Here is a 144179-nt window from a genome sequence, read left to right on the forward strand (position 1 = left end):
GTGGGGAAATTTTAGCAGATGTATCATTTACCTCAGCTGGTAAAGTGCATGGAAACAATTTCTATGCCACTTGTTGAGCCTCAAACCTGCACCTTCCTATACACCCTCTCAACCTTCTTTTTCCACTTACTTCATCCATCAAGCTGTTAAATCATTGCATTATAGTCTAAAAAGAGCTTCTGACATGGTTTTCTAACTATGCTTATGACTGTTGTTTGGTTTAGATTTTTGTTCAGGCAGCTGTGGAAACTTGTCAGTTTCTGCAGCTAGCACAGGTTTCCGCAGCCAGCACAGGATTCCGCAGCCATTTTGTTAAAAGCTATGCTACAGGTGTCCTATGAAGAAACGAGCCACATGGGCAAGCTACAGGTGACGGGTACATGGAACGTGTCCCTTCAAATCAGCCAAATCATCCATAGAAGGTCATGGTCAACAAGGGTCAAAGGCAAAGCCAACCAAGGAATTTAGCGGTGACACGTCTCTATTTTGAGCACGTGAAAGTTTACGTGGCACAGTCCTCAGCCCATGGAGACATCGGCACACCTGGAGATCATCCCCGTAACCTGAATCCAACAGCTACCACTCCGAAGATTTAATAGACATGATGACCGTTACGCTAGATCTCGGCTGAGGAGATCTACGTGTCTCTGGCAACGCAGTTGACAGCATAGGATTTAGTTAGTTAGTTACAACACTTTTCCATTATAAATAACGCGTTGATAAACACTGTGTAGAAGCTTTTGGCGATGTAATTTTTGAACTGTTGCTATTATCATCCCACTGTACTCTGTTTTATATATTTTACTGCTGCTTTAATACATGAGAAGACTACTTTCCTGAGCTTGTTCTTGTGACTGTTCGTTGACTGGCTGAGGTGGCAGAGGGCCCCTGCGCACTAAAGCCCTGTATAGTTTTCATTTGATTTTATTATGTTTCTGTTTTCATAGTCATTAGCTTGTATATAACATGTTGTTTTGATGTTTTTAATTCACTGTTGTTTACATTTTCATTTATGTTTTCTTATAGCTGTTAGCTGATCAATGCTTTTCTACAGGTTTTCTTCGGCAGCCCGAGAAAATTTTCATCTTTTTGATAACTATTGACATATGAGATCATCTTGTCCTTCCTGCTAATTTTCATTTTCTGAAGTTTAATTCTAGCACTGTCCTTTTTCAAATTGTGTTTTGATTATTTATTTTCTGCTACTTAGACATCATACTACTCATTTGTTTATGGTTTCTTTCTATAGTCAAGTGACTCTATTAGTAAGGAATCAGAATATTACTTATTGTAGTGTGATTTAGTTATCATATTGCTTAAACTTATTCATGATTGCTTCCCATAAGGTAGATTGAGCTGAAGGGTAAAGGATCAGAAGAGTTGAAGTAGTGTGATTAGTTTCCTTTATGCAATTTAATTTCTTGCAAATTAGTTATCATATTGCTTAACTTATTCATGATTGCTTCCCATAAGGTAGATTGAGCTGAAGGGTAAAGGATCAGAAGAGTTGAAGTAGTGTGATTAGTTTCCTTTATGCAATTTAATTTCTTGCTATTTAGATATCATATTGCTTAACTTGTTCATGATTGCTTCCTGCAAGGTAGATTGAGCTGAAGGGTAAAGGATCAGAAGAGTTGAAGTAGTGTGAATTAGTTGCTTTGCTTTTAGTTTTTGAGTTGCTTTAAGTTTAGTTTTTACTTTCTTTTTCATACAGCAGCAAGGATACTGGGCCATTGTCATTAGTTCACTGTTTGATACATTTACTTCCTCTTAAAAATTGATTTCATTACAGTTGTTTTAAAGCTTTCTTTTTGAGCACTTTTAAGTTTGGAAAACCACTGTAGAAATCACCATCACCATCCATACTTAACTTTCATTTTCGACATCACACATTAGGGAAAGATAAATCCAAAAACAAACTAAAAAAACTCAAAAACGACAAAAGACTAAGGAAATGGTTATCTTGTACGTATAGTACACTTCACTTCGTCAATTTATGAATCCCGGATTGACATTTTAAATAGCAATTTAGAACACACTAAATTGACCAAACATTTTGGCGCCGTTGCCGGGGAAGTGAAATTAGGTAGCCAATTTCTTAAAAAAAAAAACAAGAAAATTTCAAGGAAGGAAAATTGATAACCTCTCAAAGTATGCTCTCCTCTTGCACTTAGTGTGATCTGGAGGATCAAAAAAGAGAAAGTTATTGGTTTAATAGTTTCTTGAGTATGCTCTCTTCTTGCACCTAGAGTGACCTGGAAGATCAGAAAGAGAATTATTAGCCCGACTTCAAGAAAAAGAAAAAATGACATGCATAGAGCAAGAGATTCTAGGGGAAGGTTTTTAGCTAGAGCCAAGAGTTTGATTTTTACAACTCCTTCTACATCAAGGAATAGACAAGAGACACCTCCATCATCTCCAACCTACACTCCTAGCCCTAGGATTCCTGGAATTCAAGAGACAGTAGTTGAGTTAGGAGACTCTTCCTCACCATCCATCGAATCTGAATTAGGAAAAGTTCCTTTCTTTTCTTCTACACGGAGACACATTGTAATTGAAGAAGTAGAATCATTTGAGGAAGAAGAGGGAGAAATTCCTCCTCGTTCGCCATTAGTAGAGGAACCAGAGGACTCTGAAATCTCTGAGAAAACTACCATGACAGAAGAGGGAGTTAACGGATTTGGTAGAGGTAGAGGTAGAGGAGGCGGAGGAGGAAATAATGGAGGAGGTAGAGGTAACAATGGGGGAAATAGGGATGGAGATAACTCATTTGGATTTCCTATAGTCGATGAGGATTCTCGAGCAACAATGAAAAATATTTCATCATCTGTCCTCCCAAACTTTCATGGGTTAAGAAATGAAGATCCTGAAACATTTGTATTTGAGTTTGAGGTCGTGTGTCGGACCTATGATTATCTGGAAGACTCTCAAAAACTCAAACTGTTTCCTTCAAGATTGAAAGGAGCTGCTTTGAAATGGTTCATGGGATTACTCATTCAATCCATTAGGACTTGGAATGATATGAAACAAAAACTTTTGGATAGGTACATGGATTATTGTATGCCTACCAACCACAAGGATGAAGTATTTAAAATGGTACAAAGAGAAGATGAAAACTTGGAGGATTTACTTGAAAGATTCCAATACAATCTGAAAAGAGCAAAAATGAGTAACTTAGATGAGGAGACCTTGAAAGCCCTTCTATTAAAATCCATTACAGATGAATGGATAGATATTTTGAACATGATGGGAAAAGGAGACATATCTCAACTTCCACTTCATGACATAGCAGAACTGTGTGTCCATCTCTCAAGAGGAAAATCTAAAATTGGAAAAGGGCCTAGAGATCCTTCTCTCATCAGAGCAAACAAATCTGCAACTGGATCAGTAAGTAGGGCTGAGATTGGCAATATGCTTGATGAATTCAAAACTGATATCTTAGGGAGTCTTAGTGAGCAACTAGACACTCTTAAGATCTACAATAAGCAGAAAGCAGAAGCTGAAGCTTTAGCCATCTTTTGCCCAAAATGTAGAAAAAAACACGCTCTCAGGGAATGTCCCTTGGATGCAAAAGTTGTAGAAACATGTGCGAGTTGTTCAGAGAATCATGAGACCAAGGATTGTCCTTCAATTCCTGGGCTCAAAGCTGTCTTTCAAGAAGATCCAAACACAATTGAGTCTCTCTGTTTTGTTGCAAGAAGACCTTGGCAGGGGCAACAAAATCAAGGGTTTAACAACTCTATGAACTTTCAACCCCCACCAAATTGGAATCCTTGGCAACAACCTTGGTCCCAACCTCAAAATCCTTTTCAATCATGGGGACAAGGTATGCAAAATCCTTATGGGAGATTTGCTCAATTTTATCAATATCCTCCATCTTTTCAAAACCAACAGGCTTCACAACTTCCAAATCAAAACCCACAACTATCATTGCCATTTCAACAACAACAACCCTCTCAACAAAACCCAAATTCTCAACTCTTGCTTCCATTCCAACAGAAGTCAAATCAACTTCCTTCTCAGCCATTGCCAAACCCCAATAATAAAAACCCTCAAAATGCTTACATGATAGAAGGTCAACAATTTCCTGCCTATATGATTGTTCCTCTCAATGATGTACAACTCAGATCTGGTAGAGTTCTAGATAAACCTTCTATAGATGCCCAAAATCAAAGCATTTCTGAGGAAGAATCTCTTGAAGCCAATAAGGGTTCTGAAGCATCTCTTCAAAACCCAAACACTCAGAAATAAAAAGAAAATCTAACCCCCACAACCCCTATAGTTGAGCAACTTACATCTTCATCCACACCTCATTGTCCTGAAAGATTACAAATTGAAAAAGGGGTGGAAAAACAAATCTTGTTGCCTGACTATGATTTTCTAGATGAATTGAAGAATGTCCGTATCAAGATTCCCTTGTTACAAGCCATTAAAGAGATTCCTATTCTAGCCAAAACCATAAAGGAGTTGAGTCTTAAAAGACCAGGAAGGAAACCTAGAGACACAAGAAGAATCCACCTGGTAGGGAAAATTGCAGACATCATGATGGAAAAAATTACTATGCAAAAGTATGTAGATCCCGGTAGTCCAATTGTCAAAACACATATCAATGGGGTTGAAATTCCAAATACTTTGATTGATTTAGGGGCTGTTATCAACATTATGAGTAGACAGACTATGGAACCGCTGAAACTTCCTAACCTTCTCTTTACACCTACTTTACTGCAACTTGCAGATCGATCAATTATTAAACCATATGGTGTATTAGAAGACATTTCAGTCTCCTTAGACTCCTGGGAATATCCAGTGGATTTCATGATTTTAACTCCCAAGAGTAATTTAGGAGGACATCCTCTCATCTTAGGAAGATCGTGGCTAGCCACAGCCGATGCTTTCATCAGTTGTAGGTCTGGGGATATGTATATTTCTGATGGTAATTTGACAAAGAAATTCAATCTGTATCCTCCAGCAAAAGCAATTACAGAAATAGGAGATAATGAATGGATTGATGGTGAAGATACTATACAACCTGTCTTTACCATTTCTGAAGTTAGTGAAGATAGTCAAATTCTGAACACATTAGAAAATTTTGAAACATCTTCAGAATAAGACCACACACAATTTCAGTTAGATTCTGACATTGAGTATCTATCATCTAGACAAATGTCTCTTTTCTCTATGGAAGAATTTGGTAGTTCCACCATTGAGATCTTTCCAGGAAAAACATCGAATATCAACAAAAATTTGGAAAGATCACAACAGGAAGAACTAACCAAAATCTTGTAAAAACATTCTACTGCATTTGCATGGGAGTATACCGATATGAAAGGTATTGACCCTAAGCCTTGCATTCATCACATCTACATTGAGGAAAACAGTAGACCAATCAGATAACCTCAGAGCAGGATGAATCCAAACCTTAGGGAGATAGTGAAAGAAGAGCTCCAAAAGTTACTTAATGTAAATTTCATTTATCCAATTTCAGATAGCCGATGGGTTTCTCCTTTGGTTATAGTACCTAAAAATAATGGTAAATGGAGGGTATGCATTGATTACAGAGAATTGAACAAAGCAACTTTGAAGGATCACTTTCCTTTACCCTTTATCGATCAGGTATTAGATACTTTAGCAGGAAAAAAGTATTTTTCATTTTTGGATGGTTTTAGTGGTTACAATCAGATTCAGGTAGCACCTGAAGATCAGGACAAGACCACATTTACCTGTCCATGGGGAACTTTTGCTTATCGAGTACTTCCTTTTGGATTGTGTAATGCACCCGCAACATTTCAAAGGGCAGTACTAGGAATCTTTTCCGATCTAATCCATGATTGTGTAGAGGTTTATATGGATGATTTTACAGTTTATGGTAATTCGTTTGAAGAGGAATTAGAGAATTTGGAAAAAGTCCTTATAAGATGTAAAGAAACAAACCTATCATTAAGTCATGAAAAATGCTTTATGATGTTTACTAAAGGGATTGTTTTAGGACATCATATTTCAGGAGATGGGATTAAAGTTGATAGATCAAAAGTTGAATTCATCTCCAAGTTGCCTATTCCAAATTGTCAAAAAGATGTTAGAAGTTTTCTTGGATTTACTGGATACTATAGAAGATTTATTGAAAACTTCACCAAAATAGCATCTTCACTCTTCAAATTACTTACAAAAGACTATGAAATCAAATGGGATCCTGATTGTCAATCTGCATTTGAAACTTTGAAAACAAGAATATCTGAAGCACCCATTTTGAGAGGTCCGAATTGGAAACTTCCTTTCCATATTTCCACAGATGCTTCAGATACAGCTCTAGGAGCTGTGTTGGGACAAAAGGATTTAGTTCCTTATGCCATTTACTACACCAGAAAAAATTTGACTCCCACTGAGTTGAACTATACTATGACTGAGAAAGATTTCTTAGCTGTTGTTCATGCAATCAATAAGTTTAGACACTATATAACTGGCTATGAAACTTTTGTCCATACTGATCATTCTGCAATTAGATATCTCATGAATAAACCTGTTACTAATGGCAGAGTTACAAGATGGCTCTTACTTTTACAAGAATTCAATATTACTGTGTTGGATAGACCAGGGAAACAAAATATAGTAGCTGATTTCTTGTCTAGAATCCAAAATACTAACGAAGATTCTCCTGTAGAGGATAAGTTTCCAGATGAATATTTGTTTGCAGTAACTACTAAGACTCCTTGGTATGCAGATATTGCTAACTATTTGGTTACAGGGAAGCTACCTCCATATCTATTTCCTGGTGAAAAAAGAAAAATTATTTAGGAGAGTTCAAGTTATTCATGGATTTCTAATGAATTGTTTAAAACAGGGCTAGATTGTGTGATCAGAAGATGTGTTCGAGAAGATGAAATGCCTGACATCCTCAAGGCATGTCATGATGAACCATGTGGTGGAAACTTTGCTGACAAAAGGACGGCCTATAAAATCCTTTCTTTAGGATATTATTATCCTTCCCTTTTCAAAGATGCAAAACAATATGTCAGAAGGTGTGACAGCTGCCAAAGAGTTGGGAGACCGACTCTTTCAAATGAAATGCCATTACAACCACAGGTACTCATCGAACCCTTTGAAAAATGGGCTTTAGATTTCATTGGACCCATTAATCCACCATCTAAATAAAAGAAGTATATATTGGTATGCACCGATTATGTCACTAAATGGGTAGAAGCCAAAGCATTGCCTTCTGCCACTGAAAATTCAGTTGTTCAATTTCTTTTTGAGGATATTTTTACTCGTTTTGGTGTCCCAAGAGAAATTGTGACAGATCAGGGAAGTCAATTTACATCTAACTTGATGGAGAAGCTGATGGAAGAATACAAAATCAAGCACAAAAAATCTACTCCTTTCCATCCGCAAGCAAATGGCCAAGTGGAATCTACAAACAAAGTTCTTGAAAGCATCATCACCAAAACTGTCCATCTACACAGAAAAGATTGGGCAGAAAGGCTTCCTGAAGCCTTATGGGCCTATAGAACTACATGGAGGAACACAACAGGACATTCTCCCTATGAACTTGTTTATGGGAAAGAGGTCCTGCTCCCCATTGAGTTTCAAGTCAAGACTTTCAAGATGGCAATCCAGTTGGGGATGAATCTATCAGAAGCCCAAAAGCACAGAATGGAGCAGCTGAATGAGCTAGATGAGATCAGACAAGATGCAAGTTTAAGGACTGATCTAGTTCAATATCAAAGAGCTAAGTGGCATGACAGATACATCAAAGAGAGAAAGTTTCAAGAGGGAGATTGGGCATTACTGTTTGATTCCAAGTTTAAAGACTTCAAAGGAAAATTTCAGACTCATTGGCTTGGGCCATATGAGATTGACAAAGTCTTTAACAATGGAGCGATAAGAATCAAGACCATTGATGAATTTCAAACTCTTCTCATTGTGAATGGCCACCGATTGAAAATTTATCATAAGCCACTCTCAAAAGAGAAATTTGTCAAAATGTTCCAAGAGAATTCTGTAATAAGGCTGGTGGAGAAGAATCCTTCTCCCCCATCAGCCTAGCCTTTGTTTCTTTCAGTGAAAAAAAAATAAAAAAAAATCGTATAAGCCTGAAAGCCAATCATAGATTGGCGGTCTTATACAGAAAATGTAGAGTGAAAATCAGGGACACCTGACACTCTATATTTTCCAAAAAAAAAAAAATCTCCTCTCCTTCTCTTTCCATCTTCACTCCATCTCATTTTCCATTTCACTTCACCTCCATCTCATTCTCATTTCCATTTCACTTCACTCCACTTCATTCCCATTTCATTCCACTCATTCCATTTCATTTCATCAATAAAAGTCCCTTTCAAGACTATTTTCATTCAGTTAGTTCTTCTCTAACTATCTTTGTTCAGTTAAGGGGGTGCCGTCTCAGTTTCCGCAGCTGGAAACCATTTCCGCAGCCAGAAGCAGTTTCCGCATCCAGAAACGATTTCCGCAGCCAGCATCACTCTGTTTTCAAATTTACAGTCAACTGTTAGTACAATAATCATGAAATGCAGGTGTAATTGAGCTAAAGACATGGGGCATCTACAAGACATCAAGGAGGAGCAATTGGTTAGAAGCCTTGAGTAAGAAATGACAAAGTTTCCAAAGGTATGATCAATTTTTTTTATCAAATAACAATTCAAGTCATAATTACACATAGTTATCTAACCATAACAAGTTCTACTATGTGCAATGATTTGATACGATAGCTCCATTACCACTCCTATTCCACGATATCACTCCACACACCTTGCATTCATTTCTCCAACGGTCTCATGATTATTCCGAGTTTAAACTCAAGACTGACTGCACTTCCATTTATTACCCGTACTCTTGAGATGTGACCTATTGTGTTACGGTTCTTCTTAGCCGTAATTTCCGCAGCCGTCTGTTGGGACGTGTAAAAATTTCATACACAGTCATCCGATTCAAAAGAATCCCGACGTTACTCCATTCGTTTACCACTCCACTAATACCATACTCCTCGCATGCATCCGCATTTTATTTTGAACTTGTTTACTGCTGCTCACCCTTTGTTCCTCTGGTAATTCAGGTACTTCCATTCCTTGTTCTCCATTTCTGACTGCAACCACTACAGTTTGTTCTCCATTTTCGACTGCAGCCACTACAGTTTGTTCTCCATTTTCGACTGCAGCCACTACAGTTTGTTCTCCATTTTCGACTGCAGCCACTACAGTTTGTTCTAAACCCCGACTATAGTCACTACAGTTATCCTAAACCCTGACTGCAGCCACTACAGTTTGTTCTAAACCCCGATTGTAGCCACTACAGTCTATCCTAAATCCTGTAACTGAGCCATTTTTTTATGAACCCTCACACACAGAAGAACTCTCAGTTGGAATTTAAAACAGAGGATGGGAAAATTACTGAGAGCAGAGCCGGAAGGACCGAAATACTTGGAAGGTTATCCTCAAACTAAGGAATTGCTGAAGAAAGTCAAATGGTTACAATTTATCCAAAAGTTTAAAGGCCATAACAAGGAGGTGACCAAAGCTTTTGCACCGTCTTTTGATGGACAAATAGTGGAGATTGGAGACTTGAAGTTCACAGTGACTGAGGCCACAGTAGCAGCTACCACAAGCCTACCTCAAGAAGGTGAAAGGTGGTTTAAAAATAGAAGTGTGGACGATCAGATATGGAGAATCATGCTACAAAACCAAGGTATGGATACCACCGTATTTACAAGAGGCATCCCTGTTCATGCACTAAAAGAGGAATGGTCTAGTCTACTGTTAGTTATCCAGAAATTTATCACGTGTGAAGGTTGTTTTGATTCTATGTATATGTATCATGCTAGACTGATGATGAATTTCCTAGAGGGTCACACTCTTAATTTTCCTCATTTTCTGCTATTGAGTCTGAAAAAGATGAGTGTTACAATTCAAAAACACATAGGCAACATTGAACCTCATCTCTACCATCATGGACTCATAAAAATTCTTATTGAGGACCAGTTGAAGAAAACTAAAGATACTTGGGAGCAATTCTTGACAAGAAACTACTTCCAAGAGCCATTTGAGGCCTCTAGAAGTAGTCCACCAAAGATTCCAAGGAAAAGTAGGAGGAAAGAAAAGAACATTACAGTCCAAGACTCCCCTACAATAGAAACTCAAGAAACTGTCCAAAAAGAAGAAGAAGATAGAGCTAAAAATAAGAAACAGAAGAAAGAAAAAGGCAAAAGAACCATTCAAGAAGTCTATCCATCCCCTGAGCAATCCATAGAGGAGGATTATCAACCACTGTCAGAAAGATTAGTACATCTTCAGGCTGCTGCTATAGCAAAGAAAAAGCAAAAAGGAAAACGGAGTGCACAAGAAAAGAGTACTAGTCCATACTTAAGGAGGAGCACTAGGCTAAAAGGGAAGGTGAATAAAACCCAAGAAAAACATGCTCACTTTATTGATTTAGGTGAAGAGACACTTGAGAAATCTCCAGCTCAACCAAGCATTGAACCAAGTCCTCCACATGATGAAAGCCCTTTTCGGCCGGAAAGAGAGAGCAGTCCTCCTCCTCCACCAGATTTTGAGCTTAGTCCGAGAAAGACACCTAAGGTAGATCCTAATCAGCAAGAGGTATATAACTACCTGGAATCCTTAGAACAATCAGCTGCAGGACCGAGTACCACTCTGCCACTAGATGCACAAGTTCAGTATTTGAAACAGGAGGTATTTGAATTAGAAGTCCTAAATAGGCATATCAAACAGGAAAATGAAGCACTCAAAGAGCGAAGCAAGGTAGATAAGATTGTCCATGATAACACTATGCTCCATTTAGGACTGTGGCAAAAGAAAAACAGGAAACTGAAGAAAAAGTGCAAAAAGTTAAGCAAAGCATTGATTAATCTCAAGTTCAAATGTCTAGTCAGGAAACCCAGGATGATGTTAGCATCAAAGAGGAAGAAAAGAGGGCTAGATGTCCTAGCAGAAGCCTCAGAACATATGGATTAGAGGGAAATAACTAAATTTTGGTTGCATGAGGACATGCAACACCTTCACAGTGGGGATATGTTGAGCCTCAAACCTGCACACCCTCTCAGCCTTCTTTTTCCACTTACTTCATCCATCAAGCTGTTAAATCATTGAATTATAGTCTAAAAAGAGCTTCTGACATGGTTTTCTAACTATGCTTATGACTATTTTTTGGTTTAGATTTTTGTTCAGGCAGCTACGGAAACTTGTCAGTTTCCACAGCCAGCACAGGTTTCCGCAGCCAGCACAGGATTCCGCAGCAATTTTGTTAAAAGCTATGCTACATGTGTCCTATGAAGAAACGAGCCACATGGGCAAGCTACAGGTGACGGGTACATGGAACATGTCCCTTCAAATCAGCCAAATCATCCATAGAAGGTCACGGTCAACAAGGGTCAAAGGCAAAGCCAACCAAGGAATTTAGCGGTGGCACGTCTCTGTTTTGAGCACGTGAAAGTTTACGTGGCACAGTCCTCAGCCCACGGAGACATCGACACACCTGGAGATCATCCCCGTAACCTGAACCCAACAGCTACCACTCTGAAGATTTAATAGACATGATGACTGTTACGCTAGATCTCGGCTGAGGAGATCTACGTGTCTCTGGCAACGCAGTTGACAGCATAGGATTTAGTTAGTTAGTTACAACACTTTTCCATTATAAATAACGCGTTAATAAATGCTGTGTCGAAGCTTTTGGCGATGTAATTTTTGAACTGTTGCTATTATCACCCCATTGTACTCTGTTTTATATATTTTGCTGCTGCTTTAATACATGAGAAGACTACTTTCCTGAGCTTGTTCTTGTGACTATTCATTGACTGGCTGAGGTGGCAGAGGGCCCCTGCGCACTAAAGCCCTGTATAGTTGTCATTTGATTTTATTATGTTTCTGTTTTCATAGTCATTAGCTTGTATATAACATGTTGTTTTGATGTTTTTAATTCACTGATGTTTACATTTTCATTTATGTTTTCTTATAGCTGTCAACTGATCAATGCTTTTCTACAGGTTTTCTTAGGCAGCCCGGGAAAATTTTCATCTTTTTGATAACTATTGACATATGAGATCATCTTGTCATTCCTACTAATTTTCATTTTCTGAAGTTTAATTCCAGCACTGTCCTTTTTCAAATTGTGTTTTGCTTATTTATTTTCTGCTACTTAGACATCATACTACTCATTTGTTTATGGTTTCTTTCTATAGTCAAGTGACTCTATTAGTAAGGAATCAAAATATTACTTATTGTAGTGTGATTTAGTTATCATATTGCTTAAACTTATTCATGATTGCTCCCCATAAGGTAGATTGAGCTGAAGGGTAAAGGATCAGAAGAGTTGAAGTAGTGTGATTAGTTTCCTTTATGCAATTTAATTTCTTGCGATTTAGTTATCATATTGCTTAACTTATTCATGATTGCTTCCCATAAGGTAGATTGAGCTGAAGGGTAAAGGATCAGAACAGTTGAAGTAGTGTGATTAGTTTCCTTTATGCAATTTAATTTCTTGCTATTTAGATATCATATTTCTTAACTTGTTCATGATTGCTTCCCACAAGGTAGATTGAGCTGAAGGGTAAAGGATCAAAAGAGTTGTAGTGTGAATTAGTTGCTTTGCTTTTAGTTTTTGAGTTGCTTTAAGTTTAGTTTTTACTTTCTTTTTCATACAGCAGCAAGGATACTGGGCCATTGTCATTAGTTCACTGTTTGATACATTTACTTCCTCTTAAAAATTGATTTCAATACAGTTGTTTTAAAGCTTTCTTTTTGAGCACTTTTAAGTTTGGAAAACCACTGTAGAAATCACCATCACCATCCATATTTAACTTTAATTTTCGACATCACACATTAGGGAAAGATAAATCCAAAAACAAAGTAAAAAAAACTCAAAAACGACAAAAGACTAAGGAAATGGTTATCTTGTACATATAGTACACTTCACTTCATCAGTTTACGAATCCCGGATTGACATTTTAAATAGCAATTTAGAACACACTAAATTGACCAAACACCACCCATACCTTTGTGAATACTAGAGATATCTTCAAGCACTGGGTGAAGGAGCCATTAAAGTTTAGACAAAAACCCAATCATGGTTACAAGGAAATGTCTCTTAGGAAGGCTTATCAGTTCTTAATCATCTTTGGATGCAGAATATATGGTCAAGAGAACACAAAAAACTTCCTTTAAGGTTGGGTAGTTGTACTGGACTAGTTGGTGAGTGATGGGAAGCCATTCAATTAGTCAGACTTGTTGTCTCATCAGTTGAAGATCCATGTGACTAATGCCAAAAATCCACCTAAGAACGAGCAAGCAAGATTCTACATGCCTGCATACTTACTTGATGCAATCTATGTCCAATAACAGTTTCCTGGCATGAGCTGGACATGGACACCTAAGGAGACTGTCATAAATTTTAATTGTAATTTTTTTTTACTGCAACTATCAAGGAGTGATGGCAAAGCTAACTGGCTATTTCATAATCTCGTTGTACAAGCAAATCTTTGAGCAATATCCAGCTTGCATGTCCCAAGAAACAATGGAGGCGATAGTGAACATCACAGATTGGTATGCCTCATTAGGTGGCACCTTCATCAAAGTGTATGGTGGAGAAAATCCTCCACATGTTATACCAAGGTATGCCACTCAAATTTTTTTCATGCAAGAGGTCTCATATCACCTCTCTACAGGGTTGTCAACAACACTACATAGGAAGAAGGAGGCACCATGTCCCACTCTTCCTTTGTGGATCAAATTGTATGGGATTAAGAGCTTGAAGGATGTTGATGTCGAAGCTAAGGAGATATTAGGATTTTAGTTTGGCACCAAAGATTCAATCCATATGATCCTCACGATATTTACAAGGAACACTAAGTGAGAGTGTATTTTCCATGGATCCACGAGACATTTCATTGGCATGAGGAGGACCCTTGGAGGTATTGCTACAATGCCTCCAGAATCCACGAGCTAGTTAGTATAGCAATAACTTGGAAAGATGCTCTACAGATAATACCAATACAGGAAGCAAAAACAAAAGCAACAATAAGAAGCAATCTAGTGCAATACAAGGGAAAGAGGAATATTTTCGAGAACCCAGAGGCAGAGCAAAGCTTAAACATGAGAGTCGATCCTATCACAGAGAAACCGGCTTTGGCAGCGGAGGCAAAGAGGGAGCAAGGGATAAAGAGAGCAGAGCGAAGGAAGAAAAATTAGGGGATTTTTGAGTTCTAAAATGGTCCCCCTAAGTAAATTATAAAATAATAGTGGAAATAATAAAATAATATTAGATTACATCATTAAATTTTAGAGGGAAAAAAAACTACATTTTCAACTCATATTTTCAACTTATCTCCTTATGGGTTTACTCAAATTTCGAGCGGGAACATTTTTCGGATGCAGAATTTGATTCCTCGTCCAAGGAGTACCCATGTTGCATACTTTCAATGGATTCTGCTACACAAAAAAAAGAGAAATACACAAAAACAGTGATTGCAATAACGTTTTTTCATGTAATTATCATTTTTCGTGTAGCAGGGTCCACCAAAAGTACGAAACATGGGTAATCCTTGGATGAGGAATTAAATTTTGCAACCAACGAGTACTCTCACTCGAAATTTGAGTAAAACCTTACAGAAATAAGTTTAAAATACAAGTTGAAAATGTAGTTTTATTATTTTATTATTTTTTAATCTTTTTACCCCAAAAATAATGAATCATCCCCCATGGTTGAGATCGTCATTTTGAATCTTATTGGTTCTTATAAAGTTTATTTTGGTTGTACATTTTTCTTAGGAGGCCCATTTTAGACCTCAAAAGTTCTCTAATGGAAAAGTAGAGGTTGTTGGAAGCAGAACTAGAGTTGTAGGAGACATAGAAGAAGTTGAAGGAAGAACAGGAGCTAAGGAGGAGAGAAAGAGAAGAGAAGAAAAAACAAGAGGAAGAAGAAAGGTAAGGAATGATGATAAAGAAAACAACGCCCATACAGTTTGAGGAATCATAACATTCAGAAGCAAAAGAAGAGGGTGACAGATGCGGGATTGGGAGCATGCTTAGAAAATTAAACAATTGATTGAAGTGACAGACATGGAGTTGGGGTAGTAGCCATAGAAAGAAGATACTGACCTTGTGCCATGAGAACCAGAGGTCACCTTTCATTCTTGACCGCCTCTAGTGTCAGAACTAGTCCCGAGTGAGAAAGGAGAGGTTGTTCTCCTTGATGATTATCTAGTCATGGATGTGTACACTCTATCATTTGATGAGTTGCAGAAGAAGATTGTACAAGCATGGAGGAATCACTTCCTCGATGATCATGCATCACTTATATTCATTAAGGAAAGCGTGATAATGCTAGACATTAGAAAGCATCCAACTACCCTTGCCAATGCTACCTTGGACTGTTGGCTTGAGGGGCCCTGACCCAGGTTCAACGTTAGTTAGCCAAACAAATCCCTACACTACTGGCCCTTTCAGCATTAGCCCGCAGAGAGCAGACTGAAGTCTCATTCGAAGCAGTATGGATGGATGTTGGAACCAAGTTTCCGCACCCTTGAGATGGTTGTGATGTTGTTTTATCTCTTCTATCCCTGCCTTTGTGCAGGTGATATCACTCAAGGGTTTGTAAGACAAACCCTCTGTTCCTGGTTTCAATACCTTTGCGGAAGTGCATGATCAACCTTCGCGCAGCTCTAACTTGTAGCTCAGGTACTTTCACACTGTTGTAGCAGTGTGCCGTGCAAATCCCTCAATTATCCTAAGTGATTTGCTTATCTTGTTAAATACTTGCGTTCACTTAACCAACGCATTTACATACATTCGCGCATTATATAAGAATTATAAGTGAAATTCATACCCAACATAACGAGATGCATAAACAGGAAATAAAGACACATAAATTGTAGAATACTTCTCTTTATTGATAATTCTGGATGATTACAGACTCGACTCGCCTTGCACACTCAGTTGCAGGAGTTCGCGCACTCAGCTGCGGAATTCTACCCTAGGCCTCTGCGTACTCATCTGCAGAGCCTCTACCTACGCTACGACCCAAACTTAGAATTCTACCTCAGAGCTATCTCTCATACATCATATCTTTGTGTGTCTATCTTCTATTCTTGCTCTCAAACTACTTAGAGCTTAGCTCTATATATATAATCGTATGGTCTGCGGACCACGGGTATATCTTTTACAACCGACATTACATTTCCAAAATAAGGGTGGACAACCCTATGATTATTTAACACCTATGCACTCCGTGACCACAAAATGCAATCTTTACACTTGGATTACAAAATTTGACCAAAATATGGGCTTTCAGCCCCAAAACTACCCTTTGGGGATCCCGCGCCCAATAGGCCCCCAACACAAACATCGTGACTCACCCTCGTGTCACTCTACAGGTGCGGAGATCTTAGCGCAAATACCTCCCATCTCCATTTGGATGACTGTAACCTCGGAAACGCACTGAGTGACCACCTGCTGGACTTCTTCCACTCTCTTCTCAGTGACTGCCGCTGAACTGCCACCCTGAATATTCTGTTGAGTTGCTTGTAGTGTCACGAGCTTTCCTTCAATGGAAGTTGTTATCGTATATGCCTCATTTATCCATGGATGTAGGCGTGCTTTTAGGACAGCTTCTTTGTGCAAAGAAACATCCACCTGTTCCTTAAGCACCTTTTCCTCTTGCATTCGTGTGAGCCTCTGTGTAAGGGCGACCATCTACGCAGTCCCTTTGACCTCATCATATCTTCGTTGTAGCTCACACACCTCTGTCACCAGGCACTTTACATTCAGGTCCTCCTGCAGGGTGGTCAGGACCTTGAATGATTGTTCAAAAAGTCACGTGCAGTCTGCTACTGCACTGTCGACCACCACTATTGTTGTTGTAACAACGGTGGCACGTTGTTCCCTGACTTCTGGCGGAGTTGAAGGCTGAGCCCTCAACTGCAATTCTATGATCTGCAAGTTCAACTCCAGCTAAATCCTGGCCAGCTCTGTCTGAGCATCGCGCAGCCATGTGGCCAACTTGCAGATGTGCACCTCAACTGGTTCTTCTGCATGAATGTCCAACTTCGAGACCATTCGGAAGATATCCTCCACTACCTGCATGATTTTTTTATTCTGTTCCACTACCTCGTTTTGCTATAGGACCAACTGCTCGATATTGATGCGCTTCTCGCTCATCACCTATAGAGCGCGACTCTCTCAGGCCCTAAGTTCTGCGATGACTCCTTCCTACAAGAGGTGGAGCGTCCCTCAAGGGAGCGCGGCCATATTCAATCCCACCCCTTTCAGGCTACTTACCGTGGGCCTGTCGGCTTCATTTTCTATAGTAAGTGCCCCATCTGGTAGCAGTATTGCGTTGGTCACCCTTGTGCGCAACATCTCCGCGCCAGCTAAAGTGATGATTGCGAGGCTAGTGGACATTGTGCCAACCTGTGGAGTGCTAGCCTGCAACTCCTGCAGCTCTATTCGAAGAGCCGCTAATACCAATTGCTGCTACTCTTTGAACTCTTGGAGGGAATATGTAGTGACATCCCTCACCATTTTTAAAAATATCGTGCAAATCCCCCTCAGTGACGGTGATTGGGTCCAAAGATCTCTTTGAAGCCTTGGTTTTCTTCCGTGACGTTGCCTTCTCTTGCAGTCTCTGATGCTTGAGTCGGGTGGACGTCGTTTGCAGGTCCACGCCATCTTGTTCTGTCGGCTCCTCCATTTGTACCTTAGCCACAGGCGAAGGTGACTTCTGTCCTTCGTGCTCTTCTCCTCTTGTCTCTTGTTTTTTTACCAATTTCACGGCGTCACATGCTGCCTGGGTCTTACCCTCCGCTTCCTCTTTTCTGCGCTTCTTAGCCAACTGCGCCATTTTGAGCTTTATTTCTTCCTTCTTACGCTGCGTGGTGGACTTGTTCGTTTCCACCACAGAGCCTGTTGCAGCGCACCACTCCGGCGGCTAAGACTCGAGAACTGCAAAAATAACATCATATGTTGCCAGATAAGGTAAGTTATTCCATGTCTTTGTGGGGTCCTTCCATGCCCTGATAAAGACATGGTGGAAATCCACTTTGAACTCTGCAAAGCTCTGCAAACTAACGTATATTGTGGGAGACAAAATCGTCTTGTGATTGATCCCCATTTGGATACTCATCTCCATCAAGATCCAAAAGATCTTGCTTTCGTTTACGTGTTGCGCATCCTTGGTCGCCCATAGAGAAGCATACTTCGCTGCCTCTGGAAGATCTGACACAATAGAAGGGAATTGGCTGTCTTTTGGTAGCTCCCATGCCATCAGTACAATCGACAACAAGAGCCATGCATAGTGGAATGCCTTTCCCTGCTCCTGTGCCTTGCGACAGTTCACAATGAACTCACCGCATAGATAATTCGCCGAGTTGAACTGGACTCCTTTAGCGCATTGGGCTACTAGTGCAATCACAGGCGTGCGCACCTCATCCATGCGGCACTTCCACATCACCTTCCCTATTAATATTTGTGTTGCTACCTTAATTGTAGGGTTGTTAATGTTGGAGATGGCATATCCCCACTTCTTCTTCTCCAACTTGAATTTCTTCTTCATAGCTTCCACGAGGACCAACTCACCACCTTTTCCTTCTGATATATTGGCTGGATCCTCCCCTGAGTAAGGCAGCTGTGTGATCCGATGGATCAAGTGGCATGTGATGGGAATGGGCTCCTCTAGCCACAAACACCCATCATGCACCAAGAATAGCAGCTGCCTGATGACAAAGACGGCCATTGGGGCGCGGTGGTAATGTGGTACCAGAGCAGGTTGAGTAGCTTGACTTTCTCTATGCCCTTGAGCCATGTCTGCAGCTCTAATTCAATCATTCCAGCAGTCATGTCAATCAATTGGTGCATTAGCTACAGTCGCTAAATGCGGGAATTTCTTGTGATCTGAGAGGTCCCAATCTTCTAACTTTAGTACAAGAACCCACCCTAAGCGTGGCTCCTCAAAAACAATGTCATTCAAGAGCAGTGGAGTTTGCAGGGTGCTCTTGCTCTTGAATATGTCCTTTGGCACCTTGGCTTTTCCCTTGCATGGAGGAACATATTCTGGTAACTCGGTAATAGGGTCTGCACCCTAGGTTTCAAATTCCATTTCCAAATCCTCCTCATTTGCCAGGGTTTCTTCAGATTCTTCCTTGTCTGCCTCTAGATTAATGGCCTTCCCCTTTTCCTGCAAAGTGATCTTGGTCCTCTGTGGGATTCTTGGTGAGATGCACACTAGTAGCATAGTCTGCTTATCCTTCTTTAGTCTTAGTGTCCTGGGTGATTTAGGGACTTCGATTACCACTTCAGCACTCTCTGGGGTAGCTTCTACTACCTCAATTTCCTGCACAGATTCCTTGGCTATCACCACTTCTGTGTCCATGGATTTCACGGGTGTCGACATCATTCTATTCAAGAGGTCCTGCGTCTCCTTCGGCAATTTCTCAAACGCTGAACTTGCTCTCAAAGCCTCAAAATTCGCACAGTCCATAGACACTTGATAGCGCGACAACTGAATTTTCAAAATGCCAAGTTTTTTTCGCTGGACAGCCACTTGTAATTTATAGGGCCTTCTGAATTCAAATCCGACTATTGCCCCCACATTCGGCCCATTAATGCTATATTAGCAGTAGATTTTCAAGAATCTAATCCATAAATTTCGCCTTAAGTGCCTACTGCCCACTCCATTTGGCCACAATCCGACCATCAAATCATAAACAGTGACTTTAACAGTCACTTTCCGGTGGACCTATGCACTATTTCCATGAGTATTGCACTTGCCTTCACGCTGTCGTAGACAATGTGACACTTCCCTGCTTCACGTAGTCCTGAAATCTCCTAGCTCCCCAAGCCAGGTAGTTCGTTTATAGTCCCACGCCTCCTTTTAGCTGCCTGGAGTGCTAAGACTAAGTGACTTTCATTTAGTCACATGGCTGGACCGTCAGTGTATGGCTTCAAGCTACTACCATTCACCCTTCTTGGGAAGGGTTCTTCATTTAACTTGACCAACTGTACAGTGCCTCCGTTAGTAATATTCTTAATAACATAAGGCCCTAACCAGTGCATCCTGAAATTTCCGGGGAATTTATCAAACTTACTATCATACAAAAAAACCAGATCGTTTACCTTAAATGTGTGCAACTTGATGTGTCGATCATGCCATGCCTTTTCACACTGCTTTTGGACCTGTTGGTGAAACCTAGCCAAAAATATTTCTTCTTCGAGCTAATCTAGTTGTGCGAGCCTCTCTTCTAGGGCTTCATGATTTGTCATACCTATGAGCATTGCTATGCGTAGACTAGGCATGATGTATTCCATATGCATCATGGCTTCCACACCATAAACAAGCCTAAAAGGGGTTTGTCCCGTCAGCATTTTGCAAGTTGTTCGATAATCCCACAATACTACAGGTATGTGTAGGTCCCAATCACTTCACTGAGCATTGCAAACCTTGGTCAGCGCATTTTCAAGAACTTTGTTAAACGCCTCCACTATCCCGTTAGCCTGTGGGTGATAAGGTGTGCTCTTCTGGTAATATACCTGAAATTCCTCCGTTAGTGCGTTGATAATCTCATTCAGGAAGTGTGTACCATGATCACTCATCAAGATCCTTGGACATCCAAATCGTGTCAATACATGCTCAAATATGAACTTCGCGGCCATCGCACCCGTGCAATCCTTCACCAGCTGTGCTTCTTCCCAACGAGTCAAATTCTTCATCGTCGTGATAATGTACCTCACCCCTGTCTTCCCTTGTGGCTGAATGGGTCCTACAAAATCTATTGCCCACTTCTCTAAATTTTGCAACGTCATTTGTGGATTCAAAGGAATTTCATCCCTCCGCAATGGCCTACCTGTTCTTTGACATACATCACATGCCTTGCAATATGCTTTTGAATCCCGATGAAGGGTTGGCCACCACAATCCTATGTGTAGAATCTTTTGTGTAGTTGCTCTCCCTACATAATGTCCTCCCGCAGTGCCTCCATGGGCGTCCATAAGGATTCTTCTTTGTTCAAACTTAGGTACATACCATCACAATATCTCATCAGTCCCCATCTTGTATAGATGCCCAACAATGACAGAGCAATCTACCGCGTGCACCACTAATTCCTTCTTTTGCTAGACAGAGTATCCTTTCGGTGTAGTTCTTGTTGTTAGGAAGTGTATTATATCCTCAAAATGACAATCCGTGACACATACTGCAAATATCTGTGTGTCAGGAAATCCTTCTTCCAAGTTAGTGGGTTCCTCCATATTTTGATGCGCGACAGATGATCTGGTCCCGCGTTCAATCGTCCAGGCTTCACAAAAAATTCAAAATCATACTCTTGGAACAATAAGAGCCATCTGCAGATTCCCCACCCCCCCCAAACACAGACTTATTGACCAGGTACTTCAGCGCGAAGTGATCTGTATACATCTTAAAATGGCCTCCTAGCAAGTAGTACCGATACTTTTGGAATGCATACACCATAGCTAGACCTTCGTGTTCAGTGGTAGAATAGTTCTTTGATTTGAATAATCTACAGCTTGCGAACACAATAGGATGGTCCAAGCCTTCGCCTCCATCTTGTCTTAGTACTTCCCCCAGTGCTATACATGACAAATCAACATGTACATGAAACTATTTCTTACAATCCAGGAATATTGGATATATTTCTTTCAATATATCCAATATTTTCTTATAGTCATAGTTCCAGCAGAACGTGACATCCTTCTTCAACAATTTTTCCATCGACATGGTGATCTAGGCATAGCTTTCAATAAACTTTCTGTAATATCCCGTATGTTCCAGAGTAGGGCGCATCTGTTTCACACTCCTCAGTGCTTCCAAGTTCAGTATCACCACGATCTTCGAGGGGTCTACCACCAGTCCTTGTCTGCAAACCACATGCCCTAATAGGTTCCCAAAAGGAATGCAAAATAGACACTGTTTGAGATTGAGCACAATCTGGTATCTTCGACAAGTATCCAACATTAGGCGCAAACTTTCTACGTGGCACTTAACCAACCCAAATACAGTCCAGCCATCAAAATATACCTCCAGGAACTTATGAATAAATTCCTTAAATGCTGCAACAACCATGCGTGAAAAGATTGCAGATGCATTCTTCAATCCAAACGACATTACTGTGTATTTAAAACAACCCCACTCAGTCGTGAAGGTTGTCTTGCTCCTATCCTTCAGCGTGATTTTGATTTGGTGGTACCCAGATAACCCATCAGTGAAGGAATATGCTTCCTAGCGACCTACATTGTCCAACACTTCATCTATGAACGGAGTCCGAAAAGGATGATGCACATAAGCGTCATTTATTTTTCTGAGATCCACGCATATCCTTATCTCATCCTTCTACTTTTTCTCTTGCACCACCATAGGGCTTACCTAATCAGATTCTTTCACAGGCTCAATGATGCCTGCCGCTAGCATCTTATCTAGCTCTGAGCAGACCTTCTCCTTGTATTTTGGATTGAGACGGTAAGGCCTCTGCTTAACTGGCTTCGCATCAGGTCTTAACATGATCTTCATCACTCCTAGGTCTCCGATTATTCCTTTTAGATCCGTAAACTTGGTAGGGAATAAGTCTTGGTATTCGCAAAGAAATTCAGCGACCTTATCCATCATCGTGTCATTCCAGTAGTCTCCAATATTCGTGAATTTGAGTTCTACCTCCATACTAATGTTCACTTGTTTTGTTTTCACTAGCGTGGTTATATCAGGGTTCTCAATCTGCAATCCTTGAACCTCGTGGTTTTAAAGAATGTTAATCTTTTGTGGATCCTCATCCTCATCTTCAGTAGTTACATTATAACATTCAAGCGTGTGACTCAGCTGAGTAGCCCATTCAGGCTTAATTAGGTCTAAAGGATCTTGCGGTATCCTAAAGATGGCTGCTTTCACCTCTTGTAGCACCTCATCAATACTGTCAAACCCATCCTCAAAACTGAATGTCATCATGAATCCTTCGCGTAGGATATCCTAGTCGCCTGTCCCATGGCGGAGCTCTATTTCTATATACGAATTCATTGGGATAACATCCAGGGTATGACAAAACAGGTGCACCCACTCAGGTTGGGGATTTTCTCCATAAGCCTGCGTCCATTTGGCCATATGCGCAAGTGGATCATTCTGCCCATCGTACTTGTCTATCAGTTGCATCTTAGGCTTCCAAAATCATGTTCTCATCATCCTCCTACATTCGCACCAATCACCAAAGCTTCCCTTGTGTGTACCCCACCATCTTGTAGGTGTAGCGTGCAGTGCCCAATCCAAGGCCTAGAAGCGCGGCTTTTTTGGTATCTCCCTTTCAAATGCATCCAAAAAGATATCTACCTCATTTAGATTGTTATAAATAGGCAGATTTCTTGCCTCTGACAACACACAGTGTAGTGACTGGGTCACCATGTTGCAATTCAGCGTAGTTACTTCGTGTAACCGATTCTGCCAGCATTCTATTTCTTCGTCGGAATCCAAAGTGTACGAACTCTCGTGTTCCCATGTAATCCTTCCATCTACGGTGGGATTCACCCAGTCTTGGTCTCGTGCTGTTATCTTATTGATGTAGTCCATATCATCATCACTCTCATAATCGTGGACTGGTTCTGTATAGCGTGATCCTTCAGCAGGATCTAGGGGTATTATTACGTGCAGTGATTTATTCTCAAAGATCATCTTTCACTTCTTTAGATTGATTACCCCGTTCATGTCAGTATCCCAGTTAATTCCCATGGGAGCAGGGTAGGGATTGCTATCATCCACTATCTCTATTACTTTAAATCCGCCAGCACGCTCGCTCCCTCAATGTCCACAGTCACCCTTTGCAGCCGCCCCATGGGGATGATTTTCTGTTGATTCGCCATCCTTAGCTGAATTGGAGACCATTGCAGCACAAGTCTCCCCATTCACTCCAAATTTTACTTTGGTAGGACATTCGCATCTAACCCTAGGTCCAAAATGACCTGATACATTTCATACTCTCCTATTTGTGGGGTTAGTCTCATCTCCTATCCCATCCTCATTTTATGCTTGCCAATTTTTCGTACTACGCACAGCTCACCTAGTGGGGTCCTAGCACATCTATTGATGAGTTCTTGTAACCCTTTCACAGCCTTACTCTCATGTAGTAACTTCATACAGGTTTCTAGGAAAGTTGTGAGCATAGAAGGGTCCATCTCTGGCTCAGGCTTATCCTTGCTTCCTGAGGTGGAGGCCTCAACGAAGCTCTTCTTAGCTTCCATGAAGGCTTCATGAGCACGCTCCAAGTCGAACTCAACCTCTTTTTCCGGGGCTTTGCAAACCCATGTACTGTCTTCTAGCTGTTTCCCCTTGTCATCCCCTCTCGTGATCCCACTCCTGAGAACTATGTTTACATTCGGATCCTCCTCGCACGGTTCAGACCTCATCATCTGCAAGTTCTAAGTCAGTGGAGGTCATGGTGCCCCTTTGTCTCGTATCCTAGCTATTAGTGTAGGATATTATTTTGTTTCATGATCAAATAGTGTGCAATACTTGCATGATAGACGTGTTGGATTAGTGAAATCGCGGGAATCGTGTCCTGGTCCTTTGCAATTGTAGCAAATCAACTGTCCTCGACCTCTACCAGGTCCTCCCCTTCCTCGGTCTCGTACTCACCCCTGAAATCTCATCCGCATCGTTCCTGCATTCTGGTCGAGGGGCAGCGTTTCAGTCTGAACCCTATAGGCGAGAGTTCTATCCATCATCAATTCATAGCTCCTGCAAGTACACTCATCATGTCCTACCAACCTACAAAAGTTGCAGAACAGCTGTTGTGGTGCTTGTACATACTTCTATAGCAAGTGACAGTTAAGGTCTTGCTTGAGCTTCTAGCCTTAAAGGCATCGGTCCTCCCCCTACAAGGTAGTTTGCAAAGACCGGGCAATGATCTTTGTCATAACCCTGACTCTTGCATTTCAAACACCATACTTCCTCGCATACCTCTAGTCGAACCCTCTTGTCCTGCTTGAGACCTTGCATCTCAAGGCACAGATTCTTCAGTTGCGCATGGATCTACTGAACTCCTAGATTAGGATCTTGCATTGGAGTCTCATGTAGTCTCATGGAAATCTCCAAGGCCTCTAGCTGAGTTTTTATCTTCTGCTGCGACAACGCACTCCTTACGTGTGGTAGTATCGAAGCCACAAACCACTCACGATGTTGTCCATCTATCAAATTTATGTTGGCTTCATGGATTGTACATTTCAACCTCTGATCTAGTTTTGAAGGCATCACATCTGGTCGCATTACAATCTCTTTGAATCCCGCAATCGGCTGCGTCTCAGATTTAGGCCTGCTAAATTCCCTATTTAATGCTGCCTGGATGTCTGCTACTCTAGCATTCGGGTTATTGTTAAAGTACTTAATATACCAGGTTAGCACATGATCTTACAGAGCACTAACCAGTGTCTCCTTCTTTAAGTGATCATCTATAACACCTTGAGCTTCCCATACAGCCCTGACAACGAACCATAATTGGTCCAGGTCTGTCATGCGGAAAGAGTCAATTTTGCGGACAAAACTGACCTCCCTAGAAGTTAAGGCTTTCTAGTGACAAACAAAACAATCAAGCACTATCATTCCCTAAATATGCATTTAAAATAAAAGCAACCAGGTGTTCAAGTCTTACCTTTAGTCCAACGTTGTTTGTAGCAGCCAAGCCTCTACGATCCAGATGAGCTCCTTCTCCTTGAAGCCTGCATTCACTAACAAGCAAACGATTACATAGCACCTGAATAACTCATATAATAAAACATATTCATCATAAAGACCAAGGAGTTTATGAAACAAATTATATATAACAACTTGTTGAGAAAAATGAACATAATTGTATTAATTGGAAACAAAAGAAACCATTACAACCAGTGCCTTGGTGTTGTGCAGGTCCCTCCCAGGGTCCAGCAAGAGTTCTCCTTTACTTTGATCAGCTCACCCACTTCCAAATGAAGCTAAGAAAGGATGGGAATCTCTCCTCTCAAGCTCTAAAAGGGAGTCCTAATTTCAGCAGCATCTACCCTTAGGAATGTTCAGCTTTCAACCTCCCCTCCCTCTGGCCCAATGCCTGTATTTATAGTGCTTTGGAGGAAGTTAATCAGGTCCACCATCAATGGGATAAGCCCCTCTTTCAATGGGATAGCTCCCCTCTTGATGGGATAAGTTCCTCTTTCATCGGGATGCATGAACCATCTGGAGGCGCTCAATCCACGTCAAACCATCTTCTAGAATGCTCTAGATTCGACCACAAGTAACTTTTTTGTTTTAAAACTTGCGCCTTTTTACCTTTACAGGAGTACGCACCCACCCCTTTACAGACAGAGCATACAAGTACGCAGGTATTATGAACTTGAGGTGCGTACACGCAGGTAAGGGTAAGAGAAACTGCGTAACCAGAGTTATATTGACTTTTTAAAGACTTTCTCTCTTTCTTGGAGTTTGACATGAGGAGCAGATGTATAAGACTTGCCAAGGAGGACAGTATGACAATTGATGGAGCCATACTCACTGCAAATAGTCATGGTGACAGATTTTAGTGTAACAGATTGCCCCCTAAAGTGCAAAGCCTGTAGTAGATTAGGGTTTCATATCATTTAGGAAGGGTGAAGCACTTTATCATTTCAAGGATTATCTTGTGGAGAGCCCAGTTGGAACCTGCAAATATTCAACACAAAATACATATATGAGATCATATCATCGCTGAGGTAGGCATTCCCATACTCAGATCAAAAACTTTAACTAACAAACTAACTACCGCTTTGATATAGGAATGATTTCGCAGTACATCATAATCATAGACTCATGTAGACACAGTATGGATGCAGCCATCTGTTTATAATTAGTCTACTATATAATGAATACAAAACTCCTCGCAGCCTGGATGGCGGAAACTAGATCCAGGGTTTTCATTTCTACTTCCCGAAATAGTACGATTCTATCCATGCGAATAAATGAGTTGATGTCGAACATGGTAGAAACCACTTGATTACTAGTCAATGATGTAAACTGTTAACAAGTGTGAGAGAGACCACCAGTGATGTCAATGGCTCTCAAAGTACCCAGTACAATCCGTGAGATGTGAATGAATGTGTTGAAGTCGAACATGTCACGGAATCCTTCGATCGAAAGTCAATGATGTAAGCCGTCGTCAAAGGCGAGAAACCTGCCATTGATGCATGCAGATTTCAAGGTACTGACGATTCCTAGATCATCTTTCTAGATAATGTGCTGATGTCAATAGAAAGCGACCCGTTGCAGGCAAGCCCACAACACGAAATCATAAATCAAGTTGAAGAAATGTAGCTGTAAGGACTGACTCAGGGATGGTCAAGATGGATGCAGGTATTTTGCAGATGAATGGTTTATTTGCAAGACTCCTCTTGAACACATAACGACACTACAGATGGTTTGGTGGCAATTGTCCCAAAGTTAATACCCAGAAACCGGCTAAAGACTTTCAATGTGGTTTGATCAACTATTAGGCAAAGGATTTCCCAACCCAGGTGAATGAAAAGTGTCGTATTCAAGAGTGGTGATAAGGTTTTTTCTGAGACAAAGTATAACAAATAGGCTCATTTTCCTCTCTTTTCCCCCACCATTTTTGGCAAGTACCTCTTTATTTTTTACAAGCTTGAGGAGGATAACATTTGCTTGATTATAAGCTCATCCTTCGGATGAGTCCAACTTAGTTTAGATTCGAACCCTAAGAAGGAGTGGTCCATTCCTGTTTGTAATCGAACAGGTCCTTTACTGTGAAATTTTAACGAGTCCAGTATAGGAGAAACTCGGCGTTTTTCAATTTTAGAGAGTCTAAAAAACTTAAGAAGACTCCAGGGTTGACCTCTTTCGTAAATTTGTGTCTCCCAAGCCCGAAAAAGTATAAAATAATACTTGAGAGAACCGCTTGATCTTTTACGACCAAGGAGTACTTTTCGTTATTAGTGTCACTGACCCGAAAAAGTAAAAAAGCGATCAACGACACATCGTTTTATAACCAATATCGAATTTGAAACGACAAAAATCCGGCAATCTTTTCATGTTTTTACGGTCGGAAAATAGCTGTAAGTGGACCGTCTTTTAATTCCGTTTTAACGAGTGTAAAAGAAACGCTCGGCAATCTTTTCATGTTTTAGGAGTCAGAAAAGGGCTTAAATATCACTCTAAGGTTTCACTTTTTCGTAAGTTTTAACGAGTTCGAAAAAATGATAAAAATGTACTCATATAGCCGACCTTCAATTTATTTTACGAGCAGGAAAAGACGGAAAGAACTCGGCATTTTCATTTGTTTTACGAGAATGAAAGATAGCAAAATAATCTCGGGATTTTCATGAGTTTAACGAGTCTTGAAAATAACTGAAATTGACTCGAGATAGGTTTCATTTTTACAAATGCTTGAAACAGAGAAAAACTATGCTTCAAAGTAGTTTCATTTTTCCACAAGCTTGAAACAGAGAGAAAATTGTGCTTGATGCCCCCTAAGCATAACTGCTAGAGCGCATGTCCCCCAGCTTCATTTCATTCAACCAGTTGGATGAAATGAAGGTTGAGTTACGAGATCATTTGAAAGACTCGACCTAAACTATAAGAAAATTATGCAAAAAACTGAAATAACTAACCTAAATATACAACTTAACATTTATGAGATCTAGTCAAACTCTCAACTCAATTAGAGGAGGATTTGTTTCATTTTTTAATGAGCTTGACATAGGAAAAGAACTATGCTCGGATTTGGTTTCATGTTTACGCAAGCTTGAAATGAAAAACTATGCTTGCTATAAGTTCGCATGGCCCCAGCATAATGATGCAAATCAAGGTACATGCCCCCCAAGCCTCATTTCATTCAACCAGGTGGATGAAATGAAGGTTCACTTTCGAAATCTTGGAAAGACTCGAGGGAGTTGTTTCATTTTTTAGTGAGGTTGACACAGGAAAAGAACTATCCTCAAAACCCTTGTTTCATTTTTTAAATGAGCTTGACACAAGATAAGGAACTATGCTCATGACTACTCTCTACAATCTACCTAACAAGGAACTATACTCTAAAAAACCTTGATTCATTTTTTTAACGAGCTTGACACAAGACAAGGAACTATGCTCTAAAAACCTTAATTCATTTTTTAACGAGCTTGACACAAGACAAGGAACTATGCTCTAAAATCCTTGATTCATTTTTTAACGAGCTTGACACAAGACAAGGAACTTTGCTCATAACTACTCTCTACAATATACCTATATAACCTACCCTTGTTTCATTTTTTAAAGAGCTTGACACAAGACAAGGAACTATGCTCAAGACTCCTTGTTTCATTTTTTAACGAGGTTGGCACAGGAAAAGGAACTATCCTCGCCCCTGATTCATTTTTTAACGAGGTTGACTCAGTAAAAAGAACTTTCCTCACAGCAGCCTGTTTCATTTTTTAACGAGGTTGACACAAGACAAGGAACTATCCTCGAATAACTGATTCATTTTTTAACGAGGTTGACACAGGAAAAGAACTGTCCTCATACTCACTGATTTTTTTTTTAACGAGGTCGACACAGTAAAAGGAACTTTCCTCGTAACAACTGATCATGGCTTCCAACTGGAAGAAAGACATGTCAATGGACACACCTTGATCATGGCTTCCAAAAGGTCTTCATCAGAAGGAAGAATAGTTCTTTGGAAGGAACACATGTCAAGAGACTCAAAAGGGATAAGAACATCGTGTTCAAGTAATCCCATAGAGTTTTCCATGTGAATTACCGGATCTAAATCAAAGGAAGATGAGCAAACAGTGAGAGGCTCACTTACATCGGTAACTGAAAACATGGGACCAGTTGCCATATAATTAACCCGTGGCATGGTAGATACCACTTTAGAATTAGGAACATTTAGGGGTGTCATATTATTGGTAGTTGAAACAAGACTAGGGAACGAAAGCTGGTCTACAGTCACAATACTGCCATTGTGAGGGAAAGACATCACGCGAAAGAGTGTCGATACGACAGCTTTCATTGCATAAACATAGTCTCGCCCAAGGAGTAAATTGAAATCCAAGGGACCTCGAACTACCATTAGATCAATACAGACAGTTTTACCTTCCAAGGTAATAGAAAACTTAGGAAGGATCCCTAAAGGTTCACTAATGGTTCTATTAAAAGCTTTCAGATTCAGCGTAATAGGCGCAAGCTGAGGGGAACCCAAAGCTTTCCAAGCAGTTGAGGATAAAATACTAACAGAAGAACCTTCATCTACCTGTGTGCGATGCATGTCCCTACCACCAGCCTTGACAATGATTTGGAAAGGGATGGAGGAAGGAAGACGAGGTTCTGTCACTCTATTCCAATCAAAGGAAAAGACCTCAGTACTTGGAGGGGGTTCTGTAGAAACAGGTGAAATGCCCCCCGGCGTAGAAGAATCTGAAGTAACAAAAAGAACCTGAGCGGTATGAAGTTCACTCTCTAAAGGGAAAGTGGGATCGACCGAATGTGAAATTGAATCGACCACTTGATCAACTAACGGATCTTCAACCTGAGTGACATGAGTTTCACTCTCCAATGGAAGAGTGTGATCGACTGTACTTGAAATTAGATCAATCACTCCGTCAGTTGACGGTAGGTTGGGAGAAAGTTTACGGTAACCAGTTGGAAATTCTTGTTGTGGAACAGTAAGGTTTTCCAACAATTTTGAGGCTTCATCCATGTGAGGGCAAATGTGAGTTTGATGACTCCCTTTGCATAACTTACAAGGAAACCTAACTTTACCCTTTTTCCCAGGAACCTGACTATCACTGGTTGATGGATCAATGGAAAGTTGATGTGATTTTTCTGACCATACTTCCAAGACCTTTGGAATACCAGGACAATTGATAAGGAAGTGGTCACCCGTACAAAGCCTACAAGGGTACTTGGGTTTACGATGCATGCCGGAGTTTTCCTCAACACAACTAACACTTACAGCCACGGTTGGTTGGTTGACTTCTTTCTTATCTTGCTTCTTCTTCTTCTTAGATACTTGGTTACTAGCATCAAGGCTTTTACCAAGCGAAGAGGAAGAAATGGAGGAAGAAAAATTAGGCGAAGAAGGTAAAGGGTCAACAGAAGGTTGGTGATGTTGAGATGGTGAACTCTGTTGAGGTGAAGCATTCGGTTGAGGTGGAACAATTGGAGTATTTGGGGCCAACGAAGTTGAAAATAACCATATCAGTAAACCTATTGTAAATCCAGGTAATGACAAAGTAGCCATATAAGGAGGACCAACATTTCCAAAGAAAGGAAAAGTACTAGGATCCTCGTTAAGAGGGGTTCCTAGGTTGGTAAATTCCGGAACAGTTGCCATTATATTCAACTTCAGTGAATTTAAAACTAAAATTAACAATTCACAATTCACACCTAACAATTAAAATTCACAATTCACACCTATGGTCTCTAAAAGTAAAAACAAACAAATTAACACGCGCTATCAAATCTAGGAGTCAAACCACACACAAACAGTAACTTTCCGGACCGAAAACACTAGTTGGTGATGAAATCCAACCTCGCAGAATTCAGTACAGAAATGGCAGGTGGAACAGTTACCCCGGCAACCTGCTTAATGAATAGACTGGACCAAGTTCCTCCACTTTAACAGTCTCGAGTGAAGTGAACCCCCCAAAAAATCCAAGTGAGTCTAGCCGACGTCTGTTCCAGGTACAGTGGGATCTTCCCTCCACCGTCACCTTAGGAAGAATCCTAAAGATAATAGTCACTAAGGTCACCAACAGCAACAAATATACCTGGGGGAACAGTCTACAATCCGATACACACGCAAGGGCAGAGTAACAAGCTCAATCCCCTTGCCGGCTCCTTGACAATAATCCAAGGTTTACCGACAAGTGACCCCAGGCTCCTCGACAATGGTTAATCCGAGGTTTACCGTTTGTAGTACGTGCATATCTGGTGTCGTTCCCAATGAAGGAGGATTGATTCCCTCACTGGTTCGGACACGATCTCATGCTTCTCCTTTAAGAGGAGCTTTCCCAGAGTATAAATGTAACAGTTGGATTTATCCTACCGCAAGATAAGCTACTTGTTTGGTTTTACTGTCTTGGAGAGTTAATTACTCTCCTACTCGAAGACACTAGCCTAAGCTATGTTGGTGTATCAGAGCCCTAGAAATGTAAAAATTACTAGATAAATTTTAATTAAGCGCTGTGTTATTTAGGCTTTTATTACTCAAAGGGGTAAATGGATACGAAACCAATGGTGTTATGACCCGACTCAAAACTGAATGAAATCGAATATGATAATGTAATCCTTTCAATTCGATGAATCCTAACTAAAGTAAGGAGAGAGTTTCCATTCACTTCCAACAATGCAAAAATTGATCACTAAGAGAAAATATAACAAATTCTCTAATGCACTAATTTTATCAAGAAAAACTAATGCAAATCAATTTCAAAACATTTTTATTTTTATTTTAACAAAGCATGTAAAACTACTTAACAAAAATCAATTTTAAGATCTATGAAAATCTAAGAGAAATTTACCTAAAAGCAAATCTAAGAGAAATTTACCTAAAAGCAAATCTAATGAGGTAAAAGCCTACAAAATATAATTCCAGGATGTTTTACTCGGTTACAATTCAACCAAGGTCTAATTCATGCAGAATCATAAACCAGTCAAAAACAAAAATCAAAAACTCTTGTTCTTTTTCTTAAGAATGAAATTCACAGCTTAACAGACAAGCCTTCTCGAAATTCCGCAAAGAGACAACACAACGGTAGGTTTCTCAAACAAAGGTGGATTTTACGAATGGTCCCACTCCTAAGAAGACTAAAAATACCAGGGATATCCAAGGTTTTTACAACTTCTAAAGCCAGAGTCACTACAAGACCAATACAAAAATCAAACCTAGGGCTAGAATTTCTATGAACTTCACTAAAACCCTCGATGCTTAGATGAAAACTTTTGACAGGTAACCAGTGGATCTGGACAGCAATAAACAAGCTATAAACAAAATCTAAAAGGTAAAAAGGAAAAAATGGAAATTTTCTAAACTTTTGACAGGGTACGCAGGCAGCCTGTTTGCACAGGTGCGGCCATGCTCTGTGTACAAAGCAGAAGTGCGTACAGGTACGCACTGTGCTTAACGCAGAGGGTGCGTAGTGCTCTCAAATCAAGAAAAATAAAAACTAACTCAACCCTAAGCTATTCCACCCAAATTCACAGTCAATCAGCCAAAAACTAGAAAGAAATCAGATTTTCTCAAATCAAAGTATCAATCAAAAGAGAAATCAATCAAATCCATGGATTCCCCAGTGGAGTCGCCATTTTGTCATGCGGAAAGAGTCAATTTTGCGGACAAAACCGACCTCCCTAGAAGCTAAGGCTTTCTAGTGACAAACAAAACAATCAAGCACTATCTTTCCCTAAATATGCATTTAAAATAAAAGCAACCAGGTGTTCAAGTCTTACCTTTAGTCCAACGTTGTTTGTAGCAGCCAAGCCTCTCCGATCCAGATGAGCTCCTTCTCCTTGAAGCCTGCATTCAATAACAAGCAAACGATTACATAGCACCTGAATAACTCATATAATAAAACATATTCATCATAAAGACCAAGGCGTTTACGAAACAAATTATATATAACAACTTGTTGAGAAAAATGAACTTAATTGTATTAATTGGAAACAAAAGAAACCATTATAACCAGTGCCTTGGTGTTGTGCAGGTCCCTCCCAGGGTCCAGCAAGAGTTCTCCTTTACTTTGATCAGCTCACCCACTTCCAAATGAAGCTAAGAAAGGATGGGAATCTCTCCTCTCAAGCTCTAAAAGGGAGTCCTAATTTCAGCAACATCTACCCTTAGGAATGTTCAGCTTTCAACCTCCCCTCCCTCTGGACCAATGCCTGTATTTATAGTGCTTTGGAGGAAGTTAATCAGGTCCACCATCAATGGGATAAGCCCCTCTTTCAATGGGATAGCTCCCCTCTTGATGGGATAAGTTCCTCTTTCATTGGGATGCATGAACCATCTCGAGGCGCTCAATCCACGTCAAACCATCTTCTAGAATGCTCTAGATTCGACCACAAGTAACTTTTTTGAAGTAAAACTTGCGCCTTTTGACCTTTACAAGAGTACGCACCCACCCCTTTACAGACAGAGCGTACAAGTACGCAGGTATTATGAACTTGAGGTGCGTACACGCAGGTAAGCGTAAGAGAAACTGTGTAACCAGAGTTATATTGACTTTTTAAAGACTTTCTCTCTTTCTTGGAGTTTGACATGAGGAGCAGAGGTATAAGACTTGCCAAGGAGGACAGTATGACAATTGATGGAGCCATACTGACTGCAAATAGTCATGGTGACAGATTTTAGTGTAACAAGGTCCTCATTTTCCAAGCCTTTGAACAAAGGCAACTTCACTGTATTTGCCATATTGAACTGCGGTGGAGGTGGAAGCGGTACGAGTGAAGTTGGAGATGATGGTGGTGAAGTCAGAGGTGGTGTGGGCGGAGGTGTTATTCGCAGGAATACTTGTCTTATTAACTGAATAGCGCTTCGTAGAGAGACCTTCACTATCGCTTCTTTGTCCCTTCACGGAGGTGAAATCAAGGGGCTATACTATGGACCCTTATTTCCTTCGTTTCTATAAATTTTTCCTCTTCGGGTAGTCCCAAACATCAAGGTAATTGCATAACCCGTTGTTACATAGTAATTTGTCACTGTCCTAATCTCAGTCCCTCTGCTGTGTCATGTGTCAAATAAACATGTTCATATCTTCCCACTCATGCAAGAAGATTAAGAAAATGCTCTCTAATGCTACCAATTGACCCTCATTCCCTAAGTTTCTGCCTCGTCGCTAGTAAACCCTTAAAATCCGCGATGGTTCTCTGTCATGCACTATATCATTACGACGTCATCACTAGTCCCTAGTTCATGACCTGTGACAATCCAGATTTGGTGAATTAGTTCAAATAGTCGGCCTTCTAGACATTTCTAGAGCTAGTTATTGGGTCAGTTTGGGTCGCCTTTCCGCCTCTGTGATGGTGGTTCCGTCTGTTGTGCTGCCTTCCTTGAGGATAAGATCCCTCTCCCTCATTTCATGGAGATTCCTTCTCCTATAAAATCACTCACCATTGCTATGATCTACTGGTTCCTTTGGTTGTATAGTGCAGATGTTGCTTTTGAGTTTGGTAGATAGTTGTGGTGTGAGTGTGACAAGTGTGGGATTGCTTAATAGTTTGCAAGAGGTTGTGGAGTGTCCTTAACCTTGTATTAAATCTTGTAGGTGAGAGAGAGAGATATTTTTGTTTGGGAGACCTATCTTTGAGAGTGAATGCTTGAAGAAACATACTGGTTGGACCCTCTAAGAAGGCTTGCGATGTCAAGACTTGGTTGTAAGCTTTGCTCTTGATTTATCATTAATACAATCAATGATGATTTCCTATGTCTTGGTTACATGCTCTGTTGTCTTCTTGTGGTGTTTTAGGTTGATTGCTCATTAAGGAGAAGGAAACGGAAGCTGGAGCAGTGCAACGGAACTTCATCAACCACCGATTTGAGGTAGGCCTCCAACGATGACTATTTAAGGGAATTAATTGTTGTTTTGTCCTTGTTGTGACTAGACCCACTCTTGGGCTAGAGGGGTTGCCTCTATCCACAGAGGGAACACTTTCCTACTTCACAAGTTGGTGACTTCGCTGGGGAGTCCCTTGTATGTTTCTTCTCTTATTTTCTCTTGTTTTGGTTTTTATCTAGTGTTTCTTGGATTTTGGGGTTGAACTGTCAGTATTTTGGGTTACCTAGGTCAATCTAGGAAGTCCCTTGATTATCTGTTGGATAGGCTGGTCTTGTTTTGGGAGTTTTTGGTTTATCTTTCATTGTTTTTAAGATCGTCGCTGAAAAAAGATTAACAGTCGCACCAACGTCGCCTTGTCTCTGTTTTAAAGTTTTGTGCGTCGCTGAATCCTGTCGTACAGTCGCGACGATTCCTGAAATCGGCCCGTCGTGGAAGAGACGTGTACTCTCGTGACGACGTCACTCTGTTGCTGCAGCTAGTGGCTGATCATCCCTAGTTGCTGGCTTTATGCCCACAACGATTTCTGTAGAGTTGTTTTTCCAATTCTACCTCCTGAATTCACCAGTCCTGTTGATCCCCTGTTATCTTTCTCTTACCCATCAATTTGTTTTTGATTGCTTATGTTTAAGGTACCGTCTCTTTGGTTTCATTGAGTGAATCTTGTATTTTTAGCTTTGTGGCCTAGTGTTTTTCAAATTCTTGAATTACTTGACTTGGTTGCTTGTTTTCCCCAGGTTCATTTGCAACCTTCTTATCGATTTGTTTGAGGCTTCTTCATTACTTGATTCTTGCTGGTTGATTTTTAGTGACAATTATTGAACCAATCTTTAGTATTGATTCGATTTCTTTTCACTACCGAACATAGATCACAATTGTTTGGATCGACCGGTTTCACACTTGCTTGTTTGTTTCTTTAAATTCAAAACAATCAAAATCAAAAGATTGCATTCATTTAGTATACGAAAGTGAGAGTATATTTGCATTTCGAGTTTTCATGTTTGAGAAATTGAAAAGCAAATTTAAAATTTATCATCAGTAGTATCCATGCATTGTAGGGTTGATGTGTTTATGCATTGTGTTTCTTGGTTTGGGAATGATCTCTCTACCCTCCTGTAGGTAGGTGTTCATTGAAATGAAAGATGCTTTACTCATTCTAGCTGCATCCTAGGTTTTGATTAGGGCTTGGAAATTGAAACCTAATTCAAGATCAACTCTAAAATGAACTGAATGAAATTAACAATGCATTGGATCTTAACGCACATTATTTAGAGGTCTAGGCTAGAGACGTGCTCCGGCGTCGTTAAACCTAGTCACTATTGCTTTCACTTAAGGTTGGGTGATTCCTCCTTTTGTGACTCAATAGCTGCTAGAACGGACTTGTGCTCCCAATACCGTCAAGTATATGTTAGGAGACCCCACTAGGTTATCATCCTATATCCTTAGGCAGCCATGTCTACTGCCTTGCAAACCGTAACGCACCGAACACAACATTCAGGAAGATTGACTGCCGTACAGAAAATCCTTGGTTTTCATATGACCGCCAAGGTGTATATGTAGTTTTACGAGTTGTTTGGTAAACCCTTTGCCTAGTTCTCCAAAGTAGTCACTTTCATTCCTTTTCAAGCACCTTAAAAGAAAAGGTCCATCTGAGCACATGTCCTTTCAGGCTCATTAAACCTCAAAAGAGATAGAGTCACCTTTTCGTCCTTTTCTTGACTCTTGAAACATGAAAAGGTCAAGTTTTGTTCCTGCGTCATAAAATTTACTACCCACGAAATATTCTTGGTAACAGTTCGAGTTCTTGGCTGAGATAAGAGTGTTTTTCAGGCTCTTTCCTTATGGCAACATTCCCCGAGTCTACCGGCCAAGGTCTTCCCCCAGATGAGAACCCTGGTCCGTTTCCTTCTTTTGGAAATGTCGGTGCTCCATACATGGCAACATTGTCTTTGCATGGGTTAACCATCAGTCTACCCGTTTGGTTGTTTTCAACCTCGGTGGTCCCGAGCATCCTTACTCCTATTCCACTATATCCTTTGTTTGAATCACGACATGTTGATTCCAAGGTTGAGCATGCGCCTTCTTCCCCTGTTTCTTCACCTTCATCTCCTCCTTCGCTTGGTGAAAGTTCCACATCTAGTAACCAGGAGACTAAGAAGAAGAAGAATTTCGATCAGCGTGAGACCACTCGTGCAACTATTTCTTCGAGTACCTCTTAGGTCATACCACCCTCTGCTCCTTTGCGGAAGGTTAAGTTTCCTTGTAATATGTGGAAGGGTGACCAACTTCTTCGTGATTTTCCTGGCATCCCTAGGATCTTAGAAGTATGGTCTCATGATCTGCCTCATCCCTCGTCGTCCGTTGAAGCTCATGACGATGCTACCCTATCGACTGGTAGTGGTAAGATGAAAGGGAAGATTCGATTCCCCTGTAGGCTATGTGAAGGCAACCATCCCCTTCACCTTTGTCCGCTCATGGATAAAGCTTCTGTTGTTTTGGAAAGTCTTATAGCTTCTTCACCCCGACTTCTCGTTGGTTATCAAAGGCTCTCTTCAGATCATCTCCCCGTTGACAAAAATATTGACTTAGATTCTTCTCTTGTCCATCCTCCTCTTTCCAAACCTGGCTGTGCTAAACCTGTTCCAGACCAACCATTGGTCGGAAAGAGTGTCAACTTGGATTCACCACCAGTGGTCCACTCTATTCCCAAAGAACATCATGATTATACTGCTCATGTTATTCTTCTCTCATCAGATTCTCCTGAGTCCGAGAATGACCCTCCTATCCCTAGTGATCAAGAGAGTCCTTCTTCGGTTCCTATTGAGCATGGGGGCAATCATATGATACCCCCACCAAGTAGTTCGGTCGTTTCCTTCGACTGGAGTCACTTGACTACTTTCCACCTTCCATCCTATGTGCCTTTCTAGCTTATAGTACATGCCTATGATAAGGCAATACTTGGCACTATCTTGGATGAAGGTGCGTCGGTTAGCCTCATGCCTTTCACTACTTGGCAAGCTTTGGGCTCCCCACAGCTTGTGTCGGTCATGCAGAATCTGTTGGCATTCAACGGAGGAACTAGTCAACCTTCAGGGATCTTTCCGAAGTTCCCTGTTACTTTGGGAGGCAAAACCATCTATATTGACGTGATGGTTGTCCAAGGTGCTTTAGATTTCAGTCTTCTCCTTGGCCATGATTATATTTATGCCATGCGGGCTCTTGTTTCTTCACTTTTCCATGTGGTTTGTTTTCCGCATGATGGAAGAATGGTGACTATTTATCAATTGTTGTTCTTTAGTCACCCGATGCCTCCTATGCCACCGTCATCCCCCATCGGTTCTTATCCGCAAGCAGTACCTTCTTTGCCACAGGTCAATTATGTGGCTACCCATTCTGTCTTCGCCTCTGCTAATGATTATGCAGATGGTCTCGTACATCATGTACTAGGGACATTGGAACCTGATCTGTCATTTGTCCCTCATGACATGTGTTCCTCCCAGCATGCATTTCTTCCATCTAGTGAAGACCTCTTAGGAGCCATGTTCTCATCTGGTCCATGAACAAGGCCCAAGGATAGTTCGTTCCTGTGTCAACCTCATTAAAAAATGAAACTGGGTGTCACGAGCATAGTCCTTGTCTTGTGTCAAGCTCGTTAAAAAATGAAACAAGGAGTCACGAGCATAGTTCCTTGTCTTCTGTCAAGCTCATTAAAAAATGAAACAAGGAGTCCCGAGGATAGTTTGTTCCTGTGTCAACCTCGTTAAAAAATGAAACAAGGGTTATGAGGATAGTTCTTTTACTGTGTCAACCTCATTAAAAAATGAAACACCTACCTTTTCCAAATCGAGTCTTTGATTAAGATCTTGTAAATTCTAAGTCAAGTCTTTCCAAGATCTCGAAAGTGAACCTTCATTCCATCCACCTCATTGAACGCAGTGAAGCTTGGGGGGCATGTACCTCGATTATTCTAGAGGCATGCGAACTCATAACAAACATAGTTTTTTGTTTCAATCTTGTGTAAACATGAAACTGAATCCGAGAGAAGTTCTCCATGGTTCAAGCTTGTGTAAACATGAACCCATACCTGATTTACACCTCGTGATTGCCGTTTTTATCCGCTAAATTCTGCTAGATGAGCCTTGGTTGTTTCATTCCATCGCCACCATCTCTTTGGCTGATCATATGCTTTCACTTGGTTGTTTTTCCTTTCCTGAGGGACCATAGCAATGAGTGGTTTTATTAGCCAGCCTCTTGACCGTTACATGTTTTGAGTAGTTCCACCATTGTCGGGACCAGTTTCTACCCTTTATACCACTCGTTCCTCTAGGACGAGTCACCTTTAGGCTCTTTTCTGACTCGTAAAAGATGAAAAGATTGCCGAGTATTTTTCTCTTTTTAACTCGTTATAGAGAATAAAAGTGGCGGTATGCTTTCAGCTCTTTTCCAAACGTTTATAAACATGAAAAGATAGCAGGACTTTTGTCGTTTCAAGTTTGACACTGGTCATGAAATGACGTGTCTTCTGTCAGGCCAGGCAGTAACTCCATTAAGCAAAAACTGATTCGTGTTATCTATTCCATCAGATAGGTCCATTATATACATGACGGAGAGACTGTTCAGTTCATCTCCCGATGACTGTTCATATTTATCATTTATTTATTTACATATATTTACCCAATCACAAGGATTAGGTGTCAACATTCCCCCCCTTAATTTGAAGGGATGTTGGTGAGTCCAAGCATTGTTCTGAATCATTCAAGCCTTTCTCTTCCAAGCGCTTTGGTGAAGATGTCTGCAATTTTCTCATTTGTGGAACAATGACGGAGATGGATTGTTTGGCCTCAACATGATGTCGAATCAGATGATATTTAGTATTGATGTGCTTTGTTTGATCATGGAACTTTGGGTTCTTGGCCAACTTTATTGCAGAGGTATTGTCAATCATGAGTGGAGTTGGTTGTACTTGTTTTACCTGCAAATCTTCAAGAATGTTCTTGAGCCACACAATTTCTTTTGTTGCTTCAGCTACTACCACGTATTCTGCTTTTGTTGTGGAATCTACTAGAACTGATTATTTGCGTGATCTCCAAAAGACAGCTCCTGATCCAAGACTCATAGCATATCCTAAAGTAGATACCCCAGTTTCTTTGTCTCCATCGAAGTTTGAATCAGAGTATCCAATCAAGCTGAAGTCGTCCACCTGTGTATACTTGATTCTCAAGTCTTGAGTTCCATAGCAGACCAATGTCCCTCACAAGGCTTTTGCATAAACCTGGAGAGGATTCCAACAACAAATGAAATGTCTGGTCTGGTAGTAGTTAGGTAGTTGAGACTTCCTACAAGTTGTCTATACTTTGTTGCATCCTAAAATTATTTTCCTTCAATAGATGTGAGCTTTAAGTTTTGTTCCATTGGAGTAGTAAGAGGATTGCACTCTGTCATGCCAAACCTGTTCAACAAATCTCCAATGTATTTCTTTTGAGAAAGAAATATGGACTTTGGATGTTGGGTTACTTCAATGCCAAGATAGTAATGAACATAGCCCAAATCAGTCATTTCAAAACTTTTCCCCAATTCCTTCTTTATGGATCCAATGTAGCTTTCATTGTTCCCTGTCATCAAAAGATCATCTACATATACCACAAGATGTACAACTGTTTTGTCAACTTTCTTGACAAATAAAGTTGCATCATCAAGATCAAAATGTTTGAAATTGAGTTTCAGAAGATGCACAGTTAGTTTTTCATACCAGGCTCGCGGTGCTTGTTTGAGGCCATACAAGGACTTCATAAGTTTGCATACTTTATGTTCATGTCCTTTCACAGAAAATTCTTCAGGCTGGGACATAAAAACATTCTCTTTTAGATCTCCATTAAAGAAAGCAGTTTTTACATCCATTTGATGGACTTTCCAAGCGTTCTGAGCTGCTAGTGCAAAGAGTGTCTAGATGGTAGCCCATTTTGCTGTGGGGGAAAAAGTCTCCTCATAATCGACCCCTTCCTTCTATGCAAAACCTTTTGCCACAAGCCTAGATTTGTGCTTGTCAAGTGAGCCATCAACTTTATACTTGTTCTTGTTCACCCACTTGCAGCCAATCGGTTTGGTTCCTAATGGAGGATCAACCAGCTTCCAAGTGTCGTTCTTTATGAGGGCATCATACTCCTTTTGCATTGCTTCTTTCCATTCATCATGAGGAGAAGCTTCTTTGAAGGAAGTTGGTTCAAAATCTGTAGACAAGTTCAATTCATAATCATAAGAAACATCCATATCAACAGGTGAATTAGAGTAATCTACATCACCTCCATTTTGCCGGTTTGAATTTTTGGTTCCTCTATTTCCAACTTCATTAGGATGAACACTTTCAAGTGTCTTTGTCAACCACTTTGGGGGACCTTTTTGAGATGGTCCAGGCTGCTCCATTGATTGAGTTGGGACTGAATCAAGATTGAGTCTCCCAATTCTATCAATTACATCACTTAAAGCATCATCTGTTGTTGGAGTTTCATGCGGGGGAGAGTGTTCTTCAAAAGAAGATTCCACATGTTGATCTAGTATAGGAATCCCCCCTTCAAGATGTGGAATCTGATTATCAAATTCTTGAAATGATTTTGCTTTTGTGAATCTATCCAAGTGATCAAGTTGCCGCTCAACAACATTGTCAGTTTTGGATGATTCAAGAAAAATTACATCTCTAGATACAACAAACTTTTTATTTACTTCATCATAGAGGTGGTATTCTTTGGAGGTGTTTGAGTACCCCAGGAAGATACACTTACGACTTCTAGCACCAAGTTTGTTTCTATGTAACTTTGGTATCAAGGCATAATAGGTGGAACCAAATACCCTGAGATGCTTTACCGAAGGAACATGTCCATACCACATTTCATATGGAGTCTTGTTTCTTATAGCATTAGATGGACATCTATTCTTTATATATGTAGCACATAGAACAGCATCAGCCCAAAACATTATCTTTACATTTTTTAAGAAGAGCATGGATTATACCATATTTAAGATTGTCTTATTCATTATTTCAGCTACACCATTCTATTGGGGATTATAAGGCACAGTTGTTTGATGTTTGATCCCATCTTGGCGAAGATAGTTTTCAAATTCATTTGATGTGTATTCTTTTCCATTATCAGTGCGAATAGACCCAATATGAGATTGTGCATCATTTTCAATCCATTTATGAAAATCTTGAATGTTTGAAAAGCATGAGATTTGTTCTTCAATAAATAAACCCAACACATTCTGGTATAGTCATCAATAAATGTCATGTTATATTTATTTCCATTTGCAGAAGGAACAGGCATTGGACCACATAAATATGAATGAATGAATTCAAGCTTCCTATGTGCTCTTGAATGTGAATCATGAAAAGACTGTTTGCTATGCTTTCCTAGAATGCAAGCATCACATTGCTTAAGCTTCCTAGGAATTGTAGGCAAACCAGCAACACCATTTTTCTTCAATAAGTGGAGACTGTCATAGTTCAAATGTCCAAATCTAGCATGCCATAATAAACTTGATGGAAGTGTACCTTCTTCATGATGACAATTGTATGAGAAATGTTGTGCATGAGTAGAGGTTCCTTGCAACTTGAGAAGCCTTTCTTCTTCTATTCCCCTCATGACAAGTGAGTGGTCAGATGCTTTTCTTACCTCAAGCTTGCCATCAAACATATGAATGGAGTGACCTTGCTTGCGGATGTGGACCAAGGATAGCAAGTTTCTCTTGAGCTGTAGGAGATATAGAACATGATCCAGAAGAAAGTCTAGAAGACCAGGCAGTTTAAGCCTGATTGTGCCAAGCCCTGATGGCTTGATTTTTGATTGATCTGCAAAGTATACTACTCCATCAACATTGTTAGTGAAATATTCAAAAAAAAAAATCTATGAGTCGTGTGGCAGGTTGCTCATGAATTAAGCAGCCAATCATTTTTCCAAGAATGAATTGAAGCATTAAATAGATCTTCATTTACTCCAATGTTACATTGTGCCACAACATAGTGAGCGGATTCAGGTGCTTTACCTTTGTCTGTATCATCAGTTTTACCTTTCTGTTGGTTTCTTTTCTGTTCATTTTTGTCCCATGGTAGCTTGCATGTAGAGGCATCATGTGATCCATTTCTTTTGCAGTGAATGCAGTGCAAATCTGCCTTTTCTCCTTGAGAATGTCTGCCCCCCCTACCTCTGAAATATCTTCCTCTTCCTCTTCATCCACCTCTTCCTCTTGTAGAATCTTGAGTAGGATGCTTTTCTTTATGAGCAAGGCACACAGCCTCTTCAGAAGATTCAGGGGTTGTCTTCTTTCCAAAAGCTTTCTCTCTTTCAACAAACTTTTTCACAAGAGAGTCAAAGGTTATATCTTTGAGATTTCTGTTTGCTTGCAATGACTCAAGATAATTGGAGTAAGTAGGATAAAGTGCCTTGAGAAAAGCGATAAGAGGAATATCCAATTCAACCTTAGTGGATTTGATATCATGCATTATAGATTTTACTTCAAATGCAAGAGCAAGAGGATCATTATTTTGCAGTTCAAGAGTGAAGAGTTTAATCATGAGTTGGACAACTTCAAGTGCAGAATGTGAGTCATAGAGTTCTTTCAGCTTTTGTAAGGCTTCAAAGGCAGTTGAATATGACAAAATATGGCAACTCACCTCTTCATTTACAGATGCTGCAATTAATGCATAAGCTTTACTATTCTTGTTTTCCCAAATGACGAGCTCTTTGTCTGAGGTAGGTTGTACTGGGTCACTGTCTCCTTCTCCGACACACACTCCTTTCCACAACTCATTGAAAATGAGGGTGTGTTTTATCATCCGGGACCATTCAGGATAGTCCTCCTTGCCAGTGAGAACTATTCCCACCATGGATATGATTGAATGCATTCTATAAAAAAAAATATTTTTTGCTGATAGAAAAATACTTCTGCCAATATACAGTAAAATTGTACTCAAAAGGGCATTCTCAAAAGATTTCAACTCCACCATGTGACCCATATAAATCCATCATTATATAAAACCACCTCATATAAATCTCATATAAATTTTATATAAATCCACCATATAAATCTCATATAAGTTTTATATAAATCCACCATTATATATGCATATGGCATACGTCCCCTTTTAAAAACTCAATTACCATGTCAGCAGAATAAAAGGCTGCGGCTGAGATTTACCTGCCCGGTCAGCATAAGCTCAAGAAACAGTTCATTTTCTTACTGCCATTTTTATGAGCATTGCAAATTGCTCCGCACAATTTCCTTGGAGTGAGAGCCCTCTCATGGAAGTTATTTTGGCCAAACTCATGCTACAAAGGGCTCAATTTTCTGAAAACAACTTGTGAAGTGCAGAAACAACATGAATGGATTCTCTTCAAACTATTTGGAATAGGCATGAGTACATAATGTCCATAGAGGTGTTAATTTCTCTTGATTCCGAATAAAATTAAAGAATCTACAAAATGAGGAAAACAAACATGAACTCCACAATAGTCCAGCGCCTAATTATGGTTGCATATCTTCAACGCAGCCTTGTATTGGTGGTTCCTGCGTGGAGACACCAGAGAAAAAATTAAAAACAACTGCAAATGCCTCTGTGTGAAGTCTGAAGCAGTGTTCAAATCTCCACGATACCCCGCTTCTCCATCAGGCTCCAAACAGGACCATGCTCAATATGACAGTGTTCTTTTCCTCCAGCGTTCAATGTGACAGCGTTCTTTTCCTCCAGGGTTCAACGTGACAACGTTTTTTTTCCTCCAGCAATCAACGGAGCAGTGACAACATTATTCAATGTGACAATGTTTCTGGAGCCAATGCATGTGCTTTTCTGGAGAGCTTTAACAACAGAGAGCAGCGTAATACATAACATGAAAGGCAACGTTATATATGAATTTTCAACAGTGGTATAGAGGCCGTAACATAAACTAAATTGGGTGTACTATGGTATGGGGAGACCAATAGTCATAATTACAGCAAACGCAACATAAACTCGGCACTCAACGCATTCAAACTGATGGTCAGACAGCGTTCAAATGTGACTAATAGACAGCGTTCAAAAATTATGAAACGTTTATGGATTCTAAATGTATTCAGATGAATAGGGCGCAGGTCTTATAAATAGAATATGGCAGAACGCAGGCAGTATCAGACAGGCATACAACACTCAGTCACTGAATTATATGGACAACAAAGGAGTAGACAAGGGAGTTATAAGGCACAAGAGCTAAAAAAGGAGCTGGCTCTGATACCATGTCAGGCCAGGCAGTAACTCCATTAAGCAAAAACAGATTCGTGTTATCTATTCCATCAGATAGGTCTATTATATACATGAGGGAGAGACTGTTCAGTTCATCTCCCGATGATTGTTCATATTTCTCATTTATTTATTTACATATATTTACCCAATCACAAGGATTAGGTGTTAACATCTTCGATCACTTTTTTACTTTTTCGGATCGAGGCCACTCATTATGAAAAGTACTCCTTGATCGTAATGGTCAAGCGGTTCTCTTGAGTGTTATTTTATACTTTTGTAGGCTCGAGGGACACAAATTTATGAAAAAGGACCTCCCCTGGAGTTTTCTTTTCCGTGTCTTTTTCAAACTCTCTAAACATGAAAAAGACTCCGAGTTTTACCTATGTCGGACTCGTTAAACCCTGATTACATTGGACTCATCATCATGATGGGACTCGAGCTTCTCCTTCCTAGGGCTCGTTAAACTATCACTAGGTTGGATTCATCTGAAGGATGAACTTATATTACAAGCATATGCTATCCCCTTCAAGCTTGTTTTCAAAAATAATTGGGGTACTCTCCAGAAATGGTGGGCGAAAATTTGGAAGTTGTCATTGGTTATCTATGGTAGCTAGTCACTCTTGAACATCGAAACTTTTGCTTCTCGTTGGGTTGGGGTATCCTCACATCATCATTTGGCCTTCCATGGTTTTGGGTTGCCATTTTGCCTCATTCCATTTGATCCATGTTGTCTCCGTCAGAGCTCCGATCCCTTGGTACCAAAATGCTGCCACATTCCGAAGTCGTGTCGCTGATATGTTCAAGAGTATAATCCTTCTGCAGTTATATCCTTACCTCCTCCTCTGATACTCTGTTTCACCATCTACCACTTGCTCCTTATCTCATGTCGTTGATGGGGTAAACATTATGGACCTCCTACGATGGATCATCTCCTATCGATGCTATCTCATTATCCAAGAAATTGGTCTAGAGATCCTCTTCGGTACCTTGGAGCTTGCATGCCTCAATGGCAAGTTCTTTGCACCTGATGACAGACTTTCATCATTGGTCTTCGATTGGGTGATTCCACGAGTGTTTGACTTCAGCTCATTTTTCACACTTAGTGGATTGTACTGGACCATACCTTGAGATCCATTGGCATTATTGGTGGTTTCTCTCACGCTTGTTAACGGTTTTCATCATTGACCAGTAATCAAGTGATTTTCTATCATGCTCGACCTCAGCACATCTGTTCGCATGCTAGAATTTGTACTATGATCAGTTGGGTTTCAAGACCCCGAACTAAGATTACATATGTTCGGGTTGCGTAGATTGGTTCATGATTACATACATGACTCTTTGATGGATAGCTGCGACCATACCTGAGTCTTCATGGATGGCTGCGACCATACCTTTGTCATTATATATGGTCCTATCAATTGGGTGGCTGCGTCCATACCATAGACCAAGTTTCATATGTCTTTGGATGGCTACGCCTATGCCTAGACTACATGTAGTTCACTATCAGAGATATCAATTGTACTTGCGCCTACAGGTTCTTCAAGGTGGTGTTCTAGTTCGGTCATGGTTTCATAAAGCATTTCACCCCTCCCACTCTCTCGGGCTTCATTCTTTAGGGGGCATCTGTTACACAGTAATTTGTCACTGTCCTCATCTCAGTCCCTCTGCTGTTTCATGTGTCAAATAAACATGTTCATATCTTCCCACTCATGCAAGAAGATTAAGCAAATGCTTTCTAATGCTGCCATTTGACCTTCATTCCCTAAGTTTCTGCTTCGTCGCTAGTAAACCCTTAAAATCTGCGACATTTCTCTATCATGCACTGTATCGTTGCGACATCGTCGCTAGTCCCTAGTTCATGACCTGCGACGATCTATATTTGGTGAATTAGTTCAAACAGACAGCCTTCTAGACATTTCTATAGCTAGTTGTTGGGTCAGTTTGGGTCGCCTTTCCGCCTCTGGGATGGTGGTTCTGTCTTTTGTGCTGCCTTCCTTGAGGATAAGCTCCCTCTCCCTCATTTCATGGAGACTCCTTCTCCTATAAAATCACTCACCATTGTTATGATCTGCTAGTTCCTTTTGTTGTATAGTGCGGTTGTTTCTTTTGAGTTTGGTAGATAGTTGTGGTGTGAGTGTGACAAGTGTGGGATTGCTTAATAGTTTGCAAGAGATTGTGGAGTGTCCTTAACCTTGTATTAAAGCTTGTAGGTGAGAGAGAGAGAGATATTGTTGTTTGGGAGACCCATCTTTGAGAGTGAATGCTTGAAGAAACATACTGGCTGAACCCTCTAAGAAGGCTTGCGACGTCAAGACTTGGTTGTAAGATTTGCTCTTGATTTATCATTAAAACAATAAATGATGATTTCCTATGTCTTGTATGTAATTTACTTGATAGCTCATGACTTCTTGACTTTATGAGTAAATATATCATTGTTGTTTCTCGGTTACGTGCTCTGTTGTTTTCTTGTGGTGTTTCAAGTTGATTTCTCATTAAGGAGAAGGAAATGGAAGCTGGAGAAGCACAACGGAACTTCATCAACCACCGGTTTGAGGTAGACCTCCAATGATGACTATTTAAGGGAATTAATTATTGTTTTGTCCTTACTGTGACTAGACCCACTCTAGGGCTAGAGGGGTTGCCTCTGTCCATAGAGGGAACACTTTCCTACTTCACAAAGGTTTTTCACACAACAACATTTTAATTCAAGTATTCAAAGACTTTACATACTTACCTCGCGGTCCTTTGAAAAATCGTCGCTCTACCTCACTATAGCTGACTGAGGTGTCAACCACGAATTCAGTAACAAATCCTTGTATGACACGATTGAGCCAATGATCGATAGTGCGGGCGATCTTATCCTCTGATGCTTCCAATCTTCACACTAGCTCTGGGGTCCACACAATAGGACCGTCAAGTTTCCACCTTCCTTAGCTATCCGCTAGCTTCCCGATCCACTCGTATAGCTCAATAGGGAAAGAGCAGAAAAAGATCTCGTGGATCTCTGTATACAGGTACCGGTCCAACCACTGTTCCTTTCTCAGTGGTGGGTTTTTGTTCTCTTGTGCCTTGAATTCGTGGATTTTTCTATCCAACCAGTTTCCAATCTCCTTCTTAGTTGCATTCCAGTGATACGACATCACACATCTCTTGTGCAGATTCCGGTCTTGGCAACGGAACCATTTGTTGACTTGAGGGGGCTTGACCCAAGTTCAATGTTAGTTAGCCAAACAAATCCGTACACTACTGGCCCTTTCGGCATCAGCCCGCAGAGCGCAGACTGAAGTCTCACCCGAAGCAGTATGGGGGGATGCTGGAACCAAGTTTTCGCACCCTTGAGATGGTTGTGATGTCGTTTGATCTTTTCTATCCCTGCCTTCGTGCAAGTGATCTCTCCCTAGGGTTTGTAAGACAAACCCTCTGTTCTAGCTTTCAATACCTTTGCGGAAGTGCACAATTGACCTTCGCGCAACTCTAACCTGTAGCTCAGGTACTTTCGCGCTGTTGTAGCAACGTGTTGTGAAAATCCCTCAATTATTCTAAGTGATTTTCTTATCTTGTTAAATACTTAAATTTATCACCGCGTAAGAAGATGTTCTTACTTGCATTCACTTAACCAACACATTTACATACATTCGCGCATCATATAAGAATTATAAGTGAAATTCATACCCAACATAACAAGATGCAAAAACAGGAAATAAAGACATAGAAATTGTAGAATACTTCTCTTTATTGATAATTCTAGAAGATTACAAACTCGACCCACCCTTCACACTCAGCTGCAGGGATCTGCGCACTCAGTAGCAGACTTCTACCCTAGGCCTCTACGCACTCAGCTGCAGAGCCTCTACCTACGCTACAACGTAAAATTAGACTTCTACCTCAGAGCTATCTCTCATACATCATATCTTCATGTGTCTATCTTCTATTATTTCTCTCAAACTACTTAGAGCTTAGCTCTATTTATACAATCCCATGGTTGCGGACCATGGCTAGATCTTTTACAGCCAACATTACACTTCCAAAATAAGGGCGGAAAACCCTATGATTCTTTAACACCTACGCGCTCAACGACCACAAAATGTGGAGTATTTACACTTGGATTACAAAACTTGACCAAACTATGGGCTTTTAGCCCCAAAACTACCCTTGGGGGATCCCACGCCCAACATGGACTATGTAGGAGAAACGAGCTCAAATGTCAAGTTCTTGTTGGCTGAGAATGAACAAACGACAAAGAAATTGTAGGTCGCTAGGAAAGAGGCATAAAAACTTCAAACACAAAGTGCAGTTTCCGCAATGGCAGAGATAAGGAAAGCGATGCTTGATGAAGTATCAACACTTGAGACTACCATGCAAATACTATATGATGGAGTTGTCACCGTGCATAAAGCAGTTGTCCGTATGCATGGCTTACAACAGCAGAGCAAAAAATTTGTTCAAAATTTTAGGAATATACATCCTTCCATTGACCATGTGCAAGAGTGGACAATGTGATACAAAGGGGCCCTACTTCACTTGTCAAAGAAGATGAAGCCACAGACAGAGCTAGAGAGAGAAAAGGTCCAGATGTTGATCCAAAACTATGAGCATCTAACCCCATTTGTTAGCAGCATACATGCCTCATATGCACAATTGTAAAAGAGTTTGGATGTGATGGTGAGAACACACTGGTTCTCGTCAATCGGTTCCCTCACCGAGGCTAGACCCAAGAACCAAGTCTGGTTAGATATCAATGGGTACATGGAGCAGCTAAGGCGAGAGGTTACTAGGGATGACTTGGAGCTGAGCGCACATAACATGTAGAATTACATTGATGCTCTTATCATGGTCATCTCTATGATGCACATGCTTCAGGACTAATTTGATAGAGGTTCCAAGACCATATACCCGGATGTTATGGAGGCAAGAGTCTGCTATCAAAAAGACACCATCAAGCAGTTTGAGGACATCATCACACAATACCAAGCTTGGCATCAATATGTGATTGAAGTGTTGGGTTGTGTTATATTCTTTCCACGTAGTTAACAGGGGGTTTGAGGGAACCCATAACCCCACCTATGGTTTTGTGCATGATTTTCACACATGTTTTTTGGACGCGTTGGTTTTCGGTCCATGGTATTGGACGCGATGGTTTTCGGTCCATGGTATTGGATGCTTCGGCATGTATAAATATGTATTATAACATTGAAAGGAACATAATGAAAGATCAAGTTGGTAGTCTCGATTTTGGGATCCAGGGGAAAATCTCTGTGTATATGTGTCTTATGTTTTCTTCTCTCGCATTATTTATTTTCTGTGTTTTAGGATTCGTATGCAGGTAATTTCTGTACAGGGTTAAAACCTACATGAAGAACCAAGTGGAGGTTGCTACGCTGGTCTTTCCCCAAAATTCAGATTCATAGTGTTTTGTCTTGTTAGGTTGTTTCTAACCTATTTTGTCTTACACGGGTACATGTGGAAATGGTAATATTATTTGTAAATATGTTGTAAGTGAAATTCCAAGTGTCATAGTGGAATGTGAAAGGTCATCATGTTATGTAATGACTTATTTGTAAAGAAGTTGAAGAGTCATGAGGGTAGTCAAATAGTCACAAAGGGGAATGTCAAGGGTCACCCTACCCTTTGTTATAAATAGCACCTCATAACTCATAGAAGAGGCTTATGGGAGCCAAGATTTTGACTAGGCTTAGGCTTAGAAAAGGCTTGGGATTACTGTGACGAGCATTGGCTTCTCCACAGTGTAGAGAGAGTATACCTCTTTGGAGGAGCAAGTGTTCTTGACTGTAGTTTTCCACTATTGGAGCTAGTGTTCATCAATGGTGTATGTATGGATGGAACTTTCACTTATAATAATAATATCAGAGCCAACACGCTTTCATGTATATGTTGTTATTGTAGTTGGATTATTCTTGTTTCTTTAGCAATGTATGTTGTTTAACTTACACATTTTCTTATGAAATACTTTGTATGCAACTATATGAATCTTGTTGGATGCATATTGTTGGATTAACCCGTTACTTTAATTTGTGGACTATTCTGCATTTTAGCTTGTGATGTCATTATGCTCATGTGTTCCTTTCAAGATGCATACTATTACATGATTCTAAGTGGCACACTTCCTTTTCCCTTTCGTCTGTTAGAACCCTCCGTGCATCACACTTGACTCTCTACAAGGTCACACACTTTCTCTCACCTAAAGTTATCTTACTTACCTCCGTGTGCTACCCCGGTCAAGGCATTATGCTACCACCCACTGCTCGGAATCCTACTCCAAATGGTTTGAGGTCTAGTTGGGACTTCTTATTAGGGAGATTCAATGAATGTTGGTGGGTCCAGCACCATCAACATTTCTGGTGCTAAAAGGAGGGTCAGATGAAAAGCTAAACCCTTGAATTCTGTTTTGAATTTTTTAACATCTTTCATGACTTTTGTCCAAATCACAACCCTGACACGCTTCACTAAAATTTCTACTTTCGATGTGCCGATGAGCATTATAGATGACTTGTCTAAATGTAAGTTCAATGGAAATAACACAACACTCTTGTTCAGGCACACAGATGCCTTCACTGGCTTCTCTGACAGGCATGATGTCCCCTCGAATGACATTTCTTGTGGGTATTTCTCTTTCACGTTCGAAGGGTGCGTAAAGTAATGGTGTCACACATTTTGCACAACATGTATACACTCTTTTGATCACATGTTCAGAGAATTATGTCATGCTTTTGTTCTTTATGACTGTAAAGCACTTAATAAAAAAAATTAAAATTATGAAAATCACTTGACGAATCTCTTGAGAATTTTCATGATCATTTTCTTCATTGCTGTTATGAATTTCCTTAAGATGAAGTTGACTAGAAAATTTTGGAGGAAAGATTTCATTATCTTGTCCACATTTCTAAGAATCCACATTAATTAGACTCTTTCGATCCTCTCCCAACATGCCTCGGTGTTAGAGATTTTAAATCTAATATGGACAAGGTTGTTGTCCCGAGTGACCTCCATCCCCTTCTCATCAAGCAGCTCTAGCTCCGTAGTCTGAGGTGGGAGAAGTTGAGAATCCACCTGTTGATCTGTCACCATCTCCTCCTACCCCACATGCTCAGGATTTCTGGGTAGATTTGGCCGGTAAGCCCGACGGTTTTCATATGGTCTCATCTTCTCAATCTTCGTCCTTTGGTTCCTTTGATCCCCTAGATTTTGGTGTGTTGTGTCCATCCGTTCTAGATTCCAGATGTGATTTTCACAAGGATAAAGTTTTGGATGGAGTTGGTGTTGAACAACCAACCTGCACTATCATTTTTTATGAGTATGTGTGGGAGTCTGAACAAGAATCTACGGTGAAGGATGATCTCCTTCTGTCTGAACCTCATATTATATATCTTGACATCTTCCATGATTATACTATTACTATTCCATCTTGTGAAAATTCATTCCTAGATTTTTGTATTTCTGATCATTCGAATAACACGTGTTATTCCAGTCTTTCATTTGATTACGGGGAGGACAAATATTTCTTCCCGGATCCACCCAATCTCTCATCTTACATTTACATAAACATAAATAGTGATATTTCTCATTTTTCATAATTCCCTCTTTATGATTTGTCAGATCATGAGGATGTCATTGTTCATCTTGAGCTTTCTGATCGTGGTTGTCGTGATCTTTTCATTCATTCATTCGATCACGATTGTGATTTGTCTACTGTTGATCTTTCTATGCCACCAGTCTTTGATGATCCATCTTTTCATGAATTGGAAACTTTTCAAGTTGTCGAGGCACTTTAGCCTGAGCTAATGGTTACGTCAGGTTATCGTAGCCTTGAGGTTAGTTCCACTTCTGATCAAAAATTTGTTGAATCTATCCAGGCTCCTCATCACTCTATTGTTCACATTGAAGATCAATCTATTTCACAGTTTTCGCATCCTCCACCAAAATTACATGATCTTATTGCTCATGCATTGGAGGAGTCATATGTAGCAAGCACTATTGTGAAACGAAATTTTTCCTCTTTCTTTATGCTTGCTCATCTTTCAAGTTTGAAGGTGTGTACATGCTTGTCTTCCACGTGCAATATGACACGACACCATCATATGTCCACAAAGTTCCTTTCATTTTATTTTTCTATTTACTTTTCTTTGGATTCATTCAAGCTTCGAACATTTTGGTTTACATTGTTGTATCTTTATTGGTTGGTTCACCTGCATATCTTTCTTTTCAATCATGTTGTTGCTTACATGGGCCAACCAATGCGTTAGTGGCTGCATTGGAAATATCACTTCATGTGAGTTGGCCTATGCTCTGCTTAGGTTAGGAGTAGGAGTAGTGTTTTCTTTCTTTATTTTCTTACTTTGTTTTTCTTTTTCTTACTTCTACTCTTTGCTAGTTTTCTTTGTCACTCGTAGGTTATTTTCCACTTGAAACTGTGTTTCGCTTTTTGAGACAAGCAGGGTGAAGTCCAAGAGGAACTTGTACAACTATCAACATTTGGTTATCTGTGTATTCCCTCTCCTTATGAGAATATTGCATTAATTATTCTAGTCAATGATACCCTGATGGAAAATACGTTGCTTTCAGAGAGAGTCATTGTGGAACCACGATGCTTGCACTCTTAACTATTACCACCTACTTTAATTGGTTTTCTATATTTGGTTAACCCTTTTCAACTCAGTCAAGTATAGTAAGGAGAAGGGGGAAACATTAACAAGTATGTTAGAGGTATATATAAATATTCTTCTCTGAAGAAAAAACCTCTTCTGCACTCAATAAGTCAGATCCCTCTTTTGCCTCATGAAATAAATTAGTGCTTATGCACAATTATTTGAAAAATGAAAAGTGAAAAAAATAAAATAAAGGGTGAAAGAAGGGAAAGGCTTCTAGCGTAGAGAGGTTAAGCAAGTAACTCTGCCGAGGTATTGTCCAAGCTCGCTAGCAGTGGAGCAATGCTTGTGTCCCTAAAGTGACTCTGTCGGGGTACTTTCCAGGCCTGTTGGTAGCATAGCAGCACCAAAGATGAAACTAAAACTCTAATAGTCTATATTACTTGTGTATTTATATATCCCTCATCCCCAATCCAAACAACTCAATTTGACTTGTCTTGGTATGTGTGCTTTCAATAAAGAGAATTGTAGGGACTGCATCTTTAACTCAAGCTAGTGAGGAAGCTATGACAATCAAAGAACTGAACAATACTTCCGAAAGAGTTATTCTCACTTTGCACAAGACAAGATCCATACAGAGAGCTGTAGTTCTACCAGTGTGTTTCCAATGTTGTAGTAGTTACAACCACCCTCCAAATTTTTCCTATGCTTTGTTTTGGAGCCTCCCTTCTAAATAATAACAACTCATCTTGTATTGATCCAGATACTTGTGCTTTAATTGAGCCTCATCCTTTGCATCTTGGCTTGTGGTTTCTTACTTGGTTTACTGTCTAACCCACAAGCCGATCTCTTGACTTGGTTTCCATCTAATTTTGGGCTTGCCTTAAAGAACTTTGTAATCCTTGAGGGTAACCAACCTTGCTCTTGGGAGTTGCACAGTCCAAGCTGACAGTGAGCCTTGAGCTCAAGAATCGTGCAATGCTAGTTGACAGTTAGCCTTCAGTTGGGAAACTGCATAGAGCATGAAAGGCAACCCAGATCCACTTTGCCTAGAAATTGCGAAGAAGCCTTCTGCTCAAATTCTACCCGATGCATAAACCAAAGAGTTTTCTGGTTCCTACCAGAACTATGCAATCTCTCCAAGAAATGCATGGAAGATTTTCTCGAAAAAGAAAAAATAAAAAAAATCATCCCTAGAAAATAGGGATCTACTTTTAGTAGCATGAAGGGGGCACTTGAGTTGTTTTTGAAACTGTCGCCAAGTGTCGCTTTTTCCTTGATTTTTGGCCTTCACGTCATAAACCCTAAATCGACCAAATCTATTTAACCGACACTACCAGAGCTCATTTTCACATTTGATATTGGATCTCTTGCATTTCCGAGGAGATCAAGGAACCTTTGATGTGATCTTTGTCACTTTTCCTGGTAAAGTTTGCTTTTCTAGTTTTTTGCCACTTTTTCTATTACTTTGGCTTGTTTAGCTAGTGAGAGTGTTGTTTCACTTGTTTTATTGAATGAATGCTAGAATTTTAACTTGTTTTTTCTTCTAGAAGTGTTGTTTCAAGCTTTGCTTTGCCTTTCTCAAGTGTTGCATGCATTACCCTGTTTTTGCACTAACGGTCATCGTTGCGGCAACTCCTTTCACATGTTTTGTTTTCCTTCAGTTTGATTAATTCCTGCACTTGTTTCACTTGCATGCATATTCAATTAGTCAAATTTTCACTCAACATCACATTATCATTCAGATCTACTTGATTTCACACTCCCCTTGGGCAAATCTCGGCTCCCCTTGCCCGAATCTTTCTTTCCCTTGCATGCACTGTGCATTCTAGGAGCTCAAGGCCTATGCCTTGGCTTCAGGAATTTCACATAGGCTACCTTAGCCTGGCTCCAACTACGTACTGTGTAGTTCCAGGAGCCAACCTCCCATATTGGGCACTGAGACTGTGCAATGTGCAGTCTTTCTCGGCCTTGGCCAGGGACTGAACTGCGCATTGCGTTGTTCGAGTCAGCAAGCCTCCCCAGTGAATGATGGGACTATACAATGCACAGTTCGAGTAGGCAACTAGTGACCTCTGTGAACTAGAATTGCATGTAGAATATACGGTCAAGAGAACACAAAAAACTTCCCTGAAGGTTGGGTAGTTGTACTTGACCAGTTGGTGAGTGATGGGAAGCCATTCAACTAGTCAGAAATGTTGGCTCATCGGTTGAAGATCCATGTGACTAATACCCAAACTCTACCTAAGAATGAGCAAGCGAGATTCTACATGTCTGCATACTTACTTGATGCAATCTGTGCCCAACAATAGTTTCCTGGAATGAACTAGACATGGACACCTAAGGAAACTGTCATCAATTTTTATTGCAAGTTTCTTTCTGACTACAACTATCGAGGAGTGATGGCAAAGATAACTGGCTATTTCATCATCTCATTGTACAAGCTAATCTTTGAGAAAGATCCACCTTGCATGTCCCAAGAATTAATGGAGGTGATAGTGAACATCACAGATTGGTATGCCTCACCAGGTGGCACCTCACCAGAGTGTTTGGCGGAGAGAAGCCTCCACATGTTCTACCAAGTTATGTCGCTAACAAGTTGGTTATGCAAGAGGTCTCATATCACCTATCGACAGGGTTGCCAGTAGAACTGCATAGGAAGAAGAAGGCACCATGGCCCACTCTTCCTTTACGGATCAAATTGTATGAGATTAAGAGTTTGAAGGATGTAAATGTCGAAGCTAAGGAGATATTAGGATTTGAGTTCAACACCAAATACTTCAATCCCTATGATCCTCATGGTATTTTCAAGGACCACTATGTGAGAGTGTACTTTCCATGGATCCACGGTACATTTCACTGGCACGAGGAGGACCCTTGGAGGTACTGCTACGATGCCTTCAAACTCCACGAGCCGATCAATATAGCAAAAACTTGGAAAGATACTCTATAGACAACAGAAAGAAAGGAAGCAACAACAACAACAAAAATAAGAAAGAATCTAGTGTAGGATGAGGGCAAGAGGGAGATTATTGAGAACCGAGAGGTAGAGCAAAGCTTTAAAATCAGAGTTGATCCTATCACGAAGAGAGCATATTTGGCAGTAGATAAAGAGAGGAGAGTGAAGGAAGAGAGAAACGAAGAGCTTATAGGAAGAAAAACTAAAGCTCTAGAATAAAAAGAAGAAGTTGAAGGAAGAACAATAGTTGAGGATGAGAGAAAGAGAAGAGAAGCAGAAACAGGAGGAAGAAGAAACACAAGGTGTGATGACAGAGAAAACAACACCCATATAGGTTGAGGAGTCAGAACAACTAGAATTGGAAAAAGAGGGTGAATAGATGTGGGATCGGGAGCTTTCTCAACAGATTGAGCAATTGATTGAAGTGATAGACAAGAATTTGGTGCAAGATCCATAGAACGAAGACACTGACCTTGTGCCACGAGCACCAGAGGTCCCCTCTCCATCTCCACTACCTCTTGTGTCAAAACGAGTCCCAAACGAGCAAGGAGAGGTTGTTATCCTTCATGATGATCTGGTCATGGATATGTACAATATATCATTTGATGAGTTGCAGAAGAAGATTGTATAGGCGTAGAGGAATCAATTCCCAGGTGATCACGCATCACCTGCATTCATCAAGGAAAGGGTGATAGTGCTAGACATCAAAAAGAATCCAATTTCCCTTGTCGATTCTACCTTGGCATATGCAGGAGAAACGAGCTCAAATGTCAAGTTGTTGTGGGTCAAGAATGAACAAATGGAAAATAACTTACAGGCCACCAAGAAAGAGGCAGAATAACTTCAAGCGTAGAGTGCAATTTCCGCAATGACAGAGATGATGAAAGTGATACTTGCTGAAGTGTCAATACTTGAGGCTACCATATGGAAGCTCTACAATGGATTTGTGATCATGCATAAAGTAGTTGTCTGTGTGCATGGCTTACAACAACAAAGAAAAGAGTATGTAAAAACTCTCACGAACATACATGCTGCCATCGCCCATGTGCAAGAGTGGACAATGCAGTATAAAGGGGCCATGCTTCACTTGTCGAAGAAGATGAAGCCACAGGAAGAGCTGGAGAAAGAAAAGGTCCAGATGTTGATCCAGAACTATGAGCAGCTTGCCCCATTCGTCAGCAGCATACATGCCTCATATGCATGGTTGTACAAGAGTTTGGATGTCATGGTGAGAACACACAGGATCTCGTCAATAAGTTCCCTCATCGATGCTAAACCCAAGAACCAAGTCTGACTAGAGATCGATGGGTACATGGAGTAGCTAAGGGAAGAGGCCACCAGGGATGACTTGGAGTTGAGTGCACATAACATGCAAAAGTACATTGGTGTTCTTGTCATGGTCAACACCATGCTACACATGCTTCATGATGAGTTGGATACAGGTTCTAATACCATATACCCAAATGCCATGGATGCAAGAGTATGTTATCAGAAAGAAACCATCAAGCAATTTTGGGACATCATCACACAATACCAAGCATGGCATCAATATGTGACCGAGAAGCACCAAGTGGAGGTTACCGAGTTGGTATTTCCCCAAACTTCGGAGTCATAATGTTTTGTCTTATTAGGTTATCTCTAGCCTATTTTGTTTTACATGGGTACATGTGGAAAATGTAATATTATTTGTAAATATGTTGTAAGTGAAATTCCAAGTGTCATAAGTGGAATGTGAAAGGTCATCATGTTATGTAATGAGTTATTTGTAAAGAAGTTGAAGATTCATGAGGGTATTCAAAGAGTCACAAAGGGGAATGTCAAGGGTCACCCCACCCTTTGTTATAAATAGAAACTCATAACTCATAGAAGATGCTTTTGGGAGCCAATTGTTTGGCTAGGCTTAGGCTTAGAAAAGGTTTGGGAGTATTGTGATGAGCCTTGGCTTCTCCAGAGCGTAGAGTGAGTATACTTCTTTGGAGGAGAATGTGTTCTTGACTGTAATGTTCCACTATTGGGGCTAGTGGTTATCAATGGTGTATGTATGGATGGAACATTCACTTATAATAATAATATCAGAGCCAACATGATTTCATGCATATGTTGTTATTGTAGTTGGACTATTATGGTTTCTTTAGCATTGTATGTTGTTTAACTTACACATTTTATTATGAACTAATTTGTATGCAATTGTATGAATCTTGTTGGATGCGTTTTGTTGGATTAGCCCGTCACTTTAATTTGTGGACTATTCTGCATTTTAGCTTGTGATTACATTCCTCTCATGTGTTCCTTTCAAGCTACGTAATATTACAGGCTTCTAAGGGTCACACTTCTGTTTCCCTTCTGTGTGTTATAACCCCCCATGCATCACACTTGACTCTCTGCAAGGTCACACACTTGATTGAACCCAAAGTTATCTTACTTACCTCTGCACACTACCATGGTCAAGGTATTACACTACGACCCATTGCTAGCGCTCCTACTCCAAATGGTTTGAGGTCTAGTTGGGACTCCTTATTGGGGAGATCCCCTGAATGTTGGTAGGCCCAACACTATCAACACCAACCCATCCCACATTTACCTACTTTTACAAGATATTCAGGTAAACATGAGCTCAAAGTTACTACGATGTGACCAAACATCCATTTTCCAATATGGAAGTTGGGTCTACTAGCCAGAAACTTACTAAAACCTTTTAAGGACGTCAAATCACCTAGTTGTTAGACCAAAACCCTTGGTGCTCATACCCTAAGATGGAAATTCTTTTTAACTAAGATCATAGCCTAGACACATGTTTAAGTTGTTGTAAGCATGACTATAAGACTCCAGTCGCATGCACAGACCTCCCTTCGTGCAGTTGTAGCTGAAATTTTCTAGTTCCATGCATGCGGTCGTGAAATCAGTGCCACATTTCCAGGACTAACATATAGGCCACTACCCAGAACAACCCAAACTTTCTAGAATCAAGTTTAAGGTGGTTACAGGTCCATATGATAATTACTAAGACTAGATATTGCTCAGAAGTTTCCAAACAAACGATAAAATTTCATCAAACACATGATAAACATAGTAACTACAAGTTATGAATGCATATATGTTCAATGTTTTCTTAACTTCATCAAGGAATCATTAAGAAGGCTCAATGCCCTCTCAAAACTAGCTGCAACAACACTAGTTAGCCCATGCATTCAAATAACCATTCAATAGCTTATAAAATCATGAACAAGGTCCATAACAAGAGCACATCATTTAACCATTCATATAACCAACATATAACCAAAATGAATCCATGACAAATCAGTCATAAAATAAACACAATAATCCATACATGTGCTCATTGATCACAAGAAGGAAATAACTCATGTTAACATATGAAAATGCCAACCAAGTCAAGGACTTCCATGTACGACCTAACCATAGATTGGGTTGAACAAAATATCTTTTTCATCCAATCACCATCATGCCATATTCCAATCATGAATGTGGGATCTCATTGGATAAATAAAAATAGAACCAACTAGGGCTTTTAGAGGCCAAACCACCTCAAGCCTCAACCAAAATGATTTCACCTAAACTAGTCCATAAATCACTAACACCAAACAAGCTTGGATGCCTCCAACCTTCTTCACCATACCCAGAGGAATTTTCCTATCTCCACCCATCCATCAAGAGTTCGAGGAGAAACCCCATCTCCACCCTTGACCCTTGGGAATTTCTCGAGAGCACCTCACTAGGATCAGAAGTCTATCGACCATCTAAATCTTAAACCAAACAAGGAACCCAAAACACCATGGCTATCAAGGAAATGGCAAGGCAAGGCTAAAAACCATTGTCAATCCAAGAAAATCACATTCCAATGACAAAAAAGAAAACAAACGACCAAATGCATGTACCATGCATCCAAATATTGACAATGTTGTCACACATGCAACCTGTTACCTGCAATGTCCTCTTATTGTAGCTATTTTTCCAACCTTTTCCTTACGCTCCATTTCTTTCCTTTTCTTGTCCTTTGCTTGATTGTGTCCAAGTGTTTCCTCTCTCTTCTCTTAGAGCTTTATTTATGAAAGTGATGAAAGATATAATTTTTTCTCTTATGCCTTTTTATTATTGATGTCTAGTCTCTTCCTTTCCTTTTCCTTTTTTCTTTCATTTCCTCTAATTTCTCTCTAATTTCCCTTGCATGCATATTTGTGTCTCTGCATCTTCCTTTTCTCCTATTTTCATTTAGTTATCATATTAAATTGTCATTTATTTCCTCTTTTCCTTTGCCAATTCATTTTTCAATTTCCATATCCATTAATTAACCACAAGTGATGCCCACTATAGTATTTTCCCCTCCATTTAGCTTGGAATATGTGTCGCATGACCTTGGTCTTATTTTATTTACATGGAAAACCAACCAGGGATGTTACAAACTCCTCCCCCTTGGGGAACACCGTCTTTGGTGTTCTATGAGACTTATGACCAGCAAAACATACTACCTATGGATCTTTATAGCACAACTCGATGCAAGATTTACAATGACCACTGTTAAGAGACATGACAAACATACCACTATTGGAGCTTTATAACATAGCTCAATATGGTATTTACGATGACACACACGCACATATGTATATTGAAAACTCATTTGCTTCAACTAGAAAATAAAGAAGGATATAATTCCTGAACATGATCAACCATATCCCATGTAGCTTCATCGGGCCCAAAATGCTTCCACTACACTTTAACCTACTCTATTGCTTGGTTCCATAATTCTCCCTCTTGTTCCACCTGCAATATTGACCAATTAGTCACATGATCAACATCCTGCACATATCTCTTAAGCAATGAAACATGGAAAAAATCATGGACCTTCACTATTGGTGGCAGTGCAAGTCTATAGGCCACTAGTCCAATCCTCTCAAGGATCTCAAAAGGCCTGCAATACCGAGGTTCCAACTTGGCACATGACCCAATCCTCATGGAGCCTCTCTTGGGCTTGATGTGCAACTACACATGCTCCCCAAAATGAAACTCCTTGAATTCTCTATGTTGATTTGCATAACATTTTTGCTTGTCCTTTGCTTCCTTTAAATTCATTTTAATTACCTACATCTCCTACTCCATCTTAGCCAACATATCTGGTCCAATTAGTACCTTGTTCACTAGATCATTCCAGTTGATAGAAGTGTTATAACTCCTCCCATAGAGAGCCTCAAATGGAGTCATCTTTAAGGATTCCTGATACTGATTTTTATAGGAAAACTCCACCAGTGAAAGATACTCTTCCCACTTCCTCTGTTGATGCATGACACACATCCTCAACATATCCTCGAGGATATTTTTAACCCTCTTTGTCTATCCACCTGTCTGCAGATGATAAGTGGTGTTGAAGGCTAACTGTGTCCCCAAGCCTGCAAACAATTCCTTCCAAAAATTGGAAGTAAACTTGGCATCTCTATCTGATATAATATTTCTCAGAGCCCCATGCAACCTCACTATCTCCCTGATGAATATCTCAGCTACTTCACTAGCTAAATTAGTAGACTTCATTACGATGAAGTGATCTACCTTGCTTGATATTTCAACCACAACCATGATGGAATCATGTTTCCTTGATGTCCTAGGAAAATCTATAATGAAGTCCATCAAAATGACCTCCCATTTCCATTCTGGAATCAGAAAAGGCTACAATAGACCAACTAGATCCTTGCAATAAGCTTTCACCTGCTGACGGCCCAAACACCTTGCAACAAACTCTACCACCTCTTTCCTCAAATTCATCCAATATTAGAACTTATTGATAGTTTTCAAAGTCTTCTAGTATCTCAGGTGGCCTAAATATGGATTGACATGAAACTCTCTCAAGGTAATCTTCTTCAACTTGCTACTATGGCACATAAATCTTGCTCCTAAATCTGACCATGCCATCTGCTGTGAGGTGATACTCCTTATGCCCATCACCTTCACCCTATTGCTACAATATCTTCCATAGTTGTTGATACCTCTCATCATGTTGCCCTGAATGCAAGATCCTCTCTTATAAATTTGTCCCATGAGACCTCATAGTTGAAATATGATTCACCCACACTCTCCTACTAAGAGAATATGTAACCCTGTTCTCTTTTCCATTTATGTAACTTATCTCAAAATAAAACTCACTGAGAGTAGCCAACCATCTAGCTTGCCTTCCATTCAGATTGGGTTAGTTAAATATATACCTTTGTTGACTGTGATCACTCATCAAGATGAACCAATGCATGAATGATAGTTTCCAACTCAAGAACATGAGTCACATAGTTCTGCTCATGCTCATTCAATTTTATTGACTCATAGAAAACCACCTACCCTTCTTGGATCATGACTACACTAAGTCCTTCCTTGTAGGAATCTGTACAAACCACCAACTCCTTATCACTATCAGAGCTTTTGTAAGCAAATGCTTCAACTGCTCAAAACTAGCTACACACTCCTCAATCCATTTGAACTTGTTTCCTTTCCTCTATAAAGATGTAATATGATAGCCAATCTTAGATAATTTCTTAATGAACCACCTATAATAACTTGCTAGTCCCATGAATTATCTGACCTCATCCACATTCTTCGGAGCTGGACACTCCATGATATCCTTAATAGTTTACAAATCTACTGTTATCCATTCCTTAGAAACAACATGTCCCAAGTAATGACTATGAGTTTGAAAGAAACTACACTTGCTAAGTTTGGCATACAACTGATGATCTCTCAACAATCTCAATACCACAGCCAATTGCTGATCCGGACTTAAATAGGAACACAACAAATTACAGAGATAACCATAAACACAGATATGCAGCGGAAATAATACTTCATTTCATTGATGTAAAATACTGAAATATGCTTACAAACAGTAATGGAAATAAACTAGCTAGGGCGATGGTAGCTTATCTTTGAGAAGAGATGTGGTGGCTACATGCCTCTGAACTGTGTTACAATGAGGCTCGAAGGCCTATTTATTGTTGAGAAACAATGGAAAACCCTTAACATTCCAAAACCTAACCCTTGAAGATGAAACACCAAAATGTGGGCCCCGTTTGGGTAAATTGGTACACCAACTTCCCGGGGTCGTAACTTTGGCATATGATCTTCGTTTGATGCGTACAATAGCTCGTTAGAAAGATCTATCTGAGCAATAACACTTTGGGAGGCAACATGGGTCCATGGACCCATGTTGCCCCAAATTTCCCAAAAAACGTCGTTTAGGGCCTCAAAACGGCTTCGGAAGTTCAGGACCCGAAAAACTGCTAAAAATAGTAAGTTGTGCTACAATTAAGGAAACTGAAAATGCTGAGAGAAACAATGGTGGGGGTCCAGGTGGACTTGGCAAGTGGCCACCGATATCCACCTGGATCATTCCTCCCCCCTTAGGAAGCAATGGTCCCCATTGCGTTGAGTTCCTCCATGAGATGAGGAAACTTTTGCTGAACTTGTTCCCTGGTGAGCCACTTGCCCTGGTGAAGGAGTTGGCCTACTTTGACAACTCGATACAGTTGGATATTCTGTTGGCGAGTGTTCTTGATCTGTGTGTCCATGATCCGATCAGTTGCAGCTTGTTCCATGCAATTTGGATTTAATTCTGTGGGTGTGAGTTGTTCTGCAATGTCAGATGTGTCTAGCAATGGTGGAAAGTATAGCCGAAGGCGGTCCACATTGAACACTGGGTGCAGGCCAAGGAATGGGGGAATGCTGAGCTCAAATGCATTGTCTCCCATAGCCTTAGTAATGGTGTAAGGACCATATCGGGGTGGTCTCAGTTTCTGATAGGCTCCAGTAAGGCGTTCCTTTTGTAAATGCAACCAGACTTTATCGCCCACCTGAAACTTGTGTTGCACCCGATGTTGATCATGTCGCTGCTTGTACTTGGCATTTGATTTCTCTAGAATTTCATGGACCTGCTGGCGAATCTGTTGGATGCGCTCAATGAAGCTGGTGGCCTTATCTGTTTCGGACTGGACATGAGCTAAATTTATGTGAGTAGCTACAAGTGGCATGGCCACATCAATGGGGCATAGTGGCTAGAATCCCAAACCCACCTGAAAAGGGCTATGGCTAGTGGAGCTGTGAAGAGCTCGATTGTAGCTGTGCTGAACATAGGGGAGGCTCTCGTCCCATGTGCATGGATGCTTTGAGTTAAACATGCGCAGAATGTGCACAATCATCCTATTGACAACCTCTGTCTGGCCATCAGTTTGAGGATGGAAGGCTATGGACTTCGTGAGTTTGGTGTCCAGCATTGACCAGAGACTGGACCAAAATGTGCTGAGGAACCGACTGTCCTGATCTGAGATGATAGACTGTGGGATCCCAAAGTGCACCCACACTCGTTCAAAGAAGAGTTTAGCAATGGCTTCTGTTGTGATATTCTTCTTGCAGACTGCGATAATGGCCATCTTCGAGAACCTGTCGATGACCACAAAAACAGAGTCATTTCCATGCTTAGTGGAAGGAAGGCCTGACATGTAATCCATGGAGATGGATTCCCAAGGTCGACTAGGGGTAGGCAACGGGGTATAGAGGCCGTGCTTCTTGATGGTCGGTTTGGCAATGGCACAGGCAGTACATGATCTGATGTACTTCCCAACATCCTGTCGAAGATTCGGCCAATATAAATTATTTTACAGTACTGCCACTGTTTTCTCGACCCCGAAATGCCCAGCAGCCCGACTGTAGTGTGCTTCCCAAATCATCTTGGCATGATCGCTTGAAGGAACACAAAGGTGACCGAGGTGGCATAACAGGGCATCCTGGAGGTGAAAATTTGGAACATGCCAACCCTCCAAGAGTGTCTGGTATGTGTGGACGAATTCTAGGTCGCTTTTGTAGAGAAGTGACCAATCAGAAGTCTCGTGCCCACAAGAGTTGAGCACAGTGGTTAACGTCATGATCGGTGGTCGACTGAGGCAATCTGCAACATTATTGGTGCTGCCCTTCTTATACTTGATATTCAAGTGGAACTATTGTAGGTATGTAGACCACTTCTGATGGCGATCATTCTGCAATTTTCCTTGGGTCTGTATGAACTGCAGGGGTCGGTGGTCTGTGTGGATGACCGTTTCCTTCCCAAAAATGTAATGCTTCCATTGTCGGCAGGCCTGTACAATGGAATACATCTCTTTATCATAAGTGGGGTACTTCCGAACTATGTCAGAAAGTGTTTCACTTTGATATGCCACTGGATGTCCATGTTGAGTAAGGACTGCCCCAATAGCATAGTCAGAGGCATCTATCTCGACCTCAAATGGATGTTGTAAATCTGGTAACACGAGCACTGGTGCCGTGCAAAGGCGATCCTTCAACTCTATGAATGCCTTCTGTTGAGATTCAGACCAAAAGAATTTTGCTTTCGCCCCTCCCTTGGTGACTTGACTCAAGGGCCAAGTAATATGAGAAAACCCCAACAGGAACCTGTGGTAGAAGTTGGCAAGACCCAGAAAGCTGCGGAGCTCTGTTAGAGTGGTTGGAGATGGCCAATCCTGAATGACTTGGATCCTGGCTGGATCCACATGCGCCCCCTGTTCATCAATGATGTATCCCAGATACTGAACCTGGGTCATGCCAAAAGTGCATTTCTCCAAATTGGCACATAGCTTGTGTTGTCGCAGTGTTTGGAGAACCTGTCGGATGTGGTGGAGGTGCTCTTCCCAAATCTGGCTAAAGATCAGAATGTCATCCAAGTATACTACTACAAATGATTTGGTGAATGGCCACAAGATGTCATCCATTAGCCTCATGAAGGTTGCAGGAGCATTCGTCAATCCGAAAGGCATAACCAACCATTCAAAAATGCCCTCCTTGGATTTGAAGGCAGTCTTCCACACATCAGAGGGTTCGATTGGTACCTGGTGATATCCTGACTTCAGATTGATATTGCTGAAATATTTCGCCCCCTTTAGTTGGTCCAGGAGGTCATCAATCCACGGGATCGGGTACCTATTACGGACAGTGATCTTGTTCAGCACCCAATAGTCAATACAGAGTCTCCACGTCCCATCCTTCTTCTGTACCAACACGATCGGGCTCCCAAAAGGCGATGAACTTGGACAGATGTGACCTTTCTGCAGGAGCTCCTGAATCTGCCTCTTGATTTCATCGTTCTCCAGAACGGAGCGCCGATAAATTGGTCCATTGGGTAGCAGTGCACCTAGGGTCAGATCGATGGAGTGCTTAACCTGACAGTGCAGAGGAACCCCTGCGGGGGAGGTGAAGATGTCCTCGTACTCCTCCACGACCTTGTCCATCTGTAGTTGTCGTGCAGAGGGGCCCTGTCTGGAGGCCGCGGCCACCGTCTTCTTCTTTCCTTGAGGGCGTATCATCAGGAAAACAAATTTCCTGGTTTTGGAAATGAGTTTACTGCATTGTTTTGCAGTAATCAAAGAAATGGCGGTAGGTGGTGCTACCTCTGGTATCCTGTACAAATTATTTCCCAATGTAATAATAACAACACGGGGCCTTGATTCATACACAGCATGTCGCTTCCACAAGTATGGTTGTCCTAATAATACATCACAAACTTCAAGGGGAGCAATGTCACACAATACCTCATCCGTGAAGGGCTTGATGTTGTATGGAAGGTGACACTGCTGGCTCACGCGAAGATCTCGTCCTTGGTGAAGCCACCCAATGGTGCACGGTTGTGGATGTGTTGTGGTCGGTAAGCCCAACCGCTTCACAACCTCTGCCGAAATGAGGTTCTTTTGACTCCCGCTATCAACAATGAACTGTATCGGGGAGCCCTTTACCCACATCTGGGAGTGGAAGAGACGACCCTCCTCCTCTGGATCTTCAGGTTCATTTTTCTGGATCTTGGCGGTAGCAACAGTGGCGTTGGAATCCGCATCAATGATCTGCTTCCCTTTGTCATTCCCCTTATCGGGTTCTGACTCAGAGTCAGAACATGCATCTAATTCTGAACCCTTTAGCTCAGCCACCAGTGACTTCTTGGCCCGACACTCACTTGTGTTGTGAGTGGAGCTCTTATGGAACTCACACCATCTTCCCGTGTCCTTTTTTGGCTTCGCGGCACTGTTCTTTGCTTGTAGCTTCGGTGGGTTGTCTTGGGCTGCCCCGCCTTGGCTTTGTCCTTTGTTTTGTGGTTTAGGGGCACCTTTCCCCTGCTTTGGATTCGCAGATCCAAAGTCTCGCTTCTTTTGTTTAAACTTCTGCTCAACCTTGACGGCATATCGGTATGCTGCGCCAAGCGAGGAGATGTTTAGGAATTGTATTTCTTCCTGGATGTACTTGTGCAGGCAGCCACGGTATTTGAGTATCAAATGCTGCTTCGAATCCTTGATACCCAACTTTGTGCGAAGGGTATGGAAAAGATTAGTGGGGGTCCAGGTGGACTTGGTAGGTGGCCACCGATATCCACCTGGATCAATTGCTCTATATGATCCTCCTATTTCTTTGACTATACCAATATATCATCAACAAAGACTATCACAAACTTATCCAGATAAGTGTGCAACACACTTTTCATCAAACACAGGAAGGTGATTGGAGCATTGATAAGACCAAAAGGAACTACCACAAACTCATAGTGCCCACACCTTGTACGAAATGTTTGATGCACACCTGATGATATCCTAATCTCAATTCAATCTTCAAAAACATCGAAAATCCCTTCAACTGATCAAACAAATCATCAATATGAGGCAATGGATATCTGTTCTTGATAGTCACCTTGTTCAATTTCCTGTAATAAATGCACAATCTAAGAGTACCATCCTTCTTCCTTACAAGAAACACTGGTGCACCCCAAGGTGACACACTTGGGCTTATGTATCCCTTAGTAAGCATCTCTTTAAGTTGCAACTTCATTTCCACCAATTCCGAAGTGCTCATCCTGTATGATGCCTTAGATGTTGGTGTTGCTCTTGGTACCAACTCAACATAAAAGTCCACCTCCCTATGAGGCGGAGCTTTGGAATCTCTGTAGGAAACACATCCTGAAACTACTACAAGACAATATACTTCCTTAGAACTTCATCATCCTCATCTTCCTTCCCTTTGTAACTAGAAACATGTACTGCAAACAATAAACATCATTTCCTATGGTAGCACTTATCTTGCATAGATGTAACCATTCTCACTTATGTAGGCTTATTCTTTCCTTGTAATATTCTCTTCTCCATCATCATCCATAGACTCAATGACCTTGTCATAGCATTCTACCTTATTCCTGTGAATGAATAGCTAATCAATGCCCAAAAGCATGTTATATGAACCCAAAGGAAGTACATTTATATGTGTTGATGTAGGCATACCATTAAGCTCAAATGCACAAGATCTCAGAACTCTTATCTTGGTCCCTACAGCCAGTTGCACCAACCAAGATTTTGCATGCACTTCTTTATTCAACCTGCATTGATCCGCCAAGTCAAGACTAATATATCTATAATTCAACTGAGGATCAATCAAAATAGAAAAAACTTGATCTCAAAGCTTACCTTCCATCTCAATAATAGATGCCTAATGATCTACCTACCTATTATCCACTAATGCATAGATCTAAGGAATGATCTAGAATACATCCCCAATTGTTTGCACCTCCTGAGAACTTTAAATCAAAGGCCTGCCACACTGATGTGATGAAAAATCCATCTTGCGAGGATCTCCACCACAAGTCCAACACCTCAAAGGTTTCCTGCCATTTCCTTTTTTTTACTACTCCTCAGGTTGAGACCCATGTCCTCTCTCAACTGCATTTAACTTCTTATGAGGTCCCACATTTTCCTTGTCACCTGCATCCTGAGATATTCCTCGCTTATTAGGCCATTTTCATTTCATCTTCTCATTACCTTTCTAGTCCCGCTTGAACTTAGCTTGTGCTTTGACTGCTCATAAAAATGCTTCGACTTTCCAATGACTTCCTCCAATAACCGAGGCTCATCATACTCAATCCTATTTTTGAATGCTAATGGAAATCCACTAATGAACCTTTGGAACTTTGTTTTCTCATCCATGAGATAGGGAACATACCTCAACAACTCTAGAAATTTGGTCTTGTACACTTCATCTGTCATGGAACCCATATTGAGCTCATAGAATTCTTTTTCCTTTCCATCATAATACCTCTCAGACAAGTACTTATTACTCAAGAGTCTTTCAAACTCATTCCAAATTAGCTCCTCTTCCCTAAAGCCTCTAACATGCTTAACATCCTCCCACCAGATATCTTCTTTTCCCTTGAGACTGAAGGTAGTTATCTTGACTTTCATGATCTTTGAGTAATCATGCAATCTGAAGAATTTTTTCATCCCAAGAAGCCATGATTCTAGGTCTTATTCTTTCTTCACTTCCCCATCAAAAGTAGGAGGCTTTCCTTTCTTGAACTCCTCCAGCAAGTGCCCCTCTCACTCCTCCTATAAGCATGTTGGCGGTGATGACAATGATGTCCCTCGAAACTGGAGCTAGAATAAAATCCATGAGTGTTATCCCTCCCATCAGGTGTATCCAAGGGTCTTCCACCTCTCACTGTATCATCCTTGTTAAGCTTGTACTCCTTGCGACACCTGCTTCCATCCACACCATTTGTCTTCTATTCCTGTCCATGACTTATTCCCAGTTGTCTCTTCTTCTGCAAATCTAAAAGGCTCTAAAGAATCACTGCATTAACCTTGGCTTCCTTTTCCTAATCTATAGCAATCCTTTCCTGTGCCTCAATCAACTGCTCATTGTCTTCCTTGCAACTCATGATTTCTTCCTTGAAACTTCTCAATGTCTCTACCAAACGAGGAGAATGTCCCTCTCCCTGCTGCTCAACTGATCTCTCCCATCCTTCTAATGTCTCTTTAGGCCTATACGGAGAGTCATATGAACTATACTAAAATATTTTTATCTTCATCTCTTGGCCTTCTATGTCTTGTAATATGCCATTGTTAGCTATGTAAAACATAATCAAAATCATACCTCAAGGTATATCAAGGGAGGCTATTGCATTTGCACAGGCCAATCCAAAGTGGCATGATACAACATCACAATAATACCATATTATACATGGATATCATAACCATTACAATAAACAATTAACATGCATGAATGATAAATATATAACAACTGACATGCATGCATAATAATTTGCATTTACCCCGAGGTCCAGTGTTGCAAACTCGTTCTAATACCACCCTGTAACCATCCCATCCCACATTTACTTGCTTTTACAATCTCTCCAGGTAAACATGAGCTAAGAGTTACTATGACATGACCCAACATCCAAGTTCCATTTATGGAAGTGGGGTCTACTAACCGAAAACTTACTTAAACCTCTCAGGGACATCAGATCACCTAGATGTAATACCACAAGCCATGGTGCTCATACCCTGAGCTGGAACTTGTTTTTAATTGATTTCACAACCCAACCTTATGCATAATCCATTGTGAGTGTGACTGGAAGGATCCAGTTGCACATAAAGGCCTCACTTAGTGCAGTTGCAGCCCAAATTTCCCAGTTCCATGCATGTAACTACAAAATTAGTGCCGCGTTTTTAGGGCTAGCATACAAACCATTGCCCAGAGCAACCCAAAAATTTCTGAAATCAAGTTTAAGGTAATGACAAGTCTATATGATAAGTACTAAGGCTATATTTTGCTCAAAAATTTCCAAACACACGATATCAGTTCGTCAAACACATGGTAAACATAGTAACTATGGGTCATGAATGCATATATGTTCAATGAATTCTTAACTTCATTAAGGAATCATCATGAACTCTCAATTCCCTCTCAAACTAGTTGCAACAAAAATATTTAGCCCATGCATTCACATAACCATTCAATAACTTATCAAATCATGAACAAGATCCATAACAAGAGCACGTCATTTAACCATGCCTATAACCAACATATAACCAGAATGAATCCATGACAAATCAATCATAAAATCAACAAAATAACCAATACATGTGCTCATTGGTCACAATAAGGAAATAACTCATGTGAACATATACAAATGCCAAACAAGTCACGGACTTACATGTACCACCCGACCATAGATTGGGTTGAACCAAACCTCTCTTTCAACCAATCATCCACATTCCATATTCCAAGCATGAATGTGGGATATCATGGGATAAATCAAAATAGAACTAACCAGGGATTTCAGAGGCCAAACCACCTCAACCCTCAATGATAGTGATTTCACCTAAACTGGTCCAGAAATCACTAACACCAAATAAGCTTGGATGCCTCTAAATTTATTCACCATACCTAGAGGAATTTTCCTATCTCCACCCATCCATCAAGAGTTCTAGGAGAAAGTCCATCTCCACCCTTGACCCTTGGGAATTTCCCAAGACCACCTCACCGGGATCCAAAACGTACCGAACATCCAAAGCTTAAACCAAACAAGGAACCCACAACACCATGGCTATCCAAAAAATGGCAAGGCAAGGCTAAAAACCACTGTCAATCTAGGAAAATCCCATGCCAATGAAAATAAAACAACCAAATGACCAAATGCATGTACCATGCATCCAAATCTCAACAATGAAATAACACATGCAACCACTTACTTGCAATGTGATGATTTGGGGTAGCATTGGATGTGCTCTAGCCATGAAAATTGGTGGAGAGGCTAAAGCACATGAAATATCAAAGACCCAAAAATGGTTTGGGCGGATTGTACATGGTTTGGGAGATATTAAAATAATTAATATTTTTAATGGAGTTCCTAAGTCTAAACCTAGGAAAAATAAAATATTAATGGGTATTAATATAAAACTAGGTTAGAAGGTTCCAAAATTCATGGATCAAGCCAAATCTAATCTTAACCATTGATTAGAGATTTAATCTTGGCCGTTGAAGGACCAACAGGAAAAGTATAAGAGGAGGCTTGAGGGTCAGTTGGAAGATACACAAGAGTGATCAGTCATTTGGTTTACTAGAGCGGGGTTCACTAAGTAAAGTTGAATCAGTGATTAGTAGCGAGGGGCAATGAGTACTAGACAAAGAGGCAGAGATAGTGCCAAGAGACCAACGCAGAGGCAGAGAGGCAGACGCAGAAGCCAGAGCAGGTCACGTAGAGCCTAGCAGAGACAGTACAAAGGCGAGAGGGCCTGCGTCATCCACGCAGAGGGCAGCAGAAGTGACACAGAGGGTCCCAGAGGCTGCACAGTGCCTTAGAAGGCTGACACAGAGGGTTCTAAGGCTGATGCAGAGGCTAGGAGGGATGACGAAGTGCTTCAGTGTTGCTGGAGAGGGTTTCGTGGGGCAGGTTTTCTGAATACATGCTTTCGATTAGAGAGGTATTACTTCCAGTGGTTTTTCTATGTTGGGTGAGCCATTTTGGCACCCAGATGTACTCAAGGATATACTACATAATAATAAACCCTGAAAATTGTTGCACTGGTTTTCCCACATTGGGTTTTTCCAGGGATGAGTTTTCCAAAAATAACGGTGTCACTTGTGTGTTTGTTATTTCTTTCACCTGTTGATCTGTAGATGGTTGAGACTGTATTGTGTTTATTTTATTATTTATATGTTTTAAATAACTTGTTCATAATTAACAAGTAGAAGAAATAAACCAGAAGAATACAGATTAAATTTCTAATGGATAGACTTAGAAATTTCAACACAATGTCCTCTTGTTGTAGTTTATTTTCCAACCTTTTCCTTGTGCTCCCTTGCTTTCCTTTGCTTGTCCATTGCTTGCTTTTGCCCAAGTGCTTCCTCTCTCTTCCCTTAGAGCTATATTTTTTAAAGTGATGAAGATAAAACTGAAAAAATTTGTGAAATGTTTCTCTTATGCCTTTTTATTATTGATATATACTCTATTCCTTTCCTTTTTCCTTTTTATTTCATTTTCCTCTAATTTCCCTTGCATGCATATTTGTGTCTCTTCATTTTCCTTTTCTCATATTTTCCTTTATTTCCCATATTAAATTGCTAGTTCTTGCCTCTTTGCTTTGCCAGTGCCTTTTCCAATTTCCATAGCCATTTATTAACCACAAATGATTCCCACTATAGTGTTTTCCCTCCATTCAACTTGGAATACGTGTCCCATGACCTTAGTCTTATTTTATTTACATGGAAAATCAACCTGGGGTTGTTACATAGAATGTCAGCAATGAAGGATAAATGCAAGCATCTAGCAGGAATGTTATAGCCAATCCCATTCTAGAATGGAAATGGGAGGTAATTTCCATGGATTTTATCACAGGTTTGTCAAGGACAACTAGGTAAAACAATCTTATAATGGTTGTGTTTAAAAAATTGAGCAAGGTAACCCACTTTATGGCTACAAGATCCACATATACAAAGAGCGATGTTTCTCAACTATTCATAATAGAAATCATGAGGTTGCGTAGAGTACCAAAGAAAATGATCGTAGACCGAGATGTTAAATTTACTTAATTTTTTTGGAAGAAACTATTTTTTTGCCTAGGGACGAAATTGACATTTAGCATAACATATCATCCACAAACAGATAGATAAACAGAGAGGAAAATAGAGTTTTGGAGGACATCCTTAGAATGTATGTTATTAACTCGTTGAGGAAGTCGAAAGATTTTATTCCAATAGTAGAGTTTGCTTAGAATAATGATTACCAAGAATCCTTGAAGATGAGTCCATTCAAGGCTCTTCATGGAAGAAGGTACAATACTCCTATTAACTGGAGTGACCCAGTGAATAAGGTCCTTATAGTGCCTAATATGCTAAGGGAAATGGAACATGAAATGATTAACATTAGAAAAAATTTGAAAGTGGCTCAAGAGAGGAAAAAGAGCTATGCAGACCAGCATAGAGTGCATAAGGAGTTTAAAGTAGGGGAGCATGTTGCCTACCAATTATACCCAAGAGAATTTATTTGAAAATTGGTCTTGTGCCAAGATGGAACCATGGTTTTCTAGGCCATTTCAAGTGCTTGAAGGAATAGGGTTGATGGCATATAGGCTAGCCTTGTCACCCACAAAAAGGTACATAATGTTTTCCATGTTTCTTTACTCAAGAAGTATGTACATGATGTTAATAATGTGATTTATTGGTCAGTGTTATAGGTGGAACCAGAAGGAGAGTTCCAACTGGAACCTATATGAATTCTAGATCAGAGGTAGTTCACACTCTATAATCAAGTAATCGAGCAATTCAAGGTGCAATGGAGGCACTTTGGGCTTGAGGAAGCCACATGGGAGATGGTTGATAACATGTGGGAAACATATCCATTTTCATTTGTGGGTTAAGAAAATGTATATGATTTTATAATTATTGTAAAGAGATGTGTGAATAAAGCTCCCAATAGACTTGTGAGCTTGGTCTAAGAAAGTTTTATAATCATGTTTGGAAAAATAACTCTGAGGACAGTGTTCCTCCAAGGGGTTAGGGTTTTTGAAACCCTTTTTGATAAAAATCCCTCTTGTAAATATTTATGAATGATAACCTTGTAATGAAATTGTGAAATGAAATGGACTAGCTAAGAATTAGGACACAGGTTCAGAGTTGTGGAGGAGGAGGTTTCTTGGGGAATTGGGAAAATTTATAATTAATGGCAGCCAAGGCATAGCTAATAATAATTTAATGCAAATGGAAGTTAATTTGAGGAAGATTCAACTCCTTTGTCATGTCTCATAGACTGTGTTCGCAAGTCAATTGAGTAACAACCAACGATGATTGATAGGGGAGGACATAGAGCACTAATGGGTAGACAATTGTAGAAAGAGGTCACGCAAGAGAAGGCTGAGGAGGCATAGCGCGGGGGGGGGTGGCATAGAGAAAAGGTAAAACACATTGGCATATAGTTTGGAAAGAGTAACTACTCCGCACATGCACAATAGAGGAAGTAGGGAAAACAAAAATCCACGAATCAGGAATATGCTATGAGTGTTCTTAGTGAGCATGTAGATCAATATTTAGGTGAAGGATTAGAGCCCTCTAGGCTCCCAATTTTGAGTGGAGGCTCTAAATCCTTTAAACTCCTGATTTGCAAAGGTTCCCTCTGTGTTTTACCATTTGACTACGAATTTGCAGTTGAGAAAGTGCACTTTGGATTCTTGATTCTGGGTGGAGGCACGAGGGAAGAATTGTTGCCTAGATAAAAGGGTTGAGATGGTGTGATCTCTGGATTCCATGTATCATCTATTTGTTTAGCTAATTTTCACTTGAGTACACCTCCTCAAGCTTGAACTTGTAAAAGGGTGATTAACTGCAAGAAGGCTTGCAATGCAATCAAGTTAAGGTTGGGTGGAGAGCCAGAGGCCCAATCTTAGTCACCAATATTTCATACTACAAGATAAGTTTCCACTTATTCTATTATATGTGTGAATAAAATGTGAATGTAATCCAATTATTATTTTTTGTGGATTAACATGCAAGTATGATTATTAAGAACGTTCATTCTTGTATATGATAAAATGTTCATTTGTTATGGCTTTGTCTTACATTTGTCTTACATATGGCATGTATTCTTGAAATTTAGTATTCTTGATTGGACTTATTTTAGGAATCACATTGTAAAGTGTCTAATTGTAATGAAAATCATCCCCTTAACCGATGTATAAAACTATGTATGTATTTATAAATAAATACATATTTAAGCCTGGATTTAGAAGGTCGAGGGAGACCACAATAGTGAGAAGAGGCTTTGTTTAGGGAGGCCACATAATTGAGAGTATGAGTGAATGGGATAAGGTCAATATTTTTAATTCAAATACGTTAAAGCTAACAAAGGGTGGCTTATTTATATGTGCATGTATGCCTACACACACAAACACACATATAGGTTGGGTTGGGCATTTATTTAAGCTCAAGAGGGATAGGCTTCTTGGTCATGTTGAGAAAGGCCACAATATAAATATATACAATTGTATATGGGTAGAAACACACACACACACACACACATATCACACAAAAAGGCAAGCTTAGGAGAGATGGTAGTGTGGTCATGTCAGGAGTTCTGACCATGTTTACTCAAACGTATATTAATATATATAAGGGGCAAAGTTAGGAGGGATTGATGTTGGGGTATAGACATGGGAGAGTCCCTAATCATATACATATATGTGATAATTTCCCAAATTTTTCTCAGAAAGCCCAAGTCCTAGCCACACTATATAGCTAGTAAGTGAAGGCGGGAGGATATGTCAGTTGATGAATTGTAATCCGTATCATGTACTGTAGAAATGTTTATTATATCCTTCGTACTACAAGGAGGTGTGTAGGATGTGCTTGTTAGCTCGAGAGGTGGGGTGAGACTGTCAACATGATGCCATATTGGTGCCTCAAGACCTCATTCCTCGAAGGGATTACAATGTGTGCATAGAAGAAAAGGGTTGAGATAATGAGAGTCGAGACCAATTGTTTTCTCATCCTATAATGGGAAATTTTTGCATTGAACAATGAGCTGAGACCATGGCGGGACCCAGGGTAGGGGCCATGGTGGCATGGTGACGTGGGTTCAGGGTGACATGTTTCTCAAAGGGCATGTCATGTGGAGGGTAGAAAAGGGCATGTTGGTGGGCCGAAGGGGCCAAAAATGAGTGACACATGGCAGTATTGGAGAATGCCATGTAATGGCAGTATGGGATCATCTCAAGATGACATCATATCAGGACCTCAACAGGGTTGGTAATGTGCACGACTGTGAAGGCGATGAAGAAGGAGGCTGAGATAGAGAATTAGAATGAAATTGAACAGAAATAAGGTTTTCAATAGACCACAAACCTCAAGAGGATTGGTATTATGTGTGTCTTAGGGAACGGTGAGGTAGATGGGGCTAAGGGATGGGAGGAGAAATCAAAAATTGACAAAAAGATTTTTATGTGTCGGGACCTCTGGGTCTCGGTCCTTAGGAAATCCATGTCGCAACTGGGTATGTGTCAAAGGAGAGCGAGGTTGACGGGGGGGCAAGATGGAATGTCCTCCCATCAATTGACGGGGAGTTAAGTTTGTCTCATCCCGAGCCCTTTTATGATGTGCACAACATGGTGAACCGAGAAAGCACACTAAGAGTGAGATCACATATAACATAAAAAGGGGCATGATGATGTGGCAAGGCTACAAGGACATGGTATACCACATGGGGACCCTATGTTGAAAGCGTAAGCCACATGACCCACACAGTGATCACCACATGGGGACCCTATGTTGAAAGCGTAAGCCACATGACCCACACAGTGATCACCACATGGTAGTCATGATGATGAGGCAAACATAAATGAAGGCTAAGTTCAAATGGCCATAAATTTTGATCCATAGCTCAAATTGTGACAAATCTTATATTGTAAAAAATATTTTGATGAGTTTGACACAATGGTGGTATTTGTTTGTATTTTTGGGGTATTTTAAATTTGAGGAATTTTTGTGACCCCATTTCCATGACAGGACTATGGAGGTTGGGTTAAAATAAAGTAACACCTTCCAGTTCCCAAAAAAGGTCTAGGAAGGTTGATGGGGGCATTGCATACACCAATGCTCCTAAGTACAACATCAACACCATTCCTTTCAATGATATTATTAATTTTTCCATTGTTATTACCATCACCAATATTTACTAGTGCACATAGATTTATACACACTAATTCTTAACCATATGTGAAGCACTTGTGCATTGTAATATATAATGTGTTATTTTATATTATATGGTGTTTCATTGAAGCACATTATTGTAGTAAGTGTAACAGAGGAAAAACCTCTGTTAATACCTTCAACTTCCCTTAATTTTTAATTATATTAAACATCTACTAAAACCTATGAAAAATATCTACTTTTGTTTGTGAAGAATTTTTTGATCAATTTTCCCCATCTTGAGGTGGCATATAACATTCCAATTTTAATTCTTATGAATTATAATGTAATTGTACATATGGAAAGTAGGTAGGCGAGCGGTGTGTTTGAGGTTGGAGAGCCTAGCACTATAATTTATACACACATTGATTAAATAATAATAAATTGTGGGTTAGGATACAAGAGGGACGATAACATTGGGGGGATTTGATTCCATAAGAGAGGAAGCCAGAGGAGGAGTCTTGAGGGGTGTTTTCTATGCCTAATAATCTCAAGTGACCTTTCTAAATCATTTTGTGATGGTCCTTCTAATATCATATTTTGGATTATTTCAAAACCCAATTATTGAATGCATGTAAGAGGTTTGGTGGGAAATTTAACTCACCTATTTATGACAACATGAGCCAAGAGAAACCTCTTCCTAGGAAATGTGAGAGTCAAAGCATGCATGAAAGGAATGGGAATTTGAGTAGGAGAAAGACATAGTTTTTACAACTACGTAGAAGATAAGAAAGGAGAGCTTGATGCTATGAAACATTACCAACCATATTGGGTATGCAAAACAACTTAGTGATATTTTGTTGAGAAATTTCTCATGGGTTTATGGGAGGGATGTTGTGATAACTCCTATATAGATGAGATTCCTAGACTCCCCAACTAAGATATTTCTTGGCCAACCTATGTTGGAGCCTTGAAGGGAATTGGGATATCCTAAGAGACTACCTCCTAGAATAGCATGAATTATAGAGATGGGAGAAAAAAGGGACTTTACTTTGACATAGCATGTGAGGACTACGATAATACAAATTAGATAAAAGGGTTCTAAGAACATCTACAATTAAGCCCAAGTAATGAAAAAATGAATGTCAAACTCTCTCTAAGGTATCTTTGGAGGTACAAGAAAAGAATGTAGAGGAATAAAAGTCAACGTAAGTTAAGGAATTGCATATAATCATCAAGGATGTTTTCCCCTGCAGAAACCTCATGGATCTCCTCATCTTCCTCAAAAGACTTGGGTGGAGGAAGGCTCAACCACTAGGAACAATAACAATGGAAATCCCCAAGAGAATTGATTGGATTTGAAAATATGACCTTTGGCTTCCCATTAGGACTCATGCCTTAATAAAATGATACAATCGATTTAGTTAACTCTTAGGTCTTACCAAGGATTTATTTAGACATTACAAGGTGAAACTAAATTATTGTGCAATGACATCAATATTTTGGATTGATGATGCTAAAAATTCAAGGTACAATATCATCCTTAGGTGTAAAGTGGGCTTTGTGACATATTTTGATGTTATAACATCGAGTTTAGAGTATATATTTCATCAAAGACATGGATCAACAATTATGTATTTCCTTTAATCATAACTTTGCAAAATTTTTATAGAAACTATTTCACTACTAGATTAAGATAATAATTTTTGGGCAAAGATAAGGTGAAGTTATACTCCATGTGTCAAATTTTATTAAATAAGAAGCATCTTAAAATATAGAAATTTGTGTTCATATTCTTAAATTTTATTTAAGATATCAATACCTAGGACACTTTTAAATGTAATAATGTACACAAAACTTCCTCATCTATCAAGCCATATAAATATATTTATTATTTGTAAGATTGTGAAGTAATTTAAAGTAAGCTCTTACAATGGAAAGAACAAAAAGAACTAAAAGTACAATTAAAAGACTAAAGGATTTACGAATGCTTATTTAAAGTCTAATGAACAAACATGGAAAGTTAATTATTAAGGAACCTAAATGTTGAATTACTTCAATTTCAATGAATTCTGAATATTTATAATAACTTGTTTGGTAGTTAATGGGATTCAATTTGATAATTAAAATAAGGTGTTGTTATCTTACTTATCCAAATTTGATTATTTTGTGTGACATATTTGAACTAAAATTTTCTTCTAATAATTATTTAACTATAAATAACACTTATCTTAATAAAAAATGATTCCACAAATATTTAAATCAAATTACTATATATAACCCATTTTTTTTTTAAATAACCTATATCCAAATCCTTAACAAAACCATAAAAACCCTTAACAAAACTATAAAAACAATGAAATGTTCTTTGAGACTCCCTTTATGCAATTTATGTTATTAATGGATTAAACTCTTAGTCACTTAAATCTTGGTTAGTTTTCTTATGAATCACTTAGAGAAATTGGCGAATGCTTTCAAAAATATAATGATAAAGAGATCTTGAAAAAATAAAAGCTAATATATATTCCTTTAGGCTTCTTTTCATTAGAAATTTAAAATATGTAATTAACCCTTTTTTCCTTGAATGTAATGATCCCATAGCGGGAAATAGCCACACACATTCGGCTTAACTTTCAACCTCTGCCTAGGCAGACCTGAAGAATCAAACTCGCGCCTCATAATAGAGAGCCAATGGATTGGCAAGAGGAACCAACCAATCAAGATACCCGCGCAGACTATGCAAGAAGTTCTCATGAAAGACATATGTGAGATACCATGTGATTTCATGTATTGATGTCCCAAAAAATAAAAAATGTACAGTGAGTGCTACTAATAATTCTTATTTCTAGCAAGTGAATATGAGTGATGCATCAAATCCAACTAAGTCATTTGACTATGTGAACTATAACAGAAGTTCTAGAGATATTACTTTTGTCTAGTATACAACGTGGATTGGCTAAATGTCCAACTTTACAACTACAACAATATCACATCAGATTTATGCATTTCTTTGATTGATATATAATTTTAAAAAATGATTAATTTATATATTATTATATAGTTAAAATGAATTTAAATTAATAATAATAATTTTTAATGAATTATTAACTATAAAGATGTTATTTTTTTATAAAATTTGTTTTTTTTCATAGAATCAAATTATCATGTATATATTAATAAAATGAAATGCAGATTACAATAAAATTGCATTGTTTATTATACATAAAAGCAATAATGATAAAGTTTAAATAAATTAAAAAAAATCGAGAAAGAAAAAGATGTTACATTATCATATTAATATAAAAAAACTAATGCATATTATCATAGATGCATAAAAAATAAACTATACTATAATGAACATAAACCACCACAAAAGGTCCAACACCTTTGTATATAGTTGTCATAGTTCATCGCCATATATGTCTAATGTGTACTGAATTTTTCTAATACATAAAATTGTGCACAAAAACCTCTTACCATCGCTAATAGAAAGATTCCAAAAATTGTCAATCTCTTATATGAAAATAGATTAATATTATGAAGAAAGTACATCCCATCAAAAAATAGAATCATCATCAACACATCAGGAAAGAACTCGCATCCATCATCTCACCGTTGCGCAGAAAATAATAGTGAGAAAAACCCAAAGAAGTGGATAGTCCTATTTTTATTAGCACATCTTCTATTGTGTTGAATTCTCTGAAAACATGATCAAAAGAGATGCAATTAAAAGATTTCTTTAATTTCTCTATGTGATATATCCAATTTACTAGGTCGAGGGAGGAAAGGTTTTCCCAACTGTTGGACTAGTCAATAATAACTCTCGCGTTACCCGTAATAGAAAATTGATCTATTTGAAGTATCCTAGTGTTGTATAGCAAGCCCCACCGTCCAATAACTTATGCTATGGTGTTTGTTCCACAACCACCAAACCAATAAAAATGCAATTCTATAGTTTAGTCACTCAAATACAACCCTGCAACCACATCGACTAAGTTGGGTAGCACCATCGAAATATCCAGCCGGAAAATTGACATTGTGGTCCATTATCAAATTCTATGGCAACATAACCTTGGGAGGCTTCTGACCATACTCACCAAAACGAACACAAATACAAGTACAAATGCATTCAATCTATAAAGGGCGACCTTCAACGATCAATGCATTTCTTGCACACCAGATTCCCCACATAATAATTAGAGGCAAGGTCCTGTGAGAACCATTCAATCGTATCCACCACTTAAGACACTCTTCCAAAGATTGGAAGACCCATCCAGTATTTAATTGAAAAACCTATAGAGTCTAATTCCAAATTGTAATTGCAAATGGGCATTGGAGAAATATATGGAGAACATGCTCGGTCGTATCCCTGCAAAAGTAACAATGACCTGGACCACTGAAACCTCACTTACACAAATTATCTCATGTGAGTATTCGATTCTTCCAGATGACCATCCAAAAAGAATAATCTTCATGGGAATATTCCAACTCCAAACCACTATGTAGCAACAACAATCAACAGTTTTATGAAGTGAAAGAGAGATGTATTTATAAATCTCTAAAACCACCAGATGGCCATCATGCAGAGATCCATTCCAGCCTAAAACATCTTCATGACTACCATAAGTAATCCCAGTCATCATAAGTTCATATATGTATTGCTTCCAACATACAAAATATGCATCAGTGAGACCGAACTCCTTTGTTTTTTTCCATTTATGGAATGAATTCAATATCTCGAATCTTTCACAAACTTGTGATAAGAAAAAGATCCCTTTTGCATGCAGGGCACTTATAATCTCCATTGGAAGAATATATTTCCGCCATTACCAAAATTCCATTGAAGATTATAAAAAAGCCAACATTTAATTTTTATGAAATTGTTCCAAATATGTGCCCCAAACTGCATAGAACCATTTCCAAAATTGAACTAGACCATTAGAGACCCATTTTCATATATTTTTCTTTTACGATATCCTTCCAAATGCCACAACCATTTAAGGATCTCCAAAAAATATTAGTCAATAACACCAATCCAAATATTTTGATGTCCATAAGACCCCATCCACCATTATCCTTCCCATTTGATATTGTATCCAATTGGATGTTAGGTCCCTATAATACTAGCATAGCCCCATTATTGTTATTATTAGTGTAGCCCCTAATGTTATTTTTGTGCCCATGTAGACCTCATATTGTTATTTTGTGCCCCAGAGAATCCCACTATTTTTATTGTTGTGCCCTTACATTATCATTGTGATGTAGGTTCTGATTATATTGTGACCCCTTAGACTCCTATACATACCAAGGAGGTATTGTCATTTGAATCATCCAAGAATTATTTATTTATGTGATATAAAGGAGGTTTCCTACTCGAAGAGGCTAATTTTCAAGTCGTTGATCTGTATTTTCTTCTTCTTCATGATCTGATTGCATATAATTTGGAATAGGAGATTTAGATTCTAGGGTTTTGCTACTTCAAACAGGTCATCTTCAAATTTTCACAATAACTTTTTTTCTACAAGGCTTCTAAAGTTGAAATTTTGACCATGTGGAGCAGAAATCTTGGTAAATTTTTAGTGAAAATTTTATATCTTGTTTTGCTATATTTTTTTAGATATGGTGTGAAGAAGTCTGGATTTTTACATGCTCCATAATTTAGTCTCAAACAGGTGACCAAGGTAAACTTTTCATAACTTTCTCTACGAGCATCGGATTTGAATTTCGTAAAAGGTGATGAAATTGCACGGACTATAATTTTTCATGTAGCATTGTCAGGGTCAAAGTGTGAAACACTGACATGCGGCATTCCGTACAAGTTTGTTTTACTAAACCAATCCATAACCAAGTCATCGTGGAAGATTGGGCATAACTTTATCTTGAGGAATCCAATATCAATATGAATTGTTGAGTTGGAAAGAAGACTTGGAGGGATACAACCGGACAAAATTACAGATCTTGAAGAGCCAAAATTAAAGAGATGCAACCGTTTCAAGATCAAGCTCCTAAAAGCGAGAAAAAGGTGTGTATTTTTTTTTAAATTGAATAACTTTTGTTTGAAAAAAGTTTGAAGTAATTCCAAGGGAACATTGAAGCATATATATCAGTATTTGTTTATGAAATTCCTCCAAAACAAAATAATTCTACACCAATTAAGCCCTCATAAATTTCTACTATGACACATGAAGAGGAATAATTGCAACATGATATGTCAAAATTATGGGACCAAGTGCAACAAATTTCACTCTCACAAAGAGAAACCAAAGATGAACTAAAAGAAGACATGGAAGGTTTGAATGATGCATTAAAAGCATACATGGAAGCTAAGATGGATAGTTTGAATAATGGTTTAAAGGTAGACATGGAAGGTTTGAAGGAAGGTTTGACAAAGTTGCTACAAGAAATGCTTCCTAATGGAGAGAAGGTATTAGATGAAACTCATGATGATAACAAAGAAATGTTAATCATGATTTCACAGAATATAACATTGGATTGAAGACCCAACATATTCCAAAGATTGATATGAGGAAGTTTGATGGCAAGGATCCGATAAGATGGATACTACAGATGGAACAATATTTTGATCTCCATAATGTGCAATACACACAAAAGGTACGCATTGCAACTTTATATTTAGAGCCCAATCAATTTGTATGGTATCGATGAATTTATTCTCATAAAACACTTGTCACTTGGTCCATTTTTATGAATGAAATGATAATACGTTATGAGGATACAAAGAGCAACACCTTCTCTAGCCAATTGATAAATCTCAAACAAAAGGGTTCAATGGAAGAGCACATTGAGGACTTCAAAAAATTGAATATAAGGGTAAATGATATTCCAAAGGAGCATAGGATTGATGTCTTCATATGTAGTTTAAAGGATAACATCCAATATGAGGTTCACCTTTGGGAACCTGATTCATTGGAGAAGGCATTCAGGTTGGCAAGAAAATTTGAAAGCAAAATTATGGCAACAAGGAAGCCTACAACTCACAACTATAAAGATGGAAGTGTTGTTGCTCCTAGCTTTCCACAACCTACAATTTTGACACCATAACAATTGGAAGAAAAAAGAGCAAAAGGGCTTTGTTACAATTGTCATAGAAAATACACAAAAGATCATAAGTGTGCTAAGAAGAAATTATTTTACATAGATTGTGAAGAGGAGGAAGAAAAGGAACAATAAACATCAAAAAAAGATGATATGCAGCAAGAACCAACCCCAAAGGAAGAAGAAATGAATCTCGGTATATCTTGTAATGAATTGTTAGGAATCAACACTCCTCAAACTCTCAATATAGAAGGATATATCAAGAAGAAAAAGGTAATATTGTTGATTGATTCTGGTAGCATCCATAATTTTATTCATTGTAAGATAGTCAAGGAATTGAACTATTTTCTATATCCAGCACCAGAGTGCCAAGTGATGGTTGCAAGTGGAGGAACTATAAATTTCTCTGGAAAGTGTCATAATATCAAGCTAGCCATGGGGGAATATGTGTTGAATAATCCAATTCTTTCCATTCCAATGGGTGGTGTTGATGTTGTACTAGGAGTCCAATAGTTACAATCTTTGGGGACGATAGCTTTTAATTTCAAGAACTTTTCTTTACATTTGATCTATTTTTGTATGATTAGTTTTGATGTGCTAATAACAATTACATATTTATAAACATATGCATGGTTATTGCTCCTTGTGCTAAGGTTTCATTAGTTGTTTGGGCATACAATCAGGTAAATTTCCTTAAGTTTTAAAAGACATTCATGAGAAAAATAGTTTCAGAAACAAATATTGAACATCAAACATGTACAGTGTCGTAAACCATCAAAGAGACACATTAATACAGTGTTTTGATGAAGGAGTTCACCCCTCCTAGGCTACATGTCCTTGGTCTAGCTTCCATGGCTTAGGCCTCAGTATTAGCTCAATGTGGCAAAAAAATATTGTTTACAAAGCTCTATGGCTCCTGATACCTACACAAATGTGTTCAACATGTCCCAATTAACCAAGAACACCTCTTTCTGAGCTCAATTTGGTCGAAAATTGCTCAATATAGACTTCATTCAATTTTTCCCTAGGAAACCCCGCTAAAACTAGAGAAGACTCCAGTTAGCACCACCAAAGTTGGCAATTCCGCCGAAATTGGCGCGCCTCCAAAACTACCGCCATCTTAATATTCAGATTAATTAAGGCTAAGGCAAATTAGTGGTGCTAATCACACTTATCCGTTTAGCGTTGGCCATTGGTTATACGTTGAGGTCGTATGGTGAGGGGGCTGGCCCCAAAGGGTTGGCTCCCTCCGCTCCACTGTCGGCACCACTGTATGCTTTAAATGAAATATCGTGGGCCATTGTTTACAAGACATGCGCTTGGTTCAATGGTTATGTAATGGAGTTGGGAGGGGGAGGTCACGAGTTCGACCCGCCCTCCACCCATCCCTTAATACATTTTGTCGCCCCATTTATAACATTTCCATATTCAAATATTTCATGGTCTTTCATATAGTTCGAAACTATGGTTTTTGTATATATATGTGGATTTATATATATATATATATATATATATATATATATATATATATATATATATATATATATAGATATATATATATATATATATATATATATATATATATATATATATATATATATATATATATATATATATATATATATATATATATATATATATAATACATTTCCCACATAATATTTACCATGAACCATAATTCCACCTTGGAGGACATTGGGAAATTTCACCTTCACACAACCAAACTGGTGAATCCTGAAGTGACACTTGTCACATCCTTATTGGGAAAAAACTGAAGAAGATTCCCATCATGTTGATTGTACTGCCATGTCATCATTCTGTCTTGTTTTGCAATTTTTTAGTTGTTTAGGAAAATGAATAACAGGTCCTTTCTCCTTCATCCGAACTCAGTTTTCAGTGAAATGAATTGCATTTTGATCATCTTGACAAGATGAAAACGGTCGTACAGGTTTTGAGCCAATCTGAGAACTTTGATTTTTGAGCTAAATATTGAGCACCTGATCATTCCTCTCCACTAGAAACCTTTTGGACCCCAAAAGATACTATTATCTGACAAGTAGATGAGGGTACATCCCCCTCACCTTTCCAAGCTCAATCCAATTGGATTTTGATGAATTTGTTTCCTTGAGCTCCTCTCTAAGGAAACCAACATTCACTTTCCTTGAAGACCCCATTCTTCTATCATGGATGGTGTCTTGTTGAAACTAATTCAGAAATTCTGTAGGAATGCATTCAGAATGTGAAATCTAAACATTCTCTTCTTGTTCAACAACTTGAAGCCTATTTTTGCAAAACTGACACCATCTTGCACCATTGACTTGAAAACTGTGATTGACATAATACCTGTACTTGTCTTTGCCCTTTTCAAGCTGATCTTGCACTGTTTGTTGCACCATTTTCAGTTGTTCATAGAAACTCATGGTTTTTTCCATGTTGCCATCAAAAGAAACATCATTCTTACCAAGACGACATAACAAAATATAATACAAATGGATGACAAATTTCACTACTTTGTTTACATGACTCAAGCCCAATTGTACATCTTGAAAGTACGAAATTTTCTGAACATAAATTTCATATAAAACATAATGACGCCTGAATACAATAGTTACATAACCAATAGGCCTAAAAGGCATAACAATGAATTTGCTTCTTATACTTGTTTTGTACCTTCGAACCAAGTGAAATTTTTGACAGGTATCCATCCAATGAAAGTGCATGGGTCGCTGCAACTTAATCTTTACACCATGGAAATATTCTAAATGAAATAAGATGGTGAAGTTGCTTGCATAAACCTGAAACTCAAATGAACCTTTCAAGTTTGAAAGAACATAAAAAAAAAGAAAAAGAAATTGAACTGATATTTTGGTTTGAACCAACACATGCCTCTTGCTCTTTGCCTCCCCACTGGAAGATTTTGCACACACATGACAATGCATGCCAAGGAGCTTCGAAAGAATAAATGTCAACAACAACTCTCCTCCAACATTGGTCTACTCCCAACAAACCTCTTATCCAAATGACAATCTTGGGCTTTGACCAATCAACGATGGCATCCAACTTGGAGAGGCTTGACTTCAACTTACCTCCTCCAATATCATGGCCCAAATGCATCAAAGAAGTGAAACTGAACTTGTACTTTGATATCTTCAAAACATCAAACAATTTTCCTTCATAGATGACATGGTCATAAGACAATTTTCTAAACATGTTTATGTCACCCAAGTGGACAATTTCTTCAATAAAGGACTATTTTTTTCGTAATTCAAATAAATGTATGTAATAGAAGTGCTACAAAGAAAATACAACATTAAAAGCCATACAAACCATTTTTGTTTGGTGTTATGTATATTCTTGCACTGACCTCTTTTTACAACTTTTCTTTGGGGAAAACTACTCTTTTTGTACTCTTTCTTGAAATGCTTACCATTTCTCTTTGGCACCATAACCATCGGTGAAACATGGTGTAAGGGATGATTGAATGAGTCCATTGTTCAACAAACTTTTGCATTGCATTGGTGTCTCTACACTTTGCAATTTTGTCAACCCTTGCATGCTAGCATCACAAAGAGAAACCTCTTGCTGCAAAGATATTTCATGTGAAGTTTCTTTCTCCTTGAAGGATTATTCTTTCACAACTTGAAATACTTCATTACTGTGATGAGCTGAACCAACCAAATTAGAATTGAAACTTTCATTACATGCAACAACATTTTCATAAACAATATCATCATTTGGCTTCAACATGAGAAGTACTAAACTTTTACTTGAATTCACTAGTCCTTTTGTCTGCCCTACATTAACAATTGATATGTTTAACTTTTTGTGATGGGCTCTCACTATATACTCCACACCATCCTTGAATAAGTGATACTTTTTTTCATGGAGGTAAAATGCTTCTTTCCAGTCATACAAATATGGACTACCCAACACCACACCTGAAATATCAAGCGATACCACATCTAACTCTACTTCATCAACAAAATTTGTTGCGATTGCAAACTTAAAAAAACATTTTCTTGTAACCTGTAAACTGGTATCTTTTGTTATCCATCCCAAAGGGTATGTTCTATGGTGAGGTACAATTTCAAGATTCAATCTGTTGACTAAGTCTTCAGAGATTATATTTGCTTGTGACCCACTTTCGAAGAGTGTTTCAATCTTGGTGTGTTTAGATATGACCCTAACAAGAAATAACTCAATTCATATATTTTCATATGGAGTAGTATTAGGTGTTAAAATTCTGTGAACTATTGCTCCATGACAATGATTTTGCTTTCATCACCTGATTCAAAACCTAAATCTTCTTGAGTGATAGCAGTGGTTTTCTGTTGCCCTTTATTGTTGAACTTATTTGGTCTCATTTTTGGATGGAGTTTCCAGCAATGCTCCTCATTATGTCCCTCTTTTGAACTGTGTTTACATATAACTTTATCCCCTTCTTTCTTCACACTTGCATTTTTCTTCCCTTTCCATTTACCTCCTTTCTCTTTCTCCTTACCCTTAGGTGGCTTTTTATTACTACTCTCTTCATAAGTGTTCTTTCCTCTAGATTCAAGATGTGTGGCTTGCACACATACTTCATCCAAATTAGTTGGATTGAACATAAGAATAGTGTGTTTAATATAGGAATGTAAACCCCCAATATATTTTAGCGGTGTATCTTGGGAATTCAAATTCACTCCTAATAACAAAGCCCTTTTCCTAAACTCTTGTGTATAATCTTGGACAGTTTGGCCTTTAAGCTGCCTACAATTCTGCCAACTCTTAATGGATTTTTGCATATAGGATAAAGGATAAAATTTTCTTTTAATTGCATAAACAAATTCAACCCAAGTGATGGATATCTTACCATGGATTCTCATTTCCTCTTGAGTCATTACTTCCCACCAAACTAGTGCAGCTCCTTCTAGCCTCAATGAAGCCATCTGGATATTTATGTCGTCTTCTTAAAGGTTCTGAATTCTGCAATATACCTCCAACTATCGAATCCAAATTTCCAACTTTTTTGCATTCACCTCTCCATTGTGCATGGGAAGTTCGAAGTTTATGTCCAATTTCAGTAATGGAGTTTTTCCTTTTGGGGTTTTGGAATGAATATGGGCAGCCTCAATGGTGGTAGTGGAAGATGATGTTGTGTGAGATGATGGAGATGATGAGGATGGTGGATATTGAGGTGGATTTCCACCATTCCATTCGGAATCCTTTTTCACATCTTTTTTGTCCTTTGAGCTTCCTTCTCCATGTGGAGGTTTAGAACTCTCTTCAACCATTCTAGTGTTCCTCTCTTCATAGAGGACTTTAACCATATCAGTCAAAGTATAGAAAGCTTTCTTGAATTCTTCCTCTTCTGAAGAGGGACCTTCAGGCTCTCTTTCTCCAAACATAATGGCTATGGATCTAGGCTCAGAAATTGGTACTGCTTGTACCTCTTCAATCTCAGTTGAAGGAAAAACTTGAGGAGTTTCAAGTGCATCTGGAATTGGAACTTTAGGTGGTGGAGATTGTGGCCTTGTGGCTCTCCTTCTTCAGGGAATTACCTCAGGAGTTGCAACCAATAGCTTCCCTTCTCCTTTTTGCAACTTTAACCTTGTAAGCATCACAATTTTGCAACCATTAAAACCCTAATTGCACAAACTCAAGCAATCAAGAAATTCAACCTCCCTCTGATGCCAACTTGATCTGTTTCTGTATGATTAGTTTTGTTGTGGTAATAAAAATTACATATTTATAAATGTGTGCATTCTTATTGCTCCTTGTGCTGAGGTTTCATTAGTTGTTTGTTCATACAATAAAAAAATTTCCTTAAGTTTTAAAAGCCAATTCATGAGAAAACTAAGCTTCAAAAACAAATATTGAACAGTAAACATGTACAATGCAGCAAAACATCAAAGAGACACATTAATACAATGTTTTGATGAAGGAGTTCACCCCTCCTAGGCTACATCACCTTGGTCCAACTTCCATGGCTTGGGCCTCTGTATTAGCTCAATGTGGAAAAAAGTTGTTGTTTACAAAGCTTTATGTCTACTGATACCTGCACCAATGTGTTCAACATGTCCCAATTAGCTAAGAACACCTATTTCTGAGCTCAATTTGGTCAAAAATTGCTCAATATATGCTTCATTAATTTTTTTCCTAGGAAACCCCACTAAAACTAGAGAAGACTCTAGTTAGCACCACCAAAGTTGGAAATTTTGTTGAAATTGGCGCACCTCCAAAACTGCCACCATCTTAATATTCATATTAATTAAGGCTAAGCTGGATTAGTGGTGCTCATTGTGATTATTCATTTAGCGTTGGTCATTGGTTATACATTGAGGTCATATGGTGAGGGGGCTAGCTCCCTCCGCTCTGCCTTCACCACCATTATATGCTTTAAATGCAATACTGTGGGCCACCATTTACAAGATAGGCACTTGGTTCAACAATTATGTAATGGAGTTGGGAGGGGTAGGTCATGGATTCGACCTGCCCTCCGCCCATCCCTTAATACATTTTTCCGCCACATTTATAACATTGCCATATTGAAATATTTCATGGACTTTGATATAGTTCAAAATTATGGTTTGTTTATATATATGCGGACTTATACATATGTTTGATATTTAATATATATATTTGATTTAAGTCATATATATATATATATATATATATATATATATATATATATATATATATATATATATATATATATATATATATATATATTATATATATATATATATATATATATATATATATATATATATATATATATATATATATATATATATATATATATAATATTTACCATGAACTATAATTCCATCTTGGAGGATATTGGGCAATTTCACCTTCACACAACCAAAATGGTGAATCCTGAAGTGACACTTGTCACAACCTTATTGGGAAAAAACTGAAGAATATTCCCATCATGCTAATTGTACTGCCATGTCATCATTATGTCATGTTCTGCAATTTTTTCGTTGTTTAGGAAAATGAACAATGGGCCTTTTCTCCTTCATCCAGACTCAGTTTTAAGTGAAATGAATTGCATTACGATCGTCTTGACGAGACGGACACAGTCATACATGTTTCGAGCCAATCTCAAAACTTTGATTTTTGAGCTAAATATTGAGCACCTGATCAAAATTGTTTTGGGAAGGAAAGGAAATTGAATTAAGGGGTATTTCATGGAAACTAGGGAAGATAATCAGCTCTAATGGCATGACAAAGGTTTTGAAGAAATAACAACATGGCATATTTGCACAATTATGCTCACTAGAGGTTCAAACATCGAAATCATCTATTTATCCAGATCTCCAAAAAGTCTTGTACAATCATTCCAAATTATTTGAGACTCTCAAAGGCCTCCCACTTATTCGTGATTATGATCATGATATTCACTTGATTCTAGGAAGTGTTCCTCCAAACACCAGGCCTTATAGATATCCCTATGCCCAAAAGAGTGAAATTGAATGTATGGCTACATAAATGCTAAAGGCCAATATAATTCAACCTAGTCAAAGTTCTTTCTCTACTCCAGTAGTATTGGTGCACAAGAAGGATGGATCAGGGTGTATGTGTCTGGATTATAGGGAGCTCAACAAGCTCACTATTAAAGATAAATTTCTCATTCCTATTATTGATGAATTATTGGATGAATTGCATGGAGAAATTTACTTCACTAAGTTGGATCTTCGTTAAGGATGTCATCAAATTAAAATGAAGACTGAAGACATTTCGAAAACAACATTCATAACTCATGAAGGTCATTATGAATTTTTGGTCATGCCTTTTGGCCTTACTAATGCACCTTCCAAATTTCAAGGTTTGATAAATTCCATTTTCAAACCTTCCTTAGAAAATCCATGTTAGTATTTTTTGATGATATACTAATCTACAACAAGTTTTGGAAGGATCACATTCAACATGTTGACAAGGTGCTCAAACTATTGGAGGAAAAACAATTATATGAAAAAACCTCCAAATGTTTCTTTGGAGTACAAGAGGTGGAATATTTGAGTCATATTGTATCTCATGAGGGTGTTAAGGTAGACCTTAACAAATTTAAATCCATTAAGGAATGGAAAATTCCCACAATCCTAAAGCATCTTTGAGGATTTCTCAAGTTGACAGGGTGTTATCGCAAGTTTGTTAACAATTATGGAAGAATAGCATCAACTATAAAAACATTACTAAAGAAAGATACATTTTATTTGACTCCATAATCAACTCAGGCCTTTGAACATCTTAAGGAAGTAATGTGCTAAGCATCACTCCTAGTTACACCAGACTTCAAAAAAACCTTTATTGTGGAATGTGACGCCTCAAGAAATGGAATTGGTGTTGTTTTAATGCAAGAAATATGACCCATTGATTTTGAAAGTCATCCAATCAAGGTAAAGTATTTACAAAAACTATTTATGACAAGGGAATGTTGGAAATATTAAATGCACCAAATCAATGGCAACCTTACCTAATGGGAAGACACTTCAAGGCAAAAGAAGATCATGATAGTATTAATAACTTTTTGCAACAAATATTTTCTTCAAAAGAGCAGCAAAAATGGGTCACAAATATGTTGGGTTATGACTTTGAAATCATCTACAAAATAGGGAAGCAAAATGTTGTTGCAGATGCACTCTCAAGAAAGGATGAGGATGTGGAAGCATTACTCTGTATCATTTCTATTATCCAACCTGATTGGATAACTAAAGCAAGGTGTTAGGTCCCTATAATATTAGTGTATTCCCTCATTGTTATTGTCAGTGTAGCCCCCTTATTATTATTGTTGTGCCCATGTACTCCCCATATTGTTATTATCGTGTCCAATATAAGCTCACTATTGTTATTGTTGTTCCCTTACATTATTATAGTTATGTCGGCTCTGATTATATTGTGACCCCTTCGACTCCTATATATAAAGGAGGTTTTGTCATTTGAATCATCCAAGAATTGTTCATTTGTGTGTAAAGGAGGTTCCCCCCTTGAAGAGGATAATTTTTAAGTCATTGATCTATCTCTTCTTCTATTTTATGAGCTAGTTGCATAACTTTTGGTATTAGAGCTTTAGATTTTAGGGTTTCACTTTTTCAAACAGGTCAGCTTAGAATTTTCACTATAAATGTTTTTCTACGAGCCTTCAGAAGCTGAAAATTTTACCACGTGGAACTGAAATCTCAGAGAACTTCTTATAACAATTTAAGATCTTGGTTCACTATATTTTCATAGATATGCTTTGAGGAAGTTAGGGTTTTTGTGGGCTCTAGAATTCTGTATCAAACAGGTGACCTAGGGAAAATCGCCATAACTTTGTTTCTACGAGGCTTTAGAAGCTGAAATTTTTACCACGTGGATCCTAAATAATAGGGAACAACATGTAAAACATTCAAATCTTGGTTCGCTATATTTTAGAGATATGCTCTTAGGAAGTTAGGATTTTTGTGGGCTCTATAATTTTGTCTCAAACATGTGACCTAGGGAAAATTGTCATAACTTTAATTTTAGGCATCGGATTTGAATTCCGTAAAAAGTGGGGATAAGGTGCACAGACTTTAGTTTTTCATGTAGTAATTTCAGGGCCGAAGGTTGAAACAATGACACATGACATTTCATACAACTTCACTCTATTGAACCAGTCCATAATCAGGTCATCATGGGAGATTTGGCATAACGCTTTCTTGAAGAATCCAATCTCGATCAAACTTGTGGGGTTGGAAATAGGACTCAGAGAGCTACAATAGGAAGAAATTTCAGAACTTGGAGATCCAAAATTACAGAGTTACAATCATTTCAAGATCGAGCTCCTAAAATAAAGAAAAAGGTGTGTATTTTGTTTTTTAAATTGCATAACTTTTGTTTGAAAAATCAGTTTGAAGTGATTCAAAGGGAAAATTGAAGCATAGATATCATTGTTTGATTTCAAAATGCCTCTAAACAAGAAAATGGAAACACCTAGTAAGAAACCAAAAATATCTACTATGACACATGAAGAAGAGGAAGAAATGCAACATGATATATCGAAATTATGAGACCAAGTGCAACAAATTTCACTCACACAAAGGGTAACCAAAAATGAAATGGAAGCTAAGATGGATGGTTTGAAGAATAGTTTAAAATCATACATGGAAGGTTTGAAGGATGGCATGAAAGCTAGTAGGGATGGCATGAAATCTAATATGGATGATATAGAAGCAAAAATGAAAGGCAATATAGAATATTTGAAGAATGGTTTAAAAGCAGACATGGAAAGTTTGACAAAGTTACTACAAGAAATGATTCCTAATGGAGAAAATATATTATATGAAACTCGTGATGATAACAAATAAATGTTAATCATGATTTCACATAATCCAACATTGGATTAAATACCCACCATATTCCAAAGATCAATATGAGGAAGTTTGATGGCAAGGATCTGGTAAGATGGATACTATAGATGGAGCAATATTTTGATCTCCATAATGTGCAACACATACAAAAGGTACACATTGCAACTTTATAATTAGAACCCAATCAATTTGTATGGTATCAATGACTTTATTATCATAAACCACTTGTCACTTGGTCCATTTTTATGGACGAAATGATAGCACATTATGAGGATACAAAGAGCAACAGCTCCTCTAGCTAATTGATAAATCTCAAACAAAAGGGTTCATTGGAAGAGCACATTGAGGACTTCCAAAAATTAAATATAAGGGCAAATGATATTCCAAAGGAGCATAGGATTGATGTCTTCATAGGGACTTTAAAGGATAACATCCAACATGAGGTTCACCTTTGAGAACCTGATTCATTGGAGAAGGCATTCAGGTTGGAAAGAAAAATTGAAAGCAAAATTATGGCAACAAGGAATCCTACCACTCACAACTATAAATATGGAAGTGTTGTTGCTCCAATCTTTCCACAACCTACAAGGTTGACACCATAAAAATTGGAAGAAAAAAGAGAAAAAGGGCTTTGTTACAATTGTGATAGAAAATACACTAAAGGTCATAAGTGTGTTGAGAAGAAATTATTTTACACAGATTGTGAAGAGGAGGAAGAAAAGAAACAAGAAACGTCAACAGAAGAGGATATACACTAGGAACCAACTATAGAGAAAGAACAAATGAATCCGACCATATGTTGGAATGCATTGGCTGGAATTACCATTCCTCAAACTCTAAATATAGAAGGACATATCAAGAAGAAAAAGGTAATAGTGTTGATTGATTCAGGCAGTACCCATAATTGATTTCATTTTAAGATAACCAAGGAATTGAATTGCTTCCAATATCCAACACCAGAGTGTCAAGTGATGGTTGCAAACGGAGGAACCATAAATTGCTTTGGAAAGTGCCATAATATCAAGCTATCCATGGGAGAATATGTATTGAACAGTCTAATGTTTTCCATTCCAATGGGTGGTGTTGATGTTGTACTAGGAGTCCAATGGTTACAATCTTTGGGTACAATAGCTTTTAATTTTCAAGAACTTTTCTTGAATTTTTTTTGGGAAGGAAAGGAAGTTGAATTAAGGGATGTTGCAGGGAAACCAAGAAATATAATAAGCTCTAATGGCATGAAAGAGATTCTAAAGAAAGAAAAATGGGGTGTCATTGCACAATTATGTTCACTAAAGGTTCAAACATCGAAATCATCTATTTCTCCAACTCTCCAAAAAGTCTTGGATAATCATTCTCAGATTCATGCGGTGGAATATCACATTAAGAATCAACAACAAGTTCTCCAACTCTTAAAGGATAACCTCACTTTGGCGTAGAATAGAATGAAACAACAAGCATATCAACATCACAACTGAATAATTTTTGATGTAGCTGACTGGGTATTTTTACGACAACAACCATACAAACAAATGTCCCTTAAGTAAGCTAAGAAGGATAATAAATTATCACCAAAGTATTATGGTCCTTACAAGGTGTTGCAAAAGATTGGTACTGTGGCATAGAAATTGGAGATTCCTACATCTTCTCGAGTGTGCCCAATTTTCCATGTTTCAAGCTTAAAGAAGGTTATAGGTGACAAGCTCCCAATTCAAACATTATTTCCAGAAATTGACAAGGAATGAAAAATAATATTGGAACCTAAAGTAGTCATGGAAACAATAACTGGACCGCTGTGAAATTGATCAATTTCAGAGTATCTCATCAAGCGGAAGAACTTACCCGCTGAAGATTCCTCATGGGAGGATGAGAATTTTATACAGAAGCATCTAGAACTAATCAAGCGTTGAAGACAACACTTTTTTGAAGGAGAGGGGGATGTTAGGTCCCTATAATACTAGTGTATTCCCTCATTTTTATTGTTAGTGTAGCCCCGTTATTGTTATTGTTGTGCCCATGTAGTCCCCATATTGTTATTATTGTGCCCCATAGAAGCCCACTATTGTTATTGTTGTGCCCTTACATTATTATTGTTATGTTGACTTTGATTATATTGTGGCCCCTTAGACTCCTATATGTATAAAGGAGGTTTTTTCATTTGAATCATCCAAGAACTGTTCATTTGTGTAATGTAAAGGAGGTTGCCCCCTCAAAGTGGATAATTTTTAATTCATTTATCTATCTCTTCTTCTATGTTGTGAGTTGGTTTCATAACACAAGGGATGAATGGAATAATTACAAAGAGGTGTGGACACTCATTCAAAAGTTGCAACAAGATCCAATACATCTTATACATTTATCTAAAACAATGATTCATTATGGTACAAAGATCACTTATTTCTCTGTAAGAATTACCAACTCAAACAAAAGATTATTTTGGAACTGCACACCTCCCCCTTAGTAGGGCACTCTAGATTTTTAAAAACTTACCACATGGTCAAGAAGGATTATTTTTGGGATGGCCTTAAATCTAATAGTCATAAGTTTAAGGAAAAATGTTTGGTTTTCCAACAAAATACCGTTGAGACAATTAAGACCTCAGGTCTGTTACAAACTTTAGCCATTCCAATTCAAAGTTGGGAGGAGGTCTCAATAAATTTTATCAGAGGTTTACAAAGGTTTGAAGGAAAGAGTGTCATCATGGTGATAGTTGATAGACTTACCAAGTATGCACACTTTTGTGAATTATATCATCCTTTTAAAGCAAATACAGTTGTTACTACATTTATGGAAACAATTCAAAATCTACATGGAAACCCAAAGATTATTGTAAGTGATGGAGATCCCATTTTCACTGAAAATTTTTGGACATGATTATTTTCTTGTCTTGGTACTCAATTAGCTCATATTTCACCTTATCATCCTCAATCTGATGAGCAAACTGAGATAGTGATCACTTTTTTGGAAGGATATCTTCGTTGCTTTATATCTAATAAACAAACATAGCAGGTTAAGTAGTCATCTTTGGATGAATGGTGGTACACCACTTATTTCCATATTGTAGCAAAAATGACCCCATTTGAGGAATTTTATGGATAACAACCACCATCCATCACATCATATTTAAGAGAAAATTATAAGGTTCAAGCAGTGGAATGCCACATCAAGCATCAACAACAAGGTCTCCAACTCTTAAAGGATAACCTCACTCTGGCGGAAAATTGAATGAAACAACAGGCATATCAACATCACAATGAAAGAAGTTTTGATGTAGGCAACTGGGTATTATTACATCTACAACCATACAAACAAATGTCCCTCAAGCAAGATAAGAAGGATAATAAATTATCACCCAAGAATTATGGTCCTTACGAAATGTTGCAAAAAATTCGTACTGTGGCATACAAATTGGAGCTACCCACATCTTCCTAAGTACACCCAGTTTCCCATGTTTCATGCTTAAATAAGGTTATCAGTGATAAGCTCTTTGTTCAAACAATATTTCTATAACTTGAAGAAGAAGGAAAAATCATATTGGAGCTTGAAGCAGTCACGGAAATAAGAACCCGAAAGCTATGGAATCAATCAATTTCAGAATATCTTATAAAGTGGAAGAATTTACCTGCTAAAAATTCTGCATGGGAGGATGAGAATTTTATATAGAAGCATCCAAAACTACTCAAGCATTGAGGACAACACTTTTTTGAATGAGAGGAGCATGTTAGGTCCCTATAATACTAGTGTAGTCCCTTATTATTATTGTTGTGCCCATGTAGACCCCATATTGTTATTGTTGTGCCCCATAGAAGCCCACTATTGTTATTGTTGTGCCCTTACATTATTATTGTTATGTAGGATATGATTATATTGTGACCCCTTAGACTCCTATATATTCACCAAGGAGGTATTGTCATTTGGATCACCCAAGAATTGTTCATTTATGTAATATAAATGAGGTTTCCCCCTCGAAGAGGCTAATTTTCAATTTTTTGAATTATCTTTTCTTCAGTTTTATGATCTGGTTGCATAACACTGGACTAGATGGAATTCCACCTCCCCCCCCACTTTGCCCCCGACCATAAGAACTTAGCAAAAATGGCCTTAATCTTTTGGATAATATTTTAAGGTAACATAAATAAATGTATCCAATATACTGAAATGTGATGAAGGACTGATTGTACCATAATATACCTACCCCCCATCGATAACCATCTATGAGTCGAAAGAGCCAAGTGATTTTCAAATTTGTTTAAGAGCCATTGTCAATCCTTTATCTGATATTTTTTTGGTTTCATCTTGAAACCAAAATATGTAAATCCGTCTTCAAAATCAGAAGTAGGCACCTCAAACTGAGCAATTTCCACCTCCAATTCATTATATTCAGAAAATTGAATCAGTAATGACTTCTAGATATTCAAGAATAATCCAGACGCATCCCCAAACTTCGATATGAAGGAATATAAAATTCTCCATTTATACATTGAGACCTAACCAAAAGTAATCACATTGTCCACAAACATTAAATGAGAGACATAAACATTTTTAGTTACATGCAAGCCATGAAAGAGGCCACCATCACAAGCATCCTTAATTTGCATGCTCAGGTTGTCAATGACCTAGAGGAATAATAATGGAGACAAGGAACATTTGTCAAAGACTTATAAATGCTCTAAAGAAATTTGTAGGTACACCATTAATCAACACAATGTAATTTACGAAGGTAACACACACCATTATCCAGTCAACATTGGTTAGATTCATCTCAATCTACATAGTCATAGGCTTTATGTAGATCCGACTTCAACACCAAATCATATTTCAATTTATTCTTAATTGTGTGAATGCACTCTTGTGAAATGGAAACCACATCTTGTATTTATCGATTCCAATGAACCCTGAACTGCTCTATGGATATATATACAAATAATTTCTCCTTGATCCGATTTGCATTAATTTTATAAATCATCTTGTAAGAGATATTGCTTAAGGAAATTGGGTGAAAATATTTGAATATTGAAAGACAAAAAGAGTTCAGAAGATCAAACATAATTGAAAAAAAAAACTTGATGCTTACTGACCATGAGCATATTCATATTTTTGGAAGCAATGAAATTTCCTATAATTTTAATTGAAGAATTCAAAACCATATCAAGAAAGGTTCTTCCTTTGCATAAATCGTGGCCATATTTATATATTTTTGAGAATAAGTGTGGTTTTTTTTGGGCATGTAAGACTCTTAAGTAGGTTATCTTAATAAGTGGCTAGATTTTACATGATTGGGCAATTGTCATTTAAGTTAAGAAATATTTAAATAAAGATGTTGTTTACGTTTTAATTTAAATAATAAATACAAAATAACATTACACAAAATATGTATTTATATATTCCAGTGTTAATTATTTGAAATATGATATATATATATATATATATATATATATATATATATATATATATATATATATATATATATATATATATTAATTTTCTATAGATAGGCAATTGGGTAAACAATTGTTGTTTACATTAAAATTTGAATACTTACATTAAACACATATTATTAAATAGCTTGAATAATATATTGAATTTATTGTGGTTTTATAAACACGCTTTTCGTACAACACATTGAAAATGATAGAAAATATATTTATATGGAAATTTAAAAATAAAAAATAAAGCGACCATTTAAATTAACTTGTGTTTTTTATCTATGGCTTTTGGGGCAACTCAACTATTGGTGATGGTCGTGAAAATGAATTTCCATGTGAGAGTAGGTTCAAGGTTCAAATAAATAGGCACCTAGATGTTATAGTGGTCATGCGAGTACGAGGCCAACCCAGTTGTCGATTCCTATATATATATATATATATATATATATATATATATATATATATATATATATATATACCATGTGTAGTGAGGAGGCATTGACTAATGTAACTTTTTTGATAATGTAACATGGTAGGTCTTTCGTTAAACATGAAATTAGGAGACATACTTTAAATTTCAAATAATATGCACTTTTTCTAATAGCTCTTCACTATACATGATATTTACCCTACACTATGTGAAGTTGAAATAGGATCATGAGGTAGAAGCTATGTTGTCTAGTAGATGATTTTTTTTCCAAAAATATGGATTTGTTTAAGACAACACTTCAATCATGTGCCGTTACCTGGTAGAAATGATTTGGAATAAATTATGCCTAACATGAGAAGTTGGTCCTCACAGTGGATGATGATCCTTGGAATCATAATCTAGTTCTCACATAAGCCAATGAGCTCCTCCTCAATGCATTAATGACTCCTTTTGCACAAGACTACTAGTGCAATCTAATGTTTATGAAATGCAAGTTTTTAGGAGTATTGAACTATCAAATAAAGTGCATTGACAACTAGTTGCAAAGCCCTTCCAAAGTAGGCATATCCACAAAAAAAAGATCCTTTGTAAAAGAATACACATGAATGCCTCATAATGATCTAACAAAGGTGGAGCCATCAACAAAGGCGATTTACAGTCCAGGTGATCCATATTGGTCCAGTAGATGTGGATCTAATGATAGAGGTGATTTACCATCTAAGTGACCCATAATGATCTCGCGGATGTGGAGATAATGATAGAGGCAGTATAACATCTAGATGATCTAGGGACTTTAGTACCATGTTAATATCTATTAATATGATGCAAAATATTAATGAATTGTTCCATTGGTAATGAATATAATGTCGAAGTGTTAATTCTCACTTAGGATAATGTTTTTTTTCTTGCATTGATCTTCATTTAGATGAAATGTTGTGAATGCTTTTGAGGGCCTCCATGTACCTTCTCTTTTACTCTTACTTCCTATTCCATTAAAATTGTTGATATGTTAGATATTTAGTTTACAAGTGCAACATTATCTTGTCATTCAATAAATTATTCTAAGTGAGAGGTTTGAAAACTGAAAAGTGAATAAGTTGGCTTCACATCTCTCTACCAATTAACTCTACATACTAGAAGATAAGGGAATAATTGTTGTGTAACTTCTCTAAGATAGACAACATGGCTTCATCTACAATAACATGATTATCACACTCGAGGATGAGTGTGAATAAGGCCACTATCTCTTAGACCCATTATAGGAAAGTTATGGTTTAAAATGGAGAGGCTTGGTCCAAATTTGGGAGTGAATCGGGTAGAAATTTGAGTACAAGGGATTTGCTCTTAGTTGGTTTCATGGACAAGTCTCTATCCCTTTGCTCTTTAAGGGAGAATGGTACCAAGTTTGGTTAGGTGTACCATATTTGAGAGAGGGGTTAGGAAGTTATGAGAAATACTCTGGTTTGGTCATATGCAAACATGACAGAGGAGGTAGAGGGATTGAAATGCTCAACATAGCGGGCATTGAATTTTAAAAAAAAAAAAAAATGTTTTGGAGCAATATATTGGGCTAGAACATCAAACCAAAAATAAGACCTATCTCATTTTTTAATAAAGCGACCATATTTGGCCCTCATAAGTTGATAAATAATTGATAATTTTAGGGATGAGGAGGCTATTTGGGTGAAACTATCATCAAATGAAGGAACTTTCACCAAAGAATCATTCCTCGTTTTTAAGTAAAGGCTCGATGAGTGTGTGGAATGACTCTTGGAGGTAGATTTCTTCACCTTTGGTCATGAAATCAACTAGAAACAAAGATTAACAACTCTTACCTAATAAATATAACAAATATAGGTGATGGCTAGAGACTTTGCTTGTAATGGAGGTGGATACATCAATTTCTACTGGTGAAATCTGGGTATATACAAATTCAGTGGTAGCCACCCTTCCTTTTTTGAATCTTGTGTGTAGGTGTTTGTCAGAGGTGTTGCAAGCTTGGAATGTTTTTCATAAAAAAATAACAAAATTACTACCCTTGCCAATATTCTTCTTCAACAAAAAAAGATATTCAAATGAAGGGAGACATTTTGTGCAAGGATGGAAGAGAAGGAAATGATCAATTTTTACGAAAGTATGTTAGTTCTAATTCTACGTCTTAAACAAAAACTCCTCCTCCTTGTTCCTATCCTTGTTAGCTGAATTAATAAATTAAATGAATTCTTTGCTTAGATTAAACAAATTATGCAAATGCTACTACTTGTGATTGAGATGCGAGATATGTGAAAATAATGTAAAGAAAATGATATGCTTATGGTATAATTTCTTGCAACCATTTCAGATAGAAACAAAAAGACTCCCTTCAATATTTCAAGAAAAAACAAACACATCCTCCTTAATCTTCCAACAAAAATAGAGTTGTTCAATGGTGAAGCCACCACACCCAACAAGAGCCTATGTAAAGTTGTACTTAGATGTAGTGATCTCTAGCCATGGCCAGAACACCACACGGTGAATAAAGTCTCAAAGATAAATTAACTGGTTAGGTAACTCAGCCCAAATAAATTTGTTGTTTTAATCAACTTCACAATTACTTTTCTAAAGGATAAAGAACTAGCATGGATATTTACATGGTGGTTTAGGTGGGATCTAGAGCAAGTGAACATTTTGGTTGGTCTTGATGCTTTGGTGGGTATGGAGGGGTGCCATCCCCTTTCGGTGCCAATTATCCATTATCTCCACAACCGGGGTATCCATCTGTTGTCACAAATTGGACTTGTATTGAATGAGGGATTCCCCTCTACTCTTGGAGACAGATGGATGAGCTGGTGTTGTGCTCGGAGCTACATTTTAAATGGGAGAACTTCTGATCACACCTTATACAGGCAGACATTGTTCTCTCAAAGAAGGCTAACCGGTTGACATGGGGTGGCTTTTCACAAGGTGGAGACATACCTGCAAAAGATGTATATTTATATAGTTTTGCTCGGCCTCAACCTGATCACCGCAATGTTTGATTGGCCTGGATGTGGAAGTGGGAGACGTCGATGAAACTGAAATGTGTCACTTGGCCAGTTGTCCGTAATCATTTTTTGATTTGGGATAACCTTGTTAAGCGAGGCTCTATGGGCCCCAACATATGTTATCTCTATAAATCTGATTTTGAGGATGGGTTACACTTATTCCTAAACTGCTCCTTTATCCACACAGTTTGGAAGGAACTTTCCACTACTCTCCAAATAAATTATGATGTGAATCGTGATTCGTTGTTTTTTTCCTCTTGCTGGACTACTCATCATGTGGATTGCAGAACTATTCCTCTATATATATTTTGGGGGATTTGGTGATGTCGGAATGCATGTATTTTTTATAATGTAGCCCTTGACCTAAGAGCCACTACCCTCAAAATTGTAGCATACTTCATGGAGATTGGCCCTCGTAAACCAAAGTGTTCCAGACATTGTTGGTCTACAAACCCCTTGATCAGACCTTTCCTATTAGTTCCTTTGATGGTGCTTCGGTGGATGGGAAGAGTGGCTATGGAGTTGTTATCTTTTTCTCTCCCTCTTGGAGTTACACCTTCTTTTGGTCTGGCGATTTAGGCACAAATATGAGGGCAAAGGTGTTGGCCTTATGGGGAGTCCTCAAATGCGCTTTGTGGCTCTTGGTGGATGAGATAGTTATCTCAGGTGATTTGAAGGTGACTATTGATTGGGCTATGGGGAAGCTCTCCCTAACTATGTTTTCTTTATGCCACTGGCTGGATCAGATCAGCTCTCTAATCATGGAATTTTTGCGCTGCCTGGGCTGATACATTTTGAGTGCCTGGAGCAGGGTGTTATAATAGGCTTAGGGGCTTTCCCCTTTGCTCTTGTTGGACATTGATTCTTGATCTTTGTGATTTGTATGCAGGCTTATTTCAAGTTGTTTGAGGATCCCCCTTGTCTTTATGAGAGATTGCTTTGTTTTTTATTTTCTTTAGTTGATCTTGGCTTCTTACCGTGATCCTTTTTGTTCAACATAACAGTTCTGTAGATTTCTAGAAAATGTAACAACTTATATTTAATATAATCTTTATTATTTTTTTTCTTTAAACAAGTGAATTATATACCAAGGTTACATTAAACAAACACTTAATATCAAGAAATAATATTAGATTCCTTTCCAAAATTATTTAATTAAAAAAATATATTTATTATTAATTTTAAAATATAAATATAACAACTCTATGCAAATTATAATCTCAAACATCAAATTAAAATTGAAATTACAATACAATATAATTTTCTTAAAAAAATAGATTAAAACCTTGAAAAGTCATAATTTTATATATGACAAACCATTTAAAAAAAACCAATTACTATAATCCAGCCCACAAATAAAGAGTAAATCAGAAAAAACTAAAACTAAGAAATCCAATTCCAAATATAAATATAAAAACTCTATCCAAATTATAATCTCAAACATAAAATTAAAATTAAAATTACAATACAATATAATAAAAAAAAAAAAAATAGATTAAAACCTTGGAAAAAGTCATAATTTTAGGTGCGACAAACCATTTAAAAGAAAAACAATTACTATAATCCGGCCGACAAATAAAGAGGAAATCAGAAAAAATTAAAACTAAGAAATCCAATTCCGCTGGGTTCCTTTTCATTAATTAATAAATTAATTTTAAATTAACTAATTAATTAAACGCCGACGGCAGAAATACCTTAACGTAGCCCCACGCATACATATAAAAGATACCTCGATCTATTTTTTTTTTTGAAGTTTACCAAATGAATTCTGGAGAGACGAACAAGTCTTCGGAGACAGCTTGAAGCACGAAAAGGAGCATTAACATTTTCATACTTTAGATTCGATCTTCGCAAAGGTTTAGTTTTGAGGTAAGATTTTATATTTTTTTTATATATTTTATTTTATTTATTTATTTTGATTAAATTTTTGCAGTTTACTAATTGTTAGAGTTTTGGTGTTTGGAATGATTTGTAATAATTTTATCAATATTCTATGCCCACTTTTTCATTGAAAAAATATTATTACAAATTCGTCAACCATCACAGTTGAATAAATTTATGAGATGAAAAAGTATCACTATAAACTAGGCAACCATCACAATTGAAAATAGACATTACAAATTTCCACTACATAGAAATGCCTAATAAGTTCAACCACTCTAGGTTAACTTCACACATACAATAGCATACATGTGGGTTTAGGCTTGTCCAGCTCAGACCTAAGACTTGTCTTCTGTTTACTCAAAATGCATATTGGTAACTCTGTTTATCATCAACATTATATAAAACTAGATCAATTTTTTCTTATATTTAATATATACCCTTTCACTTCAAATATTTTTACATGCATTTTCAGTATTTTTCTTGTTATCAACAAACTTCAATATTTCTAAGTGATATATTATTTGTTTTTGGAGTAGTTTTTCAGTGTGGCTTTTTTGGGTTTCCAGTGGAATTTGCTAGAATCTGGGGTATAAATCTGTGGTTAAATCTTGATTTATGTTATTTAAACTGGTTTATTTCACTGTATATACTATTTATACTGATTTTTTTACTCTATATATGGATACAACTTTTCAAAATTTCTAGAACACTTTTATTGTGAAGAGTTCACTTATCAAACTTGTAATTTCAATAAATCTCTGCAAAATTGTAAACAAATTAAATCCGAAAAAATGATACTTCAAACTTTTATAGTACTAAAATCTCGATTTAGCATGCTGTAATCAATGTTGTCTTAGTTATTGATGCTAATCCATAAAACCTTCAGGGCAGTTCTGTTTTGGGAAGCTGTGCAAAACCATCTGTGCTCATTAGAATGGATTCAAGCTCGAAGAAGTTGAAAATTCGGGCACGAATCAAGAATGAACCTAGCTTCTCCCAGGACAATAGTACAGTGCAGTCCAACAGAAGTGGATCGAGACAAAATGCTGATTCTGAGGCCGTGAATGCCAACACAGAAAACACTGAGTTTGTCAACCATGGTAAATCTCCTGTTAGTTCAAATAGATTTTGGAATATTTAGAGAAAATACAATGAATGAGAGACATGTTAGTCCAGTCCATTTCCTCTTAGTTTAATTAGATTATAAATTTTGGAGTACTTTGAAAATATGATGAATGAGAAACATTTAGGAATCTAAATTTAGGAAAATATGGATTAAATATTTAGGAATCTACATTCCATTTCAACCTTAAATTCAACATAAATCAATTTTATTTGATCTTGACCTATGAAATTTGTCATTCCATATTGCAGCTGTTATTTTGTGGAATGAAATGAGACAGCAATGGGTTGTCAATAGACCTGCGAAGAAAGCTAAGCGGTTTGCTGAGCCTGTTTTAAGGTATATTTTTTATGGTTCATTTAGCGGGATTAATTTATTTTTCCATCTTGGTATTAATATTATTTTTTCAAACAAATATTTTTTTCAATATTACGGTGTCTCCAGGTCTAACACAAGTTATGAGAGCTCGCATTCCCTTTCTCAACGCATCCCTCTACCTGTAAGTATTCATTTTATTTTCTTGTGAAAGCAATATTCATATTCAAAGAGTTTGAAAGGGTATAGATGTGTGACATTGTGACAGGAAATGATTGAATTTCTTGTAAATGAGTGGAAAAAAGAAGGAATATATGGAGAACCCGAGCAGGCTTACACGTAGAATATATAAAAATAATAGTTATATTTTTTCGTTGAAGAACTCAGAGATTATTACCGTTCATGAACTGTAAATACTATTACAGTTCAACCATTTTGACAGCGGATTTGTTAACAGTGGGATGTGAGAATTCTATATTATTAACGAACAGTGTATCTATATACACAATTGGACAGATCTATATTATAAATTTTGATTACAAGATCTATATTAAAGTTTTTTTGAACCTACCAGGAATGTACAAGGTTATATTTTGCAAATGGGTGAATGTGTTCATAGAAATAATGGATATTGTAGTTGCATCAATGTTAGTGGAGAAATTGACTAGTCACCACCTTCCACCATGGATCCCAATATCATGTAGATGCATGTTGGAAAACTCTATGCAAAATGTTTTGAATTGTCTAATATAAGCCTTCGAAGATAAATGTAGGATACCCTTTCCAAGCTCCTTCTCTAAAATATACTAAATCAAAGTCTTGTTTATCCTAATATCTATATGCATAATACCATCAATTAGATCAAGCTTGCTTGTTTTTTTCCTGCAAGCATGAAGACTTTCCTAAGAGAACTTATCATATTCAAACTTTTGACTCTACTCTAATTCCTCTGTGTGCAAGGAAAATGGAATTTTCATTTGGAGGTTATTCATCATCTTCAATAAAAACATAATCTTGAAATTGAAAATCAAGGTGTGCAAGCAAATCCTTTGTTTTGTTTGATGCCTTGTTCTTTGATGGAAATTTATTAGCATAATGCATATATTCCTTGCAATCAAAACACTAAACCAAGGTTAAATTCTTCTCTTGCCACCAAATTGTTTAAGTCTTTCCCTTCCTTGAAACATATTTCTCCTCTTTTTATTATGACAATATTAGAAAAATAATTTTTTTAAATGACCATCTTTTCAATGTTGCAATGGCCTTATCTAGTCTTGTAATTTTTGTAACTATCTCTTATGATAAATTCAACTAATGTAAACCTATTAATGTAATATGCCTTCATTGTGAGATCATGCATTCCTTTAGACTAATACAACATATCTTGCATGTAATGAGAATATTAGATCTCAAGTGGCAAATAATAGATAAGATGGGAAAGAGTTAAAGTTTATCTCCTAAGCTTCCAATGAATTCATTAATGGTTGGCATAATTAATTAACGGGTACTTCCTTGAAATAACTAATTTGATATTTAGTTCTCAAAGATAATAGAGCATCAACTTTAAATGGCTCTTTTCCTAAGGAATTTATCTATTTGCCAATTCGATTATTTCGTGAATCAACCATGTAATAAATATTGTAAATATTTTGAATCTAATAGTTGAGACCAATGGCTCATGAACACTTTACATTTCCTCATCTACAATGATTTTTCGAGGGATTTTTATAGTCATTGCTTATTCTATAGTTTGAGTAGCTTCAACATCCTTTATTTTCTCAACCTTCTTGTTTTCATGTTCTTGCTTTATTTTAGAGAGATTAATACCAAGCATGAATTCAAATAGGTATCCTTTTGATTCTAATGCCATTTGTTCTTCCATATTTATAGTAAACTTATTTTCTTACTGTGCTTGTTTCATTTGCACTAAAGTTAGTCTTGCAATGAAATCAAATAAATATTCATCTTCTAACCTTACAAGTTCTATGCTAACCATATTTGCAATGTTCTATTTCGCTTTTTCTGACTTGAGAAGGATATTTGCCTTATAATCCTTCCTTTCTTCAAAATTATCTAGGAGAGTGCTACAATATCAAGCCAAAAAAACACTTAGGCTTCCTTTTTTCATAAGGAAAACTTACTTAGGCTTCCTTTCTTCAAATCCTTATGCCTGTCTCTAATTTTATATCTAGATACATAGCTTTGAGACATCATTTTCAAGATCAATTATAATTCTATTCATGCTAACTAGACTATTGATATAAACTTCCATTTTATCATTGATAGCATGAACATATTTTGCAATATCATCAATATTTTGGGAAAGAGACAACAAAGAAATATTTTGTCAATTTTTCAATTTATGTAAAGAGTTATTAAAATCATCTTTTCTTTTGCAAGCAACTTTATACTTAGTAGGACACTCGATCATTCCATATTCTTACCATTTTATGAGGTATTGATATAAACTTCCATTTTATCAATGATAGCATGAACATATTTTGCAATATCATCAATATTTTGGGAAAGAGACAACAAAGAAATATTCTGTCAATTTTTCAATTTATGTAAAGAGTTATTAAAATAATCTTTTCTTTTGCAAGCAACTTTATACTTAGTAGGACACTTGATCTTTCCATATTCTTACCATTTTATGAGACTCTAAGAGGAGGAAATATGGAAATATCCATTCAATGTACACTACATCCACTTTTGGAGTGAGTTGTTTATGATGCTCATTCTCTTAAGTGGTTTTATATCAAAAAACCATCATAACCACATGGTTTACTAGTCTAATAACAATAGCTATATATCTTTTACATTTAGTGTTATGGAAAACGTCTTCATGCAAGAAATCTTCTTCATGTGTATGGTCTCTAAATATAATGGCTGACTTGCATCAAACTATCCTCTAAACAAATTTAGAGAATTTCATGGTTGAGGGAAATACAAAGACAATGTAGATTGTGGCTACAGTTCATCCAAAGAAATACTAGAGTGTGATTAAGAGTTATCCAAAGAAAACACAAGATGTGGTTATGGGAAATCGAAATAAAAAATAGGGTAATGGTTGATCATGATGCAAGGGGAGTGAAATTATAATTATGTTTGTAGGTACAAGATGAAAATTGAAGATGAATGAAGATGAAGAAAAATACCAAAGAATAATATTTAGAGAAGGTAGAAGATAAATATAGATCATTAAAAGGCAAGAGAACATAAGATAAAGGTGAAGTAAGGACAAGTTCAAAGGAAAATTGAAGATAGAAAATTATGATTTCATATCGATATCACAAGTACTCGTTAAGGGTGAGTGAGAAGGAATAACTCATATTTGTGATGTTGGTGTATAAACTACCATGGATATTCCACTAGATAACTCATCACAATAGATCTAATAAAGTAATTTGAAATATATATTATGAAGGGTGAATTCCTTCAAATTCGAGATGTTTTATTATTGATTTTTTTATTTATGCATCCAATATATTAAATGTGTAAAATAAAAAATGGGTGATTTTGTTATTTATGCATCTAATATCACCATCGCATCCATGTCGTCAAGATATTTTCGACGATATAAATTTTATCTCAATCCAACTCTTGGATTGAAAGTTATGCCCATTTGAAGTTTCACCAATTAAACTATGCCACCTTAGCAAGGGACCTCCACGTGGCATCCACATGTGACCAACGTGGCCCTTCCATGCCACCTCGATCAATCCCATATCACTTGAAATCCCAACATGGCACCCACATGGCCATTATTAGGCCTCTGTGGCACTTGCCACATCATCCCAAACTAGCAACTTTATGTTTTATCTGGTTCTGAAGGAAATTTGAGTGATCAATCACCGTCCATAGTCAACACACCTTTGGACCTCCATATTTTTGGATTTTTTTTCACACAACTCTATGGACAATCTAGTCATGGTTCTATTGAGGACCCTTTTATGTGTGTTGAACTCCACCAGTAGTGGATGCGCCAAATCACTAACAATTATATATATAAATATGATTCAACTCAAGTATAGATGAGTGTCCATAATGAGATGCCTTGACCATCGAGATGCTCAGATTTCCAAATGCATCCAAGCATAAAGTTAACAATATACCCCCTTTAGCATCTACTTACAAAACACATTTAAAATGGCTTGACCATCGAGATGCTCAGATTTCCAAATGCATCCAAGCATAAAGTTAACAATATACCCCCTTTAGCATCTAGTTACAAAACACATTTAAAATGGGACATGTAGCCATGAATAACCCCGGATGTGTTAAAACTCGGTGATGTAATAGTATCTGGCCCGATTGAAATTTCATAAGAAGAACCATTTGGCCCTAGATGTTCCTGGATCTTGGATTTCTACTAAAATTCAGAAAACAAACTTAAGGAAATTCACTAGGACTTTCTATAATACCAATGCTACTACTAAACAAGAACTTAGTGGTTTCTGAACCCACAACAAACACCTAGAAATTTCATTACTAACATCAAGCACCCAGTAGATAGGTGGTTTCACAGCAAATTGGCAGGCACAGACATAACAAGAACTTAGCGGTTGAATGTTCAATGGTCTTAAACATAGTCATAATATTTAACATTAGACACGTGGAACCCTTGAGCCAACTCTAGTGTACCAACCAACCCCAATTTCATTATCGTTGGGTGTATATGTAGGAGTTCGTCCACATTCCTTTGCGTAGTCGAGAGAGTGCACTGTTTTGGCTCCTCGGTGCCTTTTCCTCCATGGTTGTCTCCTCGATCTGTGATAGGGGAGAATGAGGATGACCCACCCATTTCAATTTATGTTCTTCATAAATGAGTTTTTAGTAACACTACCAACTTCAATTCAACTTCAAGCCCCTTAGACTATGATCTATTGGTTGTCCCTTCCTCTAGAGAATTTAATTAAACTTAATTAATAATTAACAATTGTTTTCAAAAGCACTGGTAAATGCATCAGATGTTACAAAAGATAAAAAACAATCACCCAGAAACCACAATGAGCACCAAGATATGCTCTGGGAAACCCTTATCAGAGAAAACTTGACTAGAAGGTGAGGTTTCTCCACTCTCTTTTGTCTAGAAGGGAAATGGTAAAAATACCACTCAAATACAAAGGAGAAGACACTCTTTATGGAGTTACCTAAACCATATGGCCCATGTGTTTCTATACAGTACAAATCCCCTTTGTTTTACTCTTCCTTTACCCACTCCTATGGAACAAAATGCACTCAAATAGAATAGAAGCCCTTTCGTCCTAGAAGCTTAGTTATAACATAGCCCAATAGCTAATTTGTGATTAAGTTAGAATTTATGTTAGACTTTAAGCTTATGTGGTCATCTTTTGGAAAAATATGACTCGGATCGTCCACAGTACTATGTTCATCTTGTTGACATTTAAAATCCCAAAGGGGATCCATCATCAGGACAGAAAATGAGTGATCCCAAAGTTAGAATTTGATTGACATGATTCTCACAATGTTGGAAATATTTTGAGTGTTAAATAACATCGTGTAGCACTCCAAAAATAAGTTTTTATCTCCAAAAAACAACATTTAAGGATTCAAACTAGCCCTATAAGGTTTTTGACCCAATTCTCTACACTGGGTCATATCATTAGATCTACTCTTGTAAGATGAGTTATCTAATTTTTCCACCCTAAAAGCATTAAGATAAATGATAGAAAATATAATGATCCAATCTAGGATAGATGTTTAATAAATAATATGATGGATATGTAATTTGTTAATGATGTAGGCCAATATTAGAAGTCTACGTAAGATTTAGAGATGAAGAGAAAAGAGAGATGTTAGGGATGAATATTAGTTGAGAGATTCATGGTAAGACTCATGGAGATATGGAGATCATTATGGGGATGGTTGAACTAATGTCCAATGTGTTAGCCTTACTCTCATGTGTTAAAAACCCAAAATAATTAAATTAATTAAAATCAAGAAAGTTGGATTTAATCTTACTTTTCTATATTGAGTTTGTTCTTCATGGTTAGGAGTCAGTTTAAGCTTAGTTGGTTGAGAGATTTTATCCAACTAGTTAGGCTACTAAGTTAGTTTTTGGTTGAAAGATTTGCTCAACCATAGCGTCCAAGATAGACGCTCTATCTTGAGACAAATTCTCCTCATGTATTTATATTTGTCAACATTATTTTAATAATGAAATTCTCTTCATGTATTTATATTTGTCAACATTATTTTAATAATGACAATGTGAAGAATACATCAAGGCTAAGGCCTTTTCTGCCATGTCTCTGATATTTTAATGTATGCTTATTGTAAATCCTTCACAATGATGACATAGTAGTTATGGTCACATATAGAGATATAAAGGGATTGTTTTTGTAAATCCATCGTTCTCAGGATTTGTTCCAATGATTTATGTCGGCGGACGAGGCACGAGGCTCGCCACTCGACAAATGGTCAGTGACTCAGTGTACTCGCTGATATGGAAATGGAAGCATGGTTGAATGTCAAGGGACTTTGAAGTTTGATTAAATTGATCTCAGTTAATTGATCACAATAAACAAATTTTCCAGAAACCCACCTCCTTATACACGCTGAAAGTTCTCTTGACCGATAACCATCTACATAATATATCATATCTACACTGACAGTGCCTGATACATGTTGTTGGGTTTTCACCATAACACCTCTTATCAGATCCTTGTGTCTTGTGTCGCTTATGGTAGCTCGTGTCGCTTAGGATAGGTGAATATGCTGCTGGCAATGTTTGCAATCTAGTTTTTGATCGATAGAATATTCAACACTAATCAGCAGAACAACGACTTTGCATATCCAGAGCAGAACACGACGTCTCCTACACATCCGTAGAACACGACATTTGTGGGATTCAGGGGGGGTTTTTTGATCGGAGGAAATTTAAGTTACTGTTGGAGATGAAGAATCTTCCTGCCCTAGGGTTTGAAGTTGCTCGGTATCATTGAATGAAATATATGTGATTGGGTGCCGTGGAAATTTGGCAAGAAAAATAATTTTCAAGAATTCTGCGAATGATTTGTGAAGATTGGATGTGAAAGAGCTGCTCCGATCAGAAGAATACCTACGACAGTAAAAGCCAATGAGCAAAGCCATTGAAATAATTCAACAAAATATTGATATATGTCTAGTCTGAGGTGACCCGTGTTCGAACCTCTGAACCCAGTGTTACGGTTTCTTTTACATCTGGGTGCACTAGCGTCTAATCGAGGAGAGGAAGAACCAGGGATTGCAGATTTGAGTTGGAGAGTCGAAAAATGGGAGAAGACATATCTCTGTCTCTTGAAGAGATGTAATGTCGCAGTGGTCTCCCGTGTGATTATTGTCAGGCTCACGGCTTCACTGCAATGGGATTCACAATGGATTTTGTTTAAGTGGTTATTAAGTTTGTTTAGAGTGGTGGTAAAATAATTTTTTAAGTCTCGTTGCTATTAGTTTTTATTTTTCTCCTTGTCGTGATATGAGCAAGATCCGTTAATTAACAAGGCGATAAAGAGACATAAATTTTTTTCCCATCTCGATCTCAATCTTGGTCCCGGGATCTCGGGAGATGGGGACTTTACGAGCTGCTTGTGGAAAGATCAACTTTCAACCACCGTGGAGATCTTCAGTGTGAAGGAGATCAGCATAATTCAAAGTCGAATTCAGCTGGAAAAGTGACATTCATCAAGCGCAACTTATCATCCTTCAATCCAGAACTATTAACAAGTCAGAAGCGCCAATGGTATGAACTACATTTGCAAGCCTTGAATCGCAAACCACATAAGGATCCAATTTCTTTGTTTGAACATTTTGTTGTTCTCGGACTTCATAAACACTATTTCCCTTATTTTTTTTAAGTGACATCATCAAGTGATTTTTTTGGAAGTTTAAAAACAAAGATAAAAAATGAGTAATGTGAGAAGATGTGATCTTTATTTTTGAATTTTATTTAGATCAATAGGGTTTCTAACTTTACGTTTGTAATTTTGGAGGGATAAGTGTTTTGTAAATTTGGAGAGGTAAGTGAATATTTAAAAGAAAAAGGAACCTCGTTGTTGAAGTTAAAGTTTTTACTTCTAGAAGGTTGAGTTAGTGTCCATTTAGTTTTTGAAGACAATTACTTCAAGAGTGGATTCTTATTGCTTAATAAATTTCAATGATAATATTGTGAAGGTAAAGGTTGATGTACTTCAATATTTAATAAAGACATATTTTTTGTGTGGTGTTGAAGTGTCCTAGATCCACTCGAACTTGAATAAGGGGATATTAGGTACGCCATGAGTACATTTATGATGGCGCACCATGAGTACATTTATGAATCATTTTAGAATTTCATTTTCATATCTACCATCAACCATGTAATAAATATTGTAAATATTTTGAATCTAATGGTTGAGACCAATGGCTCATGAACACTTTACATTTCCTCATCTACAATTATTTTCATAGGGATTTTTATAGTCATTGCCTATTCTATAGTTTGAGTAGCGTCATCATCCTTTATTTTCTCAACCTTATTGTTTTCATGTTCTTGCTTTATTTTAGAAAGATTAAGACCAAGCATTAATTCAAATAGGTATCCTTTTGATTCTAATGCCTTTTGTTCTTCCATATTTATAGAATACTTATTTTCTTAATGTGCTTGTTTCATCTGTACTAAAGTTAGTCGTGCAATGAAATCAAATAAATCTTCACCTTCTGACCTTACAAGTTCTATGCTAACCATATTTGCAATGTTCTATTTCCCTTTTTCTGACTTGAGAAGGATATTTGCCTTATAATCCTTCCTTTCTTCCAAATTTTCTAGGAGAGTGCTATAATATCAAGCCAAGAAAAATACTTAGGTGGTTAGAATTTGATTGACGTGATTCTCACACCATTGGAAATATCTTCAAGTGTTAAATAACATCGTGTAGCACTCAAGAAATAAGTTTTTGTCTCCAAAAAACATAATTTAAGGATTCAAACTAGCCCTATAGGGTTTTTGACCCAATTCTCTAAATTGGGTCCTATCATTAGATCTACTCTTGTAAGATGAATTATCTGATTTTTCCACCCTAAAAGCATTAAGATAAATGATAGAAAATATAATGATACAATCTAGGATAGATGTTTGATCAAAAATATGATGGATATGTAATTTGTTAATGATGTAGACCAATGTTAGAAGTCTACATAAGATTTAGAGATGAAGAGAAAAGAGAGATGTTAGGGATGAATATTAGTTGAGAGATTCATGGTAAGACTCATGGAGGTATGGAGATCATTATGGGGATGGTTGAACTAATGTCCAATAATGACATAGTAGTTATGGTCACATATAGTTATATAAAGGGACTGTTTGTGTAAAATAAATACACATGGGAATGTTTATTTAATATAATTTCCCCTTTGAGGGTTTCTTGAGTCAATTATTTATGTCCCTTAATTCTTAATTGGCAATTAAAAGCCAACAAACAATCAAAAATAGAAGCATTGGGACCTCTTCTGAAAAAAGAAAAAAGATGTGAACTTGTACACGTCTAAAATGGAAGAATTTATAACTAGGATTCTTGTATTTTTCCAATACATCCCTTTATAAGAATGTCAAGAAGTGGCTATCTAAGTGGGTATATTTGATGGGAATAATATTTTCAGAAATATGATAGTGATTTTTGGCTTTGAGATGAATGGATTTAACTATTCAATAAATAAGGGTTTTAACATAGAGAGGCATCACTGAGGGAGAAGTTATACTTCTTCTACAAAGAGAGATGTGTTACCAATCTCTGAAAGAATTGAATTAAGAGTAATAAGATCATGCATATAAATTTCCATTATGTAGGAATACACCTTCAAATGCATATAAGCGAGTAGCTTTATTTTCATTCTTCAAGTTACTTAATGGTTGATAGGACCACTACTGAATACATTGTGCACTCCTTTGAAACTTATGACACTGGAATCCACTAGTGAGACCATCTTCACTAAAGTTTACATAGAAAAACCTAGCAAAGCCTTTCAGTGAATTTGTATAGTCCTATATAAAACTAACATTGGTATCAAATATATATATATATATATATATATATATATATATATATATATATATATATATATATATATACAGAGAGAGAGAGAGAGAGAGAGAGAACCTTGGTATCCAAACTCTATCCATCATAGTCATACATTACTCATTGAATTGCATCTCTATTTGTTTTGTTCCTCGTTCATCCCCTTATGTGTGAAAGCATGATGAATTGTAGTAAATAATACCTGTAAATTCAATGAATTTGCAGTGCCATTGATATGCTTAAATAGATTATACGTCATTTAAGCTTGTAATTTATTCTAGCTTTTTATCATATAAACCTTGGTTAAGAAGGCCTTATCAAGTTCAGTCAAGTTCTTAAACAAGTATTTTCTTTAGTACTATCATTTCCATGTTATTTTATTATTCTGAAGAGATGGTTCAATTATGGGCAGTGACCTGGGCTCTGGGCTTGAAAAAGTGGCTCAAATCCCGAGGACATTGGCATAGCACTGACTAAATGAGTCTCTGTATGCTAGCAAGAAATCTTGTGAGAGCGACTCTGGGTTTCTAGACGTTATCATGCTTATAGGATGAGATTTATTGAGGCTTAAGTTCTCCAAAAGATCAATGGGACCCAAGGGCAAGTTGTCTAAAGTGTTGGATTAGTTCTTGAGGGTCCTGAAGCAGACGTTAGATGCATGTATGGAGTGTTTATGTCGGTTCCACTTCCTTACCATGACTTAGGAGGTCATATCATATCATAGTGGCCTCTTGTCGCATGTTTACCTCGGTTGCTTGGGTAGATGTGGGAGGAGGGTATCACAAAAAAATTATTTCATTGGGATTTATGGAAAGACTTAATTTTTGGAGTGGAAAAAGAAAAGACATATTCATAAATTCCTTAATTTGTGTATCCAATTCTTCTATTTTAGAATGGTGGACAACATTGAAGACATGGATTAATCACTTGCTCAATAGTATGTGTACTAATTTTTGTAGAGGTTATCAAATATGTTATCTAAACAATCCATCATAATGTGTGTAAGGTTCTAAAATTTTGTAGATCTAGGCCATCTTAAAATAACCATAATCCATAGTGGAAATTTTCCATGTTCAAAGTTCCCATGAATTGATGGAACTAAAATTTCCAACAAATATTTTATTAAGTTTGAGAAAAATAAAATAAAAAAGATTTAAAAATAAAATAAAAAAGTTTGACCACTTATTAACTTACTCCAATACAATTCACTTTTGAAGGTACTATGAATGTGATAAGTACTTCTGAATGAATTTAAAAATGAGATTTTACTTCAATAGGGAGATTTATACATCTTACATATTACACGAAGGAAATATTGAAAGTTCTTGCTCGAGTAGTAGTGAATATCATTTCTATGTTGTCAATCACATAAAGTCCTAATTGTTGTGTTTCTACTTGTCACAATTAAGAAATGTGGAAAACCAAAGTTTTAAATAAATTAGTCTTAATGTGTTTTGACAAAATTCATGGCACTTGTTCAATAGTGAGCTCCTCTTATTTGAGAAAGATGGATTTATAAAATTTAGCTACGAGACAAGATTAAATGTTGGAATATGGATTCTTCATTATTTGACACTAAAGTTTTATTATAATAATAATAATGTAATTTAAGGTCACAAACCTAGCCAAATGTTAAATCAATGTATGAGACTCCCTTATTTGTGGGAAAAGGGACCCAACCATGTCCATGCAATTTCACTACCTAATCTATAGTATTGAGTTGTACATACTCTATCCACTTTAAATTTGAATGTGTGACCTATATAACTTTTATATCTAGTAGGATGTGTTTTTGTCACTTTTCAAAATTGATTCATCCATATCTCATATAATTGTATGATTTTTTCAAAGATAATGTGAGACAATATTCAATAAGAAAAAAGAGAAAAATGTCTAGTTTCCTTCATGAGGGGACCATAATGACATCAATTGATTTACAAAAAAATGGATTCTAAAAATTTCTAGAAACAATATGAATATTAATTTAAGTAAAAGGAAATATCATATTAAAAAATTTGTATCACTTTACATGCCTTCATGAATCATATCAAGTGTTAATATAATCTATGTGAGAAAAATACATAAGAAAAATGATAACAACGGTTATAGTGAGGAATATAGATTCCATTACACCCATATAAAGTTGATGTTAGAAAAGTATATCAAGGAAAAGTGTTTTGTGGGTGTTTTTCCTAGGAAAAAGTGTCCAACATGACCCCTTGACATAACTTTATGAGATATAAAGTTAAAGTGGTTGTATGAGATATAAAGTCTAAGTGAATTTTTGTGAATATTCAATGAAAATGTGACTTGGGTGTTGTCAATGAGAGATTGAATCCCCACCATTGATCTCAATGGATAAGATCTAATATCAACCATTAGATCATAGGGTTAAGTCACTCTTCATTATGAGAAGACAAAAAGGCAAGTCAAGGAGAAAATAAGCACCATTATTCATTCATTCTTCATGATATTTGGAGAAGAGGAGAATAGGTCTAAGAAATAATTTCATACAATAGAGGAAGGAGGATGTACAGTAGAAAGTAAAACACAAATCTCAAGGATAGGAGGGCACAAAATTCAAGGTAGTGATTGGCATGAACCTTGAGGCACTTTTCAACATTTTTTATAGCGAGTACAACACATAAATTGAGGCTATATAGTGCATTAGTTTTAGTTTAAAAGTATAATAGAGGTGGCACAAAAATCGAGGGACTGTGCCACAATTTCTGAGGGTTTTTCCTGCACATATTTTGAGGTCATTTTGGCTTAGAATTATAGGAGGAAGTCTAGCATGATTTCTAAGGAGTTTTGGCACATAAATCAAGATATGTTTGTGTGAATTTGATGATGGAATTCATTATTGTCATATTTCTCTAAAGAAATAAGAACTCTCCCCTCTTTGTCACTGGATTTCCTTTCGACTTCTTCCCAGGGGCTATTGCCAAATAATTCATTTGGAAAATTTTGTGGGTTTGCTTGTGTTTTATCTCAGTAGAAGGGGAAAAGTATATTAGATTATAGCATTTTAGTTTTGAAATTTTCATCTCTAAAACATTTAATGATAGCAATAAATGAAATGTGGGTTGGGAAACCATGGTGAAATTTCATGAACAACTGGAACAACCATGTCAAATAAATGTTTAACAATAATTGTTTTAGGAATCAACACCACAAAGAAATGTTTCTTCTCTTCACTACATAATATCATGCAAAATGTGTTTTAAAACTTTGTAAATATAAGAGAGAATAAACGATAAAAATTCTTAAAAATGTCATTAAACTACAAATATATTTAAAATGTTCACCATGAAAAATACAAAAATATAGAGAGGTAAACCCTTAAGGTATTGTAATAACATCAATTACTCCTAATGGAAGGAATCACTCCACAAGACATGCTTGCTATAAGACAATACAATATTTTACACCTCCAATACAATGATACTCATTTATATTTATACTTCCCCATGAATATTACTAGGGATCTATCCGAAATACCCCTTATTATTATATTATTTCCTCTAAATTACATAAAGGATCTATTCCATTATTATGGTCACATTATATTGCTTATCTCATTGGTTATCTTTGTGTGTAGATTGCATTCCATCCCCCTTGGCATGTTTCATCCTTAAAACAACGGAAGAAGCCATATAATATGATTTAATAAGCAATGTAATCAGTTGTCACCATGCATAAGAATCTATCCATCCTATTAAAATGTGGAGATGGGGTCCAACCGCAGCCTTTCCTTGCTCTTGGTTCTAGTTTATTCTTAGGACGCATATCTTCAACAGACTATTTTGATATCTCTAAGAATTTATTTTAGTTCTCTATGTGCCTCCATGATAGTTTCCTTTTTGGTTCCATGTTGATACATAATAATTTTGTTGTCACTCGTTCCCTTAGCTTGGTGATTATTATTTCTCTAAGTGGTGGGTGTGGTGATATTCAACAACCATTATGATTTTTTCTTCTTTCTTTGACTCTTGAACATATTTTTCTTTTGATACATTTCTCTTAGGTTTCTTATTACTATATATGCACTTCCTAGTGATTTTCTCCATTTTCTTTTGTAGGACCATTTTCTAATTCAAACATGGAATTTTATTTGATGTGTCAGTAGGTACTACAATTATTTTCTATGTAGTAACTTCTTCATATGGCCCCATGGGCGTTCTTTTTTTACTAAGACACACAAATATAAAAGTAATAATAATCTCTTAATGTCATTGCCAAGCCAAACACCAAATTGGTGTATGATGCCCCCTTGTTTGTGGGACAAGGGACTTACCTCTACATAGTGATTTGATTGCTAAAGTTTATGGAGGTGTACCAATTTAGTCCATTCAAGGATGTCCCAAAATAATATCCCCATCTTCCATATCTATAACATGAAATTATAAATGAAACACATATATTTCCATGGTAACATTCAAATATTTAAAAATATGAACATTCTCACCCTCAACCTATGTGTTATGTGGTACCTAAAATATTTTAACTAAGTTAACATCTATGAAATTATGTCTACAACTAAGGTTAATAGAAACGATGACCTTCTCTTAATGAATACATCTATGAACCTCTAATATGAAGTTGTCATGTGAAAATAAATCCTTAGTTCTCTTTGTGTCCTTCACAACATGAGACCACATATCTAAAAATATTTTTTTATATTCTTCAAAGGAAAATCCTTTATCTATTCAAGGTAAATCCCATATGTGTCTAAGAGAATCATCCACTAAATTTAAGTGTAGATTCATTCTCTAACAAATGAGATGATTGACCCTGTATTAGGCGCAAGGGATGTTATGCATGATCCATATTTATGAAGGAATGAAATGAAATACATATATGAACAGAAACCCAGAGATACAATGAAAATAAAACTTCAATTTATTAATAACAAAGTAATGAAAATGGTTTATATTCATAATCTAAATAAACTAGCTCAAGCAATGTTATATTATCTTTGAGAAGATATGTGGTGGCTACATGTCTTCTTGTTGTGCAACTAGCTAACAAAATAGAATAAGAGATAGATCAACGACTTCAAAATTAGCCTCTTCAAGGGGGGAACCTCCTTTACATTACACAAATGAACAATTCTTGGATGATACAAATGACAAAACCTCCTTTCTATATATAGGAGTCTAAGGGATCATAATATAATCAAAGCTGACATAACAATAATAATGTAAGGGCACAACAATAACAATAGTGGGATTCTAGGGGCACAATATTAACGATATGGGGACAACAGGGGGACAACAATAACAATAAGGGGATATAATGAAAATAATAATGTGGGAATACACTAGTATTATAGGGACCTAATATTCCCCTCTCCTTCAAAAAAGTGTTATCCTTAACGCTTGAGTAGTTGTGGATGCTTCTGCATAAAATTATCATCCTCCCATGTGGAATCTTCAACGGGTAATTTCTTCCACTTAATGAGATACTCTGAAATTGATCAATTCCGTAGTTTTCGAGTTCTTGTTTCTGTGACTGCTTTATGTTGCAATATGATTTTTCCTTCCTTGTCAAATTCTATAAATATTGTTTGAACTAGGAGCTTGTGACCCATAACCTTCTTTAAGTCTGAAACATGGAAAATTGTGTGCACTCAGGAAGATGTAGGAAGCTCCAATCTGTATGCCATAGTAACAATCTTTTGTAACACTTTGTATGAACCATAATACTTTGGTGATAATTTATTATCCTTTTTAGCTTGCTTGAGGGACATTTGTTTTTATGGTTGTAGTTGTAGAAATACCGAGTCACCTACATCAAAATTTCTTTCGTCGCGATGTTGATATGCCTGTTGTTTCATTCCATTCTGTGCAAAAGTGAGGTTATCCTTTAAGAGTTGGAGAACTTGTTGTTGATGTTCGATGTGATCTTCCATTGCTTGAACCTTAGAATTTTCTCTTAAATATGATGTGATGGATGGTGGATGATATCCATAAACTACCATAAATGGGGTCATTTTTGTTGCAGTATGGGAAGTAGTGTTATACCATCATTCAGCCAGACGCAACCACTTGAACCATTGTGTTTGTTTATCAGATACAAAGAAATGAAGATATCCTTCCAAACATTTTTTCACTATCTCAGTTTGCCCATCGAATCGAGGATGATAAGATGAGCTATGAGCTAACTGAGTACCCAGACAAGAAAATAATTTCATGCAAAAATTCCAGTGAAAATGGGATCTATGTCGCTCACAATAATCTTTGGGTTTCCATGTAGCTTTTGAATTATTTCCATAAATGCAGTAGCAACTCTACTGGCTTTAAATGGATAAGATAATTCACAAAAGTGTGCATACTTGGTAAGTCTATCAACTACAACCATGATGAAACTCTTTCCTTCGGACTCGGGTAAACCTATGATAAAATCCATCGAAACCTCCTCCCAAAGTTGACATGGAATGGATAAAGGTTGTAACAGACTCGTGGTCTTAATTTTCTCAACCTTATTTTGATGGAAAACCAAACATTCTGCCATAAACTTTTGAATATCAAATTTAAGGCCATCCCAAAAAAAATCCTTCTTAACCCTATGGTAAATTTTTAAAAATCTTGAGTGCCCTCCTAAGGGAGAGGTGTGAAACTCTAGAAGTATCTTTTGTTTGAGTTGGGAATTCTTACAAAGGTATAAGTGATCTTTGTACCATAACGAATCATTTTTCCAGCTAAATGTATCAGATGTACAGGGATCTTGCTGCAACTTTTAAATGAGTTCCCACACTTCTTCGTCATTCTTCCATTCATGCCTTGCTTCATTTATCCAATATGGTTGGATGATATAAATGGCACAAAGCAATGCTTTCACATCCTCATCCTTTCTTGAGAGTGCATTTGCAACAACATTTTGCTTCCCTTTTTTGTAGATGATTTCAAAGTCATAACCCGACATCTTTGTGACACAATTTTTATGTTCTTCTAAACATAATATTTGTTCTAAAAAGTAGTTAAGACTATCATGATCCATTTTTACCTTGAAGTGTCTTCCCATTAGGTATGGTCACCATTTCTTAAGTGCATGTAGTATTTCCAACATTTTCTTCTCATAAATAGCTTTGTGTAAACAATTTCCTTTGATTGGAAAAATTTCAAAAGTAATGGGTCTTCCTTCTTGCATTAAAACAACACCAATTCCATTTCCTCAAGAATCACATTCCATAATAAAGGTTTTTGTGAGTTCTACTGTAGCTAATACCAGTGCTTGTCACATTGCCTCTTTAAGATGTTCAAAGGCCTTAGTTGCTTCTGGAGTCCAATAAAATGCATATTTCTTCAATAGTGTTGTTATAGGTGTTGTTATTCTCCCATAATTCTTAACAAACTTATGATAATACCCTGTCAACCCGAGAAATCCTCGGATATGCTTTATGGATGTTGGGTTTTTCCATTTCTTAATGGATTTAATTTTTCTAGGGTCTACCTTAACACCATCATGAGATACAGTATGAACTAGATATTCCACCTCCTATACTCCAAAGGAAAATTTGGAGGTTTTTGCATATAATTTTTTCTCCTCCAATAGTTTGACCACCCTATCAACATGTTGAACAGGCTTCTTCCAAGACTTGTTGTATATTAGTATATCATCAAAAAATACTAGCACAAATTTTCTAAGGAAAGGTTTGAAAATGGAATTCATCAAACCTTGAAATGTAGAAGGTGCATTGGTAAGGCCAAAAGGCATGACCAAAAATTCATAATTACACTCATGAGTTCTAAATGTTGTTTTTGGAATGTATTCATTCTTCATTCTGATTTGATGATATTTTGAATGAAGATCCAACTTGGTGAAGTAAATTGCTCCATGTAATTCATCCAATAATTCATCAATGATAGGAATGGAAAATTTATCTTTAATAGTGAGCTTGTTGAGCTCCCTATAATCCAGATACATGTGCCATGCTCCATCCTTGTGCACCAATACTACTGGAGCAGAGAAAGAACTTTGACTAGGTTGAACTATACCAACCTCTAGCATTTCTGCAAGCATACGTTCAATTTCACTCTTTTGGGCATAGGGATATCTGTAAGTCCTGATGTTTGGAGGAATAGTTCTTGGTATCAAATGAATAGCATGGTCATGATCATGAATAGGTGGGCAGCCTTTGAGAGTCTCCAATACCTTGGAATTATTATCCAAGAATTTTTGGAGATTTGGAAAAATAGATGATTTCTATGTGGGAACCTCTAGTTAAAATAATTGTGCAATTATTCCCTATTGTTCTTTCTTTATAATATTTTTCATGTCGTGAAAGATGATTATCTTTCACATTTTCCCTATGATACCCCTTAATTCAACTTCCTATCCTTCCCAAAAAAAATTCAATAAAAGTTCTCAAAAATGAAAAGCTATTGTACCTAAAGATTGTAGCCATTGGACTCCTAGTACAACATCAGCACCACCCATTGGAATGGAAATCATTGGACTATTCAATACATATTCTCCCATGGAAAACTTGATATTATGGCACTTTCCAGAGAAATTTATGGTTCCTCCATTTGCACCCATCACTTGGCACTCTGGTGCTAGATATAAGAAGAAATTCAATTCCTTGGTTATCTTACAATGAATAAAATTATGGGTATTGTTATCACTCTAGGAAACTCTCCTAGGTTGTAGCTCGGAGATGCTTGGTAACATATAATCTCCAATATTGTTCTTGAAACTATTGGAATGGATGATGGTTTGGATCAAGTCAAATAACCATTTCAACTCTATTCTCACTCAAGACATGCATGAACACCATCAACAACAAAAGGCTTTAGACCTCTAATGCTCAATAGTTTGTAGATTTAATGGATAGATGGAGAATACTAACAGTACTAGCAGATTGCATACATGAACATATATGAATGGCTAGCTACAGGCAGCAAATGAGTTTACAAGTCTAATTTATCAACGCAGAGATAAGATGACAGTTATCTGGCATTAGATACAGAAGAAACATGAATGAACTATCCAAGTACAAGCTTAGAACAGAAGAGAAATGGACATTGAACATATAACACCAAAAGAAGCTTGTGTTACTAAAGAATGCAGATGAGAAGCTAGAGGAATAGAGTCTCCACAGTCTCCAAAGGTTGAACACCTATTACATCTCACTCCCAGCTATTTATAGCCTGTTTACAATGATATTTAGCCTTCTGAGGCTTGAGAGGTCTTAATCTATCCTCCCTGTCTCCTTAACAACTTTGATGCCCTCTAGGCAAGCATGGCTTCAGAGGTTTCTTCTTCTGACATAAGAGTAACTGCTCTCTGATATTTTGGGTGTGCTAGCAGGGAGCTCTCCTGAGCCAGAGATGCTCCATGATGTTCGTTTGATTTGGCTGTGTCACACTGTCTATGCCACCTACTCGATTTTATTTAGGGCGAGCTATACTGTGAAGGGAGAGCTAACGGGCCTTAGTTCTCCCTTTAGATATTTAGAATGATTGTTCTTTCTATTAAACACAGAAAAACATAGCAACATTGTGAAAATCCCGCCCATCTCTGTACTTTTCGGACTTAAAAAATGATTCGATACGACTTATCAATCTCTCGAGTTTGCCCTTGTCATCATCGCAAGTCGTGCTCAGCCCTGTTCCTGTGTATTTCATTTATACAATGAAAACACTGAAAAATGCATAAAAAATGCTTTGGGCGGACTTCAAATTTCATATATTCCACTTCTTGGATCCTCTCGGGTTCGGGCTTCATCACTATTGGCGCTGCCAAGCTTCCTTTGTATTTTTGTTATATAACGAAAATACATGAAAAATGCTTTAAAAACCACTTTGGTTCGGACCTAAAAAATGATCAAATATCACATCTAATTACGTCGGGTCCGACCCATCGGGTCGCAAACATGCCCGTGCCTAGGCCCCACCCCTTGGTATAGTTTCAATGCGATACAGCGATGCAATCTGATCACAATCGTTGATCACGACTGGCCAATTCAATCATCGACGATCGTTGATCAGCGATGTCATGTGCCTGCCTGTAAAATATTCCCTCTGCTTGGCTGATTGCGATTAGCCTCCTAGATCTGGGAAGTTGATTGTCCATATCTATTGGTGGCTGTTCCTTCTCTATTTAAGCCTAAGTTTGTGGGTTTTTCACTGACTTCTAAGCATTTTAGCCTCCTGATAGTGATTTTCAGCCCTTCCAAGGGCTTTTCTCCCTTGCTTGTTTCGATCGATGGATGATCTTTGAGCACTTTTGAAGACTTAGGGAGTGCTTTGGAGCATATTTGGATCCAATTTTGGGCCTTTTGTCAGCAAAGCTAACATTGGCTCCTTCTGGGGATGAAATCCTCCCTGTGAGGTTTCAAGGACCTCAGATCAATGCCTTTCCTGTAAAACAAAATTAAATCTTCCTTCTAGTGTTCCATTGGGCATGGAGTATTTTTAGCATAAAAATAAAAACTAAAGGAAAAACATATTTACAATACCAAGGCTTTAAGGCCTTAAATGAAATAGAGTTTCAAGAACCTTATTGGGCTACCAAAAGTATCTCCTCCTTCCTGATTGTGCAGGATGAATGTATTGTTGTGCTAAACTTGAGCGATGAAAAAGGACCTATCCATAAGGAGTCAAACTTTCCATGATTACCTTTCTTTTCCTTAAATGCATCCCATTTGAGCACCCAATCACCAACTTGGAACTTGTCCGGCTTTTCTTTCCTGTCAAAAGTTTCTTTGATTGCCTTTTGATGAGCCTTTGACTTCTCAACCAGCTACTCTCTGATCTACTGTAGTTCAACCAGGTTATTCATTCTTCTTACCATGCCATTTCCTTCATCTTGTTCTTCTTGCAAGAACTTAGCCACAGGGAGAATCAGTTGGATGGGGAAAACAGCATCAGCACCATAAACCAGTTTAAATGGAGAATTCCTTAAGGATTTTTTGATGGTAACTCGGTCAACCCATAGTGCGAACTTCAGCTTGGAATCCCAGCTCTTTTTGTTGTCCTCTAACAACTTTTTGATTACCCTTACCAGGCTCTTGTTAGATGATTCTTCCAAGCCATTGCCTTTGCGGATAATATGAGGTAGAATGCACCACTTGAATGCCCATGGATTCAGTCATGTCCATCAATTCTTTTGCCTTGAAATCTACTGCATTATCAGTGACTAGTTTGGTTGGGAAACCAAATCTAGTGAAAATATTTTCATTTAAGAACTTTATGACAACTTGATGATTAGCATTCTTAATAGGTATAGCCTCAATCCACTTGGTGAAATAATCAGTGGCTACTAAGATCCATTTGTGTTGGCCACTGGAATGTGGGTTGATCTCACCTATAAAGTCCAAGCCCCATTGCTGGAAGGGACCATTGACATGTATTGGCTTTAAGGGCAGAGATTTTAGTTGTTGTCTGCCTGCAAACCTCTGACACTTGTCACAAGCTTTTACAAAAGAAAATGTATCAGAGAACAAAGTAGGCCAATAATATCCAGCCCTCAAGATTTTTTCAGATGTGGTTTTCCAATAATGATGCCCTCCACAGATGTTAGAATGGAATAGGTGCATGACTTTCACAGATTGTTCTTCATCTAAACACCTCAAGAGGATTCCTAATGGGTCTTTCCAATAAAGCATATTTTTATCAATATAGAATTTGGTTGATCTAATTTTAATGGCATGAGCTTGACTTGAGCTAAGCCCTGGAGGGACCTCTAGCTTTGGGAAAAAATAAACTATGTTGTAATACCATTCACATGTGGCTAGATTTTCAGCCAAAGACTGATTCTACTTTTGCTCTTCTGCTGCTCCCTCTGCTTGCGCATAATCTGAATTTAGACCCATGGAATTTGTATCTAACAAGCTACAATTTTCTTCAGCCATAAGTTTAGCCAAGCCCTGGCCTTTGACAAGCTTAGTGGGCTTCACCTCTATGTTAAACTCTATGAATTTTGCAATCCATTTAGTTCTCTTCCCATCAATATCTAGCTGGGTTAAGACATCCTTTACTGAGGCTGAAGGTACATATGCAACTACTTTGGAATGTAGAATATGAATTTTGAATGCCTTTAAAGACTTTATGAGAGCATAATCTTGTTTTTCAATAAGTTCATACCTTAGTTCATCATCCCTTAATGTTTTACTGAAAAAGGCCACGGGGTGATCTATGCCTTCATCATTTTTCTGCAACAACAGAACTGTTGCAAATGTATCATAAGAGGCAAAAGAGAAGATCCAAAAATCCTTATTGTAATCTGGGCTGATTAGAGTGGGTTCTTCCATGATAGCTTGCTTGATGGCTTCAAAAGAGTTTCTTGAAGCATCTGTCCATTTTATTTCTTCTCCTTTCTTCAACATGGAAGTGATGTGCTTTACAAGCTCTGCAAAGTTTGGAATGAACCTCCTTACAAAGTTAATCTTACCCAGGAAGGATTGAATGTCCCTTTTTGACCTTGGGATGGACAATGTCTGAATGGCTTGAACCCTTGTTGGATCGATTTTTACACCTTCAGCAGAAACAATATGTCCCAGGAGTTTGCCTTCTTCTAGAGAAAACTGTGACTTCTTTAGGTTCACTGAAATTCCAAACTGTCTACACTTTAGGAAGACCTTCTTCAAATGCTATAAATGGTCTTTGTAGCTGCTAGAGAATACCGTTATGTCATTAAGATAAATAAGGACAAATTTGTTCTTCTCTCCCACAAAGACTATATCCATGGCCCTCTGAAAAGTAGCCCCAGCATTCATCAGTCCGAAAAGCATCTTGGAGCACATGAAAGGCCCCAAGGAGTAGTGAAGGAGGTCTTTTCCTAATCTTCAACATGTACAACAATTTGATTGTAACATGGAAATCCATCTAAGAAAGACATGACCCTATCCCCTGAAACTCTTTGCAACAAGTGTTCCATCTTAGGCAGGGGATAATTTTCTTTTTTAGAGCACTTGTTCAGATTTCTAAAGTCAACACAAAGCCTGATTTCTCCATTTTTCATTCTCACTACCACAAGGTTAGCTATCCATTTTGAATACCTTAGGGGCACTATAATTTTGGCATCGAACAGCTTCTTGATCTCTTTCTCAATCAAAGGCAATAAGAGAGGGCTAATAGGTCTTAACTTCTGCTTAAAAGGGGTGGCATTCGTTTCCAGTGGAATCTTATGTTGTATGACATCTGCATCATAAGTTTTAAGATCAATGTATTCCCAGGAAAAAATATCAGTGAATCGCTTCATGAGGGCACAATACTCAGAATTTTGGGCAGAAGAAAAATGATTGGACAAATTGATGAATTTCAGATGGGTTGAGCTCCCTATGTTATGTTTATGGATAGTAGACTCATTCTCTATTTTGGCCGGCTTATAGGGCACGTCGTTATGATCAAAAAGCTTCTCTAGAGGCACCAATCCTTTTGGTATGTGATTACTAGGTAGCTGGACGATGCTTCCTCGACTGATCTCGCTTTTTAGCTTGGGCTGGCCGCATTCTCCCATGGCTTCATTTCCTAATTGATGTGCGTTTCAGAAAATTCCTCCACGACTTGCGAAAACCTATTAATTTCCTCATCATCTTCAAAAACCCTCCAATATTTGACATTGTTAGGCAGAGACAGTTTGTATTTTACCTGAACTTCATATGTCAATTTAGGAGGCAAAGGAGGAATAAACATGCTAGCAGAGACAACAAGGGAGTCGGCAAGCTAGTTCTTCATTCTTGGAATATAAGAAATGTTGAAATCATTAAAAGAATCCTTGAGCCTCCATACCTCATCTCTGTATGCCTTCAGCCTTGGATGCTTAGCTTGGAAAGTTTTATTTACCTGCTGAATAATGAGGTTTGTGTCTTCGAACACTTTCAGGCCTTTGATACCCATTTCTTTAGCAATGATTAACCTAGAATCAAAGCTTCATACTCTGCGATGTTGTTTGTGACCTGGAAGGCTAATTTGAAAGATAAATGAATGTGTTCCTGTGTTGGGGACACAAGGACTACACCTGCCCCAGCAGCTTCCTTAGAGCATGCTCCATCAAAGAACATGTCCCAAATATGTGGGTTTTCTTCCTCTGCGATCTGGCACACTGGTTTCTTGAGCTACGTGGAGGCCAACTAGGATTATTCAATATGAAGAATACAAGCTCCAAAATCAGTGTCAACAACATATATGGGATGATTGGTGGGATTCTTTTCATCGCTGATTATATAAGCCAACTGCGCCTCTCTGTATAATCTCTTGCTCTCACCTCCAAAAACTAGGACAGTAGCATAGGACAGATCATTTTGTAATGATCCACCTCATCTCTTGATCCAGCCTCTGGAAAGTAACATGCCAAGCTTGGGAGGTACATCTGTTACCACAATATCCATCATCATGCTTTTCATAGGCAATTGAGACAAAGTGATGGCTAGGTATTTGATTAATCCGAGACATTCCACTTTCCTAGAGTCAAAAGAAAACAGGTCATGATAAGGCTTAGTGATGTCAAGACCCAACTCATTCATGACAGCCTTGGGCATTAGATTATTCCTGGCTCCAACATCCAGAAGGCAGTTGTGAAGGATTTTATCATGAATAGTCAGGGAGACATAGAACGATGGGGAGTTGTCTTCACAATTTTCAATCATTGGGCTGAGAATAACAACTAGCTTATCATCTTGTAGATTTACATAGTCATTGGAGGCTTGGATGGCTTTAGGCTCAAGGGCCTAGAGGATGGATCTTTTGAAGGACTCATTCTTCACTAGTTCAATCAGAGGCATAGGTATTCTTAGCTTCTGAATTTCTGATTGAAAACTGAAAGGAGAAGGAGACTTTCCAAGGCCTCTTACCTCATGAGCTGGAGCTTTGAGGATGATGGGATCAACTACCAGTTGTTTTTGCTTATTAGATTGATGTATTGTAGGGACAACAGCTCTTTAAACAGGAGTTTCCTTGTCATTGTTTATCTTCAACCTCAAATTATATCTTTGTTGATCTACAGTTTGTAGAATAGCTTCACCATCCCATTCCTGACTGATCTAGCCATTGCATAATGACTTTTCATAGGCAGTTGAGGTAAAAAAGGAAGCTTGTCTTTGTCTTCCAGACAATGGATCTCATCATCTTCTTCAAACTGATCTTCTTCCATGACTGCATTCTGAAAAGGAGCCTTCACCCTTTGGTCTTCATTTGCATCTTTATTCCTTTGCAAAATTTGCAAGTGTTCATTTGTTCTTCTATATGGATTTGGATTTGGATTTCTAGGAGAAATGGTATTAGGCACTCTTCCTTTCCCCGGGTGTTGCTCAACCTTCAATTCAGAGATTTCAGAGGCTAATGGCTCGGTCATTTTGGTCATTTTGTCTATCTTAGGATCAGAGGATGATGAAGACTCACCCCTCTATCTTCTTCTATCAACATTTCCATTAAGATTCTCTACCGCCATGATGTTTGATTCTACTTCCAAGGCTGCATCCTGCATGTTATCCAAAGTATCACATCGCCTCTCTCTCAATAGTACGTAGAAGTCAGAATCAAAAGCACTGGCATAGGTGATTTTAGCAAAGGTAGTAGTAGGTTTTACTTCAACTGGTATCTTGTTGTACATACGATTAAACCTCTTATTAAAATCAAACAACAACTCACCATTTTCCCTCTCTAAGTTCCCAAACTCAGTGTGGTAGTAGAGGAGATCCTTCTTATCCCCCCAATGTTTTAGGAATGCATCATCTAAAGCTTCAATATCTGCTATAGACCTTGGGGTTAGTTCTCTGAACCATTTTCTAGCCTCTCCATCAATGCTTTGGACAAAGACTCTCATCCACACATCATCTTCACTAATGTCCAGATTATCAGCATAGCTATAGAATGACTCAAGATGTTCTTCAGTAGTAACACCTTCAATCTCGATGAACTTAGGCCTATATTTATGATATTCTCCAGTAGGCATGACATTCAAAGGAGTTGGCAGTATTATAGGTCCATACCTATCAGCTATGATTATTTCCATTTTTGTAGGTGCTTGTGGGCCTACCATAGCTGTGGTGGCTGAAAGAGTACTAGCAGTATGAATGATAGAGGGCTGAGGAGTGACTAACAGGACTAAAGGAGTCTGATGGATAGGAGGTGAGGTTTCCTTTGGGCTTAAAGCAAAAGGAGAACCTAAAGAATAAGGAGCTTTATGAATCTCTAAGAGTTTTTCTTCACTGCTAGTATTAGAAGCTATACTCTCAACATGTATTTGTTCTATTACAATCCTTTCTTGAAGAGATATAGAAGATTGTTTAGGTTTACCTGAACCTGATGCTCCTTTCTGCAATACCTTTCTCTCTTTGATGATTTTTTCAAGGTCGGGTACTGGGTCAGCTTGTATCTTCTGATGATTTCTCCGAGTATGCCTCACAAACTAAGCCAGAACTATGAAGTGGAGTCGCCAAGAGGTTCGGCCTCCAGTAGAGTCGCCAGATAGATGATTACAACCAAAAGTGTGCCCAGACTTTGTCTATCATCAAATTTGGATCTATGTATTTTCCCAGGGAAGTTGAGCTTCAGTTTCCTCTCCCCGGAAACGGCGCCAATTATTTTATCACTCTAGGAAACTCTCCTAGGTTGCAGCTCAGAGATGCTTGGTAACATATAATATTCAATATTGTTCTTAGAAATATTAGAATGGATGATGGTTTGGATCAAGTCAGATAACCATTTCAGCTCTATTCTCACTTAAGACATGCATGACCACCCTCAACAACACAAGGCTTTAGACCACTAATTCTCAATAGTTTGTAGATTTAATGGATAAATGGAGACTATTTACAGCACCAGTAGATTGCATACATGAACATATATGAATGGCTAGCTACAGGCAGAAAATGAGATTACAAGTCTAATTTATCAACATAGAGATAAGATGACAGTTATCTGGCATTAGATACGGAGGAAACATGAATGAACTATCCAAGTGCAAGCTTAGAACAGAACAAGAATGGACATTGAACGTATAACAGCAAAAGAAGCTTGTGTTACTAAAGAATGAGATGAGAAGCTAGAGGAATAGAGTTTCCATAGTCTCTAAAGTTTGAACCCCTATTACATCTCACTCACAGCTATTTATAGCCTGTTTACAATTATATTCAGCCTTCTGAGGCTTGATAGGTCTTAATCCATCCTCCCTGTCTCCTTAACAACTTTGATTCCCTCTAGGAAAGCATGGCTTCAGAGGTTTCTTCTTCTGACAGAAGAGTAACTGCGCTCTGATATTTTGGGTGTGCTCGCAGGGAGCTCTCCTGAGCCATAGATTCTCCATGATGTTTGTTTGATTTGGCTATGTCGCGCTGTCTATGCCACCTGCTCGATTCTGTTTAGGGCTAGCTGCGCGTGCTCCATGACCGTTTCTATTAGGGCGAGCTATGCTGCGAAGGGAGAGCTATCGAACCTTGGTTCTCCCTTTAGATATTTAGAATGACTATTCTTTCTGTTAAACACAGAAAAACACAACAACCTTGTGAAAATCCCGCCCATCTCTGTCCTTTTCAGACTTAAAAAATGATTAGATACGGCTTATCAATCTCTTGAGTCCGCCCTTGTCGTCATCGCAAGTTGCGCTTGGCCCTGTTCCTGTGTGTTTCGTTTATACAACGAAAACACTGAAAAATGCATAAAAAATGCTTTGGGTGGACTTCAAATTTCATATATTCCACTTCCCGGATCCTCTCGGGTCCGGGCTTCATCGCTATCGGCGCTGCCAGGCTTCCTTTGTATTTTCGTTATATAACGAAAATACATGAAAAATTCTTTAAAAACCGCTTTGGCGTGGACCTAAAAAGTTATCAAATATCGCATCTAATTCCATCGGGTCGCAAACATGCCCGTGCCTAGGCCCCGCCCCTTGGTATAGTGTTGATGCGATACAGAAATGCGATCCGATCGCAATCGCTTATCACTCAATGTCCAGGCCTTATATATATATATATATATATATATATATATATATATATATATATATATATATATATATATATATATATATATATATATATATATATATATATATATATATATATATACATCATATTCCTCCCGCCGATGCGACCCGCCAATCTAATCATCGGCGATCACTGATCGGCGGTGTCATGTGCCCGCCTGTAAACTATCCCCTCTGCTTGGCCGATTGCGATTAGATGCCTAGATCTGGGCCGTTAATCGGCCAGATCTAACAGTGGTTGTTCCTTCTCTATTTAAGCCTGTGTCTGTGGGTTTTTCACTAACTTCTAAGCATTTTAGCCTCCCGATAGTGATTTTCAGCCCTTCCAAGGGCTTTCCTCCCTTGCTTGTTTCGATCGATGGATGATCTTTGAGCACCTTTGGAGACTTAGGGAGTGCTTTGGAGCATATTTGGATCCAATTTTCAGCCTTTTGTCAATGAAGCTAACAGGTACTACCTAAATCAATCAACACTATTACCTTTTTCTTCTTGATATGTCCTTCTATCTTGAGAGTTTGAGGAGTGGTAATTTATGCCAATGCATTAAAAGATATGGTCGGATTCATTTATTATTTCTCTAGGGTTGGTTCTTGGTGTATATCCTCTTGTTTTGACGTTTCTTGTTACTTTTCTTCCTCCTCTTCACAATCTATGTAAAATAATTTCTTCTCAACGCACTTTTGGCCTTTAGTGTATTTGCTATCACAATTGTAACAAAGCACTTTTTATCTTTTTTCTTCCACTTGTTGTGGTGTCAAACTTGTAGGTTGTGGAAGGCTAGGAGCAACAACACTTCCATCTTTATAGTTGTGAGTGGTAGGCTTCCTTGTTGCCATAATTTTGCTTTCAATTTTTCTTTCCAACCTGAATGCCTTCTCCAATGAATCAGGTTCCCAAAGTTGAACCTCCTGTTGGATGTTATCCTTTAACATCCCTATTAACACATCAATCCTATGCTCCTCTGGAATATCATTTACCCTTATATTCAATTTTTGGAAGTCCTCAATGTGCTCCACCATTGAACCCTTTTATTTAAGATTTATCAATTGGCTAAAGAAGGTGTTTCTCTTCATATCTTAATATTTTGCTATCATTTCCTTCATAAAAATTGACCAAGTGACAATTTGTTTACAAGAGAAATACATTGATACCATACAAACTAATTGGGTTCCAAATATGAAGTTGCAATGTGTACCGTTTATATGTTTTTCACATTATGGAGATCGAAATATTGCTCCATCTGTAGTATCCATATTGTTGAAACTTAATCCTCAATGGATGGGTGAACTAGAACGCGATCAGTCATCAAGAAGATGAACTGATCCGTCCTATTGTATATAAATGATAGTTAGCTAATGAATTAGAATATCAGTTTTCTTCTGCCTATTCTGGAGTTACCCTGGCCTGACATGGTATCAGAGCACAGGTCCCAGGTTCTTAAAATAGCCGTAACTCCTTCATTTCTGCTGTTGTCCTCTACCCTGAGCACTACCAACGCATCTGTCCATAATGTTCTCTGGCGCACCAGCACTGCCTCTGTCTTGACTAGTCTGTCCATATTCCATAATTAAACGTGGTCTGACATTCTCTGCGCATTCGTTTTGAATGCCCGGCTCCAATTTCTTCATTGAATTTCAGAACTTTTGCTTCGAGATTATTTTGATCAGAAATCACTGCTCTACAGTACAAATGCTCCTATGATTCTATGCGCTCTCTGACTTCCAGAGACTGCGCATTGTTTTTATGAACGTTTGCCTGAACGCCTGCGTTATTTGATATTCTTCTGTCCCATTTTTTTTGTAAAACTATACAGAGATTTGCGCATTGTTTTATGAACGTTTGACTGGCATTCCACTTCTTTATTTCGAATCTCTTATTGTTGGTGGAGCCCTCTCCTGTAGACTTACATCCTCGTCTCTGCATCTTTTGATGCCATCACGCCCCACGAGAGAGATTATTGCAGAGTTTTATGTTGAATCGGACGCAGCATCTTCGAACGGATCCTCCTCAAGGTCTTGTGTGTCAAGTGCTGCTCTCCATACACTGCCATCATACCATACAACAGCATCTATTACTAAGCCCTTGTCTTCATAGCAATCCGCTTGTTTCTAAAGATAATCAACTCTGTTTTGAAGATCTTCACGCTCTTTTTTAATGTGCTACTACCCGGTTTAGGGTGTTTCTGATCAAATACCGCGAGCTTACTTAAAGCCTCCAGTGTGGCTTCCGCATTTTTTTTCTTTCATTCTTTCACCCATCATAAGTAGGGTGTGTCTCGAGAAATTTCTGTGCACCGATCTCCTGCTTCGGCATCAAGCTGGCAATGAAGGTGGACCCGCTCATTTTAAATGTGGGTAGAGCTCCATTATCAGAGGCTATTGTGCTAGCACAAGGCATGGTCCTACTGATGTATTGAAGTCGCTCTGTAATCTATGAGAATGCCGACATATGACAATTTTAACTTCAGTATGGCGGCCATCATCACAATCCACAAGTGCTATGCGTAAATCGAGGGCAACGGAATAGTAATATCGGTTTGATTGTATTACTCAGTCTTGTTTTTGTGGAGGAGAATAGTAATATTTCATAGTTCTTTATCATTTGAATGATAATGCTGTAGTATTGGGCCATCTATATAAACAGTTTTTCAAAGCACTCCGCTATTTTTTTTCAAAGTGTTCATATATATCATTCAAGGCAGTTTTCAAAAAATTCAAGTTATATCAGTCAGGGTGTTTTATATATCAAAACATTTGTAGTGTTGCATAATATATGGATTATTGAAGTGATATATTGATGAAGTGAAGTGATCCCTTGCGCATTTGCATAATATATTGAGATATTGAGATATTGAAGTGATATATTATAGAATGAAGTGATCCATTACGCATTTTCCAAAACATAGTAGTATTGCAGTAATATGTACAATGAAATGCTGATACTTTTAGCAAATATCAGAAGGATTTGAAGGCTGTAACATAAAGTTTTTTTTATCAGCAGAAGTATTTTTTATACAGAATGCATTCAATCATCTCTATGGTCGGAATAGTTCTCACTGGCAAGGAGAACTATTCTGAATGGTCTCGGATGGTAAAACACACCCTCATCTACAATGAGTTGTGGAAAGGAGTGTGTGTCGGAGAAGAAGACAAAGACCCTGTGCAGCCTATATCAAATAAAGAACTTGTCATTTGGGAAAACAAGAACAGCAAAGCCTATGCATTGATCGCAGCATCTGTAAATGAAGAAGTAAGTTGTTATATTTCATCCTATTCCACTGCCTTTGAAGCTTTACAAAAGCTGAAAGAACTCTATGATTCTCATTCTGCACTTGAAGTTGTTCAGCTCATGATTAAACTCTTCACTCTTGAACTGAAAAATAATGATCCCCTTGCTCTTGCATCTGAAATAAAGTCTATAATGCATGATATTAAATCCACTAAGGTTGAGCTGGATATCTCTCTTATTGGCTTTCTCAAAGCACTCTATCCTACCTACTCCAATTATCTTGAGTCTTTACAAGCAAATGGAAATCTTAAAGACATAACCTTTGAGTCTCTTGTGAAAAAGTTTGCTGAAAGAGAGAAAGCCTTTGGAAAGAAAACAGTCCCTGAATCTTCTGAAGAGACTGTTTGCCTTGCTCATAAAGAAAAGCATCCTGCTCAAGATTCTACAAGAGGAAGAGGTGGACGAAGAGGAAGAGGAAGATACTTCAGAGGCAGGGGGGCAGACATTCTCAAGCAGAAAAAGCAGATCTGCATTGCATTCGCTGCAAACGAAATGGATCACATGATGCTTCTACATTCAAGCTACCATGGGACAAAATTGAGCAGAGAAGAAATCAGCAGAAAGGTAAAACTGATGACACAGACAAAGGAAAAGCACCTGAATCCGCTCGCTATATTGAGGCACAATGTAACATTGGAGTAAATGAAGATTTGTTTAATGCTTCACTTGCTTCTTCAAAAAATGACTGGTTGCTTGATTCAGGAGCAACCTGTCATATGTCTCATAGGAAAGATTTTTTTGAAGATTTCACTGATAATGTTGATGGAGCAGTATACTTTGCAGATCAGTCAAAAATCAAGCCATCAGGGCTTGGCACAATCAGGCTTAAACTGCCTAGTCTTCCAGACTTTCTTCTGGATCATGTTCTATATCTCCCACAGCTCAAGAGAAACTTGTTGTCCCTGGTCCACATCCGCCAGCAAGGTCACTCCATTCACATGTTTGATGGAAAGCTTGAGGTAAGAAAGGCATCTGACCACTCACTTGTCATGAGGGGTATAGAAGAAGAAAGACTTCTTAAACTGCAAGGAACCTCTGCTCATGCACAACATTTCTCATATATTTCTCATCATGAAGAAGGTACACTTCCGTCAAGTTTATTATGGCATGCTAGATTTGGACATTTAAACTATGATAGTCTCCGCTTGTTGAAGAAAAATGGTGTTGCTGGTTTGCCTACAATTCCTAGAAAACATAAGCAATGTGATGCTTGCATTCTAGGAAAGCATAGCAAACAGTCTTTTCATGATTCACATTCAAGAGCACATAGGAAGCTTGAACTCATTCATTCAGATTTATGTGGTCCAATGCATGTTTCTTATGCAAATGGAAATAAATATATCATGAGATTTATTGATGATTACACCAGAATGTGTTGGGTTTATTTATTGAAGAACAAATCTGATGCTTTTCAAACATTCAAGAATTTTCATAAGTGGATTGAAAATGATGCACAATCTCATATTGGGTCTATTCGCACTGATAATGGAAAAGAATATACATCAAATGATTTTGAACACTATCTTCGCCAACATGGGATTAAACATCAAACAAATGTGCCTTATAATCCTCAACAGAATGGTGTAGCTGAAAGAATGAACAGAACAATTTTGAATATGGTACGATCCATGCTTTTCTTCAAAAATGTAAAGATAATGTTTTGGGCTGATGCTGTTCTATGTGCTGCATATATAAAGAATAGATGTCCATCTAGTGCTATAAGAAACAAAACTCCTTATGAATTGTGGTATGGACATGTTCCTTCGGTAAAACATCTCAGGATCTTTGGTTCCACCTGTTATGCTTTAATACCAAAGGTACATAGAAGCAAACTTGGTGCTAGAAGTCGTAAGTGTATCTTCCTGGGGTATTCAAATACATCTAAAGCATACCGTCTCTATGATGAAGTAAATAAAAAGTTTGTTGTATCTAGAGATGTCATTTTTCTTGAATCATCCAAATCTGACATTGTTGTTGAGCGGCAACTTGATTGCTTGGATAGATTCACAAAACCGAAATCATTTCAAGAGTTTGATAATCAGATTCCACATCTTGAAGGGGGGATTCCTATACTAGATCAACATGTGGAATCGTCTTCTGAAGAACAATCTCCCCTGCATGACACTCCAACAACGGATGATGCTTTAAGTGATGTAATTGATAGAATTGGGAGACTCAATCTTGATTCAGACCCAACTCAATCAACAGAGCAGCCTGGACCATCTCAGAAAGGTCCCCCAAAATGGCTGACAAAGACACTTGAAAGTGTTCATCCTGATGAAATTGGAAAAAAAGGAACCAGAAATACAAACCGACAAGATGGAGGTGATGTAGATAACTCTAATTCACCTGTTGATATGGATGTTACTTATGATTGTGAATTGAACTTGTCTACAGATTTTGAACCAACTTCCTTCAAAGATGCTGCGTCTCATGATGAATGGAAAGAAGCGATGCAGAAGGAGTATGATGCCCTCATAAAGAATGGCACTTGGAAGCTGGTTGACCCTCCATTTGGAACCAAACCAATTGGCTGCAAGTGGGTCTACAAGAACAAATACAAAGCTGATGGCTCACTTGACAAGCACAAAGCTAGGCTTGTGGCAAAAGGTTTTGCATAGAAGGAAGGGGTCGATTATGAGGATAATTTTGCCCCCACAGCAAAATGGGCCACCATCCGGACACTCTTTGCACTAGCTGCTCAGAACGGTTGGAAAGTCCATCAAATGGATGTAAAACCTGCATTCTTGAATGGAGATCTAAAAGAGAATGTTTTTATGTCCCAGCCTGAAGGATTTGCTATGAAAGGACATGAACATAAAGTATGCAAACTTATGAAGTCCTTGTATGGCCTCAAACAAGCACCACGAGCCTGGTATGAAAAACTAACTGAGCATCTTCTGAAACTCAACTTCAATCATTTTGATCTTGATGATGCAACTTTATTTGTCAAGAAAGTTGGCAAAACAGTTGTATATCTTGTGGTATATGTAGATGATCTTTTAATGACAGGGAACAATGAAAGCTATATTGCATCCATAAAGAAAGAATTAGGAAATTTTTTTGAAATGACTGATTTGGGCTATGTTCATTACTATCTTGGCATTGAAGTAACCCAACATCCAAAATCCATATTTCTTTCTCAAAAGAAATACATTGGAGATTTGTTAAACAGATTTGGCATGACAGAGTGCAATCCTCTTTCTACTCCAATGGAACAAAACTTGAAGCTCACATCTATTGAAGGAAAGGAATTTGAGGATGCAACAAAGTATAGACAACTTGTAGGAAGTCTCATCTACCTCACTACTACCAGACCAGACATTTCATTTGCTACTGGAATCCTCTCCAGGTTTATGCAAAAGCCTTGTGAGGGACATTGGTCTGCTGCAAAAAGAGTTCTAAGGTACCTGAAGGGAACTCAAGACCTTGGAATCAAGTATACACAGGTGGACGGCTTCAACTTGATTGGATACTCTGATTCAAACTTCGATGGAGAAAAAGAAACTGGGGCATCTACTTCAGGATATGCTATGAGTCTTGGATCAGGAGTTGTCTCCTGGAGATCACGCAAACAATCAGTACCAGCAGATTCCACAACAGAAGCAGAATATGTGGCAGCAGCTGAAGCAACAAAAGAAATTGTGTGGCTCAGGAAAATTCTTGAATATTTGCAGGTAAAACAAATACAATCAACTCCACTCATGATTGATAACACCTCTGCAATAAAGTTGGCCAAGAACCCAAAGTTCCATGATCGTACTGATCACATCAATACTAAATATCATCTGATCCGACATCATGTTGAGGCCAAAACAATCCATCTCCGTCATTGTTCCACAAACGAGCAAATTGCAGACATCTTCACCAAAGCGCTTGGAAGAGAAAAGCTTGAAAGATTCAGAACGATGCTTCGACTCACCAACATCCCTTCAGATTAAGGGGGGGAATGTTGAAACCTAATCCTCAACGGATGGGTGAACTGGAACACGATCAGTCATCAAGAAGATGAACTGATCTGTCCTATTTCTGTATATAAATGATAGTTAGCTAATGAATTAGAATATCAGTTTTCTTCTGCCTATTCTGGAGTTACCCTGGCCTGACACATATTACGAGATGCTTGCCATCAAATTTCTTGATATCGATCTTTGGAATGTGGTGTGTCTTCAATCCAATGTTAGAATCTATGAAATCATGATTATCATTTCTTTTGTTCTCATCATGAGTTTCTTCTAATACCTTTTTCCATTAGGAAGTCTTTCTTGTAGCAATTTTGTCAAACCTTCCACTTTTTATTCCATACCATCGAAATTAGATTCCATGTCATTATTCAAACCACTCATCTTAGCTTCTATTCTATTCTCCAAACCATTCATAATAGCTTCAGTTACTTTTTGTGAGAGTGAAATTTGTTGCACTTGGTCTCGTAATTTTGATATATCATGTTGCATTTCTTCCTCTTCATCATGTGTCATAGTATAGATTTTGGGTTTCT

General features: G+C 37.9%; 1 protein-coding gene across 1 annotated transcript; it reads left to right on the forward strand.

Moving 5' to 3' along the window:
- Nucleotides 1-17978: 17978 nt before the first annotated feature.
- Nucleotides 17979-108750, forward strand: LOC149230384 (uncharacterized). The gene is made up of 5 exons (XM_089381304.1): nt 17979-17993; nt 107856-108069; nt 108344-108431; nt 108537-108591; nt 108676-108750. The coding sequence occupies exons 1-5, from the start codon at nt 17979-17981 to the stop codon at nt 108748-108750; spliced, it is 447 nt and encodes a 148-aa protein (XP_089237430.1).
- Nucleotides 108751-144179: the final 35429 nt, after the last annotated feature.

The sequence above is a fragment of the Pinus tabuliformis genome, chromosome J (assembly GCF_031772625.1).
Source record: "Pinus tabuliformis cultivar Carrire ecotype Pingquan chromosome J, CPIR1, whole genome shotgun sequence".
NCBI lineage: Eukaryota > Viridiplantae > Streptophyta > Pinopsida > Pinales > Pinaceae > Pinus > Pinus tabuliformis.

Coding starts and splice junctions, on each gene's coding strand:
- LOC149230384 (XM_089381304.1), top strand. Junction 108,432..108,536: donor TTTGCTGAGCCTGTTTTAAG/GTATATTTTTTA, acceptor CGGTGTCTCCAG/GTCTAACACAAGTTATGAGA. Junction 108,592..108,675: donor CTCAACGCATCCCTCTACCT/GTAAGTATTCAT, acceptor ACATTGTGACAG/GAAATGATTGAATTTCTTGT.